Source organism: Dreissena polymorpha, chromosome 5, assembly GCF_020536995.1.
Source record: "Dreissena polymorpha isolate Duluth1 chromosome 5, UMN_Dpol_1.0, whole genome shotgun sequence".
NCBI classification, from domain to species: domain Eukaryota; kingdom Metazoa; phylum Mollusca; class Bivalvia; order Myida; family Dreissenidae; genus Dreissena; species Dreissena polymorpha.
The window spans coordinates 13,734,732-13,838,922 of record NC_068359.1 but is presented as its reverse complement, the minus strand read 5'-3'; the positions used below and the strand labels follow the sequence as shown (position 1 = coordinate 13,838,922).

The 104,191-nt window shown below is 32.7% G+C and overlaps 2 protein-coding genes and 2 long non-coding RNA genes across 5 annotated transcripts; 3 read left to right on the top strand and 1 right to left on the bottom strand.

Moving 5' to 3' along the window:
- Positions 1–10,883: 10,883 nt before the first annotated feature.
- Positions 10,884–71,875, top strand: LOC127882159 (uncharacterized). Its single transcript, XM_052430636.1, has 22 exons — positions 10,884–11,017; positions 14,378–14,424; positions 16,100–16,489; positions 16,871–16,990; positions 17,691–17,734; positions 21,120–21,164; positions 22,333–22,383; positions 25,213–25,275; positions 26,980–27,042; positions 28,125–28,175; positions 30,566–30,616; positions 31,097–31,141; positions 31,668–31,724; positions 31,866–31,904; positions 62,565–62,615; positions 63,776–63,823; positions 64,213–64,248; positions 66,354–66,404; positions 66,602–66,649; positions 67,373–67,417; positions 68,037–68,084; positions 68,292–71,875. Exons 2-22 carry the CDS (start codon positions 14,385–14,387, stop codon positions 68,313–68,315), a joined length of 1,410 nt encoding a protein of 469 aa, XP_052286596.1. The 5' UTR covers positions 10,884–11,017; positions 14,378–14,384; the 3' UTR covers positions 68,316–71,875.
- Positions 35,405–38,579, top strand: LOC127882161 (uncharacterized). Of its 2 annotated transcripts, none has more exons than XR_008050429.1 (4): positions 35,405–36,403; positions 36,799–36,863; positions 38,136–38,179; positions 38,483–38,579. It is a non-coding gene; the product is annotated as an uncharacterized LOC127882161 (long non-coding RNA). The 2 variants fall into 2 exon arrangements; XR_008050430.1 differs by having other exon boundaries at positions 38,136–38,195.
- LOC127882160 (uncharacterized) lies at positions 38,965–41,463 on the bottom strand. The gene is made up of 4 exons (XR_008050428.1): positions 41,075–41,463; positions 40,423–40,494; positions 39,899–40,026; positions 38,965–39,156 (listed from the first exon to the last, which is right to left on the bottom strand). It is a non-coding gene; the product is annotated as an uncharacterized LOC127882160 (long non-coding RNA).
- A 3,240-nt stretch (positions 71,876–75,115) lies between the features above and the next one.
- Positions 75,116–82,001, top strand: LOC127882051 (uncharacterized). Its single transcript, XM_052430450.1, has 8 exons — positions 75,116–75,245; positions 75,809–76,144; positions 77,119–77,211; positions 78,466–78,582; positions 79,110–79,223; positions 79,446–79,724; positions 79,982–80,009; positions 80,226–82,001. Exons 1-8 carry the CDS (start codon positions 75,200–75,202, stop codon positions 80,275–80,277), a joined length of 1,065 nt encoding a protein of 354 aa, XP_052286410.1. The 5' UTR covers positions 75,116–75,199; the 3' UTR covers positions 80,278–82,001.
- Positions 82,002–104,191: the final 22,190 nt, after the last annotated feature.

The window sequence follows — 104,191 nt, the reverse complement described above, 5'->3', positions numbered from 1 at the left end:
TAATTGCAATAATTTTAAATCACATGTTCTCCAAGGATCAATTTTTGTTTTCAGATCTTTCCCTGCTGTAAATACCCTTGACTAGTGGTGAAATGTTGGATTTGACACGCGCTATCTTTTTATACTCGGTTCAGTGAATACTGACATCGAGCTCTCGGTGATAAATCATTAACCAAATATGACGCCAATGCACAAAATACAAATGGAAAAGAGCGCAAATGCGCGTCATGAACGTGGTCACATAAGAAAGGAAACTGTGTGGCGGCCTAGTTAGTTATGTCATGAGAGCACTCGCCTTTCTAAGGTTGGGCCGGGCTTGGGTGCCAGACAGGTTGAAAGCTGTAAGGGAAAAGAGAATCGACGCTCAAGTCGTTAGTTATGTACGAAGTTGGACGCGTCATTCATTCGGTTATCACCCCAAGTATTTCAAATGACGATTAGGCGTTCGACTTTCAGCAGTTATTTATCTGTTTTGGCTTATCAATGACAGATAATATTAACACTTACAGAAATTAAACATATATTGCATATGTATTCAATAAAAGTATGTTGTTATGCAAAGCTCTCCTGGTAAAAACATTCAGCATATTTAAAAGAACTATCATCCTGTCAACACTTATCTCGTAAAAATATTGTTGATTGTCCGATCGTGGTTGTACAACAACGCATTTTCAGGGAATATATTTTCGACTCATGACATGTAAAAAACGAAACTAATGAAGTTGTAGCGCCCTATATTGCTTAACCAATGTTCAACCAAAGCATATTATTTGGTTTGTTTACTCTGCTATCCATGCTATTGTTCAATCGGACATTTTTCATACGCAATTAATCCCAATGAATGGTTTTACAGAGGCCGTTTGGAGAATCTGCATTTATCGGCGACATATATCCATTGAATATGAGTAATATATGAAGCTCTGTGCCTGTCCGGGTTGTCTTTTGATTTAAGCATAATATGCAATAATGTATAATACAACATGCACACGCATCTAATTAAATTCATAATAAAGTATCGAAACCGGCAAATAATACACTTAAGCAGTATATTTTAAAAATAGATTTTCCACAGAATCCCTTTTAAAATGGCCATTTTCAAGAAAATTTCTTAAAAGTAAACCCTTTTTTTTCACTTTTATAAGAAAGTACAAAAATGTTATTCTTGCAGTACAACCCTACCTACATTCAGACAGGAAAATTGAACTGAAAATGTTACGCTGGCAGTTCATTATCCCATCGAAATATAATTCAACTTAAATATTACGCTGGAAGTACAAACTCTCAAAGTTTCATAATCACTTCGACAGAAAAATTAAACTAAAATGTTACGCTAGCGATACAAACTCCCAAAGGTTCATAATCACATCATCATATAATTCAACTTAAAATGTTACGATGGCGGTACAAACTGCCCAATGTTCATTATCACATCAACAAATAATTGAACTTTAATCTAACGCTGGCAGTACAAATTCTCAAAGTTTCATAATTACTGCGACAGAAAAATTAAACAGAAAATATTACGCTTGCGGTACAAACTCTCAAAGGTTCATAATACTTTCGACAGAAAAATTAAACTGACAATGTTACGCTGGCGGTACAACCTACCAAAGGTTCATAATCACAACACATAATTCTTTGAAAATGTTACGCTGGCAGTACAAAGTCGCAGATATTCATAATTACTTTGACAGAAAAATTAAACTAAAATGTTGCGCTGGCGGTAAAACTCCTTAAGGTTGATAATCACAACAGATAATTCTTAAAAAAATGTTATGTCAGCGGTACACACTCCCAGAGGATCATTATCACAATGACAGACAATTCTTTGAAAATGTTACGCCGGCGGTACAAATTCCCAGATATTCATAATGACACAGACAAAATTACTCTGAAAAATGGAAGGTAAACCACTTTTTTATGTATAAATTCTTAATTTATTAGTAAATTTTAAAACAAGTAATAATAAATACATAACACAAAAAAGATGTGTAAACCTTCAATTAGTGAAATTCTAACAATTATGTACTCAAACCACCAGTCAGTGTGTCAGAAAATAAATGAAATATTATAAATGATTCAATGTGTTTTATGACTAACTTAAATTAGTTCTTAAAATATAAAAAAATACAATAAATTTCTTTAACATGTAAAGTCATTTTAAAAATGGAATATTTAAATAAAACAATATTTACATCAACTATAAACATTCAAAGTTTTTTAACAGATGCGATTGTTGCAATTTGTTTTTGCATTAATACACAATTCTGCCACAATTTTAATATATATTGTAAGGACAAAACTTCATTGTTTCTCCTGTCTACTCAAACATATTATAGCACATAAGCAAAAGCTGTCTCCATAGGATGACATATGCCCCCGAAAACGCTTTGATAGAAGTTATGAGCATTTTTCAAAACCTAAACGCAGATTTCGAAACCTAAACGCGGACCCTATGTTCAAGGTCAAGGTCAAAGGGGTCAAAATGTGTGTGAGTAAAGAAAGGCCTTGTCCATATGAATACGCATACTAAATATGAAGGTTACATCTGAAGCGACATAGAAGTTATGAGCATTTTTCGAAACCTAAACGCAGATTTCAAAACCTTAACGCTGACCCTAGGTTCAAGGTCAAGGTCAAGGGTGTCAACATTTGTGTGCATTTGGAAAGGCCTTATCCATATACACATGCATACCAAATATGAAGGTTACATCTGAAGCGATAAAGAAGTAATGAGCATATTTCGAAACCTAAACGCAAAGTGTGATTGACAGACAGACGGACTGCGGACGGACGGATAGTGCGATCATTATATTACCTCCTTTGGGGGCATAAAAATAAAACATCGGCGATCTTAAATTTATAAAATCAATTTTAATAAAGCATGTGTATGTGAAGACAAAATCATACAAATCATTTCTAAAGCAAAATCGAAAAAATGTTAGAATAATGCACATGAACAAATGTACAGTTACAATAGATTTTAAAGGACATCTTACTCAATACTTTCGTGGGATAATACAGACAACTGGCAAATAAGGAATCTTTGACTGGATACAAATTGTTCAACACTACACCTAAATAACATTGTCTTGACATATATTTGCTAAAAAACTGTTTCAATTTAAAATAAATCGGACCTCTGGGTTGAAATACACCCATGTGTTCGAGTTAAGATTGACGCAAAAGTTCTTGCAATAACCTTACAATAAAGAAAATATATCCTTCAAAAAGGCAGCAGAACACGTACAAATGAGCAACAATATGTGCAAAGATGAAATATACAGGTCCATCAAGATTTTTATCCAGAGATGTTTCTTCCTTTCTTCATCTGAAATCAGGACCAGTCGTGTTCTGCACAGTGTCGTGCCTAAAATAAAACAAATCGCATATAAATATAAAACAAAAAAATATGTACTGAAAATATTGCTGTAGAATAATGATTTGTTTTATTTTAAATGCCTAATAGGCTACTCAACAATACTTCAAACAAAATGCATTTTAAAACCTTGAAAAGCTGAAAACGTGAGAAAACAAGAAATGTTCACAAAACATATAAAGGCTTCTCTTAATGTTTTAATATTAGTAGAACAGTAGTTGCAGTATCTAGTTAATTTTGCAAGAAAACACCATTCAAACTGTGTTCCCTCAAGAGATACGAAATCCGTTTATTAAATAGAATGGATAAAAGTCAACCTTTACCTTGTCTTCCACTAGTTCAAGGCAACAGCAAGAGCGACACATCGTCAAATGATTGGGAATAGTTGTGCCAAGTTTAATGCAATTCACTCAATAAATAAAGTTACGCTCTGGACACAAACATGATGGACAAAACGGAAATTAATAGAATAGTCAAAATACAAAAGCGTTGTGGTGCACATTTTTTAAATAAAAAGTACAACACTAATTCAAAAACATTATTTAAAGATCTAAAATGGTTGACTTTCGAACAGCGTAATCACTATTTCACGTCAGTTATTGTATTTAAAGCATTTCACAATCAAACCCCAACATACATACGTGACCTTTTGACACCTTCACAAAATAATCACTATAACTTGCGATCTTGCGAAAAGGGGGATTTAAAGCTAGGGCGAATACCCAAAACAAACTATTTCCAACAATCGTTTAAATTTTCTAGCAAAACAATTTGGAATTCGTTACACCAATCTATACGTCAAACAAACAATTTAATTACATTTAAGAAAAAATTAAAAGCTTATCTTTCTTCCACACTTTATGAAATAAACTGAACATGCTTCATGTTGTTTTAGTAAATAACATTAGTTTAATGTCTAAAAAATGTTCTTGCATAACTGGTTATTGTAGTTTTATGTCTGTCATTTGTTTTTAATTATAATATAAATCATAATATGTGCATGCATATATGATTCTTTATGTTTTGTTCTTATTGCTCAAGATGAAATATGATGTATTTGTTGTAAATTGTATCTTGTTAGAAGACCTTGTTGAAAACAAGAAATGTTTTATATAAATTGCATATTATGTAATTTCATCTGATGTATTTCTTAACAAGTCTATCTTCTTTAAATAAAGATTGTATTATTATTATTATTATTATTATGGAATTATTGACGTTTGACCTATAAATTATAATTGTGACCCTACCTTGGAGTTAGGGAACAGGTAGTTTAGCGCGACATAGTCTAATGTTGGGGATCTTTTGTACCAAGTTTAATGAAATTCGCTTTATACATGACAAACTTATGCTCCATAGACAAACGGAACGGATAAACGGTCGCAATTCCCATATCCCCCTCCGATCTATCAGCGGGGGATAAAAATAACTTAAGACAACTCTGACCATATTTGGTTGATTGACAGACAGTCTGACCACCTGACATGTGCAATCTATGTGCTCCATATTCTATGAACTCTAAACTCTCTTGAATATTTACAAGGGACAGAAGGTAATGTCTGATTCCAACCATATATTCTTGTGAGCTCAAACGTGTACATTAAAGTAACCCCTCCAAGTACCAGCCTTGATAAGACAGATATTTTGTTTTCCTGGTCACTGTGTAGGTCATAGGTTAAAAGCAATTTGCAAATTCCACTTGATAACTCTTTGAAATTGTAATGTCACAAATGATCAGATTCCCTTATGTTTCATATAGAATGAAATTCGCAACTAGTAATATGTAACTTAATATTGATCATTTGTATTACTATTGATATTTCTTTCTTATAAAACCATTATATGTTCAAGAAAAAAAGCAATAAACAAACCATATATAAAGCTTCTCTTCCTTCTGTCAAACCGTTGCCCACCAGAAGTGTTATTATCTGAATGTTTCAATGGAATATTCTCATATGAATTACTCTCAAAATAAAACAATAATTTTCTGCAGATGAGTTTGAGAAGGATTAGAAGACACATCTTTTATATAAAATAATTTTCATAATTATTAATTGTCACATTTTACTTTCATAAACATACTTTAACTAATATTTGTGCTTCCCGATCCTGTCAAATTCAAACTAAATGAATTACAAATAAATCTAAACTATATAATGAATGTAAAAACAGATTACTTTAATGATACTATTTTCAAGATTTAAGATAATAACAAAACTCTTTGATTCTTTTTGGCAACCCTGAGGTCAGAAGCTTCGTTTCCAGTTTTCCGCTTTTTAATCTGTACCTAGAATTATACGAATGACACCTCAATATTGTGTTTTATTATATAAATGTATCTCATACTGTTTTACGAAAAACATGTTGTAGGGGCTGTAGAGGTCCATCAGCCAATGTTTTATAGCAAATATCTAAGCTCTATGCATTGTGGTTTCAGGGAAGAAGTTTTTTTACAATATACATATAGGGAAAACATATTTGCCTTCAGGGTTGGGCCAATTTTGACCCCAGGGGCATAATTTGAACAATCTTGATAAAAGGTCAACCAGAGTATGTGTAACGCCAAATATCTTTGCCGTAGGCCATGTGGTTTCGTAGAAGATGTTTAAAGATTTTACAAAATACATATAAGAAAAACACATTTACCCAGGGGATGGGGCAAATTTCGACCCCAGAGGCAAAATTTGAACATTCTTCATAGAGGTCAACTAGAATATGTTTTATGCCAAATATTTTTGCTCTAGGCCTATGTTTCAGTGAAGTTTTTTTGAAGTTTTCACTATATACATACACGAACTCTGCGAGTTGGATGTGTTGCCTAACGAGTATACATTAGTATTTTCAAACAAAGGGAGATTACTCAAAAATGGGACCATCCTGAGTTATGGTTTCTTGTAACTGCACTTCATCTCATTGAACTGTTAAAATTTCAAGTTGATATGTTCAATACTTTTAGAGTTATGCTTCGAAAACAAATTGTGACGGACAGACAGGCAGACAACGGAGAAGCGATCCCTATGTGTCGCATCTACTTTGTAGAAGGCGACACAATAATAAAAACACTTTTGTTCCCAAATGGAGCAAATTCTGACCCCAGAGGCATAATTTGAACAATATTGGTAGAGCTCTTCCAGACGATGTTTAATTCCAAATATCTTAGCTCTAGTCTTCGTGATTTCAGAGAAGTTATTTTTAACTTTCCACTTTATACATTTAAGGAAAAATCATTTGTCCCAGGGTATGGGCCTAATTCTGACCCAAAGGGGCATAATTTGAACAATATTTGTATAGGTTCGCCAGATGATGTTTCCTGCCAAATATTAAAGCTTTAGATTTTACTATATACATATAAGGATAACTATCAGTTGCCATATCAATAAGAGTTATGCAAGGCACATTCCTGCCAAGTTTCATCAAGTTTGGCCCAGTGGTTTAGGAGATGTTGTTAAGTGACATGTTGACACATTGATTTTTTCAGTTTTTGGGGAAAAGAGTCAGTGCCCATTTGGTGGGGAAAATTAGCGTGCTGACATGTACATATGGGAATGTTTTGTCTAGTAAATATGCAATATAAAAAGTGGTATTTATGTTTTGTTTTATAACAATTTAGCATTACAACAATGAACTTGTATTGAACAGTGAAAAATTGTATTAACTGAAAGATGAAGAAACTTAACATTTTTATCCTATGAGTATATACCATATGCTAGAAATGCAAAATGGAGAATGATCAGATCAGTGGGGAATGTTTGCACTGTTTTGGGGAAAAATATATGCTCTGAACGGTGGGGAATATCTCCCAATAGTTTGGCCAAAATAAACACTGTTGACATACGACGCACAACGGAGGACAAAGACCAGTCACAATAGCTCACCCTGAGCACTGTGAGCTCTGGTAAGCTAACTAGCTATATTTGTGTATGATCATGTGATATAAACACTGACCATCTTACTTCTATTGTTTTCCCTATGCTGTAGTCTTTACTTTTTGTTTTCTCTAGAGAACAACATTATTGTGCATTAATTGTGTGGATGTTTTTTATTCCAGAAAAACTTCCTGCCTCCAAATTTGTTTATTCAAGCGGAAAACTTAATAGTGGTTTTGGTGGTGGTGGTGAAGGTGGTAATGGTTGTTCAGGTAAAACTAGTAGAAGTAGTAGAAGTATTATTATTATTATTACACGCATGCCCCCCTGATCAGTGTTCCTTATAGCAATAGCCTAAATTTTAAATTCTCGTTTTTATTTATTTGTAACACAATTAATTCAATTTTAATTTCCCGCAAATATATATATGCATACGACACACGAACACTAACGTGGTACCATGTTAATGTTTATTCCATTTTGAAAACATTTCATGTGTGCAGTTTGCTATTGTTCGTGCATTTCTTGCCGGGTCATCGAAGTCGCTCGTTTACTTTTTGTTTTTGTAAAATTATACATATTAAATGTCATTGACATTTTTTAAATTATAATTGACTATAATATAGACATTTGATGATTTATTTTTGTTGCGAGTTTTAAATGTATATGTTGACTCAATGACGGGCTTTTTAAATTCAAATACAATACCAGCAGGGAAAAAAATGCTATTAGCTTAATGCCCTTTATTTACAACGATGTTGTATATATGTTATACGAGAGCTGGCGATATGTTGAGAGCAACATATACAACACTATACATGGCTTTCGTACTTGCACATAAATATGTTGAAATGCGTTTTGCAAATATTTTTGTTCATGCCTTTCTTCCATTGACTTTTTTATCTTTTCGATTTCATGTTATGTAAACTAGGTTATCAATTCTGTTGCGCACTCTTTCGGAATAGAAATTCGGATCTAAATAAACAATTCCAGTAGCATGGGTGAAATTGTGTCCCTTTACGTATTCCAATTGCTCCTTGATGCAAATACTAAACTCCGTTTATTCTTTGGTTGTTAAAAGTATATGATTTTAACATACATATATACATTTAGTTTTTTAAACCAGAGATTACTTGACCCTTATTTCTGGTAATAGTTCTTTTTTATATTTAAGTATGACTAATACTAACATGGTAAACAAACACAACAATAAACAATGGTTTTGGAAAACAACTATGCTGAATACATGTATAAAACATGATAGCATATACTTGCTTAGTAGAGCTGAAATTTAGGCTTCCTCATCTGTGAGGGTAGGCACATTATCCCTAAAACAGCTTTCTCTCTTTTATGATTTGCTTCTGATTTCCTTTTATTATACATTAAGAGCTGCATGATAACATGAAAACCTATAATTACAATTCATTTTGTAAAATAGTTGTTATTTATTGAACTGTCCGCTGTTTGCAGCGCAAAATAGGAGTTCATTTATATTTATTATACGATAAAGTGAAAATATACGCTTTTAGTTTATTAATAATTGGAACCATGCTTTGTAGTATATATTTTAATCATCGCATGTTTGTTTTTCATTTGATAATATAATATTTTGTCCAATTGTGTACATAGGTGAATTTCATTTGTGTATGTCTAATAATATTATGTGGTATCTATAATTTTTATATAATTTATAAATTCTTATGTGAATATACGGGGAGCTGCCTGTCTTCGCTTATGTTTTGTTGACATCATTTCATTATGACTTTGCAATACTGTTTGTTGTTGAACATATGCTAATATCTATTGCAATAATAAAGTACATTGTTTGTATGAGTGTCTCGATCGTTGCATAGAAAATACATGTTGTGATGATTATGCCAGTGTGCTAAAAAGTAGCCTCGAGAATAGATGTTCAATATTCGGCACACAGCTTTGGCAAATACATTAATTTTGTATTCATAAACACATTACTGATGTCAATAAACACAAGTATTGTTGGTGGTTGTTAAAGAAATATTTTTTTTCTGTTTGTTTTAAGAAACAATTTTTATGATCACACACGTATTCTAGCTCTTTGGCATGTTGAACACGAGGGGAGACAACCAAAATTTCCACATCATTGCACTTTCATTGCATGCCTTTGCCAAAGTCTCACACGGATAGGATAGTAAAGAGTGTTTATCATGGTGGACACATGATGCATGTTATTCGAAGTTTGGACTACCTGCATCATATATGAAGACTGGCATATATTTAAATAATAACATCTACATGATCCGCTCTGTTAAGCTTTTGTAATGAATACATTTGATATATAGCTGCAACCTGTGTCGTTACCATGACATGTGCTCGTCACAGATGAGTATTACATGAGAATATCTGTTTTCCTATATTAAACGGGACCCCTTTTTGACCATCTCAAATCTGAGACCCATTGATATCATACAACTTGCGGGTTCATAAAACTTTATACAACAAGTTACACGTGTACTCCATAACAGCACGCTATATAAACATCAAACGTATTCTCATATACGGATTTTAAATACAAATATGTGAATGCAGGAGAGTAATAAAATAAGTGAAACCCCGCAACGATCACAAAGTACATGGCGAGCATCTCCCGCTAAGGAACTTTGAAGCTAGTAAAATCGAGATGTAGAGCAAATATTAATACGAAATAATCGCGTATCACTTTGTTACTAATATGGCTGGAAAGTGAGTGCCATTTAAACATTAAATTCAAGTTATAAAGGGTAAACAGCGGCGCACACTACCTGTTTCGGCACGGATATTGCCATCCTGATTTTCTTATGATCGTCATGTGATTACCCCCTCTGTTTCTTCTTCAATCACATATTTGAGATTAGAAAAAGTGTTACGGTAAATACCTTCGCAACAGTTTTTAAATACATGCATCTATCCGTTTTCATAATAAATTTAGATCATTGAACTATTTAAATATAAACATTTAATACTACTTACAAGTCGTATTTTTCAAAATACATTAATTCACGCGACTTATGTGCAAACTTGCTTTGAATATTATACATAGTTTCAATCCTTTAAAAAATATTGTTCGTTATGTTAACTGCTAACAAAAAGTAAGGCATCCAAATGTTTTAAATAATTATTTTGCTCTTTCTTTTTATTTCAGCAGACATGATGATTCTAAATCTTAAACGGCGGCTTTTGATATGCATGCCATTGCTTTCGAAATAAATCTACATAAACAAAACTATTTCAGGAATGTAACTGACATAAGTAGCTTATCATCACAAGAGCCGCATTAATGCGGTGATTGGATTGTATTATCTTCGATATATAAATCTGGCGCATAAATCATTCATACGATTTAACACAAATCGTATCAATTCAAAGTATGCATATGTGAAACAATAAGTATTGTATGCAAACTTGCAACGTTTGTTTTAATGTTAGGCATGGGTATGCGCACACGGCCCCTAAGATAATTTGTATTTAACGTTTTGAAATACCTTTATTGTACAGACACCTCTGAAATACCTTTATTGTAATTGTTTGAACGGTTTTATCATGGGACGATTTATATCACATGCAACCTTGCTTCGAAGCGCTATATTTAACGACATGCAATATAGAATACTTACTAGGCATAAGATAAACACCTCATGCAAAAATCCCCTTACACTCCAGTGACTCATTATCTACCCGGATGTGATTAAATCAATACCATAAACTGCATAAACATGATAATTTGAAAGTTTGACATCGAGACAAAGTTAACTACTCCGTGAGTATATATGTTAATTATTTTATTTTGTGATTCTTTATTTGTATTATTTTCAAATGTTTCGGTGTACATGTGTATTAAAGTAGTATTTAGATATTTTCCGAAATCGAAAGTGAATAGCAATAAAATGACAAATAGCATTTTATGAAAAATAAATCAAACTGCTAAAATGAGGATACCTCAGCCCAAGAAGTGAGTTATATAACACATTTATTGATTGATACCCTATATCGAGACGTATTTTGATAGCCTTCTATTATATTTAATTGAGGATTGTTATTACACATTTGTTAGAGTTAACGTAACGTAACACATTAACGTTTGACGAAAATGTTGGATGTTGTGTAATCGTCTTGATCGCAGCTGATTGTGAATTGGAAAGTAAGAAAACTGTTTAAAAAGCATATTGGTTGGACTTGCACTTCTGTATATTTATTGTTCCGTAATTGCAAGCATGCATTGTGTAAAGGGCACATATAGTGTGCTTAAAGACTAGTAATTAAAGAATATCGTTGAGAACAGCATCCTATAAAAGGTACATGGCCGCTAATTGTAACCCGATTGGAAGCTTTATTGTGTATTATGAATACGGCGTCAGTGTCGGCTACCGAGCTTGTTTGATTTTTGTTGTGTTGGTAAGCTAGTTTGGCAGGAATGGTCCGAGTGATTTCAGTCACACATGTTTCATTCATTATATTGAAATTACCGCATATATCAACTTTGGTCAACATCAGCTTTATATTGTCTCAATTAAGAATCTTTGTATGCTTAACATGTAAACATATACTATATAGTCTGGTTAAAAATTAATGGCGAGTTCAAACTTAATTTGTTTTTCGTGTGCTCTATGTAGTCTCGTTACAGAAGGTTTAGTAAGATAGTGTCTCAATAATTGAGTGATGGATATCATTAACACGTGTATTTCTCGTATTTTAAATGACCCCATACATAGGCCAAGTGTGGTAACAAACAGTTGAAATTTGTCAACATTAAGGATTGTCCTAGAAGAATGTATTTGCTCAATTTATCACGAATGATTTAAGCTCTTGTAATTTAATATAATATATACCTAATATAAAGACCCCATTAGGGTTGCATCTGGCATGCATGATATAAAGGTCATTGTCCTTGTTACTAGAATATAGAAACATAGTGTCTACTTACTTTCTCTCAAAACTTTAATTGTGATTGTTAATTTAGTAAAACCATTACTTTATATTGTATTTAAACCAAGTACATAATAATCTTATATCCAGACCTATTTTTCGATTGTGTACGTTTTTTTGAAGTTTAGGTCAAGATCAATACCATATTTTGTAGGTGCGATCAAGGTCAAGGTCACTGATTATAAAAAAGGTTTTTGTCCTATTTTCTCGAAAAACAATTAAATTATTTTAAAGTTAATAAAAACGTTTATCCATAGTATCAAGAGTTTTTTTATCGCATATTCTGCTAACATATGTCAACAGTAAAGGTTACCGATTAATAAATATATAAAAAATGGCTTCATCTCAAAATATAGGTACACGTGAATTAACATATGTTTATCAAGTCAGAAAACATACTAAATTACCCTTAAGCAACAATAACTTATTTTTTTTGGTTTTATGCCATGGACTAGGGCAATAACAAGAACAGTTGAGAGCGGAATCCTCTGACAGCTCTTGTAAGGTTGATCTATATACTATCTTAAATATCGGTGTGTGTTTAGTAAAGATATATAAATCAATATTTATGAATGATTATATACAAGTATATTTCTGTTTAACTCAAATGTATGAAACGTTATCGCATTGTTTTTAATGTTATTGTTATAGTTGTGAACCAGTTAATCAGATGTACAGGCTTTGCGTATCCATGTACATTTACATATATCTACGAATCTAAAAAGGCTTTTTTTCTTGATGAAAGTAAATGCGTGTCTTTTACTGAATACTAGTTTGATTACAACAAACATATTTCCTTATGTTTATGTAAGAAAAAGGATGGTGCACATGGGATATATAGTTTTCTGTATGCATTGTTTTGAATGTAAAACGGTGAGAGCATTATAGTGAAAAACATAATATATAACAACCAAATCATAAATACTTTGCGGTTTTGCTTTGTTGCTATAAACGTACGTATTTCTATTGGTAAAAGGCCATATAAAAACATGGACTTATCGATGCAGGATAAATAAACATAATGTCTATACAAATTCGTACTGATATATCTGTAAACAAATACTCGATGATTCACGTACTAGTATTTGTTTAAAGCATTGCTTTTGTATATTCGATAAATCAATGTTTGAGCCATACCGACGTATTGACGTGACACAAATATATAAAAGATAACACAGGCGCATAGCCTAAAAAATTGTACTGCGCTTTAAAATCGTAATTAGGTTATGTCTGCACATCTGATTTTTTCTATGCAGATGCACATGCAAGCTTCTCAGTAAGCAATATTCCCAATCGCACTGTTCTGTGCAGCATAAGTTGCATTCGTAGTAAAAACACATTTATTCATATGATATTAGAACAGAGAAAGTACAGTATTATGTAATCAAAGAAGGTTGGAGCGACATCATTTGATTCGAATTATAATCCAAAAGTATTCAAGATTTAAAATTGATACTTCACTACTTTGGCATTTAATTCACCATTACGGAAGCTGAAGCGCATAGTACACTTACTTATGTATTTCTGTATGATATGTTTATCAACAAACAATTAAATTTCCGAAAAAAAGAGCAAGAAACTGATCACGAGCAAACAATGTTTGATAGGTGTATGTTAAAGTTCAAATACAAATGTTCGCTATTGAATCAATTTTTGGTTGTTTGTACCTTTGCTTTAAATTAGAAACAACTATTTGGCTGGTATTGCGTGTCCGGCGTTTGCCTTAATATATGGAAAAATACGTTTATTTTATTGATAGTTTTACGACGATGTTTATTCCTTTATAAATGTCATATAATTAGCATATGAATTTACCTTACAGACAATAATTACATACATTCGTTTTTTATGTTTAATTTGCATGGTTATGAGATAAACATTTTACAATTAAGGCGTATTAACTTTGTGTGCCTAGTGTTATTTCTACATTTACAAAACTTAAGGTTTTATGCATGATAGCTAGATTATTAAAAGAAAGTAGGTTAGAAGGTAAAACGGTCGAGTGAAACTGTGTATATTTTCTCAGTTACTAAGAACATATTTCGAAGTATAACCCGAAAGCAAACACATTTGTTTGATATAATTCTTTATATGTTAACATTATTATACATTGCAACCATATTAATACTACTATATGAAAATAATACATGAATTACATTGTCATATAAACACGTGTGTGTATATATCTTTTCAGAAAAAGCATGTGCGTTCGAGTTTTGTTTTCCGTGTCCTTAGTTTGTGGTAATTATATTTTCAAACTTAAAATATTATTTACGTCGAAACAACCTTTGGAATAAACAAGTGATTAAAAACAGAAATCATTATCTTATCGATATATAATGTTATTATCTTCTCTTTTTGTCTACAATACCCATATACAGTGTACATATTTGTTTCATTTTATAATGCTTTATTTATATATTATTAGTTTATGATAATTATCTAGACATTCTTCCTGCAATTGCTTCTGCCATTTAACATTCAACCCATAATGATTCATTTTTGTATCCTTTATCACTTCATCTTATTATCGTAACCTATTTTCGCTACCTTTACAAAAGAAATGTAAATGCATATCTTATTGTCTAAATGAACGAAATTAATGCAATGATTGTATAAAATGATTTTGGTTGTTATACCTACTTATTTTAACAATATATGTGAATTGTGCAAGTGCCTATGCCGTCAAAGGGATTCACATAACACCATTACACAATGCATGCAATAAATATAGTATAGTATAAACACATTGGATTGGATTAAATTAAACATTTTTTAGTTATACGTTGATGACAATTACTGTAAGAAATAGTTAAATTGCGTACATACTATAATTGTACGTATAATTATATATTAATATTCGTATCAATGCATGCAGTTATACGCAATATTCGGCAATATATGAAACAAATGTTGGTTGCACATTTCTCAACAAGTTATTGAATGATTGATTAAGAGTGGGGTTGATTGTTTTTTTTATAATTAGATAATATGCTTCACCCAGTTTGACTATGTACCGTATACATGTAAATAAGGTTCATGACCTTATACATGACAAGTATATATAATAAGTGTATGCTGCATAACACTCTTTTTGAAAGTTTTACCATATTTGCAGACATACATACATACATACATACATACAATACATACATACATACATACATGCATACATGCATACATACATACATACATACATACATACATACATACATACATACATACATACATACATACATACATACATACATACATACATACATACATACATACATTACATACGTACATACGTACATACGTACATACGTTCATACGTTCATACGTTCATACGTTCATACGTACATACGTACATACGTACATACGTACGCACGTGCGTGCGTGCGTGCATGCGTGCTTGCCTGCTTGCGTGTATGTAAATTATGCATATGATTTTTGGAGACGAATCGGAAAGAATACAAAACATGACAAAAGTTTTACCATAAGTGATAGCTGAGTAATATTTGCTATGGTGATACATTGGATAGGGTGATACGAATGAGTCCATCCTATTTAAATAGAAACATGTATCGGCATTAAAGGGAAGAAGAGAACTTAACTGCCATGAAACACAAATAATACAATCTATAAATATAGGAAAATAAACAAATGAAATGGTACTTAAAAGTAACAATATAAATAGCGTTTGATATGATGTCTTTAAGACTACATTTTAAAGATGAAAAACATGTCATAGTTCTAGGAAGTTTAATTAAAAGGGATGCATCCATTATAAGCTAAACATATTTTACCAAATCATTTTGTGTGTACTGATTGATATGTTGGACCGCAGACCTTCGTATACAGAACACATCTGTTTCTTTTGGGAATTATGTTATCGTTAACTCTCGGTCAAATACTGTTTTTTTTTCTTTTTCAGCATTTCGTTTCAGTACGGGAAGCATTAGTTTAAGCAAACAAATGAGTCCGCCCGTTTGGAGAATTGAATGTATTTCAGATCAAGACATAACAGTTATTTACCAAAGCGAATTTTCGAGGACCGATAAGCAGATTGCTGAGTGTCAAAAGGTCTCGAAATCGTGTCATCTTATGGAACAAAATTACGGTGACAAATACGCAGTCTACTATATTTATGACGGTGTATACTTAATTATCATAACAGACAATGCAAATACAAGAGGACAATACAAATGTTGCGAAATGAATAATAATCTTACATGTGCTGGCACGGAAATAGGACCATTCGCCAAACCAACGACTCAGATGACCACAGACAGGCCACTTCATGTACAAAAAATCTATTGTGAAGGTTAGTTAAAAGATGGCTATATACATGGATTCCACATTATTTAAAGAAATCAATGATACATGATCAGTACATCGACTGTTTCATCGAACATGAGCGAGCACATGTAGGCATTATACCCATGATTCTTTCGAATTCATAGCAGAAGATTTGTTTAACATACCACAAAATCAATGAATTGTACCGAAAAATTCGCAGGACGCATATCCTTCTATGATGTAGTGCATGGCTAGTATGCAGTTTGCTGGGTTCTTCTTCTTAACCAAACAACATATTAATCAGGTGTAATACACAAACTATATTTCAAAAGAGACTTTCTTATGTTGCAAATTCTTATAGGGAAATCAAATAAACATTTGTTTAAACCCATGCTGTGTCTTTCAGCAGCACATCCGACGGAAAACGGTAGAAACAGCGATCTCTTAATATTTGCGGTAATCGTAGTGATACTTGGAGCTGCTGTGCTATGTGTGTTTCTCCTGAAAGAACGGTGTCCTAAGATCGGTACTTACACAAAATATTAACATTATCTAAATACGTTTTCATATGTATTGCATTGTAATCGTTCACCCAACACAATAAATGTTGAACCCACAAAAGCTGGAAAAGACTACCATATTTTGAAACGGGGCTTAAAGGGATCTTTTCACGGTTTGGTAAATTAACACAATTCAAAAAAGTTGTTTCAGATTCGCAAATTTTCGGTTTAGTTATGATATTTGTGAAGAAACAGTATTACTGAACACTTGCAATGGTATAATTTAGCCATTATATGCATCTTTTGACGATTTAAAAACATAAAAATTGAATAATTTGGAGAGTTCTGTTGTTGTCGTTTAAATTTGTGAAACTACGAAGATTGCTTAAATAACGTATAAAATACGCAACTTATGTATGCTTGGCAGGATAGCTCAGTTGGCTGAAGCGTTTTTACTTCAGGATTCCGGGGGTCACTGTTCGAGCCCTGCTGCGGGCTACTTAGTTTTCCTTTTTTAATTTTATTTTTGATTTTTTACTGGAGCTTTTTAAATTTAATGTTTACATCAGTATAAAGTATTCAATGACAAACTTCAAAACATGCCAAAATCTGTGAAAAGGCCCCTTTAATTTATCACGTACCTGAACAGTGCTTTATTCGGAAGTAATGTTATTTTGTTGAAAATGGCGATTTCTTTTAGATTTTAATGTTTTGGTTTGATTTCAGGAAACAATGGGAAGCCGAGGCATCAAAGAAGGGGTTCGTTTGAGGTAAAAAAGTACTTTGCACGTTCATTCCCCATGCTATTTTAACATGTATAAATAATCGCTAAAACTAAAAGAGAAGCTGGCGTGGTTTTTTGGCACGTTGGTAATAAGTTGTATGTGACATATGAGAATTTAATGTTTAAAACTATTGTTTTTTTGTGAATAAAATTAGCGTGTTAACGTTTGTCGATTGGTAAAAAGTGCTTATTACAAAATCATTACTTTGATACAGGTATGAAATAAATAAATTATATTTGTTTGAGATAGAGACCTTGCTAATGTTGATTTGTTCTTAATTTATTTAAAATGTTTAAACAAAACCACTGGTATTCTAATGACAAGCATTTATTAATGCGTAGCATCGAGAGAAAAATACCGAATGTACTCATTTTGCATGACGCTCTGATACACTGTCAGTTGCTACGGCTCATGATTGTTTAAATAATAAAGGACAACTAGAAATTTTATATATGTTTCCGAGAAAAATAACACAACGTCTTTTAAATGATGGATGTTTTCAAGCTGTTAAGACATTACGAAAATCACAACGCCACTATCAAATATCCCGGCAAAAAATGCTTTTTTTTTTTTAACTTGATCAAACGCCGTAGGTCTGTCCGTCCGTCCGTTCTTCTGTATGTCTGTTTTTCTGTCGGACTGTCGGTTTGTCTGCCTGTTTAACAGTCTCTCGGACTGCCGGTCTGTCTGTCTGGATGTCCGTTTGTCTGTCTGTTTGTTTGTTTGTCTATTTGTCTGTCGGTCGGTCATTACATGTGTCTGTCTGATTTTATATATATGCATGTATGTATTTATGGATGTATATAGGCATTTTTGTTAGAAGATATGTTATTGCGTACGTGTACGCGTTCGTTTGTTTGTATGTATTTATGCGTGTATGAATGTATGTAGATATATTAAAGCGTTTATATGTATGCATGTCTGTTTGCATGAATGTATGTACTTAACCGGTGTTTGCCAATGATTAATATTCACAATCTTAAGTTTCTGTAGAAAAATGAACGAGTTCATTTTGCATAATCCGTAAGCCGGCGATACCGCCTTCGAAGGTGGAGCTTCTAAAATCGGGCAAATTGTTTCAAGACGCTGACGCGTAGGTATACAGTGACCAGTACTGTGACTTGTAGAGAAACTACCTACACCTGTTTTTAAATTTGGTAAAATGTTTGTCCATAGTTTTTATGCATCTGAAGGTGTTCTACCAAATAGTTTTTCTTTTAGTATTGTTTCTGAGAAAAAAGTTTTAAAATATCTAAATAACCTTAGTGCAAAAAGCCACTGGTTTAGACGGTATACCCTCTCGTTTGGTCAGAGATGGCGACCCCAATTATTGCTGGTCCCCCTTCTCATGTTATAAATTTGTCTTTAATTCAAGTTGTTGTTTCTGATGACTTAAAGTCAGCCCGGGTTATTCCCCTTTACAAAAAGAATGATAAAACAGAAGTGGGTAATTATCGTCCAGTGTCTATTCTGAGTATAATCTCTAAGATCTATGAAAGGGTTGTGTATGACCAGGTTGAAGAATATCTTTGTAAAAATAAGCTGTTGTATAAGTTCCAGTCTGGTTTTAGGCGAGGTTACTCAACTGATACATGTCTAATTCATCTCTCTGATTTTATTAGATTCCAAAAGGCAATCTTGTTGGTATGATTCTTTTGGACTTTCAAAAGGCCTTTGATACTGTAGACCGTGGTATACTTTTAATTATGATGGAAGCTTTAGGTCTCAGTAAAGATGTTTTAAGGTGGTTTAAATCGTACCTTTCTGAAAGACAACAACTGGTTGATGTTTCAGGAACGTTTCCCTCTTTTTCGAATATTTCTTGTGGTGTTCCTCAGGGCTCAATGTTAGGACCCCTTCTGTTTTTAATCTATGTAAATGACATGTCAGCAGTTGTAAAAACAAGCTTTTATTGTATGCTGATGATTCTGGCATTTTGGTTACCGGTAAAAATAAATCTGATGTTGAAAATGCCCTGAATGAGGAAATTGAGGTTGTCAGTAAATAGCTCATTGACAATAAATTGTCATTACACTTAGGTAAAACTGAGTCCATTCTTTTTGGCTCTAAGCACAAACTGCGGTTAAGTCCTTATCTAAATGTATCATGTAATGGCCAGGTTATTTAGCCAACCTCATCTGTTAATTACCTTGGTGTTACATTGGATCAAACTTTATCTTGTGATTCAATGGCTTCTTCAGTCATTTAAAAGGCAAACTCTAGGTTAAAATTTTTATTTAGGAAACGTGAATATCTCACTCAACATACTAAGAAACTCTTGGTTATGTAACTTATTCAATGTCATTTTGACTATGCCTGCTCTTTTTGGTACTATGGTTTGAAAAAATCATGGATGAACAAGTTACAGGTAACTCAAAATAAGTTGGTAAGGTTTGATTTGAATCTGGACCCACGGTCACACATTGGTCCTGAGCAATTTAAATTATTAAATTGGCTCCCAGTATCCAAACGAGTCGATCATATTATTCTGACTCAAGTATTTAAAATTGTTGCTGGTACAGCCCCGGATTATATGGGTGAGCATTTTATTCCGGTTAAGGAAACACATGGTCAAAATACAAGGTTCCGTGAAAAACTTAAGGTTCTTTCACAATTCCGATGGTTAAAGGTTTCGGTATCAAATCCTTTGCGTTTGTGGGTTGTAAACTATGGAATGGAATACCTCCTTCTATTACTAGTATATCTGAGTCCCATAGGTTCAAGGTTGCCGTCAAAAACCACTTTTTAAGTCGGATGTATAATAGTCTTTTACTAAGTAATCGGTATCATGTGTAAATTGTTAATATACATTCTGCTTTTTAATTCACATTTCACTAGTCAGTTTGTGATGTAAATGTCGTAATTATCTGTGATAATTTTTTATTTGATATAAATATTTTAATTACTTAAGTCATTTATTAACTTCATGTTGTATGTGCTCATTTGTAACTGATATTCCTACAATAATGTCCACCAATTTCAATTATTACTAATGCTCAGTTTAAATCTGTATTATTAAGCTTCAATTAATGTCTCTCTATGTCATGCCACCATCAACAAGGACCACAATGGAAATAAGAGATCACTCTCTTTTTTGTGCTATCCTTGGTACTGTGTTGCGTGACATAATTAATACTCATGTTTGTATTTTTATGCATTATTTTATGAATGCAACATGTTTGTTAATTGTGTTTGCACCATGATGCCGAAATAAATCTATCTATAAATCTATCTATCTATCTATAAGTTTTCAAAATGTGACAAGGAATGAAATAAATTACTACAACTGCTTACCATATATATTTACAAATTTGATATGTCATAAAGTAGTTTAATTCATATGCGAGCGTGTATCGTATCTGTTGTATAGGTTGAGGACCCAGAGAATGGCGCGAACCTGAACAGATGGCGAGAGGTAATATACCCATTAAGCATGAAGAGTATGAAATCTGCATTGATTGCAAAATGCAAACTAATCTCTATTATTTTACAAGGTGTGTGTATTTTCATATGTTTGACAACATTTGTCATTTTGTTTAAAAAATTATACCAGAAGTAGTGCAATTGGAAAGGGAAAGGGTTAAATTATTTAAACAATTAAACAAGCATATAATCACAGCTCAATTGTTAAACGTGAATACTTGTATAACTTGTGAAATGATTAAAGTTGTACCAACTATTTGATGATTTTGCATGCGTGAAGAGCAAATTAACAACTTATTACATCCGTTATGACAAAAAGAAAAACGTTATTGTTTATTTTGCAATAATGACCTCTAAATCTGTGCAGTTTCTAAGACAATTGACAATGTGACCTCTAAGAGCTTCCTACCAAATTGGTCATTGATTGCAAAGTTTTATGATTTGCTTTTAATAACGGACATGTAACACCACTATTTTAAATAGAAGTATTGTTAATATGCTATGTTTGGGTGAATAGAATATTTGATATGGAAAACCGACTATTATAAACAATATGTAGGTTGATTAACAGATTTCGAGTAAAGCTAAGAATTGCAAGCTTAACATGTAGTGTACGTAGATAATGTGTTCCACCTAGCAATAATGTGTTGCTTGATGGCTTATACAGATTGATGGCAACTTATGGTGTTTTTAGAACAAACATAATCATATGGTTACATTCTTATTATAATTTCCCACTCGGTAGTCAAGTTAAATAAAATTATTTGATATTTCTTAATCATCCTAAAGCGCAACGAAACGGTAGCATAACTTATACATTTGTTATCCGGACCTCCTCGATTTTGGAAAAAAAACAACATCTGACCCATGTCTCACCCATTGGCAGTTTCATTAAATTAATAACGGTTTAAACGGTTCGTGACTAAAACAGGATTATAAAGAAGCCAGCTTTTTTATTAATCCACAGGATATTGGACTTCGTATGTTGTATATTGAAATATATAGATTGGCCGTGACTACAGTTTTATAAGAGACGTGAACAACCGAATCTTATTGTCAACTTTCGTTTCTTATTCTAGTGTTTTACAAACCTGTAACGTCTATTATAATATATCAGTGAAAGTGTGCTAAATATATAAGCATTTCTATTTATATTTCAGTATGAAGATACGACACATAATTCTGCATCAAAAGGACAGAGGCGGACACAGGTAAGATCAGTCCGACGAATCATCATTGGGACAAAAATAAATACATAACAATAAACTTCAGTTGTTCTGATAACGTTACTGGAGTTAACTACATTTAAGACGTATTTGATATGAATATAAATTTTACTTAATAAAACAATGGAATTTGATCTTAAAGTTTTAAACTCTTGTTTTTTAATCGAGTATAAATTTATCTACAAAATGATGTATGAATCAAATCAATTTTGACACTTGTATTCAATAAATACTTGCACGGCATTTGTTTGAAGTTCCCATGCAAGCCGTTTTAATCATTGTTGTACGGTATAACTGAATATCGGGAAAAAGTCTTACTGCAGAAAAGACATCTTTCTAAGAAAAAGTATAAAGTAGTATTTTTCATTCATATTGTATTATAAAAAATCAAAAAAGTCAAAACATAGTAATTTAGCAAATTGGATTAGAAAACATCGAGGTGGTAGGGAGGGGAGAAGCCCTTTGAGGTAGGGGACGCGATGACTATGGTTGAAATAACAAGGGAAGACAGCGCGAAACCGCCGTGTACCCGAACATTTGAGTCAATGAAATCATCCGCGATCATATAACAAATAGTTCACTAGTTTTCAAACAACGTCATATCTTATCAGTAAACAAAATATGCTTTTGGTTAAAAGTTGTGAATGAAGAAGAAAACAAACAGATTAACGGTGCAATAATTTCTGCATATTTACTATGTTCGCACCGGGTCAAACTGACAATAATCTAATGACGTAACGGTGTATGTTTACAAGGACCTCGCATGAAGTAGACCACCCACCAATGAAAAAAGTGGACATTGATTAAAACCGGCAACGAACATAAGCCGAGTAATTGTTTACAAGCACTCATAATAAAACAGTTTTATAACTGATATTTGTTTCGGATTGTCCACTCTCAAAAGGCCTTGTTTTCTGTAACGTATATTCCGTGAGTTGAATTATAATTAAAAAAATCAAAACTAGGGACTAAATTCCCGGTATTAAAACAAAATCCTGTATTAAACCGACGTTACAGGGGAAGAACACTGTTTCACCCTTAGACAGTTTTAATGAAGAAGGTAATGTTTATTAACACGTGTGTGTTAATGTGTTTTCTAAGCCAAGTATGCGGTTTGTCGCGTCAGTCAACCAGTTAAAACCCCTATTGCTTTGGATCGACCGTTCTAAGCGGTGACCGCAGTTAAAATCGTTGTTATGGGTTTTGTCATATGTTATGTGTTGTCCTGTATTTTATAGGTTATTTGTTACTTGCCATAAATAAAAGGTATTAGAGGGTGTTAGGAAATAGTTCCTTTCTGATAATGTTTCTGAGTTTTATGATCTCTTTACATTAAGCACGACTCTAATAACAAATACATCGACGTTAAGATCAGTATTATCACAAGGTTACAATACTGCCTTTTGTATTTGACTCAAACAGACCGTTGGGTTATTTCTACTTTTAAATAGCTCTTTACAAAGGTATTTTCGCCATTGTGTTGATTTCGTGTGTAAATAATCTGCTAGCTCTGGCGCTGAATTTGTCAGTCTATACTTTTTCAGTTGTGTTAAATAAGCTTAACTTCTTAGTGCACTGCGTACTATCACTATGGTTGAGGGAAAAACCTCCCTCTACCACCAAATGCGTATATTTCGCATGCATTTACCGCCTCGTCGTTATAGAGATTTAAACCCAGAGAGCGTGTTAATTATATTTTCGTCGTTAACAGGTGGCGAAACCAGATTAAATGTAATTTCATATTTCTTCTTGTAAATGTGCGTCATTCTATTTTTCGTTACATAGTGGTTAAAAGTTTAGATTTGTATTTTGAAGACTCCTTGTTTCATGTTTCATGTTTACATTTCATAAAGCATTTTGTTGGACAATAATAAGATTTGTTTTATTCGAATTGCGACACTCATAATAGTTCCAAACACTCGGTATCTCAATTAACCTTTTCATTTACCCATTGTTTATTGTATGTTTAAAACGTTAATGACCTATGTTTACCTTATACAATATTTAAGATATATCCCCAAATATTGTATCTGCTTATGAAGAGGGAAAACATATTATGTTACATCTCTTTGTATACAGACTAATTATGCTTTCTGTTACGTAACTCGTGTGATATTCCTTTATTTATGGGTGTTGTGTGTTGTTTAAATAGGTATAATCTATTAAGACATTGCGTGCTCCTATAATTTTGTTAGATGTGGTGTTGTATATTTTACACTCCATTGAATAGGCAATAGGTCACTTGCCTTAAATAAAAGACTAGCGGATGATTAAAAAAATATAATTCTCTCCTTATAATATTTATAGAGTTTTATTATTCCTTTATTCAATTTAAGCCCAAATCATTGTTTTAACCAAATGTTTTGTACGAGAACGGTTTCATAAATATGCTTAACCCAGCCGAGTGTCTCGAAAATGGTTAGATATTGCTAAGAAAACATTCGTACACAATAGGGACTATCATGACATTCTTGAAATGGTTGGCATACTTTCATGAAAATAACAGTTTAACGGGACGCGTTTGGCAGAACAGGGTCAAGGACTCAAATTTGTGTAAATGTGACCCTTAGGTCTGAGACAAACATGTTAAATTTAAGCCTTAGGTTAGTTACGTCAAATTGCCAGACGCATGGATATAGTCTGCGAAAGTTGATCATAAATGCCCTTATGAGACCTTAAGAAAGAAGGTTAATATCCTTAAGAATTATTCAACGGTTTAGGTATTGTCCTAAATAACTAGCTTAGTATAACAAATGATAAACTATTGTAATTTGTTCTGATTATACGTATTGATCGTGTTATTTTTTATTATAGAGAACAACCGAGCCCTCCAGATATGTCTATAACGGTCAATATGACGAAAACAATACGGTACAGGTATGGACAATTTTTACAAAATGATAAGTGCATATGTATTTACCAAGTAATTTAAGTTTGAATGTTTTTTCCCAGGTTTCTTATATATATATGTGTTTTGATAAATATTTTTAGAGTACAAATATACATAACATCAAAGTTATGGGTTATTAAATAATCGTGTATATTGTTCTACAAAATATTGAATAACATTGGAAAAGAAGCCTGACCCTTTGTAACATCGATAATGTATTGAACATACGTACTATTGTTATTTGTGTTACTACGTTAATCCAAAGACTTAATCATCTGATGACCTAACATTTTGCCTCTAACCGCATGTTAAATTAATTAAAACCAGATTACATCCATCAGTATATGTTCAAATACTTTGATCAAGTTGACATGTTTGTGGTTGCTTTTTTATCAAATGTGTAATGAAAAATCAAAGTAGTGTCCACAATAATTATATAGTGTGTTAATTTTGTACATTGCTTTCCAAAAGTACTGTATTATGGAATTCCTATATAACGGGTTCGGGTTATTGTCTTAAAAGGACTTGTTCACGTTTTGGTAAATTGACAAAAGTGCAAAAAAATGTTTCTAATCAGCACATGTTCGTTGTAGTTATGATATTAACGCGGAAACAGTAATACTGAACATTTACCATGCTCTTTCATATCCATTATATGCATCTGTTGACGATTCTAAAACCTGAAAATTATAAAGCGTTACAAACGCGAAACGACTGAATAAATTGGAGAGTTCTGTTATTATCGTTATATGTTGTTACATGAAGAGGATTGTCAGATTTTTACTCCAAGGGTCAGAGGTTCGAGTCTCGTTGTGGATTCCTTTTTTTCTTTTTTTTTCTTGTTGTCTTATACTGGAGTTTTTTGTTCCGAGTTTTATAATTCCTTTATTCAATTTGAGCCCACATCATTGTTTTAACCAAATGTTTTGTACGAGACCGGTTTCAAAAATATGCTTAACCCAGCTGAGTGTCTCGAAAATGGTTAGATATTGCTAAGAAAACATTCGTACACAATAAGGAATATCATGACATTCTTGAAATGGTTGGTATACTTTCATGAAAATAACAGTTTAACGGGACGCGTTTGGCAGGACAGGGTCAAGGACTCAAATTTGTATAAATGTGACCCTTAGGTCTTAGACAAACATGTTAAATTTAAGCCTTAAGTTACAAATGTAGTCACGTCTATTTACCAGACGCCTGGATAAAGTCTGCGATAGTTGATCATAAATGCTCTTATGAGACCCAACATCTCATTTCTTTAGAGTGCCGTCAGTAGCATGATTCTAACGAACACAATCCCACTGTGTCCCGATAGGAATACGTTTGCAGGTTTCATTGTCGATCATTCCAAGTAATGAATACTAACGTCAACGAACACGGACTGCAGCACAAGCAATACTTAAAAATACAAAATACGTTTAAGGATATAACGTAAATAGAGGTTTTGTAATAAGCCTTGAAACTTAGTTCGAACGAATTTAGTGATTTCCGTTACATTACATTAAGATAAAATCGATATATTTGTATTGTTTTGCTCTCACACATATAAATAAAAATGAAGGTTAATATCTTTAAGAATTATTTAACAGTTTAGGTAGTGTCCTAAATAACTAGCTTAGTATAACAAATGATAAAATATTGTAATTTGTACTGATTATACGTATTGATCGTGTTAATTTTTATTATAGAGAACAACAGGGTGCACCAGATATGTCTATAACGGTCAATATGACGAAAACAAAACGGTACAGGTATGGACAATTTTTACAAAATGATAAGTGCATATATATTCACCAAGTAATTAACGTTTAAATGCTCTTTCCCAGGTTTCTTATATATATATGTTTTGATAAATATTTTTAGAGTACAAATATACATAACATCAAAGTTATGGGTTATTAAATAATCGTGTATATTGTTCTACAAAATATTGAATAACATTGGTTCGGGTTATTGTCTTAAAAGGACTTGTTCACGTTTTGGTAAATTGAGAAAAGTGCAAAAAAAAATGTTTCAAATCTGAACATTTTCTCGTAGTTATGATAATTACGCGGACACAGTAATACTGAACATTTGCCATGCTCTTTATTATTCATTATATGCATCTTTTGACGATTGTAAAACCTGAAAATTATAAAGCGTTACAAACGCGAAACGACTGAATAATTTGGAGAGTTCTGTTAGTATCGTTATATATTTTTACATCAAGGGGATTGTTAGATTTTTACTCCAAGCGTCAGAGGTTCGAGTCTCGGTGTGGATTCCTTTTTTTTTCTTTTTTTTCTTGTTGTTTTATACCGGAGTTTTTTAGTTCCGATATTAACATTCATCAATTTAAAGCATTTAATGACCAACTTCAAAACATGCCAAAATCTGTGAACAAGTGCCTTTTATATTATTGTCGAATAATCTTGACACTTAATTTTAAAATAGAAACGGGGACAATTTTACAAAGATTATACTAGATGTCATAACATTGGAAGGTTTTATACATTAGTAAACATGTGATAAATTCTATGAGAAAACCATTCGAATGTTTGTCCAATGAAACCTGAACAAGCACATGAAGTTAACTAATGACACAGTGCTTCCCGTTTAACATCGAACGATCAATCATAATTAAAAAACCTGACATGAGCGCAACTTCTTGAAATAACATATGAAATCATATTTCACATAAAATTATTTCAGCTATGCTATTTGATATCCGACAGACACAGCAATATCAATTGTCAAATAAGTGACATATAAAATCGTATTTGTTATGGAACCAATGTCATTGAGTGAAGTGAAGTATAGATTAGTTGTGTTTAATCTTTTATAAATATTTCAGTTAAAAATTGCGGCGCATAGTGCTGCATCTAAACGACCTGAATGGACAAAGGTAAAACCGATAATGTAACATTCGCAGAAAAGCAAGATGTTAAAGTGTGTCGCATGTGGAACTATTCACAAACTTGGAGTCGCGTACTTTTTTAACAATAAAATCAGGGGCCATCAGACGCGTTTGATCCCAATTGCTGACATCGCTAAATATATATATATATATATATATATATATATATATATATATATATATATATATATAGGCATTTCCCCAGGAATTAGTTCAGTCACAGCGGCAAGTCAGTGCGAAAGGGGGATGGTGTGGAAGGGGGCGTGCCCCCTTTGGCGTGTCGATTTTTTATGTCTTTAAATGTTCTAAATCAAAATCTACACTACTTTGGAGCTACTAAAATACACCATTTTCTTGTATGATTTATTTATATTTCCTCAATGTATTTCATTCAAGTCATATATTATAATATTAAAGCAACATAATAATAGACATAAGAACACAAACAATGATTAAGAAAAAACCCACATATTTTACCACAACTATGCTTGCATAATATATCTATACATTGTTTAGCTCAAAGAACAGTTCTGCGGGGCTTCTCTGGTGCCAGGCATCCACCATTCTCCCGAAGTCCACTGCCTTAATGTCTGGCCCTTCAATGCTGATGAGGCCAACACCTGCCAGCTTGTAGAGATGGATGTGGCTGTTCCGTAAATGCAATGTCATCCACTCTATTGCCTCATCAGCCTTCTTGTCTGTGCCCTGTAAGCTGCCTCGAACCTACCTCCAGTTTTTAATAGTTTCTTTAATGGGAAGATGGAAGTGGTCAGCAAGTTTCTAAATAAATACAAAGTTACACTGATTGATTATTCATTGGTAGAAAATAAATACCATGCTTAAGTTTATGTGCACTACCGTGATGTTATGCTCGCCATGGTTGTCCATGTCGCCAGTAGGGAACTTGGTGGTGTTGAAAACCTCAAACAGTTGCAGCAATGGCCAGTGCGAAAACCGCTCTTCTATGTTGGACAAACGGCTTGTACAACTGGAAATGAGTCGGCAACACATTAGTTGAGAATTGTGATGTTTTTGCTAAAAACTTATTTTTTTTAAAGTTTAGATAAGTAAATATTGTCTTACCTCCTTCAACTTCTTTACCCATGGAAAATCTTGTTTCAAACTGCTGTCGAACCCACTAGCACGCTGCTTGAATCGCTTCGTTGGTGGGTGGGGACTTTCAAGGTCACAGGAAACGTCCTGGACACTTTCACTTATTGCATTCTCTGAGGAGGATTCATTATTAGTCCTGACACAGAAATAAGTAATTGAAGAATTTCTTGACACAGGGACTTGTAGTTTCTTAGATCTTTTCAATCCTGCACACGAACAAAGAAAAATGATGTGTGCATGTATATAGTATATTCCGTAAATATGAAAGTAACTATTGGATGTGAAAACATTAAATGTTTGTACTCTTAATTTATAGAAGCTGTTGAGAGAACAATGTGAAAACATTTAAAGTGGGCGGGACGTTGATTCCAAATTATAGTAATTATAACTTAAATTACTCACAGCCGCAACAAACGCCAGTTACTGTTTATTTTTGTAACATCGCTGAAATAGTCGTTAACACATGAAATAAAACAAACTAACAAATTGAGCATACCTTTAATTGTCGGTAATTATCGATCATAATTGATCATTATTAGGGGACAAACACACTAAATGACCACCATAAAAGACCCTTTAATCGTTCGCACGTCTTATCTAGGTTCCTTATGCACACATAGTTGATTAGTCCGTGTTTTGATAGGTCGTTTGCCGAATGCAGACAACATTTTGATCAGAGCTTGCAATCGCTCGTAAAATTTTCAAGCGCCGCGGCAAAATTTATTTTGACGTCCAAGCACCGCGGGCCCGCTGTGCCTAAACCGCCTGGGGAAATGCCTATTTGTATATATATATATATATATATATATATATATATATATATATATATATATATATATATATATATATATGTATATGTATTTGTCTAAAGTGTCAAAAATATTTTGTGTAAGACATTAAAATGAATAAAAGAGAGACGGACGCCAGTTCAGAACATTGCATTAACGGATTAAAGTTGTATGTCACAATTCATCACTCCACAAAAGCTCGCGTTGATCAAACTTTACGCTGAAACGTAATATTTTCGAGTGAGAGCAACATGCAACTTTTTACGTATACAGCCCTCAGTAATTATCTTAGTTGGAGCAATTTAAGTTATATTCTTGAAAAAACATATTGATATTAATATCTTATTTAATAACTTAAAACGAAGTTTCTATAGAACGTAGATAATATTACACACATTGACGATGCGCCATAACGAGAAATCCAAATATTCAAAATTGATGCAAGCGTTTTACCAATTGCTATGTTTTTTGTTACAGAACCCGGTCCGTAATTGGAGGTCTGTCCATGGCAAAGGATCTTCGATCGAGGTATGGAGGATATCATTGTACATATACCGTCTTTCCTTCTGTATAATTTATTTAATTAAATTATACATTCTTAATCATAGTGTGGGTATACTGTTTTTACTGACGCAGCCAACTGAAGGCAAAATCTGTTTAATCGCCTGTTGTTTTTGCAATTTAATACACATGTACACATCATATTATCTTTGTATTATCAAACAACATGATTTGGATGTATTAAAAAGATTAAGTTTTATTATTAACAACAATTCACATGTCCCTGATTTTAGTGTTGATATATAGGTAAATCTGTATGCTCGTGATATCTAAGCTATTCATATAATATTCTCTACTCTTTTCTTGATCTACACGTCACTGACATTACATGTCACACTCTTCAAATTCGTATCAACTCTGTATATACTGTTATATGTTCATGAATAATGCCTTAGGTGTATATTTGAAAAAGTGAGTATTTTTCTCAAATTAAAACAAACATTTAAGGCTGCGGACGCCGAATGCAAGCGTCTTATTGAACACGGGTCACAGGTAAGCAGTTGGAACTAATATCTTTGAAACTAAGACTGTGTTGATTATGTATGTAATTGATATTTCATGCGTATAATGTAGTTGACGAATCTTCATAACATACATTGCATTATTATTATGCATAGTTGTAGAAGATTGTGTTTCTAATTGGAGACGCCTCACTTGGTTTGTACGAATAATATTTTGAAGGAATATGTAGTAAAATGAATGTAAGAATTAAGTGGCTGTAAACGTGGAACTCAGTCGGCCTTTATGCATATAAGGCATTATTTGATACAACGATGCAAAGCAGAAACATGATTTTCAATTCTTAAGCGAAATAGCTTTAATTCATAGTTATACACGTAGAAAAACCATGTCGACCTGTTTTATGGAAATTTACATATATATATATATATATATATATATACCACTCGGATTAAAAATTGACTTGATTGTCAGTATAGTACCGGTCACAGCAATATCGGTTTGCATGTGCGCATACTAATTATATGATGCCGTTTGAAATTAATTTCTTTCATCATAGGTTTCTGACAATGACGACCATAAATATACAGACTGGAAATGTTTTACACCAATACGTGTAAGTTCAAGTGATTTAAAGGCGTTTTTGTGTGCTATGTTAAACATATCATAATATCGAGAGTGTCTATGGGTGTGCACTATTTGACTTATTTTCAGGCCCATTTTATCGTATATAATAGTTTGATGATATACGTTTTAGGACAGACCGGAGGATACTGTCGGGACTGACACAACTGCTGTAAGTAGTTTTGCTCTAAAATTAATTTGTTGATAAAAGTGATTACAAAAATGTAGTTGAATTATGAAGATTGTTAATGTCGACTTATAATGCTAAAGGAATATGTACGAGCAAGCAAATGCTACAGTTTTTGTCAGTGATAATTATTATTCAGTAACATTTAAAAGTGTAGTCCTACAGAGCACGTTAGTTTACATACAATTTAGGCGATTGCAAGTAATGCTTCCCTAAATAAAAGTTAAAATGGAAAAATCATTATAGAATCATTTTCACTATTCGATATAGTGATCATATCAGCAGCTTTTGAATCGTGGGTTTGTGTGTTCGAATCCGGGTTTGTTTTCAGTTCATATGCATCATGCAATAATATTCGTAAGACAGTACATTCTTCTGTTTTTTTTTCTATCAATTTAAATATTGGCTGTCAAACAAAGCACTGATTGGATAGCTGCATAAGACCTATCAACAAGTGGAAATAATGGCTCTTTAGTAGCACATTCGAATTTAAATCTGTCTGTCTGTGAATGACATTGTAATACAATTGTACTTTGTATTGTTTAAAATTGATTTACGGAAATCGCCGGAGTTTCAGGCCAATACAATTGTACTACGCATTTATTGACCTGGTATTTACATTGGTTTTCTTGTACCAATTCACATTTGAATTGAATTCAACATTCATGTACACAACACCTATTGAACTACTAGCGTATTTTTATTTTAGAACAATTTTAAGGCTTAAACCAATCTTATTGTCTGCGAATATGTATGTTGTGAACATGTAAACATTTCTATTCAATAAGATACACGGGATTGGTTAATTGCAAACAGTTGTTTTCATTTTCCCATCTTGGTCAAATGTTATTTTATTGCGCGTCAAATGCACAGGCTCTTGCTAAACATAATGCAACCATTAAGTCTAATTATTACTATATACGTGCGTCACTCTTAGATAGTCAAGTTTAATATAAAAAAATCAATTAAACCTCAAACAAGTTTTTTAAAGTCAAGTAGAAATATGTACATTAAGTGTTAAGTTTAAATAATGGAGGACAATATATTTTCATCAACGGAAATGTTTTTCAATTTGTGTCACATGAATGAGTTGTGTGTGTGTGTGTATAAATATAGAACAATTGTAATATCTATCGAAATGGTCCCTTCGGCATACTTGTTATGATGTTTATTCCTACTGTTCAATTTACTTACAAAAGAACCATCAATATTCCTGTCTCAAAAACCGTTCACTATGTAGGTTTAAAGTTATCCGTTAGCTTTGTTAATGGAGATAATTCGTATTATTGTAGGCACTTCACGTATGGTTGTACACATTATTTTAAACCCCGAATAGAGGGATTATATTTGAGTGGTGGCTATATGCTCTAACGGTTTGCCTGTGGGTCTGATGGTCTGTCCTATAAGGTGAAGAGAAAACTACTTCAACAATTGTCAAACGATTGCATTGAAACATGAAATGTTTAGGTACCATAAAATCTTTGTGTTCATGACACTTATAGCACGCACAATTATGAACACATTCCTGAATTGTGACAATTTCATCAAAGAAGTAAGAGCGTATTAGTCACGTCGGTGACAAAGTTCTAATCGACCATAAATGTAGCATGAGCGTTTGTAAAGCAGAGTCACAGGGTATTTTACTACTATAGCTCGAAACAATAAAGGTTTATAAAAAAGAGATTTTCCACAATGTACCCATCCACACGCATCCGAATGCCTCTAAGCATAATACATATTCTATGTATTCTATTTTTCCCCAAATATATCTTGTTTATAAACCGTCGTTTATTTAATTAAAAAAATGGCACACATATAATGTATTTTCATATGCATCTTCATAATGGCGTTGCGATTTTTGTTAAAAGAGGGTGTTACATTTTGTATGTATTATTTAAATACCTAACATAATGCAATTGAATAATATTAAGTGTATGTTGAATGTAAAACAACATTTTGAAAATAAAGCCAACTTTACAGTGTAAAGGGTGTTTTAGCAGTTAAAATATTTTAAACAGTTTACTCTTATAAACTCTATTGCTGTTCTTAAGCGGATTGTTGAAGTCAGTGAGCCTTTCCGTTACTTAAGTGAACAATTGTGTTGATATATCGCATCAAAATAATTCGTTAAGTACCAAAAATGTATATGGTGTTAGCGACTTGATACACAATATCAAACACATTTACCCTTTGTTGTGTGTCACGTAATTACACGTAGTTCGTTGATAACACACAGTAATAAGTAAAGTTCATTTCTGATAACATCGAGATTTATTTCTGTCGAATATTTCTTTTAACACAACGCTTGCTTATGTACACGAAATACAATTTTACGGCGCGGCAGCCAACATGGCCGCCACGTCAAGAAGACGTGACAACTCTCCAAGTTCTTTTCAAATCTAACCGCAGATTCTCTACCTCGACGGTGGCTCGGCTCCCTTTTTATACAAAAATGGTGACCTTGGCGTCGACCCACTTGTTTTAAGGAGTAAACAGCCTTATCCATCACTTTGACATAAGCTCATAACCATAAACAATATAGCTATAAACGGGTTATAACAATGTCCATCACTTTCTGGTCGTTAAATTATTTCTTACTATTTAGGCTTATTAAACCTGTTTATATAAGCTGTTTATATAAGCAGTTCGTGTATAATTAACGCTATGTTGACCGCCAGATATGGTCGAATGTACGTCATTGTTGTCCACTATGTATATTGCCAGTGACCATGCATCTCTAATTACTAGGACAATGATGACTAAACAGAAAAGTGTTACATTATGTAAATACCTCCCAAGATGTATTATTAAATTCTCAAACTTATCTTAACATTGCATATACATATTATTGAAATATACATATTATCCTTATTAATTTCCATCATAAGAATAAACGCATAAGAATAAACGATATGTTATAAACTGTTACATTACACACAAACTTCACCTTAACATTGTATATACATTTTACTGAAATATACCCATTATAAATTTCCATCATAAGAATAAACTCATAAGAATAAACGATATGTTATAAACGACATGTTATAAGCTGTTACATGACATGTATACATTAATAATACACAATAACAATGACGTTAACTAATAACATTTAAACTTAACTTCAACGTTAAGCGTAATTTGCATAAACAGGGGCATATGAAACGAACAATTATCCTTATGTACACTATTTCAAAATTCCATCAGAATGTTTGCAACTCATAGTTCAGATGTTGACATTGTTTATCAACATATTCACATACAGGTTTCACTATTTTGCTGGAATCACTGAATACACAAGCTTTCTTAAATATGGCCCCGTTTTGTAATTGTTCAGTATAGAACAAAACACCTAAACTTACTTCAAAAGTTTTATTCTATCTTTCGCAACTTTCGAATTTTAAATGTCTTCGTAGGCTACTTTGAAGGTCATTTTAATCATCTCGGAACCTTAAGGCGTTCTAAGAGAGTTTACAGACCTGGAGGCCGTTTTATCAACAGATATTATCTTAGCGGATCTTATCTTAAATCCTTGACTTACGATTTCATTTACGATCCGCTAATACCCGTTTTATGAACGCCGTCGTAAGTATCGAGTCGCAGCTATGATTTTAATTAAGCGTACGATCTGGAAAATCGCGAACCAGTCGAAAAACCCCACACGATTTCCCGCGTTTATGTCAAAAAAGCAAGATGGCCGACAACGTAAACAGAGGCAAGTAGTTAATGATAGTTATGATTTACTAATAGAAGTACTAAATGTAGGAATATCATGACTCATGTCTTCAAATATTGTAGCGTGTATGTCTGTCAATATTTCTCGTAATTGATACTGAGTTTTTATTAAATTCATATCGTTATTTTACACCAAAGAATCGAAATGTTTTATGCATTTATTTTATGTATTTATTTTCAAAATTCTAGTTGCAAGTACTGTTATAACGAAATCATATTTTCCGGCGTTTGGATCTGTCAGCCTTTAAAATGACAAATCGTTATTGTGTTTTTATATCTAATGTTTTGGCAGAAGAGTATTCGAGTATCAATCAATACATTATTTCTATGCCCCACATTTGAAGAAAACTATTTATTTTTATGTTTGTTTTTAGAGTAAATGTATCTCTCTTTTCAAGGAAAATTCTAATCTTACACATTTCCGCTTGTTTCGCTATATATTTGTTTTCGTACTTCTTCTACTTCGTACTTATAATGAGAATGCTCCTCGAGTAGGGAGCGAACCCACGAACTCCCGATCGCTAGGCGGACACCTCATCCACTACACCACCGCGATAGTGTATACGGATGCCTACTGTATATTTATTTTTGGCATAGATTTTACTTTATTACACAGTGTACATAGCTTTATAATTAATTTTCAATTGTAAACACAAACCTGAAAACTATCACTCAATTTCAGAGTGAACAGCATTTGATTGTGTAGCCCCAAGATAGACAAAGTTATCAAGAAATGGACGGACATTAAGGTATATTAACAAATGAAATCTCATGACGCTTACTTACTAACTTACTCTTACCACAAAATGATTATAAAAAATTCACAATGTCAGTCACATGTAAGATTTTTAAAATGAAAGTTAGACTGGGAGCAAAAGGTTAATTTTGTACTTTGAGTTATACATAAAAACATTTCTAATGAATTTGCACGGAATAATCATTAGGAATAATAATTGTTGTGTATTGTGTGTTTGCTGTTTTCTATTGACAATTCCAATCCAGTTCATGTATGTAAATATTTTTTAACATATGACATATATTTAACATAATTATTTCTTATATTTAGGTTTTTGGTATCCATTCATCACTTTTTTCGTTCAACTGTGGAATGTTTGAATTTGAACACTTTGTACTTTCTTTTCAGACGCACAAAAACAACCATGTGTGAATGATGAGATCTCATCCATCACATCAGTTGAACAAAAGTTGGTAAGATAATTAATCAAGTACACAGTATAAAGTTAGCACATTTATTCGTGTAGGTGTGTCAATGTTACAAAACACATAAAATAAATAAGGTTTAACAACGTTATCATAATCACAAATTAATTATGTGACATAAATATCGTTATTTATTAAGTTACTTGGTTACAGATACATTTCAAATTGTAATAAATGCATAAATCAAAATATCTTTTTGTCATTGAATGTACATGTTTGTATGTATGACAGCTCATAAAGATCGATTGTCCATATTTATTAATGAATATTTAGTCAGCAGTCTAAAGTCTATTTAGTCCGCACAGGCTAATCAGGGACAATTTTCTGCCTAAACTGGATTTTTGCTAAGAAGAGTCTTTCTTAAAACGCAACATATAATACAAGCTGAAAGTGTTGTCCCTGTTTGGCCTGTGTAGACTGCACAGGCAAATCTGGGACGACACTTTACGCACATGCATTAAACCCCATTTTCTCAGAGCGGGACTCATATATAAAGTTATTATGGTGATTTATTAAATACATGTTATTTAAAAACAAGAAACCGTCGGAGACGGTTGATGCTCCCCAAAGTTGTTTTTTGTCACAATATTGCACTATATATTCAGAAAAAAAGAAACGTTTTGAGGGCACAGTAGTGGGGGGGGGACAATCATTTTTTATAGACAATTTCAAAGGGCCATAACTCTGTGAAATATCATCTGACCAGAATCCGCTGATAATATGCACATCTCCTCTTGGTCGTGAAGCTTCCCATAAAGTTTCATTGAATTCCGGTTATTAGTTGCTGAGAAATAGCCCGGACAAGAATTGCACTATATGTACAGTTTATGGAAAATTTCAAAGGGCCATAACTCTGTAAAAATCATCCGACCAGAACCTGCTAATAATATGCACATCTCCTCTTGGTAGTGAAGCTTCCCATAAAGTTTCATTGAATTCCGGTCATTAGTTTCTGAGAAATAGCCCGGACAAAAATTGTGCACGGACGGACAGACAGACGCATGGACAGACGAAGCGGTGACTATATGCTCCCCAAAAAATTAATTTTGGGGGAGCATAAAAAAGGTTAATCACATTTCACAATACCATTTGTAAAAATCAATTGAATATTAATTTTTTTTAGTAAATACAAAAAAGTTATTGTTTTGTTTTACATGGACTTGTAGAAAATAAATTAACGAGTATACATAAGCTAAAATAACATATTGGATTACTTATGTTATTTTACGAGTCATATTCATTCATATATAATCATTATAGGAAATCCGCGAAACAGCGCATGTGAGGTCCAGTCATTTGAGCGGGTAAGAAAAAAAAGATGTGAGTTCCATGAAAATTAAAGATTAACTTATGAAGTGTAGATCATGAATGTGTAATAATGAATCAACAATCCATCTTTACATAAATGATACAATTCATTCTCAAGAATTTTTTATATGAAACTATTAGTTCCAACAGAACCTTGTCTGATGTGCAGTATACACAGTACATGCTCTTTAAAGAACAAACAGAAACCACATCTCTTTATGTTACAATGTTAACCTTTTATTTCATCACTTGTCTTACAAATACAAATTTTATTAACATAAAATGTATTTCATTTTCAGATAGTGTTCCACTTCATTGTTCCCTAGCTGTAGAGTTGTTGGAGAAAACCCTGTATTGTTATGTTACAAAGATAATTAAATAAAGGAGTAGAATTTATTTTCACTTTGTTATACTATAAAAGAAACATGTAATCATCCTACGCATTGCATAAATGCTTATTGTAAAAAGTGTGTCTTTAATGAAAAAAATCCAAAAAAGAACGGCAGAAATTGTCAATATCCACACTTTTACAAAGATGTTGACCACACTTGACCGAAATGCAGCAGCTCATAGACAAGAAATCATTAACTTATTAAGTTATTTTGTATCATTAGCAGAAACTTAATGACCATCTTTCATCAACAAAGAGTCAAATATTGAATATTAACACATGTCGCCGAACATAGACTGACCACATTGACTCACCTATAGCACTTCGTGCACATGTGAGCATAAAATAGCAACTACATAAATAAGTTAATGATGTGTTGTCCATAGCTGCATTTTGGTCCTGTTGTGGACTGTGCACAACGTCATCCACTTCTTGTGCCTAAGTAAGTTGTTCAGGCAGTGGCACCTGCTAATCTATGCATAAGTTGTGCAGGCGCATTCATGCAGGCGCATTCATGCAGCCACTGCTTGACAGCACTCATCGAGTCTCATGAATAAACAACCGCCAGTTTTATGCGGACACCTGTCAATAGAGAATAACAATCAATATTAACTAGTGATTTAATTACAATATCCAATTTATTATCAAAACTAATGATTATTATGCATTTTATTTAATTGATTTACATTTTCAGATAATAATTAAATTTAAGACTAAAATGGGTCAAGAAATAAATTCATTAAACAAAATTTGCAATAATCTATGGCATCCATTTTTATCAAAACATGCACGTGCATATGAAAGCAACTTTAAAATCTGTATCAAATGTTTTTTTTAACTACATGTGTCTCCTTCACTGATGCCCCCATGTCACGTTGAGATACACAAACAAGTCCATCAGTCATTAAAAGACAAATTTCTTCAGTACAAACAACTTGTGTATATATGCTCAAAACTTGAAAACAAATAACAAAACAAATTTAATTACACATTTGTGTACAGCTACAATTCATTAACACATTAAGGTCATTCAGCAGTTGCTGTTATGCACAATCTATCCACAGATGATCAGACAGACACAGAGGACGAACAGGTGCAATTCTTACGGCTTTCCACGGTGTACGTTTACTAAATTGTTATGATGTAGATGTGACGATTACAATTATGCGCTAAAGATTATTAAAGGCATAAAGCATCACACTTTTTATCCAATATTTTGTGGGGAGATTTATTTTGTGCTTATTAAATGGTGTCTTATGTTGATTAACTGAATGTGTTTAACTGTTTTGAACTAAATAAACATACATGTAGTAAGTTTACATACCTAAATCTACTCTTTGGCAGTCCAAAAGCCCTATCAACCACAGTACACTTGACTGGGCATTGTTGTACCTATTGTTGATAGCCGGAGTCCCCCAGTAGGTGTCTCTTGTGGTTTTCTTCCAGAAAAGTCTAATAACAAATTTATAATAAGCTAAGTTTAAGTTGGAAAAATCATTGGTTAAACGGTTTATGAAGGTAGCTATAGGATGTTCGCAAGCTTAACGCAATCTTAAATTCATTTAAATTATAAATTTTAACATTGATATGCATATTTTATTTGTTGATACAGTGTGTACACACATACAGAAATATAATTGTCAGAATCTTTTATGTTGTTGAAAGAAATTTTAAGTAAAATTATGTATGCACATTAAACACATTATATTTTAGTAATGTGCAATGCATTGATGTAAAAAATAAAATATTTGCATCATCATAACAGTAGTATTCCACTTTTTCCTAGCCAATACTAGCCATAATCCCTCTAATGGTATATCCATAAAAGCACATTATTTATTGTCATACCTTCAAACCACGGACAAAGACAGAGGCGTCGTGTGTGTTGACCCAAGCCATTTTGACACAATCTCAATGAACCTGCAAATAAACTATAATTTAATATGTGAAATGTGTTTCACTAACTTTGTTGAATGATTGGGGCATCTATTTAATTCACATGTTTTATGATTTAACACTATTAGTTAAGCCACTTCTGACTGACAAGTGACATTGTCATTGGTAAGAGCGTAACTAGATCAAAATATAACTTTGCTACCTTGCATCTCACCGTGCAGTGTGAGATATATGTTGCTCAGCTACTGTATATATTACTGTACATACAATTCATAAATCTAATATTGACAGAGCATTGATATTCAAATGTTGGGATTGCAAAGTTTATGACTTATAATCGTTGGGGCAGATATTGCAGACATTATACAGTGCATTATTTATTATTCATTAGATAGAAACAACTTCAAAACTTTATGCGCAAAAGGCATATCAGGATATTGCGTCGACAACTAACTTACATAGCAGCGTCCGAAATGTGAAATATCCGAATGCTAGTTCACCCGTTAACATTCAATATTTAATGACAAATGAACTGTTTTACTTCAAAAGAAACCATAAAACATTTGTTTTGATAGAAATTAAATAAAGATAACTAAATACTTACCTATTTAACGAATTAATTATCCAAACATCACAAATTTCATTTCCCTTGGACGTTTAATGCAGAGAATGATATAACGAATATATTTAACGTTATCAAACATAAATACGTCCAATAGTATCAATATTTCTCCATCACGGAGATCGCTAAATCCTTTCTTTCTCGAAACATTCTCATCTCTCTTGGTTGACCAACGTTTAAAGCGCGTGCGGCCGCCATGTTTACGAACGCTAAGTGTGGTCTTACCCAGTCGTAGCTTTAAGCACAAATCTTACGACATCTTAGCTGCGATTTCTTTGATAAAACGGTACGCAGTACTTACGATAAGCGTACGACAAAATCCTACGAATCTTACGTAAGATCATGCTAAGATCTGTTGATAAAACGGCCTCCATGTCCCTACCCGATACACAATACGTGTTTTGCGATTACTTTCAGTATTAACGGCCACCGGAAAAACTTTGCGAAACCGAAATTTCGCAAACTTAAGTACCCTTTTTCTTAAAGATTTGCTACTTTGAGACATAGTATGCGATAAAAGTCTTATCGTTGATTAATAATTGGTTATTTTCACTCAAAAAACGCGTTTTCTTCACTATGAAATTTATAAGCAAAGTTGGGGTTCCCATGGGATTTTTGCATTTTCCCATGGGATTTTCGATTTTCCCATGGGATTTTTTCTCCCATGGGATTTTTTTTCTCCCATAATTTGCAAATGGGAGAAAAATCCCATGGGATTTTGAACATTTTTAAAAACGTGTTTTATTTGCGTTTGCAAGTATTTTAACGTTATTTAAGGACTGTATATTGGTTTTATGCCAATTATATATAAAAATATTTAGTAATAAAAAAATCCCATTTTAAAATGGGAGAAAAAAATCCCATGGGATTTTTTTCTTATTTTGAGAGATTTATTCATGAAACTTTCAGAAACATCATATTTTATGAAATGATGAACAACTACGATATTTTAATGCGTTTAGTCGTGTTTAAAAAAAAAAAAAAAAATCCCATGGGATTTTTAAATCCCATGGGATTTTTTCTCCCATGGGATTTTTTCTCCCATGGGATTTTTTTCCAATGGGATTTTTCAGTTTCGTAAGCCGAATAAGTTTCTTAATGCGAAAAACAACAATAAAGGAAATAATAATTATAATTTTGAATAATAAATTGAATAATATAAATAACATGAATATTTTTAAAATGAGTTACAATTAAAGGTTTATGCTAGTAGAACTTATCATTTCTTGTTCGAGCAGATGGTTGAGTCCAATTGGTGAGTATGCCAGCTTAGAACCAGTATAAATGCATCGCAGACAGACAACGCTGTCATACTGTACACACCGCTGAGTAACAATCTTTATTGCATTTCATTTTGCAACAGAAAATGAACTCCGTAGTATAATTGATCTTATATATGCCCTCTGCTTTTGAAAGCGTGCAACACATTAACATAACAATAAGTCCATGCCAAAAACTATGTGCAAATTCCATTCAAAGCTATATACACATTATAAAGGTCAGATGACCCGCGTCATGCGAAAATGGGTCTTATGTCATATGCGGCCGAAGTTGGTCCATCCTAGCTTGTCCAACCGCGCAGTCTGGTCAGGTACTACGCTGACTGATATATAAAGTCAAGCCATGATTCGTGGTCTCATATCCAAACTCGGTAGCTCCTGTGCGAAACTTTCACCGGAAACGACGGCACCGAGACGGGCGCTCGAACTTTGCGGATGCGCGTTATATGTTATATATAATAGCGCGATGTGTTTTTTCTTGCCTCAAATTAGTAAGCCCAATCAGCGTTTTATTGTGTTCTTTGCTTCTACTATTAACAAGAACTTCAACTGATACGAACATGAATTTTATTTTAATATGTTTATTTAATGCTCGGAAAACTCATTGTATATTTAGATTACTACTTATAAAACAAAGTCGGGTTTTCAACATCTGTTTTCGGCATAAAAATTGTTATTCCAAACCAGATTTTACGCACTTTACTGTACAAAATACCGTTAGGGCCACCGTGGTTACTCATTAAAATCCAGAGGGCGAGAATGCGAGAACGCGAAAGTACGATGACGACAGTGCGACAATACGATGGCGACAATGCGTTCGTACGATTGCGAAAACGCGCTAGTACGATGACGACAATGCGACAGTGCGACAATACAATGGCGGCAGTGCGATAGTACGGGGCGACAATGCGATAGTCATATCGTACTGTCGCCGTGGTATCATCGCAATGTCGCCATCGTTCTATCGCATTGTCGCCATCGTATTGTCGCACTGTCGCCATCGCATTTTCGAATTGCCGCCATCATACTATCGCGTTATCGCATTGGCACCATCGTACTATCGCACTGTCGGCTATCGCCATCGTATTGTCGCACTGTCGTCATCGTATTTTCGCACTGTCGTCATCGTATTATCGCACTATCGAACTGTAGTATTGTCGCCATCGTACTATCTCACTGTCGCCATCGTATTGTCGCACTGTCGTCATCGCACTGTCTGATTGTCGTCATCGTATTTTCGCGTTCTCGCATTGTCGCCATCGTACTATCGCATTGTCGCCATCGTATTGTCACCCTGTCATCATCGTATTGTCACATTGTCGCCATCGTACTATCGCGTTCTCGCGTTCTCGCCCTCTGGATTTTAATGTGTAACCACGATGGCACTAACGGTATTCCGTAATACTGCTAAAGCACAGTATGATTAGGTCACTCCCAATGCTCAAATCTCTATGTCTATTTTAGTAACAACACATGTCTATGGAAGGATATTTAGGTAAAAGTTACATCATTCGTGGTGAATATTTACATTATGACTGATGCTTATTCTAATTTGCTTTATGACAATTCCAACATGCTTGTTGTCTATTCGTTTATACTTGATGATTGCTGCAACATTACATCATTCATGAATAATATTTACATTATGCGTGATGTTTATTCTAACATGCTTCATGACAGTTCCAACATGCTTGTTCTCTATCGGTTATACTTGATGATTGTTTCAACATGCTTGGTGACTATCCAATGTTTGTGTGTTCATTATTCCTGAAACCAGTCATAATCGGTTTTGCCACTAAGCGTCATTAACAACGGCAGTTAGCAACAGGCAGTAAGCAGAATGCAAGTTACTAAATTATGACATCAGGTGGCGCGCGTTTATTTTCCGTATGTCGAATAAATTACTTTTCGGAAAAAAAAAGCGAAAACATCCGAATCATTTTGACTAGTAAACTGAATAAGCTGAATTAGTTCCCTTCGTTATATAATCTCCATTAAACTAAATACGTTCATTATTGCCATGAAGACCAGTAAGTTTACACAATGAATTGACTGCCGTGAATGTTTTTGATATTTGTAAGATGCAATTGGCACTCAAGAAATTATACATGTATTTTATTCAGAACATAACGGGGCTGATGTGTTGGAATTGTGGCCCTTCCCTAGTCCAAATAATTACAGTAGACGTAATCTACCGATGTGCATTGCATATCGACCTCATATTTATAAAGTAGCCCAAACCCCCATTGCCACAGACCTGTGCGTGAAACTTTCAGATTTCTCTAGTCTGTTTACCATGCTATAATTACAATTTCTATAAACACATATTTATCATTTTATGCTCAGTTTTATATCCAGTAGGGATAAAGATATACAATAATTGTTTATCATTTTATGACTATATAATGTCTGTGGTATACAGAGAAACCTGAAAGTTACAAGTACTCGTGTCTAGTACTGTACAACTATTGTACTCCTCGTTGAGAAAACAACTACTTCATCTACATGTATTAAAATATCATAAAACATAATTTTCAATCAAGTTGGAAAAAATCAATAAATAAATGTCATATAAACAGGTTTGTCATGAACGTTGACGTCGCTCTTGGTTACCAGAAAAATTCCCACGCACGGATTTCAACCGTCATTGTTTACAATCAATTAAGTGCATAAGTACTTGAATTTGTATAGTGTTTTTTAAAAGTGTCCAGCTACAGGTGGTTAGCGTGTGGCTATAATACTAGTTAGTGAAAACATATTTTGGAATGATAAGTAATCATATTATAACGAAAAATCAACTTTTCTTAAAAAAAATAAGTTAAATATATATTCAACAAGGTATCCAACTCGAAATCATCCGAAAACGGGATGCATCGTTTTAAACAGCCATTACTTCATCAATTTTGCAGCGATTTTCACGATCTTGGTCTTATTCAACGCAGAAATAAATTTCCTTTCTGGAAATGTATATGTCTTGCAATATTTTTACAAATACTGGGTCAACTTTTAAAAAATAACACGATACACAACTCGCGTGACCCAGCTGTGATCGATCAGACAGTATTCATGACTGAAATCTTCAAGGGGAAATGGGCATTTTCCCTGCAAAGTTCACGAACCTCGATACCATAATTCAATAAAACGTATGAAAAAAACATTCTTACCGTGCTTGCCGTAGAATTATGCATCAAAACTAACTGTCCAGCGCATTTTCAAACCTTTGTTTACATACATTTCAACCAACTGACATTTTAAACACAAGAGTGATTTCATTGCTCCAATGCGGAGTTGTGTCTTTACAACTGGAGATTTCATTCATAAATACGGTCTGATCGATAACAACTGGGTCAAGCGAATTATGTATAGCTTTATTTCTTAAAATTTGACCCAGCATGTGTAGAAATATAACAAAATATATACATTTCCTAACAGGAAATTCATTTCTGCGTTGAATAAGACCGGGTCATGAAAATCGCTGCAAAATTAATTTAGTAATGGCTGCTCAAAACGATGCACCCCGTTTTCGGGTGATTTCGAGTTGGATACCTTGTTATATATAAAACGGTAGTGATTTTTTTTTATATAGAAAATTTGATTTTTCGTTTTAATATTATTATTTATCATTCAAAAAGATGTTTTCACTAATTATTATCATAGCCACACGCTAACCACCTGTGTGTCCAGCACGTGTGCCGGGAGAACAGGGCTTAATGTATTTTTTGTTAAGCTCTATAATATTTATATCCAATCTGTATGAAAAAATGTCGGTGAACATTATTCCGGTGTTAATTTTTGAAAATATTGAGGCATTCGTTAATTATGGATCTAAAACGGAACATTAATCCGCAAAAAAAACACCGGGCATATTGCATATTAGATCGGACACATGAAATTATTTCGAAAGAAAGCAATAAGAGTTTCAATTCTACATGAGTAAGTCTCGCTGTGCACGATTACGCTCTTACTGCTCGTATATATTTGACTCTTGGCAAATACCTAGTGTTTTATTTTGCTTAATCTAAATTGTGTCATGCATCTATATGTACTTAAAGCAGCATGACCAACAGCTCTTTCATATGTGAAAGAGATTGACACGAAATACCTACCCATCTATAATAAAGTTTATATGTGCACTTCAATATTATAGTTTTAAAGCATTTTATGTGGTGCAATATAAAAGTACTCTAGTAAATTTGAAATTATGTAATCGATTTCCTCTCAACATACATGCAAAGTTCCAGATAATTTTTTCAGCAAAATCTTGGTTTACACTCTATAATAATCCAGCCTTAAAGTCTATTATTAATTCTTTTTTTTCAGGTAAATATAATTTTTGGCACATCCGCATTTAGGTTTATAGTCTAAGAAGAGCTAATGACAATTGCCGGGTTACAGCAGACTTTTTGCGATAAAAGGACCAGATAATGGAAAACGTTCGGCTTTTCGACTGTTGTAAAGATGGTCTGTTATTCATAATAACGTTAAAGTGCTGTTGATTTCATAATTGTAATGAGGGCCTAGACGAGTGGGAACTCATTGATAAAATGTTTACATTATATGCATTGATATTGAGTTTTACGCATGATCACACATTTTGAATTCTTATTTTATTTTTCCAATGTGTAACCGTACGCACAGAATTTAAGTCTACTTTTTTACTAAATTTAATTCAATTTTTTACGACTTTAAGCGTCTTATCTGGAGCTCTGCATACATGCATTAGTAGCATATATTGAAATATATCCATAGACTTTCTTTGGTTATTGAAGGTAAATTACTGTACAAAAATTATGGTTAGTCATTAACCAAAAAAAGTTAAGTCTACAAACACACGGTTAATTTCGGTTCAGTAGCAAATATCTTACAAAGGTGCGCAACTTCTCCTATAACATAAATTTTCCGTTATACGCCGTAAATTTCCGTAGTCCTCCGTAGCATTTCGGAATGACTGTCAATTGACATCATTGTATCATGCATGATAGTATGTTGCTTTGTGCTTGGGTGAAACTCACATCTTACCATCGCGTTAATTTATTAAACGCATTAATATTTGATTTCATTATGCACTGCGCCTATTGCACAAGTCTCTCTGCACAAACCAACATACACATATGCAGCATGCAATTAACGAACAAGAATGTTGCATCTGTACACATGCATGATACCATTAAGCAGAATGTAAATAGACATTGGACATCAGGCAAGATGTAAGTGTCATCAAGCATGAAAAGGTGTCTACATACTAATTGAAAGTACCATCAAGAATCATGACACAGTCACAAAGAAGGATGTAATTTTTACCTAAATACCCTTCCATATTTGTCGGCACTGTGTGTTTGCTTAATTTCACTGAAGAACGTCTACTGGTAAATCTTACAAAAAAAGTGATAAATAAGACTGAGTAGCAATTTTTTCGGCGTTGCTGTTTAACGTCAAATTTGGCCTTTCAACGAACTTCTTAAAAGCCCATTAAATTTTAATGAAGAAGTTTCCCGCTTGTAGGTCCGAATGAATTAAATCAAATTTTGCAATTGGCAATTTGATAGAAATCCCCATAAAACATTGCACATAGCTTTCTGCAATAAACAGGCCACATTGAACGCATTCACGATATCCAACAGCTCTCTTTGCAAAGACCTATCTAGTGTTTCTTGGCCGTGTAAGATCTATAATTAGAACATCGTCACCTAAACATCTACTAATAGAAGAGCATATTTTGGGGAAACAAATTCAATAAGAGTATAAAACGTCCACGATCAATAATGTGTAGTTTGTTAAAGATATCACGGCAGTAAAAACATAGCACTTTAAAGAGACCACAATCTGGTACATTTGGTCAATTGTTGCGTCCGTGGCGGACAATACATTTTTAAAAAGAAAGCGTACAAAAAAGCAAACACAAAGTTCTTCGTAAGCTTGTTTTAATCTTAAAAACACATAATCGACAGTCATTCCAGTCAAATACAATACTAACAGTCAGCACTCTAGAGATCAAAATTGCGGATATAAATATTTAATTCAGGGATATCAAGTGTATCAAGTTCGAATTCCGGAAAAAATAGCCGGTAGTCTGGGGCATTAGGTCCCTTACAGGGATAAAAGGTAAATCCCCGCCCGAGCCGTAGCTAACTGATTTATTGTAGTCTTTCTAGTTGCAATTTCTGGTGAGTACAATGCGGAATATTACGGATATTTGCAACATGTCGAAGATTTTCGGAAAGTAGCGAAGAGAGAAAATTTAGTGAAAGATGCAAATGTGTCTTATTTATTTTTTGCTGTGTCTTCAATGTATCTTATTTATATGTGACTGCGTGCTTATTTTTTTTTCAAGAAATGAAAGATGCAAATGTGTCTTATTTTAATTTTATCCATGTCTTAAATGTGGCTTATTTATATAAGATATTATGATATACTGCCAGTGTCATGCAAAAAAGGATCTAATTTCTTAATATCCACATTCACGCTTTGTTCTTTATTAGCACCGTCTTTAATTAGGCTATCTATTTAAAGTACAGATTACTGTGAACTTAATAATTGTGCAACGGTGATGTTGATCCATTATCGTTGTTAATTTAAAATGTAGACAACAAGTTAGCAATTAATGAAATCAGTTATTTTGGAAGTAAATCTAATTTTTTCTGTACAGTAGCCAGGTGGATGTGTATTGAGCGGATAAGATAGGGATCACCACAACAAGTTTCTAATACACAGTATAGACTTCCCCTATTATTATTAATTACCTGATTGGAACAAATAAAGTGTTAAAGATCATTTCATGTGAAAAGCAGGATTTCTGACATAATTTCAATCGTTTTGCTTTTATACACAATTTCATGGAACAATGAATATATTGGCGCGATGGAACACAATTTATAAATCAAGCTGACAGTATAGTATCATTTTTTAATTATGTGTAATTTAATTCGCATCTCTCCCTTAACTCGTTCAATGACACGTGAACTTATATCAATTATAAAACATCACGTGCATCATTAAATATTTTTTTTAATTATGAAAACATATATGTTCTACATGGTTTTGTTTAGTTTTTTTTCTCAACCAGAAAGACATTATAAAACATTGTTATATATAAAGCGCTTTACTTTTCTACATTACATAAAGATATATCGATTTTTTTGTTAAGTGTACGTGCTTGACATATTTATAAAAAGGCAGTGTTTATTTTGTAATAAAATCGAAAATTGACATTTAATTTGATGCAATCCACATTGTTTAGCGGCCAAGCGCAGTATTCCGCTCTCGGCGGCCGATGGTGTATTGCAATATATACAATGAAAAGCTGGGTTTCTGACATAATTTCAATCGTTTTGTTGACGCGGAAGTGCTTTTTGGTGGCCAAAAATACTATTGTTCCCTTTATTTAAACCTAAATCAGTATTTTTTACACTTGAAGGTTTGTACAGCGGTGATTTCGGTACCGGCGCGGGTTTATGTGCTTGTTAAGAATTACCGAAATCCCCGCTAAGAGGCAACATATTATCCTGATTTATGCTTTGATTAAACATTGATAACTAAATTGCAAAAGTGTATAGCATATTGTGAATAAGGTAGTACGATATCATTTGTTTCACCAGATTTGTTTGGAAAATACTTTCTGAAGACTTATTATTACTATGTCATGTTATATTTACATATACTTTTGTGTAACCAATGTTTTAAATGTACATTTTACCTTTTTTACATTCGTTTACACATTTTTCACATTAATAAACTATTTAATAATGGAAAAAATATTCTGACAAGAGTGTTTAAATGATTAACACTAATATGATTGTGTACAAATCAACATTAATGCAAAGCCAAAACCCAAACATAATGACATATAGACCCTTTAAGGCTTAATATGGGGGATTGGCGTAAACATGGGTGATTTCGGCTCTGGGCGTACGAATGTAGCAGTACCGAAATCCCCGCTAATTATTTTCCAAAAGAAGTAACCGAATGGGAGATAATACGTGTCACTGGTTGCTAATGAAAAAAAACACTATAATAATTTTGTTGACACTTGAAGGTTTGTACAGCAGGATTTCGGTACCGGCGCGCGTTTAAGTTCTAGTGTAGAATTACCGAAATCCCCACTGAGAGGCAACTTAATGCTGTCAAGAGTGCTTAATAATTAAAATTAATATCATTTTTTTGCACCTTAACATTCATGTGAAGTCAAAAACCATTCATACCGATGACCTATTGACCCTTTAAGGCGTAAATATGGGAATTTCGGTACTAGGCGGGCGAATGTAGAATTACCGAAATCCCCTTTTCATCATCGCACATTAGTGTAACATAAATTTTAACACAATATATGTAGGGAAACTCATATGATTCGCGTAATGTGAAAATGATTATTATGCTATAATTCGACCACGAAACTTGACGTGACTTAAAACCGGACATTATGGAATGGAGCTACGCTTGCCGTATTTGACATAAGACCCATTTTCGCAAATTATCTTATCAATGCTTATATGAATTTGATTGCTATAATCTAATGCGTATTCGACACGGAATTATTGTCAAGGTTTTTCATTTTGTCAATATTTATCATAGCAGGGGACATTGCTGACATCAATATGGATACTGTTTTCATTTTCTGTCGAGAAATGATATGACTTATTATCAAGATTATTTTATAGTACGGTAGCGTTCTCTTCACAAGTGAGATTTATTTGTACTGGTAAATTGCTCTTATACTCACCATTCGGACTCGACGATCGGCTCGAATAAAAATGTTAGTCGCTTAAAAGTACAAATTCATCATATTGAGCACGATTATTATTATTATTATTATTATTATTATTATTATTATTATAATTATTATTATTATATAGCTTTTAGAAACTTATACCTTAAAAAAAATCCCATTGGAAAAAAAAATCCCATGGGAAAAAAAATCCCATGGGACAAAAAAATCCCATGGGACAAAAAAATCCCATGGGATTTTTTTATTATTTTAAAACACGATATAACGCGTTGAAATCGCGAGAAATGCTCATCATTTGTTAAAAGGTAGTGTTTCTGAAGGTTACATGAATAAATCTCTAAAAATCAGAAAAAAATCCCATGGGATTTTTTTTTCCCATAAAAAAATGGGATTTTTTTTCTATCAAAGTAAATTGAACGAAAATAAGCACAAATGCTTTAACAATGCTTAAAATCGATAACTAAGCACACACGAACGTGTTTTATGTTTTTGAAAATCCCATGGGATGTTTTCTCCCATAAAAAAAGCTGGAGAAAAATCCCATGGGAGAAACCAAAATTCCCATGGGATAATGAAAAATCCCATGGGATATTACAAAAATCCCATGGGAACCCCAACTTTGCAAATAAAGTTCATAGTGAAGAAAACGCATTTAACAAGCAAAAATAACCAATTATTAATCACAAGTTAGACTTTTATCTCATACTTTATCACAAATAAGCAAACCTTCAAGAAAAAGGGTACTTAAGTTTGCGAAATTTCGGTTTCGCAAAGTTTTTCCGGTGGCCGTTTATTACTATTTCTTATACCATACCCCTGCTATTTTATCCGGGTCATATCCAATAAACATTCAATAAAAGCATATTGGTTGAACAGACACGCGTATTTGTAATAACCTACGTCAAAACAAAGCATTTCTAAAAATGCTAATAATATCAAAGTACCAGACTTAGCGACAATTTAGATCGTACTCTTGATGTGTACGAATTTCACTGAAATTGTTTTATCTTACATCCGCTTACCATTTTGGTTTGGTTGCTATTTACAAGATTGAATGTTAATTTATGTTGGCATTTATTTGATGTGGGCCTGTGATACGTAACATCATTGTGGATGTAAAGGTGTGACACATTTGTAACATTATAAAGAAGTGAAACTCCAGCTGCTGGAGCAGTATTGAATTATTATCATAAACAATCAGTTGGTCCTTTATTTAAGGCAAGTAACCAATTGCCCAAACATTGCAAAACAGCACAATACAAAACAACATAAACACAAATAAGAATAAAGCTGGGGCCACCGCCTTGGAACGGTCAATGCAAAGCATTGGGGGTTTAAACCGGTTTTAGAGCGCTCAACCTCACACTTGGCCCAGCAATATTCATGTTACATTTAAGTGTAAATAAAAATTAACCTCATAGCATTGTAACTCAAATTAAACTATAATAAAAGGAAATTAAAACGCATTCAATTTAACTTTCATTTAATTACTGAATGGTAGGAAAGATACCAGAGCAAGAGAGTTACGACTTTTTGAGGCACGATGAATTGAAACTACTAACAAGTATCTACTACATTCCTTCTTTATAGAAAAATATTCAAAAATATAGCGTCATAAAGTTAATATTTCAGATCATCATCGCGCAAATACAGAAAGAAGCAGCAATAATGGGTGTTAAGGATCCATATTACATACCTTTGTTGTTTATGCGATTGCTAAAAAATAAATCTAATAAGAAACACCTATCAGAGATTAAATAAAATGAACATTGAACGATATAAAACCAATGACCTATGCATGAAGATAACAACAGTGAAAGTGGGTCGTATGACTTCTTCAGGGGTGTATACATATATGCGTTAACGATTCTCCAGTGCGAATTCACAATAAAACTATTGTCTTGTAAAAACCTGCAGCCACAGGAAACAACTTCACGCTGATTTATGCCATGTGCTTTAGACATGCGCCCGCGGTGTTTATGAAATATATGATATTGTAAAAAATGAGGTAAACTTTTTGGAGTTATGTGTCGTTTTATTTATTGTATTTATTAATTTACGTATATTAAAATTGTGTAATAAACAGACGCCTGTGAAATTCATGATTCAATGTACGATGTGTGTCTAAATGTAGTTTATCATGTAGATTTGTTACTACGACACAAAGACACAATTATGTTCAACAGAGACAAATGCCAATAATATCACTTAATGATTCCAAATTTTAAGAGAAGAAAGATATAGTTAATCGAAAACCATCAAGCACGTGTTTTTAAGTACATCAGCATCATATCCTTTTGATAAAAACGATTTAATTAAATTGAAAAGTTTAATATCAACATTTTCTTTAACATATTTTAATTTGCGGACACGCTTCAAAACATCTCCATAAAATGATGGATGGGAAATTCCATTATTTAAATGCCATTTTAAAGAAACATTATATATTTAGAAATTAAAACACCATACTTTGAGTAGAATGAAGCGAATTTACTTCTTAGGTTATGATACAAAAAGCCTTGTTTTAGCAATTTCTTTGTTAATATAAGATTACGATTATTAACATTAGGAAGGACCTTTAGGGATGTTGCCATCTAGGAACGGAAAATTCACAATATCAAAGTTAAAGTCGTCCCGTTTGTCGTATAAACTCGTTTTAATCATATTATTATTAATAGTAAAATGTAAGTCTAAATACGCAGCGTCTGTATTGGATTGAGACGATCTATTTAAGACTAGTTCGCTTGGGTAGATTTTGTGAATATATTGTTCAAATAATGGATTATCTAAATTAAGTATGTCATCAATGTATCTACTAGTACGGTTAAAACATTGAATCAAATCTACTTGTTCAGTTCTAACATAAATTCGCTTTCATAACAATATAAAATCAAAGTACTGACAGTACTAGTGTGACGATGCTTTTGAAGAGGATCTATTTAATTTTATCTACATCACCACAATTGTATATGAAGGTACGAACTTTTTGGGTAGGAAAAAAATGGTTACGAACATTTAGGGTACACAAATTATGCAAAAAAAATGGGTTGAAAAAAGATTTGGTTACGAAAAAAAAATTTGGGTAGGAAAAAAAAATTGGGTACGACAAAAATTAGGTACGAGCAAAAATTAGGTACGAAAAAAATTGGGTACGAAAAATGTAGGGTACGAAACAAAATGGGGGTACAGGGAAGTAGTATCCGTGGGGAACTTGATCCATTCAGCGAAACTGGGAGGCGGGTTACATTCTCGATCAAATATAACAAGAAATATCTTTAAGATATTCGACGTGTATTTTCTGTACCACTTATCTTAAAAAAACGTTATGCTACAGTAAAATGTTTGTGGGTTATAACATAACGTTTCAGCATATAAATTCAAAACTTGATATGCTCTTTAATTTCACCATGCTCTTTAATTTCACATGTTTATCATACCAAACTTTATATTTCGTTGTTTCCTTTCCTAAGTTAATGATGCTGTACGAACGTTATTTCACATGCCCATGTGCATGAACATATAATTTTTTAACTTTTGATTATTTTTTTTCTTTAATTGAATATGTGTGTTCGTTAAGTACAGCAAAAATTTCATGATGATTCCGGAAAGTAGGTATGAGCACATAGTCGTAAGAGCACTTGAATACGTGAGTTCGCCTATGAACACATGGTAAGGTTAACTAAATCTCCGCGATATGACCTAATATGTGTTTAAAACAGCAAACAATATCCAAAAAACGAATGAATAATCAAACATAGTATGTGTACTGATGTGGCTCTGTAATTTCTGTTTGAAAAGTTTATTAAATATGCAAAATGAGATAGCACGCATAAGAGCGAGTTTCTCAGATGTCACATGGCTATTATGCTGTTTATATACCATAGTCGCTACAACGTTTACAATTGGCAGGTTCGAAATAATTCGTTTTCTTTACACTCATGATCGCGTTGAAAGTTAACTATACACGTTTTATTTCGCAATTTATTTACTGAATCACGACAAATGTCAAATACAATACAGAAAATCCATAGTTGTTTCATTGATCTACAAACATATAATGAATTGAATATAACTGATTAAAAATTAACGTTTTCAAACTATTATAAAATCTTTTTCCAAGAATATGCTGTCCTATTTATAGCTGAGCTTCCTATACCTTTATCAATGATACTAAGCGAGGTATGCCGATTAGAAAAATCGAGCTATCTCAATCGGACTGGCTCGGTCTTTTACATAGGTCGCCATTGTGAAGAATTGTTTCATGGTATGATTCCTTAGACGAGCTGCTTCGCAGCATCGTCAAAAATGATTTCAGTAAAGTCTATCATTCATATGCATCAATTTTGTAAATATCAATATAAGTATACCACATGAAAACATTTTTGAAACAAGGGCTGTTTGTAAAACATGCATGCACCCCATATGGGCTGTCAGTTGTAGTGGCAGCCATTGTGTGAATACGTTTTTTGAAACTGAGACCTTGACCTTTGACCTTGTGACCTGAAAATCAATAGTGGTCATTTGCGAGTCATGATCAAGGTACCTATGAAGTTTCATGATCCTAGGCGTAAGCTTTCTTGTGTTATCATCCGGAAAACATTTTATTTTGTCAAGTCACCGTGAACTTGACCTTTGACCTAGTGACCTGAAAGTCAATACGTGTCATCTGCGAGTCATGATCAATGTACCTAAGAAGTTTTATGATTATAGGCGTAAGCATTCTTGAGTTATCATCCGGAAACCATTTTTCAAAATTGAGTCACTGTGACCATGACCTTTGACCTAGTGACCTGAAAATCATTAGGGGTCATCTGCGAGTCATGATCAATGTACCTATGATCCTAGGCATAAACGTTGTTGAGTTATCATCCGGAAACCATTTACTATTTCGGGTCACAGTGACATTGACCTTTGACCTAGTGACCTGAAATTCGATAGGGATCATCTGCGAGTCATGATCAATGTATCTATGAAGTTTCATGATCCTAGGCATAAGCGTTCTTGAGTTATCATCCTGAAAGCATTTTACTGTTTCGGGTCACCGTGACCTTGACCTTTGACCTAGTGACCTCAAAAGGGGTCATCTGCGAGTCATGACCAATGTATCTATGAAGTTTCATGATCCTAGGCATAAGCGTTCTTGAGTTATCATCCGGAAACCATTTTACTATTTCGGGTCACCGTGACCTTGATCTCTGACCTAGTGACCTGAAAATCTATAGAGTTCATCTGCGAGTCATGATCAATGTACCTATGAAGTTTCATGATCCTAGGCATAAGCGTTCTTGAGTTATCATCCGGAAACCGGTTTACTATTTCGGGTCACCGTGACCTTGACCTTTTACCTAGTGACCTCAAAATCAATAGTGTTCATCTGCGAGTCATGATCAATGTACACATGAAGTTTCATGATCCTAGGCATAAGCGTTCTTGAGTTATCATCAGGAAACCATTTTACTATTTCGGGTCACCATGACCTTGCTCTTTGACCTAGTGACCTCAAAATCAATATAGGTCATCTGCGAGTCATGATCAATGTCCCTATGAAGTTTCATGATCCTAGGCCTAAGCGTTCTTGAGTTATCATCCGGAAACCATCTGTTGGACGGACCAACTGACGGACTGAGCGACATGTGCTAAACAATATACCCCGAACAAGCCCCATAAGAAATGCAGCATAACACATTCTAAAAGTAAAAGACATCTGTGCAATGATATCTTTTCTTCAAATGGTAAGATGAACAAACAAGAGGACCTGAAAGGCCCAAAGTCGTTCACCTGAGATAACAAGATATTATTGGGACAAATATTGTGACCAAAATTCTTGAAGATCGGAAAATAAATGTAACCTCTCGGGTGTTAACAATGTTTTACTATAGCAATATAAGGATAAATGCCCCACCTCCTGGCAGCCATGTTTTTCAACCAATTGTAACCATTTTCGAACTGATCCAAGATATCATTGAGACTTATATTCTGGCCAAATTTTATGAAGATTGGAATATAAACGTGGCATCCTGCATTCTTGAGTTATCATCCGGAAACCATCTGGTGGACGGACATACGGACCGACATGTGCAAAACAATATACCCTCTCTTCTTCGAAGGGGGCCATAATAATACAGTAGAATGAACCAACACGGGAGGCAACTTGGTATGTCACAATTTGGCAGTGTATAAAAAGTGGTACTTATTTATCTCGCTAAACATGGGTCTAAATTACGTTTAAAAGCTATTTTCTGATTGGATGAAACAGTCCGAAATCATCCAATAAATAAAGTCGAGATATTTATATTGCGGAACATGCAATGCCATGCCGCATGCAAGCTATTTATAAAGTAAATATCGTAAATCAAAAAGTTTGTTATGTTTTTTTTCGCGGTCATAGACAGTGTTCCTGGCTGAAAACGATGCAATATTACTTGTAAATCATTCATGCATTAGTTTTTAGCAAGAAAGAGGTAGAATATTAGTGTAAAACATAATTTTTTTTATTTAAACTTGTGTCTGCTACAATTTAACGAGTGGTTACGGAAATTACCGATTGTACAGATGTATCGACAGACATATGCAAAACGAAAGAATAGCTTGCATATTTCAAGTTTTTCAGCCTTGAAATTACCTATTAATCAAATAAGAATCGAAATTATTAAAATATAAACCAGTAATGTTCATTAACACCAAAATCTTATGGCACAACCATCATGTTTTTGGAAACCGTGACGTATTGTTTTTCAGAAACCGACGATCGGTAATTTCCATAACCATATGGAAAATTTCATCACTGACAAGTTTCGTTTCTAATTTTTTTCTCAAATATTCTACCACAAAATTATAGTATACCATTACACAAATGAATGACAAGTAATAATTCCTTGATTTTGGGGAGGGACACTGTCTATAAATGCTAAAAAAAGCATAAAGGCTAAACTCAAGTGCATACAATATTGAAAAATAAATCATAATTCAAGTGTAGACAAGTGTTCGTTTTATCCGATATATTCATTCATCCACATTGCTCAGACACTCAATAATAATGGAAATTATTACGAATATCTGACAAAAACTTGCATTATTTATTTTTATCTTTAAACTTCCATTGTATAAATGTTTTTTTGATAAACGTCGTCAATTATTAATTGTATATAGATTTCTCTATAGTTTGAAAAACATTTAGGCAAATATTTCTCATGTAAGATAAAATGCAAATAATTAATAAAATATTCCCTTTTAATCAGTATGTTGGTTTATCGGTCAATAACAATATCACTTTGAACATTGAATTATTTAAATGATTCATAACACATATAACAGATTGATAGGAAGATATGAACAAATCAAGGTTGCTAGGTTGCCCGCCTAGAATGGTCCTGTTAGTATGGAAGTACTTGATATATAAATTTATTAGCCTGTCGGTGTTGTAAAGACATAAAATATTTTATGAATGTCTCAAAGCGTAGAATTATTTTGCATTTAGTAAAAGAAAGGCAACATATAACCCTTAAGAGGCTGACAAGAACTTGTGGCTGAATACGACTAAAAAGAAGCATTATGCTTCTTGAAAATAAAAGTAAACATCATTATATATGAATTTTCTTATCAAAAGTGTTATTTTTTGTGAATAGGGGAAATACATTTTCAAGAATAAACAATATAATTATAATTTTTTTGGCGAAGTGCATTATAGTATTATCATAGTACCAGTTTTGGTCTAAAAATCCAGTAACATTTTTTAAATATCATAACCCCTTGTTGCAAAAAAAAATCATGAAAAATAGAATTTTAAGAGTAACCTATTAAAATAAAATAAAAATTGCTTTATTAGACTCTAGATATTATTTTTGCAATCATTTTTCATCAATTACAAATGTTTAAAAAAAATTGTTTCATGCTACTCATGGTACCAGTTTTTTGTCGAAAATTAATTACATATTTTAAAAATGCGTTACCCCTTGTTGCCAAAAAATTCATAAAAAATATAATTTTCAAAGATATCCTTTAAAACAAAAAGAAAATGCCTTCTTAAACCTTAAATATTATTCCTTCAAGCATTTTACATCAATAATTATTTATGTTTGAAAAAATTATTGGTTCATGCTAAATACTGTTTGATATACTGTAAATAATGTAACTACACATCCAAGTAGTGAGTCCATCAAACTATTCCAACCGAAACACCTGGTGTGCCAAGGCACCAGCCGAAGTCAAATGCCTTCTGACTTAGTGCATTTTACTATTTATACTTTTATGCATTTGTATATGTTTGTAAAAAATGTATTATCTTAAATGACATCTTCTGCCCATGCATGTCCTAGATTTCAAAATCCAGGCCCTGGTCTGACACATTGGTAACATTAACGTTAAACTGTTACCAGGCTTCTGAATTTAATTAGCCAGGTCACAAGAAAAGGGCAGTCTAATCAGTATCCAATTAAACTATTTGTCATTGTCAGAAAACCGCTCTTAAGCAAACAGCTTTCAAGCAACTGCAGGCTGAACTGGATCTAAACTGGCCACAATCGTCTTAATGTCTCTTTTACTGGGATACAGTTCCTTTAACTTTAAAGAGATCTTTTCACGTTTTGGTAAATTTATTTTGGTTATTTTTAGGAAACAGTATTACTGGACATTTACCATGGTCTAATATAGCGATTATATGATTATAAAGCGTTGCAACGCGAAACGATTGAATAATTTGGAGAGTTATGTTGTTGTTGTTTAATTGTGTGAAACTACGAAGATTGCTAATATTAGGTATAAAATACGTCAACCATTTATACTTGGCAGAAAAGTCGAGCAGGCTAATGCGTTTTTACTCCAGGACTAAGGGGGTCGCTGGTTCAAGCCCTGTGGCGGACTACTTTTTTTAAAAGAATTTTATTCTGGATTTTTAACTGGAGCTTTTAAGATCCAATGTTTACATTTATCAATATAAAGCATTTAATGAATTACTTCAAAACATGTTAAAATCTGTGAAAAGGCCCCTTTAACATAATATCTACTCTTATAAATATGAGGTCGATAAACATGGACGAAACGGTAAATTACGTCTAATTACTTGGACTATGATATCAACTACTTAAATAGAAAGAAGAAAGAATTCATACAAACCAGTAATTTGAGTTAAGAGTTTGTTATCAATGTTGTATTTCAGGACAGCTTGGTGATATGCAAATTCCATATGAGCTGTTGATATCAGGTATCATAGCCATTCAATAAGTCGCAAAATGCTCGAACAAAATTTATAAAGCAAAATGTGACTTAAATTGATAACTAAAAATACCAGTATCATCAGTATGCCAGTTTTGCCTTGTCAATCTGTCGAGATCCAGAAAGTGCTTCATTTCACATTGAATATATCCTTCGAATTCCATTTATTGTTGCATTACTAAATAGCGAAACAAGCCAATTTAAGCTGTAAGAAAGTTTTGACATGAGTGTTATCAAGTCTCTCATGGGCGAAGTAATTGTTGTAGAAAGTGATCTATTCACATCGAATATATCCTTCGAATTCCATCCATTGTTGTCATTAGCGGAGATTTAGTGAATAAATAATTCATATATCATAAATGACAGCTTCTAAATAGCGAAACAAGCCAATTTATGCAGTAAGAAAGTTTTGGATCGAGACTTTCATGGGGGCGGCCATTGTTGAATGTTGAAACACGAACGACAACTCTGCTAGGAGAATCAACGAGCAATCTCCTACGCAGTGGCGTATGCCCAAGGGAAGTAACTGAAAAATCGAGTTATCTCAATCAGACTGGCTCGGTCTTTTACATAGGTCGCCATTGTGATTTTTTTTTGATGGTTATCATACCTTAGACGATGCCGTTTCAGCATCGTCAAAAATATTAGCTATAAGTGGGGCACAATTAGTACCCATAGGAACGCCAATAATTTGTTTAAATATGTAACCATTAAATTCAACAAACAAGTTATCCAGAAGAAAAGTAAGTGCTGTACAAAAGTCAAGACCAGTTCAAATGATGTAATTATCTTATATCTGATTAGTAAAAAAAGCTGCTTTAGTGTTTAAAGCTAGATATAAACAATTCTCTCTAGCAAAAGTTTTTTCAATCAAAGAAACAAGTTTGAATTTTATTAAAGCGTGAGGAAGCGTTGTATATAACGTAGAAAAATCATAAGTGCTTACTTGTGACACCTAATATTTTTTTCTTTTCAATTTTATCAATAACTTCTAAGGAGTTTTGTATTGACCAAAATAGGTTAATATTACTATTTTCATAAACTTTATTACAATATTTAGCTATATGATATCTAATAGCACTCAATGCAGAAGTAAGATACACTGATAATTGCTTGGTGGTACAAGACACTGAATTAGCGATAAAACGACTTTTATATGGCGTTTTATGTAATTTAGGTATCCAGTAAAGTGATGGCAATTTCCTGTCAGTAATATTGACTATTACATTTAATTTTTTGCATTCGGCAATATGGTCGGCAATAATTTCATTAGGTTGCTTATTGTAATCACAATATGATGTAGTTTGTGAAAGTTCTTGTGAAATAGTTTGAACATAAAACACTCGTCATATTATTATAACATTATTAGCAGCCTTATCAGCAGGAACTATGACGAATTTAGATTTAAAGTCTTCAAGCAATTTACAAAGATTTTGTCTATTAAATTTAGGTGAATGTGGTCAGGCCAAAGAATTTGTATCATAAAAATATATTTTATTCATCGCCATACTAACTATTTTTGTTTTCCAATCATTGAGTGCAGTAATTTCAGCATTTTCCTTCCTGCACCATTTAGTGCAATAATCCTGTAAGGATGTATGCCATTATATTCTGAATCATCAGCAATAAATTGCAAAATCAAGTGCAGTGTGTGATAATTGGTGCTTATGCACACAGTAACATAATTATAAACTTATGAGTTGTCGGGCCTCTCAGTAGAAATCAGATGTGTTTCGGATTTTCCTGAGCTAAAAGTGAAATGAAAGTTATTCCTCCCACCTCCCATTCTGTCCGTTTTGCGCCGCAATGCATTTTCCTTAACAGAAGAGCTATTTCCAATAGTCAAATTCTTGGGAGCCAAAGTCCGTCTTACTAGTAAACCGTTTGTGAAGGCTAACAACATTTTATAAAAGATGTGCTCTAGCAGTAAAATGAGTGTTTGTGTTTGTATTTATCATTTAAGTAAATTGTAACAAATGCCTATGCCGTATAGCCATGTTCAAGATGCACAGAAAATGAAAACGAAAATATAATGGCCATATACATTATATGTGTGTGTGTGTTCTATTGCTTAATCCAATATTGTAATAGTCAAAAACAAGATAAAACTCTAATCTAAAGAGCAAATAAACATTCACTCGAATATATAAAATTTATATTGCACTTTATACATTTTTATTTTAACACTGATTCTTTACGCTCGTCAATATTTATGTTTCGTTAATGAAATATCGTAGTTTGCAAATTCTTCACATTCTAGTTACCGGACGATGAACATATAATAATCACCGGAGAACAGAGATCATCACAGGTTTGGTTTTAGTTCTATATATTCCATCTCGTTAGCATATCTTTTTTATTTATACAACAATTATTATCACATCATAGGAAGCAAGATGAAATGCGAAAAGAAAATGCATTGTTGTTCATTTAACCATATGTAACCGAAAACGAAAATCTATCCTTTGCTTCTCAATACATATTTAATAATTACATCAATGTTCGTCAGATTGAACTCTAAAATGCGAGCTTCTTTGCAAGATTTTTAATGACGAAATAGATCGAAAACTTATTCATGGCTGTAACTTTGACATACTATTTATTCGAACATCATTAACTGCGAGTACTCATGCAGGATGACGACCAACGATTGGTTTCCTTCCTTGTCTTAAAATTGTCGCGTTAAAATGAAATGCATACACAATAAGAACATACATATGCATATAATTATTAATATGCTTGAATTCGTATAGAAATTACATATGTATTTTGACAAGAACAAACACGTATAGTTGGTTGAGCGTTTTATATCTCGAACACTTTTTTAAAAAAAGAATTTTACAAAGGATTCAAGTGGTCGATATTTCAAATACAAAATTATAAATTAAAATTAGATAATTATTTCATCTCAATATATAAACCATAATACAAAATAAAACATATAACTTGTGTTGCGAGGGCGAACATCAATTATTTATAACTATTAAGTGGTTACCTAGTATTTTGCGTTTTAAAGTAGTACAAACTTTGTGTTGCTTAGAACAAATAACTTATACGTAACCCTGAGTTATTTACGAAACCGTTAAAGTAATTGTGATTAGTTAATATGTGACTTTTTAAAACTTATTAAGTGATAAATTTATGGCAGGTATGAGATATACATATTTGTTTTTTTAACTCTCATGATGTTAGTTATTTATTGTCTGCAGTCTTGGGTTAAAAGTTTTAGTTGGATTTATGCCTACGTTATATTCGTTTAGATAAAACATATATATTGCAATTATTTATGTTTGTTTCTATAAGTACAAATATTTCACTTACAATTTCATTTATTGTGTCAGGCATGTAATGCCTAAATATTTAGACAGTAAATGCATGACACCAGAAAAATAACTGTTCTCGGTGTAATAATTTAATGACACTGTGTAACGTATGTTCACATATTTGATTGGTTGCATATCTGATTAACAGATACCAGATGGGAACTCAGTACAATCCGTCGCACAAAGCTTAACGACTGTAAGTAACATTGTTTTGGGTATAAACAGTAATAGCATGTTTGTGTCAGGGGTAAATTACAAAGTGCTCAAAACAAACTCATTTTTGGTTTGAAGGGGGCTAAGTTTACTTTACCCAGACACATTCCTACACTATTTATAACATTGTACCAAACTAATGTAATGTATAATTAAAATCAGCCATCTATACATGTCTATATATGTAAAGCAACCATCCATCGATATTTTAAACAATACAAATTGAATGCTGTTCTTATTCTGGAACGATGCGTGCTCACCTTTACGTCATTGTTACATTTTAGCAAATACCAATACTACTTTAATGCTAGTATCTTATCAGTGCTTAACGTTTCATTTGAAAAAAAACGTGTATTTTTTCATTTTATTTAGGTCGAAGTTCACATTCCAGACCCTCGTGATGTAAAGGTATATTTTCAGATTACTTATTAAATTCCTAATGATCGTTTTTCGGCTTTGGACGTTTTTTTAATATACCAGCTGCTGATGCCCCGCTATTTGGCGAACAGTGTTTACTATTTGATGAAGTAGGATGTACACACTCATTTTAAATGTTCATCCAAGAGCCAATTGTCATTCCATGAATATGTGCACCTAGATTAAACATCACATGCTTATAAGAATTATAAAACAAATAGTTTCGATAAAACCCTTAACAAGTATCTTAAACATAAATATACGGCTGTCATTAGACGTGTTTTAACGTTTCAATCAAACTATTTTAACGAATGCTAAATTTACAAAAACATAACAAATAATATGTGTTGAAACAATAGTTAGAATGCGATTGAAATGCAAACTCCATCTTATTCGTTTATTCTCTTTCATAGATATGCGTTGCAAATGCTGCACATTATTTTAAGAATAAATTAAATATAATAAACATCAGTTCCATCAAAACAAAATAATCTCTTTTTATGATGATTAAACGTAATCCCCACAAACACGACTGCCTTTATTTAACATGCTATTCATAACAATTTGTAGGGTAAATTTCAAAAGAGATACCGATCATAAATGTGTTCAGCATGAATTTGCTTTAAAAAAACAAAGACCGTATGTCACATCAAGAGGTGTTCCGTTGAGTTTAAAATAAATATAAATTGTCAAATTTTAATGGAAAGTTAAAGTTAACGAGTTGAATACGTTAACCCGGTTCGTTAATAAATTTACTGCAAATTAACGTGGTATAAATATAAAGCACGACTATATATTGATACACCAAAACTAAGAGTACTTTGGTCAATACAAAGGTTAAATGTCACAATACATGTATATTGGTCATAGACCCTTTTTCAATCTCGTTCATAAGCGACAAAATTTCAATTACTAGTACCTTTATGAGGGAGGTAATGTCCTGCTCGAAATATATTTCCCTTGATAAGAAAATTGCACTTGCTTGTTCAATACATTAGTAATACATATATCCAAACAATATATTTATAAACGTATTATTTTGTTAATTTTAAGAACTAAAAAATGAATGCCATATTAAACTTTCAAAGGTACGTTCCTATTATAAATTTTGGAATTAAGACAATGGAACATCGGTACAAAGATCGAAAATACGCGAACACGATGCCTTGTTGAAACATACGTGCCGAGATTCCAAATCGTTATAGCTTGACCTTACATCGTATTCGGGCTTTCTCGATTATAATTATCGCTTTGTTGCATCGTGTTTTCACAAGATTGAAGTTAGCCAGTATATCAGAATTCTATAAATAATTTTCATATCTTTAACTAATGATTGAAAGTTTTTTTTTACCAAGGTGCCGTAATTTACATTTCTTTGTTTCGATGGAGGTACATTCTAGTATGACGATGCATATTCATATACCCATATACAACTGATTTGTTAGCTGCATATATAAACCTACTACGAATACATATCATTGTTTTCCTGGCGCTTGCGTGATATACTACCGTGGGGACTGCTCAGCGTAAAGCGGTTTTCTCGGCAGAATATGTATATACATGTACATGTTTTACCCAAAGACATGCCTACAAGTTTTTACGATCAGTATCACTATCCGCAAGTTATTTCATATTAACGGTAATATACGTGAATATATGCGTACATGCGTTTTGAATGGGCAGCAAACAATGCTGTCTCATGCAAGTCTAAAGATTGGACCACATGGAAGCGTCAATCAATGTTATAAAATAATGCGTTATATATTTAGATCCTAACAGTTAGGAGGACGCGTAACATTAATTCATATTTGTTTGGCATAAATGAGAGCACCCTTGTCTTGCATAATTCTTTTATAAGGTATTTCAGTTCAAAGACGATAATGACAACTATTTACGGGTAAAATATTGTGTTGTCGTTTTTCTGTTCGCCGTACTGCAAGTTTGTATTAATATTTTTCTGTAAAATGTTATCACGTGGGTTTTATAATATTTTGTTTCGTTTACTGTTTTTTGTCTGTAACATGTGTATTGCCAAACCCAATTATATAATAAATGTCATAATGTGAATATATATGTTACTGGTGATTATATTGTAGAGAGGATATGACGATTTCTCCGAAATAACAGCTCTGAAACACTCCGATGTTGTAAGTGAAAGCGTTAATATGTTGTTTTTCTTTTCGATGTACTGCAAGTTTGTATTATAAGTTTTCAGTTAAATGTTATCACGAGGGTTTTATAATATTGTGTTCGTTTATTTATTTGTTTGTAACATGTTAATTGTCAACCCCATCATATAATATATGTCATTATGTGAACAGTGTTACTGGTGATTATATTGTAGAGAGTGCATGACGATGTCGAAATGACAACTCTGAAACGCTTAGCTGCTGTAAGTTGTAGAGTTAAAATATTTTGTGTTGTGATATTTTGTTATCCCATCAATATGCACGAAACAACACCACGTCTGATAAATGAGTTTTTGTCATAGTGTAGCTCAATCAACTTGTTTCCGACACTAATTTGTATTTTGTATTTAAGTTTTTGCTTGACCGATCATTCCAACATGCAAACGTTTGGTCAGACAACGTTTACTAGTCTCTTAACGGATTGAGGTCTAAGGATAATCTCATCGACAATACAACCATTATGTATCACTTCGTATTTTGTCATCGGCTACTTTAATTTTAAATAAAATATGTTAATGAACCCTTATTTCTTATAATAGATGTTTTATTACTTGTGTTGCATGTACATTACAATGTCGGTTTCATGATGGTCAACCAAGCAACCATCTTACACTACCGAAACAGCTCATGTAAAGCAATTTAATGAGAACTTAAAATAGCAAATTAATCATTGTAAATATGTGAAACGCATATGAAGAGAAAGATCAGTTACCAATATAAATATTAACGACCATATATGTTTTGAATTGACCGTTCAAAGGCGATGACTAGGGAATGAATCCTTTAGCACGTGTTTTGATTGATTTCCGAATTCGGATTCTATACGCTGACGGTAACAAGAAATACTCTCATAACATTACTTCTGGAGTTTTATTATAATAATATTTATATGTTTAAACAAAATGCAACATTATATATTTACATAGCCGGCTCAACATTATTCGGTTGAAGATGAATGTGGAAGCACGGAGGTATGTTTAAAGTTACTATGGCATTGTTGAACAATCGTTTGAATTATGAATCGTACAATTCGTTTTAACATTACTATCAGAAATGAACATAATCAATGATAAAAGCAATGTGTTTGTCGATACGGATAATCAGATGGGCCCAACCAGTAAATATGTATTGTCAATTGTTATCATACCCCCTGTGTACTGTATGATTTATACCGCATACTTATCGGCTATGCGTCAACAATTATTTGAACTACATGTATTTATCGAACATACTCTATAAACAATTACCCGACATTGGTACCCATATAAACAAGTGTCGCTCTCATAACTTTTCATAACATTTTTCACTGAAGTTAACTGAATAAACTTACGGATAAGAGACGCGTGTGTAGTTCGCCGCACTAATAACTGAGTTAGCCAAGCTGACAATGACCATTCGTCAATTCGAACAAAACACGTATTTTATAAGTTGTTAATATTTTATTCGTATCACATGAAGAAATAGTCAGTGCAGTTATTTCTTTGTTTACTTAGATATTATATATTAGATGGCATGTGGTAAAACCGGTAAATTGTGTGTGTCTGTTATATAGAAAATTCCCCATTGTAAGTACCAATCGTATTTTTAAAGGTTACCGCAGTCAATCAATCTCCAACAGAGGAGGATCTTGTTTATCTGGTAAATATAGGATTCTAATGTGTTCTTGTGTAAGAGCGATACATGGCTATATTTCATCAGAATTTTGTTCTATAAACAATCGACCGCTCTTCTCTTTCAGTTTAAGCATGTAATAATTTGTAATAAATAAATGCGAAATGTGTACTACCTTTGTTTATCATATTATTGTTTGCACGTTTACTTTAACATATATTATTTAAATTGCAGGAGACTCAGGAGACTCAGTTGTGACATGCAACAGACAGCGTCTCGAGAGCAAAACACAAACACACACACACACACACATACACACACAATTAAATCTGAAATAACAGGACGCTGTCGAGACGGTTTCGATTCGCTGTCCTGCGATTTGGAAATCAAAAAATAATTTAATCCTTCATCGTATAAACAAAATATGAATTTTGAGCTTCGTGTTTCAGACTTTTTCTCGATGTTGAGTGCGCTATTTGTTCAAGATCACATATCTTCTTAAGATCACAAGATGTTCTAAAACATTTGACAATCCCGACATTTACTTTTGCCTTATGCAGTTTTACATTTTCCCAGTGGATCACTGTAAATCGACAGTTCAACAATTTATATATCGTAACTCTTATTTAAATGATGTCCTTATAAAACAGAGGATTTTGACGCGAAAGCCTTTTTCATCGTCTTCGAATATGATCATGTTTTTATTCGTACCTTTATCGGCACTTGTTTCAATCAGCATGTGTCTTCAGATATGACAAATTACCTATTGACACCAAACTTAGAATCTTTTAATATAAATACCGCATGCATACTTTATCAAACATTACCGCCATTACCTCCTCTATTATAAATAATAGGATGATCGAAGAATTAATCAGGACAACATAAGATAAATTACATATTTTGTATACTCGCTGGACGCATTTTATGTTCAATAAGTACACCTGATTAATTTGACGGTTTACCGTCCCATATAAAATTAAATATTTCTGATTTTATATCTTCAATAATATCATTTGGTGGGTTTGGGAGAACTGTTAGTGTATACATTATTTTAGGGAGTGCAAACGTTTTTAACACGTTTGTTTTCCGATTAGTGTAAGTTTACGATGCTGCCATGATTTTAGACAATTTTTGAATTTTTGTAATTTAGGCAATGTGTTTTTTAGAAATTTGTCATTTTCATTGTTTGTAAAGGTAATTCCTAACGATGTTGCTTTATATGATGTCCAGTTGAATTTCATTTCTTTTTTAAGATGAATATTGCTTTGTTTAAAATTTACCTACTCGTAGCACAGTGCATTTACTTGTGTTTAGTTTAAGACCCGATGCCATTCCAAAAAGGGTAAGCGATTCTATACTATTATCGAATGAGTCACTACTGTCATTTAAAAATATGTTGCATCGTCAGCATATAGGGACTGTTTAATTTCTTCGTCAGGTTCTAGCGATATTCCTTTTATATGTGTATTTGATTGGATATAGTGTGATAGATACTCGATGCATATAATAAATAGCGAGATGAAAGTGGACATCCTTGTCTTACTCCTTGTTTGATGTTAAAACTGTTTGAGAAAAAGCCATTATTGATTATTATACTGTTAATATCGGTATAAAATAGTTCAACCCATTTAATTAGACTTTCACCAAAATTAATATTTTCTAAGCAGGAGAACATAAACGAATGGTCTGGTGAATCGAAAGCCTTTTCGAAGCCTGCAAAGAAAATTAGGCCTGAATTTTTTGGTTGGTTGAAATAATTTATGCATTCTTGTATCAGACGTAGGTTTTCACCAATGTAACGTCCTTAAATGAAACCAGATTGAGATCTTGAAATGATTAAGGGTAATATTTTTTAAATTCTGTTTGATATACTTTTAGTTGCAATTTTATAATCATTGTTCAGTAAACTAATCGGACGCCAGTTTGATAAGGATTCTAAGTTTTTTTCCATGTTTTGGAATGAGTGATATTATACCTTGTTTTTGTAACGAAGTTAAGTTTTCGTTGTTAAATGAATAGTTAAGTGAATTAATTAAATGTATTTTAATATCATTCCAGAATATTTTATAAAATTCGATTGTGATACTAACAGATCCCGGACTTTTGTTATTTTGCATTTCTTTTAGTGCTTATCCACATTCATATTCATTAAGTAATCCGTTGCACAGTAGTTTTTCTTCTTGATGTAAAGCAAGATGTGTGTTTTTAAAAAGGGTGTTATTTCTAGTATTTGAGTTCTGTTTGTTATATCTTCGCCATTGACTACTTATTTGTGTACAGCTTTTGTGTTCACTTGTACGTTTTTCGATGTTTGCGAAGCATTTTGTATTGTTTTCATTGTGCTCAACATGCTGTGCACGTGCTCGTAGTATTATTCCATTGAGATGTATATGATAAATTCCTTCTAATACTTGTTTTTTTATGTTATTTCATTTTCAATGGTTTTGGTATCTTTTATGTTTGTTTCATGTAATTGCTTTTCAAGTGTTTCAATGATTTTGATGGTTTCAGATTCAAGTTTGTATGTTTCTTTTTGTTTAAATGATGTGTATCTTATTGTTGTGGTACGTATGTTTCCTTTAATTACTTCCCATAAGGTGTTTAGGTTCGCATCTTTATTATTTTGAACTGCATTGAATATTTCTTGTTTTATTTGCGTGTGATATTGTGTTTCTAATAAGATGCTGTTATTGTCCCCTACCGGAGAAACCGGAGGAGACTTATGGTTTGCGCTCTGTGTGTCCGTCAGAGTGTCAATCAGTCAATCAGTCAGTCAGTCAGTCTGTCACACTTTTCTGGATCCTGCGATAACTTTAAAAGTTCTTAATTTTGTTCATGAAACTTGAAACATGGATAGATGGCAAAATGGAGATTATGCACGTCGTTTCATTTTGTTCCTACGTCAAAAATTCTGGTTGCTATGGCAACAAATAGAAAAAAATATGACAACGGTGGAGTTTCATCAGTAGGGGACAATATTGCTTGACAATAGTCTTGTTAATTTTAAAGTATCATGGGCCTGTTTTTGGTTGTGTTGTGTGTAGGTCAAGTTCAACTAGAGAGTGGTCAGTCATAAATCCTGGTTTTATGCTACATTTGTCTATAATGTTGCAAAGCGACTCAGATATTAAAAAAATAGTGTATTCTACAAAATATTGTTGGTTTTGTGTTTGAGTGCCAGGTGACTTTGCTTTCGTTTGGGTATACTGTACGCCAGATATCTATCATATTGTAGTTTTCAATTATGTTATTTAAAATGTTTCTATTTTTAGGATGAGTATAAACGTTTCCCTTCTTTTTATCTAATAATAGGTTAAGAACATCAGTGAAATCACCACCGACTATAATGTTTGTATCTTGGTTATTAATTAAAAAGGTTTGTAATGTTTCGTAAAATGTGGAATCATCTATGTTAGGGCCGTAAACGTTGATAAATGTTAATTGTGTTTCGTGTATTTTGATATCTTTACTTGCGTGTCTGCCAATTATTATTTCGTTAAAGTTATCGACTGTGATCCCTATATTATTTTTTATCAGAAAGGCAATGCCTTGTTTATTAGTATGTTGTCCACTGAGGTAGATATCTCCGTCCCATTCATCTTTTTAGGTTTGTGCTAAAGTTTGTGTCAAGTGACTTTCTTGTAATACGCATATGGGTTTTTTTCACACCAATTATTGTTTTCATAAATGATATGTACCATGATTAATGCAGAAACATTTCGTGAAACAAATATGCAAATTGTGTGTATTTTAAACATAATTTATTATATGCAAAATGTATTAAATTACGATGGAAATAAAAAATGAAATGACAATTTTTTGTGATACTATACTAGTTTGTTAGTCTCGTGGCATCTACAAGCACTAAATACAATATAAATGACTGTTTTAATTGAAACCACAACGCTTAAAAGTTATATATTTGAAGTGTGTCAATGTAAACTCTTAGTTGTTCAATATATTTCAATGAGGGCAAAACTTAGTTTGATTGAATAATTATACAATGGCACACATGTTTCTCATTTGTTGTGTAAGATCAAATAATAGTACTTCCAAAATTATGATCATGGAGAAAACACTGGTCGCGGCCCTAGATTGAATGACTTTTTCCGCATAATGACTTTAGACATATTATTCTTTGAAACTGCAATGATATTTCACATACTATAGCGGTCCTCTAACCAAACTGTGTGTGGTTCTTTCATCGCTTAAATGTGACCAAGCCGCGTGGACTACCCTATCAATGTACACTTTGTTAGCAGGTTCACCTCTGCAATGAAGCTGAAAACTGCGAATTGATTCATATTAAGCATGAAATGTTGAACAGTGGTTACCTAAAACGTCAAACGCTCGACGACGCATCGGGGTAGTGATCTTTCAATCGGTTTCAAGTTCTCAAGTATACAAGAAACGATTGAAGATCAGTTGTTTATAGCGCTAAGAACCGGGAAATAAAATCTACAATAAGCATAACGTGACTTACATGTATTTATTAGCAAATTTTATATATAATATGTCCATGAACAATACCTTTATGTATTACCTTTTTGGACTTTTGACTATATTTACCCAAGACATATTTTTGAAAACATATGAGAAATCAGAAACTTTGGGTCAATACCATATGATAGGAAAATTTACTTAATGAAAATCAGCATGCAATATGTGAGAGAGAAAATGTAGGAATTTGAAATGTACATGTTAATCCTATATACATTAATATATCTTCTTCCCACTGTAATTTATAACCTCTTATTAGGTTTTTTTTCTGTTTACATCATATGCTATATTGTTATATTTAATTTCATGAAGCCTATGGTTAATTGCAACATTTGATTGTATGTAAGTAGATCTCGACAATGTATTTTCATATAAGCAAATATACGTTTCAACGAGTTTGCCAAAATTGCAATAGACATAAACAGCAGAGTGATTGTACTCAAACACAACAACAATTATTGTGTGCATACCTTTTCACATACTTAACATGGCATACGATTCTATGGTGTGCTTCGTAACACCTTTACATATCAATCATAACTGCGATAAAATAAGCTGATACACATGTCACCACATTATATATTTTATCAACTATATTTCTAATGATATCGTTTGAAATAAAAGACAACTGCAAAATCGTGAGCAATTGCGTTTTTAAAGGGTCAAATATTGATTTTAAAGGCGAACGATACAATACTGGCACATGATAAAGTGCGGAAACACGGCATTTGATAAAATACGAAATCAAATGATACATATGAAATTAAATAAGTGTGTGCAAATGTTTAACGCCGTACTTGAAATGGTGCTCATTTGCATATGAGTAGTCGATTTGCATTGTATCCATGTACATTTGCACTATTTAGTTGATTTCTCCTGTCAAAAAGTACTAATAACACTTTTCATATTGAACCTCTAAGCTCGATAATGCAGTAACAATTGTCTACGTGCGATCCCGCGATTATGAACTTTTCCGGACTGAAAGGTTCAGATTTTTACAGAACCAAAACATTGTGTATCCTTAAATGTTGTGTTAACCCCTCTCAGGGTGTGGTATATAGCTTATTCAAACGTTTAGACAGAGTGCTCGGTGCTGAGGCACAAGGACTAAACAACCCGTTAATTTAACAAACATTATGCATTCATTTGACGAGCGCGCAACCTTATTTTTTGGTGGTTATAGTGGTTTTATGACCACCCAATATGTTGCGATGAATTGTACTTCATATAAAATCAATAGATTCTTTAATTGTTTACCATATCAACAACATTGACTATAACTTAAATAGTAATATACTAAAGTCAAATCCATTCGGCGATTACCCGGTGCCAGCATTCGTCATAAAAATACCCATTTTTCTACAAAATAAATCGTCACACATCATGACAATAACTTCGCAAGACTTCTGGTGCCTTTTTTAAACAGGAACCTAACTCAAAAGTATGAATACAATTGTGTAAAAAACCAATGTCTGCATTTTACTACAGATTTTGTGCATGACCTGTTGGGCATTGTAGCTTCCCACTGTGAATTTAAATGTATTAAATGTAAGTTGTTCCAAATGCAAACTTTAAGCACAGAAAAGAGAGCCTAAAAGAACACACTAACCTGAAAAAGAGAAATGTTTCCGGTACCATCCGTTTAGTTTAGGCGCCGTTAACAGTATACTAATGTTCATGTGCGTAATTAAGGCAAAGCTATTTCACAAGTTTCATGTGTCTTATTCCGCGTAAAAAACAGAACTGTCTTCGCATTCGCGATGTCTGGTCAAGAGATACGTTGGCCGCATGTCGCATACGACCCATTTTCGCATGATGCGGCTAATATATATATATATATATATATATATATATATATATATATATATATGTATATATATATATATATATATATATATATATATATATATATATATATATATATATATTATATTTATTTATGAGCCTCGCTCTGTAAAAAGGGGGTTTAATGCATGTGCGTAAAGTGTCATTCCAGATTAGCCTGATCAGGGACGACACTTAATTTCCTTTTCTATGCTATTTGTCGTTTAAAGAAAGTCACTTCTTGACGAAAATCCGGTTTAGGCGGAAAGTATCGTCCCTGATTCGCCTGTGCGGACTGCACAGTCTAATCTGTGACGACACTTTACGAATATGCATTGAACCCCCTTTTCACAGAGCGAGGGTAGTATATATATACAGTAAAATCGGTGCAAAGCCATACATTGAATTGTTTTCAACATCTGCAGGAAGTTCAATGTCAACATTGGAAAACAACATAAAATTAATGTTTTAACCAGTTTCCTCTTATCAACAAGTTACTACTTTTATGAAATCGGCGTTTTAATTGAAAAAATAATTGGCTTCTGTGTACACCTTGTTTTCAATTTACATGCTGTAAAATGATTAACACTGTATTAAGTTTACATTTGAAATTAGTGTATACAGTGTTATTTGCCATCTATTTCAAGGAAAGTAATTAGTTTTAAATAAGACAAACATATTCTTCCGGTACTGTAACGTTGAATAACATAAAACATAAAACATATTACGTCCTTTTGTGCTACGATGTGCAGCATGGATGCATTCGTTATAGAGGAATATTTACTTATGTTTTGACATAATAACATTTCTTTGAAATGCTAACTCTATGCAGGCTACTAGTGATGATATGTGTTGTTCTATGTAAGTACATTTTCTTATACGTTTGAAAACAGTTTAAAAACACAATTATGTAACACCATTTAAGCGTGTGATCGTAAAGCTGCTAAGCTTGTTTATACGATCTTACTAGTTTTCCTAAGCAGATAAAACATATATAAATACGATCTTACGTTTTTACCAAAAGCATATAAAACGTTGATAAATAACCAATCAGAATAACAGTTCGAGTAACGGGTAACCAAAATAAACCAATTTGGAGTTTTATTCAAATAAAAATTAAATGTTAAGTCAAACACTCATTTAGGACACTGTAAGGAAATCCCCGCGTTTAGGTGAAATGCAACATAAAGACACTATTCGTAATTTGCAACAGTTACGATAAAACATGATTATTGTATTAATATTGTTTATTAACATTTCTTTGTTTTATATTAATGCGAATAAAAAATAAAATATTGACATTAAATCAAATTAAATTTAATTTAAAGGTTGTAAATATTTAACGCATGTCTTTTAACTTAACGGATTAGTTAAATAAAAAATGATAGTAGCAATTCAACCATTAACAATTGCATTTATTTCAGCGTCCCGACCTCCACAAATTGAAATCAGATGGGTATCGATTAATACACTTGAACTTTCGTGTAAGGCTACTGACAATAAAACCGAGCTGAGAAGGATTTATCGCGTACAAAATGGAAATTTTAAGTTAATAGTGTCTGTAATAGAAAATGGCACAACCTGTCAAGTAACACCTATGCTTCCTACGGAATCAGTGCAGTGCGATTGCCACGAAACGTTTAATTTAGTGTGCAATGTCACAGGCGTACATAATGAAGGTGAACATTGGCAGTGCGCCACATTCCCAAATAAAATACCCGTGTATAGCAATATAGCAACAATACTCGCCTTCACCAAAAGTAAGCATTTTATTACGTTTGTGTTGTTCGCGAGCTTGTTACTGAATACATAATAAGTTATGAACACTCATGTAACTGTTGTTGTTCGTAAAGTTAGTAGTAGTAGAAGTAGTTGTTGTTCTTGTAGTAGAAGTATTTGTTGTTCTTGTAGTAATAGTATGTGTTGTTGTTGTTGTTGTTGTTGTTGTGTAAGTAGTTATGGCTGTTGTTCTATTTGTTGTTGTTGTTGTTGTAGTAGTAGTTGTCGTTGTTCTAGTAGAATTAGATCACTAATAATTAATAGTAGTAGTAAGTAGAAGTAGTAGTAGTAGTAGTAGAAGTTGCAGTAGTAGTAGTGAAAGTAGTAGCAGTAGAAGTAGTAGTAGTAGTAGTAGTAGTAGTAGTAGTAGAAATAGTAGTAGTAGTAGTAGTAGTAGTAGTAGTAGTAGTAATAGTAATAGTAGTAGAAGTAGTAGTAGTAGTAGTAGTAGTAGTAGTAGTAGTAGTAGTAGTAGTATTAGTAGTAGTAGTAGTAGTAGTAGTAGTGGTAGTAGTAGTAGTAGTAGTAGTAGTAGTAGTAGTAGTAGACGTAGTACTAGTACTACTAGTAGTAGTAGTAGTAGTAGTAGTAGTAGTAGCAGTAGTAGTAGTAGTAGTAGTAGTAGTAGTAGTAGTAGTAGTGGTAGTAGTAGTAGTAGTAGTAGTAGTAGTAGTAGTAGTAGTAGTAGTAGTAGTAGTAGACGTAGTAGACGTAGTAGTAGTACTAGTAGTAGTAGTAGTAGTAGTAGTAGTAGTAGTAGCAGTAGTAGTAGTAGTAGTAGTAGTAGTAGTAGTAGTAGTAGTAGTAGTAGTAGTAGTAGTAGTAGTAGTAGTAGTAGTAGTAGTAGTAGTAGTAGTAGTCGTTATTGTTGTTGTTATTATTCTAGTAGTAGTAGTAGTAGTAGTGGTATTGTTAACAATTTAATTATCATTGTCATTATTATAACTATCATAAGAAACGACTGCCCAGGATCTTACAAGCGTGTCTTCACGTATGACCAGTGTGGATAACGCAGAAAAAGTAACTAAGATGTCTACTGAAATGCAGGGTAATTATGTTTTGCGTTCTTCAACAAGTCAATTTCATAAGTGTTGCTTTTTCGGATTATTTTTCTGTAATGTTTAAAAAAATCACCATAACTGTAAAAGCGGTGTGTAATTTATATCCATTTTTGGATGACATTTTAAATACTAGTCACACTGCATTTAACTTCTTTTTCCTTATCATCATATATTTTAAAAAGATTTGGTTTACACGATTAAAGATATTTAGACAATCTTATATAATTGTTTAATGAAAAGCAAAGAACAGCGATATATATCGTAAAACGTCGGTGGTAGAGTTGATACTTAATACTTGAGGATTAAATTTAATTTTAATTGCAATCGTGCGATTATACAAGTAATGGTCAAATTGACGATTCAATCGCTTCATACATCATTAGTCAGTTTTATATAAAAGCAAAATGCAAAGCATGAGCAATAAATTATGAATTAAATGAATTATTGTATGTCATTGTTTTTCTTAATCTTACGTTATTTGCAGGACCTATGTTTTCAAGTATGACCATGAGTCATAAACTTGTTTTTTTTATTGAATGATATTGTAACGAATACAAAACTGAAACATATGCAAGCATGCATTTGACATCAAGCCAGCAAGCAATATGCTGTAATGTACAGAATGAAATCCGTTAATTAAGTACAAGACATTTTTTGTGCTAAGAATAATACTTCTAACTGTAGTGTTCATTAAATCTACATTTACATTCAGGTAAAAGTGTTCTTCCACCTACAAATAACACAGATTATTTTCTTAAGTTTAACAGATTTGTTCACAATAATCACAGCATAATGCATACAAGAATTACTGTCAAAACACTCTTGACGGAAGATTAGATCTTAACTCGTTCCTCATAAAGTGTAATGTATATAGCAAATGTAACAGAATATCAACAAATGACATAACTATTTAAAGAGTGATTTTATTGATGAAGTGTAAGCCACGTTATAAATCACGAAATGAAAGATTACTGCATTAGCATTAAATTATGTTATCCTACACGGAATTAAATATTCAACTTCTTTGATAAACATAAATAAAACAAGCGTTAGCAATAAAGATGAAAAATACCAAAACAAAATGAGAAATCTATAAAAATACGTTTAAAAATATAATTTTAATAAAAAAAGGACCCACATCTATTAATACACTAGTGATCAGGTACTGCATTCATACGATTATGAATGCATATAAATTTCCTATTTAAATAACTTTGCAATTTAAATATATATTTACACAGTGAATATAGCAGCAACAACGATATCGATGATACATAGCTATTCGATCAATCAAACCAGCCCTATCAATACGGAAGAAGAATCGTTTGTGACAAAGGCATCTCAAAATCTGAGCAATGGTAATATGATCCTTAGATTCAAGCCGTTGTATTACATTACATGTTTTTGTCTATTATTTTTTTAAGTTACTGCCTCAGATATACACTGGGTGGATATATACGTCGAATGCCTAAAGTGATCTGACTTATTTACTATATTCAATAACATGAAAACAGTTCATGTTTATGAAGAACATTCGAAAAACTACAACACCGCTATTATAACAAATATCGAAAACGCATACTATATTTTCATACGAAGACAAATTTGGTCACCAAATGTGCCTAACGGCATAAAAGAACTATACGGTAGTTTTATCTTAAAGTATATTCAAAATGTCTATTTCGTTCTTAATGCAAAACATGTACTCTTTTATTGATGTAAACTACTGAAAATGATTAATATTTTACTACGGAAATGTAGCCACTTCTTTATTTGACCTTTTGTATCACACGTATTATTGAACAAACATCAACATTATACAAAAGCATAGGTTTACTTTTATAAATAAGTAATATAAACACAGTTTCCTTATTATGTATTCCAGACACGACGTTCTATCGAAGGTTTATAATAATCATCAGTGCCTCGGCAGTTGTTGTAGTCCTTATTGCGGCCTCACTTTTAATTTTTGTCTACAGGAAATACGATCATCTCTCAGGTTGTATTTATATCATGTCTGTAAAATAAACCATAACACCATATATAATTATATCTTCCGCTATACATATTAATATAATGTATGGGTCATTTATAAATGTTCGAGATTCTTGTAATTATAAAAACATCAATAAACGTTAGTATATATGTATTACAAGATATGATTCAATTTTATCCCGCAGTTTGTTGAACTCCATTTGTGTATTATTGTATCGATCGAAAGGTGCATTGGAAGCTCCAGGTGCACCCGTTGTTGACACACCTAATACCAGGCAAAGACCGAGTCCCCAGATGCCGGAAAATGTTACAGAAAACAGACAATCAACAATTGAAATCTACGAAACCATTCAGATGACGATGTTATCACCAATGGCTGACAGTTACCCTCTTCCCATTGGCATGAGCATTCTAGATATTTTGGGATCTGGCAGTGATTCAAGCGTTGAAAGTATTCATCATTACGACATTGTCCCAGATGCCCTGAATGAACTGTCACCTAATGGTATGCGAAAAGTACTTGAAATTCTTTTTCTTTGAATCATATTAAATTCAATAACAATATTTATGTACATTTGGTTGTGTTTTAGTTTGACAAAATCTAAGTGGCACCGATTGTATTTTGTTAACATTTCAAATGTGTATATATAATTGAACTAAGTGTCCTAATCGAACACGTGTTTACTTTATTTGCTGAGGATATTTTCTGGTGCACATGTAATATCATACAATTTATATTGTTATGTTTGCCATTATTACCAGGCGCCGAAGCGGTTGCAGACCCACATCTGTACGTACTTTCGATTATTTTGTATTGCGATCAGGAATTGCCAATTGTCAACTGTTAATACTTCCACTACACATATTGTAGGGTCACTATATTTAATTTCTGCTAAGCATATGCATATGCAAATTAAAAAAGTGTAATTACAATCTGCATGGGCATCGACAGTATTAATATACATCAAAGATTGTAGATTGTAAACCCATTATAATATGTTTGCAGAACAGCTCACGTTCTATATGAGAGCCTCATCGGGACGAGAACAACACCATAGCAAGCTAGATGACAAGAGCATGCAAAACTCATAGCACAACTCGAACACCTCAAACGGAATGGACGGATCCACGTATTTAAGCAAATATTAGCCTCGCTTTCAAATGTTGACGCAATTATTAACGCATAATTTAGAACCGAGACCACAACCAACCAAAGTTAAAAGGTCAACATAATTCAACGCGATTTTCTGATTGCGCATAAAACGATAGCATGAGACGAGCAGTTTTGTGGCATATTATACAATATATTCCATTTAAAGTTCCCGCAGCGATATCTATTCATACGACACATGAACACTAAATTGGTACATGAACATGTGTTGAATATAGTGTACCACAAAAAGAGCATTTTGTATCTTGATAAATCTGTTACCAGACCACATCTAGCAATGACAATTTGGCTATTGCTATATGGAACACTGATTTGTTATGCATTAATTTTATTTTATGAAATATTTTAAGAAATATTCGTTGATTTTGAGTTGAAATTGGGCTTTAAACATGACATAAATAAATTAATATATTGTACCCATCAACCAGTCTTAGCTTAAGCATGTTATCAACATATGCATGTGCTAATGATTACATCTAATGAAAAAAACTAGCCTTTTCCTACCATCATTGCAGTCTTTCCCAGAAATATCATGTCAACGCTTTGGTTAGTTTACTTTATCTTGATATTATAACTTATACGATATGTAGTTGGATAATTTAGACGTTAAAGGGCAATGAAATTGAAATCTGATCATTATCTGCTACTACTATTTGATTCAAATTTTGATTGAAGTCAATGTGTATGTGCACCTTCTTGTAAATAACTGTGGGCGAAGAACGTTGCTTGAAGATCCATATAGCAAGTTTAAACCCAGATGTTCGACATGACTGGTTTCAAGCCGGCGATATCCATTTTATTTATTGGCGTTCGTAGTTGTATTTCGGTGTGTATTGAGCTTAAGGAGTGTTATGTGGCGTTTTAGACTATTTGTCAATCGGTCTCTGGTCACATATTAAGGCCATCGTGCTTTTATTGGATCTCGTGCCCGAAGATGCAGCTTACGTATTGTGTTTTGGTGCTTGTTTGTAATTCAACTATACTACACTTTGACTAACGACTGATTGTATTAAAGTGTATGACTCAGAAACACATTTAATGGCGGGGATTGTTCGATTATTGTTAATTGTAACGTGATGTCTGACTTCGTTCACGACTCAATTACCGCAAATCAATTGTTCGATGAAAGTAAAGCAATTAACTTCCAGTGACAATAATTGAGGCCATACTTAGAATCGATAATGTTATAGATTCACAGTTCTTTCTAAATACTATCCATGACCGCAATGAGTTTTATTATGTTCCCTGATGTTGTGTGTACATGTTTACAGTTCATCGTGTAATCATAGTATGTTACAATTAATAAATATCGCGTGTTTAATAATTAATTATCAATATATAGAGGATAACAGGTTACTGCCTCATCGTTTTATAATATATCAGACGGGCTTATAATAAAATAACGGCGCAGTAATCCGTTTTCGGTTTATCATACGTCTACGTCCCCATTGAAAAAAATGTAAACATCGATAAGACGTTGCATTTGTAGCGAGAATCAGTATGACTTTTGTCGTTTGACGTGTTCATAATGACGTCATAAGCACGATCGCTTTATGTTTGTTAATCCTGTGTTTTGCTGTTTTTTGTGTCTAAAATATCTAACATAGTGGCATCAAAGTGTTTGTTGTGTTGAATCCGATTCTATTTTACTAAACATGATGACTTTATAACTGATTCCGAGTATTAAGACCTACCTCCAAACATTGACTGACTTTCTGTTGAACTGATTAAAAAACAATATTAGGAAGCGTTAAATCAGACATATATCAATGTAGCGGTATGCTCAATGTTAATAGCAGTATACTGGCCTGATTTGTATCAGTGACACGAAAACTACGACGGCGCAACATAATGACTACGCATTATTGTAAATTGGCAATTAATATATAAATAAACTCAATACGGTTGATGAAATGGCCATTGAATGAAATTTAAATAGTTTCATATTTATCAAAAACGTAATATTTTGAAGGCTCGTAAACAACTTTTAATTCAACGAAAGTTGACAATTGGTTCCAAGAAGCTGACAACATTTCCTGACGCACGCATCGTTCTAGATGAATATTAACTTATTGACCGGTTAACGACAGACATATAATACAGTGTAACATATATTATTTGAAAATATAATACATTAGTTATCAATCATACATATAATTCAATTATTTGTATGGTATCCCGTGCACAATTAAATGTACATACATATGTATGTATTTCGTATGTGCATACCTAGTATTAATTAAAATGTACACTACCGTGTGTTGACATTTTGCATCTACGTCTTACTTAACAGAAACTATCCAGGTGATTGATTTGAAAGATTGACTGTGGAAGGAATATCAGTACAAAACACGTTTTGTTCTCACCCAAGTATGTACATATTTAAGAACGGTAATAAAACAAAACTAATTATTTAATAAATATATTGGATATTCTCAATAAAAAGTGGTACATATAATTGATAATACTAATACAAACACTAATCCTACTCTTACTAGTACTACTACTACAACTACAACTACTACTACAATTATGATAATCCTAGTTATCATAATTCGCCCCAGAGGTAACATTAGATACGTAAACCAAAGAAAGAAGTCCGTTACTGCATCCAACCACTTTGCATCTCCAGATTCTACATTCGCAAGCAAAATAGCTCCAATCGGATTATTAATGCGCCACAAAAAACACTGTGACGAAGTACATCGGTATTTTCCGTTGCAAAAAATGACCAATCAGAAGATGTCAAAGCTATCGGAAATTCTTTGATTTTTGTAATTATGCGTTTTGCGAAGACAACTGTGTTCGTCCGGGTAGCTCAGTCGGTACAGCAAAATACTGTTAAGCACTTGGTCGTGGGGTCGAGTACCATGTAGGTGATACTTTTTTCCCTATTATTGAATGGATTTACTTAATTCTTCGACATAACACCCCTTTGGAAAATACCTTTCTGTTTACATTTTTTTAGCTTGACTCCTGGTTGACATTGACCTTTAGTATCCGATTGCTCAAAAACTAACATGTGCCGGATCTTACTTGCTACTCAATGGATTAACTTTATACTTTGACAGACACGGACGCCCGTGTACTTCGACAATAACGATCCACAAACCTCACTGTACTAATTACAAATCACTGCAATGCTTGTCTTTATCAGATCTATGTCAAGTTTGGAACTGGGTAAGTGTATTATATCTTCGCAGTTTAGCTATCAATTGGCAAATACGACAAACACTTGTTTTAAAAAGCATTTACATTTAACCCCAATAGCTAAATCATATTATGTTGACAGCCTGTCACCCTTCCTTACTTCAATCTGGTTTTTTTTTCAAAAAGGTGATTGGTTGGCATCAAGGTGTATAGTGTTTTAACGACCGAACATTTTGAGCAAAATCGCCCCACCAGTACTTTGAGTACTTTGATTATCTCCGGGTTGAGATCATCTGAAATTGCTGCAAGTGATTAACGTCGATAGTTGTAACGGATTCGGTGACTCTGGATTTACGCTCGAGTGCACCAGTACATGTTGGGCGCTGTTGATGCCAAAGGCAATATGATGGATATATTATGCAAGGTTATTACTCTAAAAGTAACTTTATTATAAATTATACAATAATCACTTAACAAGAAGCCTTATACAATTACTTATACGTAGCAAACATTAACACAACATTAATAAGTAAATACAATGGAAAAAACAATAGCGAAAAGACAACGGTACTTAACATGTTGTTAACTTTCCATTATATGAACAACTGGTTAAAAAAGAATTAAATGACAATTTGTCTATATAAAGTACATAGATTTGCATTCTCATTTGAGCATATGATAAATATCAGCCGCACATAAATGGATATAATGTAGCATAACAATAATATATAGTGCGTATATATTATTTCTGGTTTGACAATCAAATGAAGATTTATCCACTCACTGATAGCTTCACACCACTTGGCAAACGTATAAAGTCCTAGATTTAAGACCTCAATAATATGTAGAGAAACTAATATACTAATGGCTAGCGTTCTATTTTACCGTAAAGTAAATCGCCAACATTCCATTCGAAGCTCGCAAAGTATTCTGACAATAACTTCACTATTAGAAGAGCATGAAAACGCATGCACTTATATATAACACATAAATGACAATATAAATTTTCAATATTTAAGGAAAACACATTATTCGCGTTAGTATGGTATATTTCACAATGGTTATTCATGTAAAGCGTAACGATTTACATAACACATCTATATATAGGATCTGGCACGAGTTGTCATATCATACCATATTTTATTAAACGAGTTCAGGAATTGTGTTAGTAAGCGAGCCTTTGGCGAGCTTACTAACGAATTTCCTGGACGAGTTTAATAAAATATGGTATGATATGACGACGAGTGTCAGATCATTTTATCACATGCTTTTAAATGAGCAAATTAAATAAAATTTTATTATTTATTTATTATTATTTTTACGCAAACATAATGATAAATCCCGAATGTTGTTTACATTTCGTGGCGTCATTTGACGTTGCAACGTCATTTCAGCAAAATAACAAAATGTTATTGGTCAATAAACGAAAACTAAGCCCATGAAAACGATTAAAAATGTTGTATTATACACGTGTAATAAAAAAAATATGTAATGGTTCTATTACATGGGAAACAGTGTATAGCATGTGAAAAATATTTAATGTCTATTTATCTGTTTTCATTTTATAATGGGTGGTGCTTGACATGTGGATACGCGTAAAAAAACATCAACAACTAGTAAGCTGAGCTCTTTTTATGCAATATTATCGTGCGTTTGAAAACACTTGTAGCATTATCACCTTGTACTAGCGTTCATGTGTGAAAGCGTGATATAAAACATATATAACACGTGATTGCTTAGAATGTCAGACTAAACGTGATGTCTTGATTTCTCTACCCTATAGGCGGAATATCTTACAGATACTACTGCGTTGCTAGCTGTGCCAATTTAACTCATGTATTGACAGCATTTGTACTACAACTATAACTCATATTTAAGATTGCACAACTGTCTTCCACTTATATGTTCGTCATATAGAATTTTATTTAAAGCTACGTTACGTAAATAACATATAAACATTACATTAGGTGCGTGAACATAATACACACAAATGAGTTTTCAGTTGATCGATAAACTGTTCAATGTAACTTAAAACTGTAAAGAATTTCTTGGAATCCGGTTACTTCCTTAATAAATGCACGACACGCACAAGTCGCATTGCATCAGGTTGTTATGTAACAAGTAACATTCTTAAGAAAAAAAGATAATTACACACACAGACCAAAACCACACTGTTTCTTGGTTTAAAACACGCAATCATGTTTCACACCAGACATTTGAGTAACATATTTTTGTTCCGATATGTTTGCATAAGTTCAAGGAAGAACAACAGCAAAACCAGTGTTCGTATTGTGTAAGTCCATAATTGCTAATATCAAAACGCTGTATTTTTTTTAAATACAGAGTAGTTTTATTCTGTCAATGTGTGTATGTTATTAACCAGGAGTTACCATTGTAGCGGAGTAACGTCCGCTTATAAAAGCCTGGATTAATTCGACTTAGTTTGAATAAAAACATATCAAAACCACCATATTTCTTTAGGTACGAGACCAAATAGTTAAATGGAAACGCAAATATAATCCTCCAACTCAAGCAGTCATACATAGTACTGATCTAATAAATTGGTATAAATGAGATTTTGCGGTTTGTATCTCAGTCAAAAGTACAGCCCTGCTACTCAAAACGTCACGGTTAAGAAAAGCCATTGACATTTGAATGATGATATTCGATACTATATATGTTACTATTTATATTAATTTGCATAATATGTGAAGTATTTGCATATCAACAAATACATGTCCAAATAAGTGATTTATCGACGTACTTCTCGATGTTTTAGCTTGCACTTTTTACGCTGACATATACTGTGAAACCATTTATTTACGTCAGCACAATATTTCGTCCTTTAAAAAAATGACTATTTCGTCAGCACTTAAATTCGTCCATTTCTAGTTTTGAAAAAAAGCGTCCGATTTGTTTGTAATGTTTGTAATACATGTAATACGCGGTTGCGAAAAAATCGTGCTGGGGAAAGAGGGGTGACACTTGAAAGTCACTTGCAGGAGGTGGGCCTTGTGGCATATGCCAATTAACAAGTCTGTTATTTCAGGTGATAGTTACTTTCCCTTATTATTTTATGCCATTGACACGTTCTTTGTTATGATTAGCGGATGAGTGGGACTGAATAATCGTTAATGAGTGTTTTAAACAACGAAGCCAATTGCCAATTAGTCTTTTTCCATTAAAATCACGGTCAAACTGATAACAATCTTACCCTTATCGGCGCCAATTAGAGAAGGTGCGAACATTATAGGTTATAATTAGCGTAAGCAAAGTAATAATGTTGTTAACAATTAGCGCTAATCAACACTATTATACCTAAACGAAGTCGACGCATTCGATACAGCCTTATTGCATTCGCGTTTTACAGGAAATGTCAGTTGTCAGTACACTGAATTATGTACACCCCTTTGTGTCAAAATCGGATTTTACTTGAGTGTGAATAGTAGACTGTTTCATGTTCTTTGTATCTATACCATCCGGGTATCTGTACTATAAGTATACCAGTCTACAAACAAGGTGCGCGCTTCCGCATATGGGTATTCGGACGTTCAAAAAACTGACCTACGGTTTAGCGTTCACGCCGTCGAACGCATTTAGCAATATAACTCGTTTTTTTTCACTATTTCTTTACTTGCCAAAAATACTAGTGACTTATAACTTACCTTGCAGTCTTTTTTACTCGCATTTTGCGAGTGTGCGATTGTTAATTTCGAGCCCTGTATAGTACAGTATATGCGTGGATTACGCTGGATTTAAATGCCTCATGCTTACGGTAATCCAGTCTTATTTTTTTCAAATATGGGACATGGTTAGTTCGTTATGATCTTGAATTCGTCCATCGGTCGAAGGACGAAAAAGACGAAAATTAATGCCTGACGAATAATAATGGTTTCACAGTATTTGTGAACGGTACGTGTAAAGATGCGTTAGCAGCAGATCAATCATCATTCCTATCTCTACGCGGTCCTTTACATGTGGACATTTCCACAACATGAGACACAAAAGCAAAATAAAAATGGATAAGTTTAGAAGTTTCATGAAAACAGAAAGTATATAACAATTTTACACGAACATCTCAAAATACCAGAAAGTGATGCTTTGTCGTACACAACATTTGGTCTAGCTACTTATATTCTGCTCTTGTAATTAACATTTTCATCTATGTAATATTTGACTTCCATTTGACGCATTAAAAATCTGTTCCAAACTAATTTTAATATCTCGATATATTACATTTTTATCAGTAATTAATAAAAGGATGCTTTATGATGCGAGGGTTCTTAAGTATTATACACTTGTCTCTCCGAATAATTGTGAAACCGATATTAACGATGAATAATATATTCTCTCTGTTTGTTGTCGCGATTTATTAGACACCATTTGACAAATTGAACAAGTCATATCTCAGCATGTGCGAACATCTAGTAAATTTGGATAAGACAGCTCAGCACGTGTCGAAACAAGTTGTTATGTATTGACGTTTTCACAGATCTTCCCGTGGCATGATAATAGTATGTGTTGTTGGTTTGCGGATCGATTTCCAGTCAGTATTGCTTCTGCTCATAACGAGGCACGACAATTTATATATAGATATATATACAACGTTTTATGTTTACACACTATCCTATCAATTTTAGAATAACCCCAAATGGAGGTTGTCATATAATGTGCTCCTAAATAGAAATATAACTTGAAATCTAATCAAATACATGTATAGACATATTTTTTATTAGAAATTATCAAGTAACTGGTCATGACGTGTTTTGTCATTTGAAGTGCTTTATTACCCCAATTTAACAAGGCGGCAATTTAGCAGTCGACTTTTCGGGTGTACACCTATGTGACTATTCATGTCCTAGCCATGCCGTTGCCATGCTTTTATGGAATTTGAAACAATTGGACACACATGTCTACGATCCAAAGATGACGTTTTGCGTGACACAATCGCGCTCTACCTAAATATGGTCAAGATCACACTAGGCCAACTTTAACAGCTTGAACATACCTATCGAAACTGTGGCTTTGTCATGCATTACCTGATTTAACGGATTTATATGGATATGACAATGGGTTGTACAAAAACTTTACACACACGACGATAAACTTTTAAAGCTAGTATTGATTTTTAAACTACTAGCACAGATGCTTAAGACGATAATAGACTGTACGTTTACTCTAGAAAACATCAACCTACTTGACAAGAACACTTTTAATTGTCTGCTTTTAAAACACACTTTATTTTATAGTGGCGTTACACCCACGTATTTCGAGTTTACAGCATGTGTATACAGTATTGTTGCAAAAAATTCTCATGCAGTAATTGGTATACACAATCAAATGAGGATTACATTTAATATTATGTACACGTTCTGAAGTTCCATTGGCAGTATAACTTGACTAAACACTTTCCATGTTGAACTAAAGTTATGCTTTAGGAACGTCTGTAACCTATACCCCCTTTATTTAACGATTGGCGAGTTTTATCAATACATTTTGATTGAATGGAAAAGTAAAGATGTGAGATCTGTAAGAAAGAAACCAGAGGAAAAATTCCCGACATCATTAAAATGTACTTACTTGATGATAAAGCAGATACTTGAACGGAAATAAACTGATGATGCAAATTGAAAGCTGACCAATAACCCAATTTAACTGTCAGTTATTATTGAATCAACTCAGTATTTTAATTCATTCACCAATATCTAATGCGACTTGATTTGTTTTATTACTTTTGACCAATAGAACCAATCATCATTTAACTTCATGGGCACAATAATGAGCTTATAATATTATGTTTAGCAAGTTCGAACACGTGAGAAACTAGTTTACAATGAAAATCTTTATTTTTGTGTTTTACACACTTTTAATACAGTATAAACTGACGTTTGGGTGCCTAATTTATTTATAATATATTAACTAGCTAACACAACATACTATTATATGACTGTGACTAAACATTTTGATGATTTGTTTTTATTTTCCATGAGAAAAAAAATGTATCAAGTTGTTTTACATGAACTGAAAAAAGGAAAACAGGAAATCAGTTTGAAGCGTAATGGATACAATTACACAAATTGACACAGACGCAGCGTGGCTACATAACACACACATCAAAAATGCGTAATTGTAACTGTTTGTTATCTTGCCATATCAATACATTTTAGTATATTGTTTGAATACATTCGAAACAATTATACCATTTGAACCAGGTTACCATACTAGTTCAAATGCACACACGTATCCTTAATTTTGAGTATCTTTTTAGTGATACAAAAAGTCACGAAACATATGATCACATGCATGGTTCTCATGTATCATATAATTAGCACCCTCAATTATGGAGGCGGAAAATAGCCATTAGCCTTTATGGTGTTTCTTTGCCTATTTCTTCGTAATACTTCGGGCTAGTTATCAGAATGAGTGTGGGATGAACAGATGTATTTACACCAGTAAAAGTACACAGATCGTGTAACGATTCTGTTTATGGCATTTGAAGTTATTGAATAAGGTTATGCAAACGCACCTGAACTATATATGCTAACCGTTCGCCTAATCTGTCTTGGATTATCAAGCATGGGCCTGTCAATTATACAGTAGAAAACAGTTATAAAAACTTGATCGTCAGGGTTAAAGACTTTCAGGACACACATGTATTAATTACAAGGGACCTTTCCACAGTGTTTGACATGTATTGAAGTTTTAAGAAATAAAGGAAAACAAGTAATCCTTAAGTAATAAAATGTGTTTAATGAAATGTGTAAGCTTGCAAAAATATAAATTTATCAGTGAACATATCAATTTATCATAACTAAAGGCGTTGACATATTTTGTCACACGCGCTGTTCGTTCACAAAGTTTGCCGATGGATTAAAATTATTCATAAGGCTTAGGCTTCGAATCAGTAGTATCACAGTTTTTATGTAAAACAGATTATTATTGAACGTCTCATTTCTGGTATATACTCATAATTATTTGAAAATTAGATACGTCGGTGTTCATGGCATTTAAAACATATTTTGCCAATCGAAATAAATTTGTATCATTAAGAGATACATAATTGCTGCAACTTAAGGACTGTAGTGAAACTAGAGGTGCAAGTTTATATAACAAGTCGATTACAAAGAACCAAGTTAAGATTATATAACAAGTCGATTACAAAGAACTAAGTTAATATACAGTTTAAACAGGCGCTAGATTGACATTTTAGTTTAACAATGCTACAATCAATATGTGCATCATATATATTATCAAGCAAATAGAAATTATACACAACTAACATGGTTCTATAATCGCCAATTCCGAAGGCAGTGTTTATGTAGTTTATTCATAGCTCTTTGATTATGCGATCTGGGGTAAAACACATGCACGATCGTATGAAAACCTTCACAAACAACGCACGCAATGCAGTATTTTTGTTATAAACTATAGTACACCCAGGGCTAAGGTTATTATATAATACGCGTTGAAACGTATCGTAAACGAATTTAATATGAAACAATTCATGATTTATTTCCGTATTATCAATTATAAATAATTGTCACATATTATAAACCATTGCGAGGAAAAACGCTCTTCCCTCTTTCATCGTCATATTCCGCGAACAATTAACGATCAGTATTTTCGGGTTATTTCATTACTCAGAAAAAAAATGATTGTGAATACACTTATTTGTGGTTTTTGTTTGTTTGTTTGCAGCGAAAAGTAAGACTATTGCACTTTTTTCTGCAGAAGCTTAAACATGGCGTGTTGTTTTATCTGTTTTTTTTCACATTCTGTATCATGTTAGTGTACGTGTGATACGATAAATTACTTTTTTCTATAGTGCGTGACCACGTGATCACGTGGCATCGGTTTATGCTCGTGCTTTCTCATACGCATATATATTGGTAAGTCTAACACTTAGCATTTCTAAAAGAGTGGGCAAGACACATGTGCTTGTTTTAAGCTGAGAAGCAAAGCAAATGACGGACATATTCAGAAATAATTACACGACTAGAAATACGCTTATGGCTATGATGAAGCGTGTAATATATTGAAATAATACCGAAACGTTTCAAATATGTAATGATATACATAGATCTGTACTTTAGTGTATTTCTCTGAGTACAAAAACTTGTTGCGTTTGTTTATGAACAACCCCATATTTAAGAATGGACTATTTACATTGTGTTGATTACTCATACGTGAAATGTTTTCGTGGCAAAAGCAACAGTAATCACATCGGAGGACACACACAAGGTGATCCAATGTGACATAATGGGAAAGACAATTTGAACTACAAAGCTTGTATTTGTCAATTTCACTCCGTTGACGTTTTTGGACTAATATTGCAATAACAAGTTATTTCATTATTAAGTTGCTATAATTATTTTCTTATTTCAATAAACACTGTTTCGAAGTGTCATATTAATAATTTTTGCTTCATTGTGTGACCGTACATAATTTGCAATTATGAGTAACAACGTTAACGCACATTGCAACAAAGTTACCCCTGAGACCGTATTTTCTTGGACAAGAACGCCTATGACTGATTGTCCATCCAGTGGAACTGAATCGGAAGTGGATCCGACGCCATGCGGGCGCGGAGGGTCGCTAAAAGAGCGCCGTTGTCAGCTGTTTAAATTGACCACGCTGGCCATTTTGCCCGGCATTATTCTCATTGTCCGCGATGCGGTGAAGGTGGCAAGTGACGTACAGGTAATGTTGAAACTTAAACACATTTAAAAGGTTATTTTGTTGACATTAATGATAATGTATTTTTTCCATTTGCAATCTTGTGAATTTGTTCAATAGCTAGGACGTTCGCTAAACGATGTATATATGACTGCAGGATTAAACTACACGAGTGAACGAACTACTTCACTCAAACAAGTACTCTATCAAAGATGGAATTCAAAAAAAATATGTTATCCTAAGTGATGCGACATTCAAAATAACAAATGCATAATTTCTGATATTATTTCTGACTTGCAAGAATGGGACTAGTTGCATTACCCACAAAGCATGTTTGAAACGTTTTTAGTGCTTTGCATCATAGCGCTGGAATTTTGATTTCTTAACATAGTCACTCGTATGAATGAGATTTTTTTTCGATAAAGTTTAAGTAACGTAAACAAATATATAATATAAGCAACATAATCAAGAAACAATATGAACTTATTTTATACGAGTAAATAAATAAACAATAATAATTTTGTCGTCATATTCATTAAGTTGTTCGACTCGTTGACGCAAAATCCATAATTTATTGACATAGATCATTAGGTGTAAATGTTTGTTCATTGTAAATCGTTTGGCCTTCATTATCTCGATTGCTATCGTGATCGTTTACATTGATTTATAACACCAAGATGTTTAAACTTCTAAAATCATTGACCCTATCAATGATATTCTCTGTTTAGATTCTGTGAAGACTCGTGTTTCCTGCTTTAAATGGTATAAATCACGAAATCAAAGGAACTCAGTATATGTGGTCAAAGGCGTTGTAGATTTACATCCATTAATGTTGCATGCATACCTATCATTGAAAAGCAAAAGTAACTTCCTTTTCGTAATAACAAGTGAAAACCTGTTCACGTGCGGTGACCTTTATTGCTTGTTAGGAGTACTAACATATATTCGTATTATACCGAATACATAGCTGCAAAGATTTAGGCCAGGATACCAAGTGAAAAAAGGCGAGTCTTTAAATGTGTTTATGTTGCAGCGAATTATATATATATACAAGTCGTTTAATGTGAATGTTCTTTTTGTCACTATGATTTAAACTGAGTTTTTGTTTTTAATACACGTGACATAAAAGGGCTTTTCTTGAACTTCACTAATACACCTATTTAACTTAAAAGGGAACAAATTACTGTAACATTCACGTGCGTATAAATATATCTTGTTGTATTTTACTTATTGACATGAAATATGTAGAATTTATTTAATTGTAATATCGTATACTATGCTTTTAAACATGTTTTTTACAACAAAGCAACAATTATAATATTACTATAACGATTTAATAAAGTCGTATTTCCTGATACAAACACAGTTAAAAACAGATATCTAAAGATTGTCAAACATATAATAATGATGTTAAACTTAATCGGATTTGTATTTATACAATTTTATTTTTAATTATGTTATGACGAAAACAATGTTTTATCAATGCAGCAACATCCAAAAATTGACACGTACTATTAAATAAAAAACATCATAATCAATACAAAACAACGAATATTTTTAACAATATTTCGAAAAATAAAGATATGACATAAAAACAATGTTGTTTATAGCAAAATGTCAACGCTAGATGTGGTCTGGTAACACAGATTTAGCGCGATACAAAATGCTCGGTTTTATTTGCTTTATGTCACAATATAGTCCATATGAATTTCCGGCTACGATATCCGAATATTTACGAGCGAACGCGAGATTGTCTTCGGGCAGCTTCGAAAGCACGACGAAATTCTCATGAACGTTTTGATTTTTTAAATATAAATTTAATACTTTTCACTGTTAAAGTAACAGAAATGCTCAAAATCAACGAATATTTTTCAAATATTTCGTACAATAAAGTTAAGCCATACATTTGTTTTGAAATTTTGGCTATTGCTAAAACAACACTGAATGTTTATGGGTTAACTTTATTTTACGAAATAGTTAGCGAAATAAAAGAGCTTAAGGCTTCTTGAATGGGCTTCTTGAATACTTTATATAATACGATGATAGGAGTTTAGTTCAATAAACTGAATGTAGCGCAACACATATAACAGTTTGTAATATATAGCTTAAATTAAAACAGAAAATCTATGGATTGTTAGTTTTCACCACATTGAAGTCTCAATCGTTTTCTGCAATGCCCCAATCGCATCGGATTATCGGTATGGTTCAAATGAATTATCAAATACCTGTTTTACAAACTCTAAAATTAATCAATATAATTGAATTAATCAACGCTTTAGGCTCTCTAATGAACTTTCGTTATTTGTATCACAACCATGTTAATTATTGTATGTCGCACTTAACATTTATTTTGATTGAGAATGTTCATTTTACACTATGATAATATTGTTTCATAAAAGCCTCTTTAAACTATGTACAAAGAAATTTTGAGTTGAAATGTTTATTTAGTGTTATACACAATCAAACGTGGAGCAATTATAATCTATGGTTATGAGAAAATCGCATGAAATTGCTCATCCCTCATCGCTCATAATGATATGTTCGCAATGATGAGAGATAATATCCGAGAGAAGTCGCGCACCGTTTGTCATCGGTGATGATGTGTAAACAATTAACATGTAAACTTCGTTTTAATGAATTGAGCGCACAATTATATGTTGCTGTTATCAAAGCATCAGGTAGCATTCTTAACAAGAAGATATTCAAATTAAGCCCCATGTATCGTTTATCTACACCGATGCAAATATAATAAAGGAATAAACGAATACATTAGCCCAAGGTAAACAACGATAGTAAAACGTTATAAATGTTTATTTTATATGATTTTGTTGCATATTTATCATATACCATTTACAATTTTCACGAAGGATATTCAATGATTATTTTCTGAATAACATTATGAAAGGTTAGATTGGCAGAATTTAACTTTTAGAAGTCTCATGTATGAAACAATGATCCGTCTTGCGAGAGATTTCAAGCCAACAACGTTATGGTTATTTCTTAAAGAATGCATGGCTAAAGGGAGAGAAACACAATTAATGAATAGCAGTTTGTAGAATAAATATTCCTTCCACATGTTTGTATAAAGTACCGCAATTTTCTTCTCTGGCAAAATAATTCTAAAAACTGTCATTTCACTTGTATATAATGTTAATGTAATTTAAAAGGGGCAAGCACAATCATTGAAAATGCACCATTTTATCCAATAAAACAAAAACACTTCTCTGCACATTAAAGAATTGAACTTTCTTAATGATATCAAAGAATAGTTTAATATAAGCCACTTAAAGGCCCTATAAAGGTGACAAATCCAATTATTCAGCAATGATCAACAACATTGGTTGTCCAGGGAGGGTTAATAATTTTTTGTCAACATTAAATGTTCCCATGAAAAGTAACTTGGACTTAAAGAAAATGGAAATACGTGCGGTATGGAGATGAAGTAGGTATTTCACTTAGTTATGTGATTGTTAGTGTAGAACCAATATTTGAAGTAATACATAAAATGTAACATTAATAGTCGGTTTCATATCCTGTAGGGATAATACATGTATTTGGTATTTACATTTGGATGAAGAATGTATATATGTGATGTTTACACTTACATATTAATCCAGTTTGAAAATGCGCAGCATATAAAATACTAGCAGTTATATGCTATTTCATGAATGTCTGAATACATAAAAACGATGACACAAATTATAAAGGATTATGTCACACTTCCTATGAAACACTTACGTCAGTTCTCACTATTATACAAGTGCTTGTGAGTTTGATGTATTTGTTGTGTATGTCATTATAAGTTTAATTTTATCACATCTCATTGATATATCTATTTTCCTTTAAACTTGTATGCTTGAATGATGATTTATGCCTAGTTACTTAATTATTAGTTGTCATATATCCCTATAACATTTTCAAGCTTTATATATCGAATAACGCATTTCATTCATTTTCAATCTAGGTCAGCAAATCTTACTGCACTGAGTAGGTTCCATTTTACACATGACATGAGAAGTATGTATGTTAATATGTTTATGGGTTTATTAAAAGCTTTTTCTCATTTTTAAAATATATTTTTGAACATTTGAACTCATCTTTATGCTCATATAATGATTTCAAATTCAGTATCGCGTGTCTAGCGGAGGGGGTTACCATTGAGTGTAGGAACTTTTAATTTTCACAAGTAACCCCAATTTTATTCTCTATTTTTCATTCAAGCATACATTGTAGATTATTTCTATGATTCTAAGATTGTAATTGCCGTTTGTCATTTTTGTTTAATTATTATTTAAAAGGACTTGTTACTGGAGATTTTACATTTCTCCTATTCCGAACGATGAAGACATCACTTGAGTGTTTATATTTTCTTTATTTCTCGTCTTACTTGTTATAAACTACCATATATGTATATATTATGTATTTATCTATTAATGCATATTAAAAAGTGTTTTTGATTCGAATTTGAATTAATGAGATATAAACTTGAACATAGTTTAGATAAAATGGGAACCGAGTTTGGGTTTGGCAACTGAAAATGTCAAAAGAAATTAGTGTACGGTGAATTGTATTCAAACTTCAATTATCAATGCAGAAAACAACAACACTAAGAAATATGCGTAAAAAGAAGAGAACATAACATGTTCAATTAGTCTTGTAATACCTTAAGATATATGCGGCTTATAATTTCATATTAAGCATACTTCATTAACATTGCAAGTTGTCAAGAGATAAGAAAAAAATACGACTCCTATTTTGAACTCTCTTTTTAAACTGCCCGTGTATCCACTCATATTTCCGACAAAACAGGAAGTCAGCACTATCCGCATTAACTAAACATTCTGAAATGTAATGAACATGTCAATAGTCATACGAGTACAGAGACGCAGAAACACATATTTACGATAAAATTGGACTTAATGAGCGTATTTCAAGGTGAAGAAGCATTGTTAAAAATAAATAATAGAATCATTCTGATAGACCTTTTAGCGAACTCATATAATACATATGTTCAAACAGAATCTACTATGCAAGAAAAAAAACCGGTCCAACATGGACATATGTTAAAATAATTAAACAAAAGTGTGCATACATTAAATAATAATTTCGTATATGGAAATAAAAGATATAAATAAATCGTATATGACAAGACACGACAAATATTTATTCAGACTTGCATAGTGTGCATCGTCTAAACACTAAATATTTCACATTCAATTATGTCACAGAGATAAACATATTAATAATATAAACATAAGCAGCATCGTATACGGTTACGAACATACTAGGTAAAATACGTGTTATATATGGAGGATAACTATTTGAAGTTAAGTAACAACATTAGAAATATAATTTCTTAAAATCAGATCATCAAATTTGGCTAATATAATAAGTTCAAATTTATTCATTGTTTTCAGCAATTGGTGGAATTTATAAACAGAAAGCCTAATATAATTATAGTTATTGAGGCAGTTTCTTCTAATATCAAAGTATAAAGGACATTTGTAAACAAAATGAAATTCATCTCCGACATCTAATTCGTTACAACAAAGGCAATAACGTTCGTTTTTGTGTATATTATGGCCAGCATATCTTCCAGTTTGAATTGTAAATGGCAGACTCGAAGTTCGAAGCTTTGTGACTTAGTGGCTTAGTGATTTAGGTAATAATTTTCGTAAACAAACATAGACTTATACACACGGTACATATCTAAATTAGAGCCATTTTCAACAGATCGAAACAACTCTTGTCCATAGGTATCAATAACAACATTTTTGGCCTGGGGCGAAGCCCTAAGGCCATAGTAATGATACAAATTTCTAAGACAGTCAGAATTGGCTGGCTTCCAAAACAACCACAAATGAATGAATTCCTCAAAGTCCGATTTACCACTTGGCGGTCATTCATGCGCAATCAAAGAAGAGGGACCTATACAAACAAATACGTCCCTGCAAAGAAGTTCTCAATAACCCGCATTGTAATTACAGAACATCACTATATAACATGACAGTATCATAAAACGTGTAAACAAATATTATTAAAGCAAAATTGCTAAGCATTGGGTAATACATAGTTTTTATTATTGTTTGCATATTCATGCGAGAATAAGTTCCTCACTTGACGGTCTAGGCCGAAAATATACGAGTGTCTACGGAGACAGTAAGAAGATTTTTTTCTGATACATTTTAAGGTATTAGCACTCTAATGAACTTCGTGCAATATCGCCACTCCGAACGGTATCCGGGAATGTGCGGAAAACTACGAATATTCTATAAATACGCTATGAAATACTAAATATAGGATCCGCTAAATACAATGACAACAAATATGGCCGACATTTTTTGGGTGACATAAACATAAAAAAAAAAAAAATTATCTTGATTTTACTTGTGTACTCCATTGTATTGGTAGTGTGTGGTTTAATTAAACGGTATATGATGTATCTTAGCCTATATAATTACTACATGTTGCCAATTCCATATGTTATTAATTATTTTTACGCAATTATAGATTTTTAAGTTTTATTGAAAAAGTGCATGTTATATAATGGTGAATAAAATCAAACCAAGGCCTGTGACTCTATGTTTTTATTTCATTTTTCATATAATATTTGTATATTTATCTTAGATATAAATTTTGGACAAAATCTATTGGATGGAAAAAATCAGCAAAACTGCAGCAACGGCCCTTAAGTCTCCAGAATATGATATATAGCTTGCTTGTTACATTTGTCTGCCTGGTATGTAGTAGTGATAATAAGTCAGATACATTTCTTATAACACACTATTTAATTATGCCGTATCGTAGTACCCATGTCAATACAGCAAATATGTTTATATTGATGGACTAAATATTTGAGTCTCGTTCTGAGAAAACTGGGAAAAATGCATGTGCATAAAGTGTCGTCACAAATAAGCCTGTGCAGTCCGCACAGGCTATTCAGGGACGACACTTTCCGCTTTTATGACATTTTTTGTTTGAATAAAGTCTCTTCTTAGACAAAATCCAATTTAGGCAGAAAGTATCGTCCCTTATTAGCCTGTGCGGACTGCACAGGCTTATTTGTGACGACACTTTACGCACATGAATTATGTCCAGTTTTCACAGAACGCGACTCATTTATACTCGCATTAAATAACAATATTTCGCAAAGAAGAACTACATCTGCCTTTAATAATGTCAGCTCCAGTTATTTGTGGTTCTTAAATTAATATTAAAAAAGATGTGTATAAGTCGGTTGCCGAAGTTGGGCATGACTTCAATTCTCGAGATCGTGCTCTTCAGTACCAGTCGTGTCAAAAACAACTGGTTTATAAATAAAAAAAATAAGTTTCCTTAAGAAGTGTAGAACATTAGGTTGTCATATTCTGTCCTATGTGTCTAAACAACTAGTAAAAGATTTTTGAAAGATAATCTAAAATTTATAACAGTGTGCGAATACTAAATGATCTCGGCGTTTTGACTTTAAATTCTAAAACAGCGCGAAATCTACTCAACGGGCAACGCATCTATAAAAAATACAGCCACACAATATTAGACATATGTACTTATATTGTTGTAGAGATTTCTAACACTACACGCGACTTCTTTTCTAAAGTCAAAGAAGTAAATCAAGTGTGGGTTATTCTGCAATAGTTATGGGCGGAGCATGTTTTATCTCGTTAAGACTTTGTTACCATTCCACATCTAGCGTTGCAATTTTAGCAATTGGTATAAGGAACTCTTTTGTATGGGTTAACTTTATTTTACGAAATATCTTGCATACTATTCGTTGATTATGAGTATTAATGTTATAGAACTTAAAATAGATCTAGTTAGTCATGTGGTTATTATGTAAATACCTCATTTAATTTAATTCTGTATCATATCGCAATATGTTTTGTAAAAAAGGTGAGATAGTTAATGTATTTAAAACGATTAAACGATACGTTTCATAACAACAATTAAAGCTTTTAAATGAGTAATAGGCAAACACAATTTTATTTAAATTTTAGCTAATGTCTAACAACTATTTGCGAAATAAATTTAAACTTTGTTATTAGATGTTATTATATTGGCCTCATACTATTGAGTTGTTTGATATCGATTATAATGCTGTTTATCTTCACGTAAATTATAAGTGTTGCAATATGGTGTTTGTTTTCCTCGCGAATGAACGTTAACAGGTGTCATAGTACTCGCATTACAATTGCACACATTTCACATGCAAGATGATATAAATAACTGTGCCGGAATATATTTTTTCAATATTAAAAATATGATTCACTAAACGTTATCAATACATGTATATGATCCTGAAACAACATTCGTTTCTAGGAGTGTGCTTGTGTGTCATTTGATAACCAAGACAGTTTTTAGCTTAAATAAATACGTAACTGAATACAAGCAGTGATATTCAATATAGTGTTAGCTTCATCACACTGATGTGTTGCTTGTTATTAACTCTAACACTTCAGGCGACTTTTTCCATATAGACAAAGAAGGAAACAAGTGTGTGTAAAATTGAAGTTCCTACCTTTGTGCTGTGGGTGTGGGATTGGGGGCAGATGGCCAACCTAGTCCATGTTTGGAAGTGTTATATAAAACATATTGAGCACGGGCTTGCTAAGATTGTCAGACTAAACGTGATGTCTTGGATTTCTTTACCCGAAAGGCGGAATAACTTACAGATTCTATTTGAATGCTAGCTGTGCCAATTTAACTCATGTATTGACATCATTTGTACTACAACTATAACTAATATTTTAGATTGCACAACTATTTCCACATATAGGTTCGTCATATAGACTTTTATTTAAAGCTACGTTACGTAAATAACATATAAACATTACATAAGGTGCATGAACATAATAAAAATAAATGTGTTTCCAGTTGATCGATAAACTGTTCAATGTACTTAAAAACTGTACAGGATTTCTTGGAATCCGGTTACTTCCTAAATAAATGCACGACACGCACAGGTCACTTTGAATCTGGATGATATGTAACATGTAATATTCTTAAGAAAAAGAGATTATTACACACACAAACCAAAACCACACTGTTTCTTGGTTTAAAACACGGAATCATGTTTCACACCAGACATTTAAGTAACCTATTTTTGTTTCGATATGTTTGCATAATTTCAAGGAAGAACGAAAGCAAAACCAGTATTCGTATTGTGTAAGTCCATATTTGCGAATATCAAAACGCTGTATTTTTTTTAAATACAGAGTAGTTTTATTCTGTCAATGTGTGTATGTAATTAACCAGGTGTTTCCATAGTAGCGGAGTAACGTCCCCTTATAAAAGCCTGGATTAATTCGACTTAGTTTGAATAAAAAACATATCAAAACCACCATATTTCTTTAGATACGATACCAAATATTTAAATGGAAACGATAATATAATCCTCCATCTCAAGCAGTCATAAATAGTACTGATCTAATACATTGGTTTAAATGAGATTTTGCGGTTTGTGTCTCAGTCAAAAATACAGCCCTGCTACTCAAAACTTACGGTTAAGAACAGCCATTGACATTTGAATGATGTTATTCGACACTATATATGTTACTATTTATATTAATTTGCATACTATGTGAAGAATTTGCATATCACCAAATACATATCCAAATAAGTGATTAATCGACGTACTATTCGATGTTTTAGTTTGCACTTTTTACGCTGATATATATTTGTGAACGGTACGTACATGTATAAAGGTGCATTTGCAGCAGATCAATCGTCATTCCTTTCTCTACGCGGTCCTTTACATGTGAACAGTCCCACAACATGAGACACAAAAACAAAATACAAATGGATAAGTTAAGAAGTTTCATGAAATGATAACATAACACATATAACAATTTTACACGAACAGCTCAGAATACCAGAAATTGATGCTTTGTCGTACACAACATTTGGTCAAGATACTTATATTCTGCTTTTTTAATTAGCATTTTCATCTATGTATTATTTTACTTCCATTGGACGCATTAAAATCTGCTCCAAAATAATTTTAATATCTAGATATATTACATTTTTATTAATGATTAATAAAAGGAGGTTTTATGATGTGAGCACACTTGTCTCTCCGAATAATTGGGAAACCGATATTAACGATGAATAATATATTCTCTTTGTTGGCGCAATTATTAGACACCTTTTGAAGAATTGAACAAGTCCTATCTCAGTATGTGCGAAAACTTAATGAATTTGGATAAGATCAGCTCAGAGCATGTCGAAACACTTTGTTATGCATTGACGTTTTCATAGATCTTCCCGTTTCGAATAATATTATTTGTTGTTGGTTTGCGGTTCGATTGCCAGTCAGTATTGCTTCTGCTCATACCCAGGCACGACTGCTTGCATATATGTATGTTTCTATAAATGAGGATGGCTAGCTATTGCTTTCCCATGTGAAAATGTATTTTTGTCTTTAGGTAATGACACAATTATTGTTATCTTAACACTATGTTTGGTCATGTGTTTAACTATGTGTTATGCTTACACACTTTCCTATCAATTTTAGAATAACCCCACATGGGGTTGTCATATAATGTGCTCCATAATATAAATATAACTTGAAATCTGTGCAAATATATTTTTATTAGATATTAACAAGTAACTGGTCATGACGTGTTTTGTCATAAGATGTGTTTTTTAACCCAAATTGAAAAGGGCGGCATATAGCGGTCGACTTTTGGTGTGTACACCTATGAGACTTTTCTTGTCCTAGCCATGACTTTGCCATGCTTATATGTCCACGATAAAAAGATGCAGTTTTGCGTGAAACAATCGTTCTTCTACCTACATATGGACACGGTCACACTACGTCATATTTAACAGCTTCAACATTCCTTTCTAAACTGTGGCTTTGTCATGCATTACCTGATTTAACGGATGTATATGGATTTGACAATGGATTGTACAAAAACTTTACACACACGACGATAAACCTTTAAAGCTAGTACTGATCTATACACTACCAGCACAGATGCTTTAGACGACAATGGATTGTACGTTTACGCTATAAAACATTAACCTACTTGACAATAACACTTTAAATTGTCTGCTTTTAAAACACACTTCATGTTATAGTGCCGTTACACCCACGTATTTAGAGTTTACAGCATGTGTATACAGTATTGTTGCAAAAAATTCTCATGCAGTAATGGGTATACACAATCAAATAAGGATCACATCTAATATTGAGAACACATTCTGAAGTACCATTGGCAGTATGACGTGACCAAACACTTTCAATCTAAAGTTATGCTTTAGGAACGTCTGTAACGTATACCCCCTTTATTTAACGATTGGCGAGTTTTTTCAATAAATTGTGATTGAATGGAAAAGTAAAGATGTAAGATCTGTAAGAAAGAAACCAGAGATACTTACTTGATGATTGAGCAGATACTTGAACGGAAATAAACTGATGATGCAAATTGAAAGCTGAACAATAGCCCATTGTAACTATCAGTGATAATTGATTCAATGCATTATTTTAATTCATTGAACAGTATTTAATGCGACTTTATATTTTAATTAATTATAACCAATAGAACCAATCGTCATTAATTTCATGGGCACATTTATGAGCTCATACGTTTAGCAATTTCGAACATTTAAAAAACTATTTACAATGAGAATTACAATCTATGGATGTAACTTTCACAGAAAATGTTTAAAACTGGCAAAATCTTTATTTTTGTGTTATACACACTTTTAATACAGTATAAACTGACTTTTGGGTGCCTAATTTATTTATAATATAACAACTAGCTAACACAACATACTATTATGAGATATAATCTTCTTAGAAAAATAAATGCTTGCTCGTACCTGAATTATATGATTGTGATTAAACCTTTTTGATGATTTGGTTTTATGTTCCATGAGACAAAAATGTATCAAGTTGTATTACATGTACTGAAAAAAGGAAAACAGATCATCAGTTTGAAGCGTAATTGATACAATTACACAAATTGACGCAG

Excerpts from the sequence above, each read along its gene's own strand:
- LOC127882051 (XM_052430450.1), top strand. The coding sequence starts at position 75,200 with ATGCTAACTCTATGCAGGCTACTAGTGATGATATGTGTTGTTCTAT. Across the intron at positions 77,212-78,465 it reads GATGTCTACTGAAATGCAGG|TGAATATAGCAGCAACAACG; the intron begins GTAATTATGTTT and ends ATATTTACACAG. Across the intron at positions 80,010-80,225 it reads GCGGTTGCAGACCCACATCT|AACAGCTCACGTTCTATATG; the intron begins GTACGTACTTTC and ends ATATGTTTGCAG.
- LOC127882159 (XM_052430636.1), top strand. The coding sequence starts at position 14,385 with ATGTGCGTTCGAGTTTTGTTTTCCGTGTCCTTAGTTTGTG. Across the intron at positions 14,425-16,099 it reads TTCCGTGTCCTTAGTTTGTG|CATTTCGTTTCAGTACGGGA; the intron begins GTAATTATATTT and ends TTTCTTTTTCAG. Across the intron at positions 27,043-28,124 it reads ACGAAAACAAAACGGTACAG|TTAAAAATTGCGGCGCATAG; the intron begins GTATGGACAATT and ends TAAATATTTCAG.